Source organism: Dama dama, chromosome 9, assembly GCF_033118175.1.
Source record: "Dama dama isolate Ldn47 chromosome 9, ASM3311817v1, whole genome shotgun sequence".
NCBI classification, from domain to species: Eukaryota; Metazoa; Chordata; class Mammalia; order Artiodactyla; family Cervidae; genus Dama; species Dama dama.
The window spans coordinates 98,690,648-98,834,826 of record NC_083689.1 but is presented as its reverse complement, the minus strand read 5'-3'; the positions used below and the strand labels follow the sequence as shown (position 1 = coordinate 98,834,826).

Here is a 144,179-nt window from a genome sequence, read left to right as displayed (position 1 = left end):
TAAGTAATATACCCCTCTAATGTCTCAATACGGGACTATTTTTCTCTACATTAAGATTCTTAGCCCTTTTTGTGTCATGGGCCTTCTTAACATTCTAGTGAAGCCATAGACCTCATCTCATAATAATTTCTAAATGCATTGAAAATATGTAGGGCTATGAAAGAAATCAATTTTATTAAGGCATAGTTATCAAAGTGTTTTTAAAATTTTAAAGCATTATATGTGCTTCCTTATTAAATTAAATGAGATCTAACAGCAGTCTAAACACTATCATAATTTAAAGTAGTAATGGATATAGAACCCACTCCAGTACTTTTACCTGGAGAATCCCATGGACAGAGGAGCCTCATGGGCTACAGTCCATGGGGTTGCAAAGAGTTGCAACCCTAGGTTGAAGTGACTTAGCACATACTGGATGTAAACAATATTTTAAGATATTTGCAACAACTCTAATATGATATGAAACTATCTGTTTTCTATCAGTGTTAAGGTTAGAGGAACTGCTGTTTTTTCTGTGGCTTGTTGCCTATGTTTAAAATTTTTTAAATGCTAAAGTTTAGTTAAAAGTTACTGAAGTAACGATGTGTCTTCTTCCCATCCAAATTTGTGAACAATAGACTCCTTGGGGGTATCTGGATCTTTAGGTTAAGAAACCGCATTCTACACCTATCTTTGGATCCCTTGAAAAACAAACAATTCTACTTCTCAAAATGTGATCAAGTGATCACATTTATGGAATGTTTATTAAAAATGCAATTCTCTTGGCCTTTTCCTAAACCTGCAGAATCTGCATCCTTAACAAGCATCCAGGTGACTGACACACACACTAAAGTTTGAGAATTGCTTCAAAGGCAGTTATATCAATACTTACCTTCAGTAAAATCATAATTATCAAGCCCAAGCCACAGGTTCTTAAATATTAGTTTGAGTATTTTAATATATATGTAATATGATAAACATGGATAAGGCCTATAAATTTTAATTTTTAATAGGCATTTAAAATATTGTGATGATGTTCTCAACTCTATTTTGAGAAATAATCCTAAACTAAGACACAAAATCTGCCTGGGAATGGAGAAACTGATGAGATTTGCATCAGTATCAATATACTGATAACTATATCAGATATAGTTACTCTCCATTCCTTTTCTGCACCAGTTAACTCCCTTTGAAAGAAACCTGTACATAGAATAGTTAAATATGGAATCAGTGCATTATATTACTGAGGATACAGAAAAGGAGGGAAATTCTGTCTGCCCATTTTTAACATCATGCTTTAAACTGAGAGGCAAAAATTAGTCATCATCAACATGAAAAGCAGTAATAACAGAGTGACAGGGCTACCAAAATGTAAAGATCATCTGTACTTTCAACTATTACCTTTTTCTTTGGCTTCACAAATCTCTATCCCAATCTCAGAACTTTCTATAACCTGAGCTTCAGATTAGTATTTCCAACTGCCTACTAGACATTTACCCCTACATTTCAGAGACAACGCAAACACTAAAAACCAAAACTGAACTCATCACATTTTCCCACATAATGGCTATCTCTTTTATATTGTCTTAAATATGGGTACCACCATCTAGTGAGATAATCAGAAATTGTCCTGGATGTTTCCCTATTTCTCATTACATTTTTCTTTGCTAGGGAACACAGTTGGAGTGATGACCAATTTTAGAGCTCCAGCCATGGTCTAGTGTTCTTTGAGTCAGCATCTTTTGGAGCAGCAAACTCCAACCTGACTGATGCTATAAGATGGATATAGCCTAATAATGAAAGATTAGAAAAAGAAAATTAAGGAAATAACCCCATTTACCATCACATCAAAAGAATAAAATACATAGGAATAGACTTACCAAAGGAGACAAAAGACCTCTACTCCAAGAACTCTAAGATGCTGATGAAAGAAACTGAAGATGACACAAACAGAAAGAAAGATATACCATGTTCTTGGATTGGAAGAATCAGTATGGTCAAGATGACTCTACTTCCCTAGGCAATATACAGATTCAATGCAACCCTCTCAAATTACCAATGTCATTTTTCAAAGAACTAGAATTTTTTTTTAAATTTGTATGGAAACACAAAATAGACAAAGCAATCCTAGGCATGGGGGGAATGGAACTGGAGGAATTAGGCTCCCTGACTTCAGACTATACTACAAAGCTATAGACATCAAAACAGTATGAGATTGTCACAAAAACAGAAATATAGATCAATAAAACAGGATAGAAAGTCCAGAAATAAATCCATGCACTTATGGTCAATTAATCTACAACAAAGGAGGCAAGAATATAAAATGGAGAAAAGACAGTCTCCTCAATAAATGGTACTGGGAAACTGGACAACTGCATGCAAAAGAATGAAATTAGAATGTTCTCAAACACCATGCACAAAAATAAACTCAAAACAGAATAAGGACCTAAATGTAAGACCAGTAACCATAAAACTCTTAAAGGAAAACAGGAGGAACAATCTTTGACATAAATCACAGTAATATCTTTTTGGATCCATTTGCTAGAGTAATGAAAGTAAAAACAAAAATGAATAAGTGGGACCCAATTAATCTTAAAAGCTTCAGCACATCAAAGGAAACCATAAGCAAAATTAGAAAATAACCCATAGATTGGGAGAAAATATTTGTAATTGAAGCAACCAACAAGAGCTTAATCTCCAAAATATACAAACAGCTCATACAACTCAAGATCAAAATATAAATAAATAAACAACCCATTCAAAAATGAGCAGAAGGACTTCCTTGGTGGCACAGTGGGTAAGAATCCACCTGCCAACACAGGGGACACGAGTTTGATTCCTGGTCTGGGAAGATTCCACATTTCTCGGAGCAACTAAGCCCATGAGCCATAACTTCTGAGCCCGTGCTCTAGGGCTCGTGAGCCACAACTTCTGAGCCCATGTGTTGCAACTACTGAAGCCTGGGTGCCTAGAGACTGTGCTCTGCAACAAAGAAGCCACCACCATGAGAAGTCCGAGCACCACATTGAAGAGTAATCCCCACTCTCCACAGCTAAACAAAGCCTATGCATGGCAACAAAGACCCAGTGTGACCAAAATAAATATATATATTTTTTTAATGGGAAGAAGATCTAAATAGACATTTCTCCAAAGAAGATATACAGATTGCCAAAAAGCACATGAAAAGATGCTCAACATCTCTACTAGGGAAATGTAAATCAAAACTACAATGAGGTATCACCTTACACCAGTCAGAATGGGCATCATCAAAAAGCCTACAAACAATAAGTGCTGGAGAGGGTGTAGAGAAAAGGGGAGTCTCCTACACCATTGGTGGAAATGTAAATTGGGACAGTCACTATGGAGAACAGTGTGGAGGTTCCTTAAAAAACTAAAAACAGAGCTACCATACAACCCAGAATCCTAAAGAATGGGTCTCTCAGTCTGCCTCTGATCCAGGTAAGAGAAATGTCTGGATCCTCATGGGGTCCTGAATCTTGAGTAGACTACATTGGGGTTGAAAGCCAAAGCTAACCAATTAGCTAACCTAATAACATGACTCAGAATTCGGAATTCTGATCAGCAACATCTGGGGGAGTGAGGCTGATTGAAGTGAGTATACAGCTAAGGTTTGGGAGGTAAGATCACTTGAGAATCTCAAACTTGAAGGACTGCTGCACAGTTGGTGGGTAAATCCCCACAAGAAGAGCAAAGCTATGCAGCAGGAAGGGGCTAGTAAGTAAACCATGGTGGTGGTAAAAATATTCAGTTCTAAAGCTGATCTGAAGGCTGGCTCTCAATAGGTAAATTTCCAACTTAGCAATGCTGCTTATCTTGCTGGACTGTTCTGTGTTCTCCAATTTAGAATCTCTTTTCCTCTGTCATCCTATTCCTCCCAGAGCAGAGAAATAATATGTAACTCCAGAGAAAATAGAGAAAATTCCTGCTGAAACAGGAGAACAGGTGATGGAAAAGGATATTTGCATCACTATGAGAAGGATAAGTTTAGCCAAAGCTATGTGCCATAAAATTGAAAAGATGCTTGCTCCCTTGAAAAAAAGCTATGACAAACCTAAACAGCATATTAAAAAGCATAAACACAACTTTGATATCAAAGTTCCATAGAGTCAAAGCTATGGTTTTTCCAGCAGTCATGTATGGATGTGAGAGTTGGACTATAAAGAAAGCTGAGCGCCAAAGAATTGATGCTTTTGAACTGTGGTGTTGGAGAAGACTCTTGAGAGTCCGTTGGACAGCAAGGAGATCCAACCAGTCAATCCTAAAGGAAATCAGTCCTGAATATTCATTGGAAGGACTGATGCTGAAGCTCCAATACTTTAGCCACCTGATGCGAAGAGGCGACTCATTGGAAAAGACCCTGAGGCTGGGAAAGATTGAGGACAAGAGGAGAAGGGGTCAACAGAAAATGAGGTGGTTGGATGGCATCACCAACTCAATGGACGTGTGTTTGAGCAAACTCAGGGGGATAGTAAAGGATAGGGAAGCCTGGCATGCTGCAGCCCATGGGGATCACAAAAAGTTGGACATGACTTAGTGACTGAACTATGATGTGATTTCAATGCTGACAAAAGGTGAGATATGGGGAACGAGACATGGTTGAGATAATTCACTTCTTAATGAGCCCCGGCACAGAGTGATAGAAAATGCTTACAGCAGAAGCACAAGCAAGCAAAGTCGGGGTTCTGCTGGGATGAAAGCAGCTCACACAGGCCACTTTCAGCCTCAAAATTTAGAGGCCGAACAATGGGAACCTCAGGCAACAATAAAAACAATACAGGAAAAAGGCAGAGAGTAGGATCTCATGTAAGGCCTGTCATTGAGGCGCAAACCTTGTCTTCTGTGGAAGTGGATCCTGACAACTAGTAGAAATTAATTGGTTTCTTGGTGAGGCTGAACCAAAATACCTATTTTATTTTATTTTTATTTTACTTTATGTTTACTCTCTTACCCCAGAAAATATCAATGCTCTTTTGGCCTATGGCTGGTAACAGCAATGTGGATCTAGACCTACTCTCTCTAACCTAGTAGGCAGTAACAACAAGTGGCTACTGATCAGTTGAATGTGGCTGGACCGAACTGAGAGATTCTTTAAGTATATAATATCTGAATTTCAAAAACTTTGTACAAAAAAGAATATAAAGTATCACATTAATTTTTATATTAATTACATATTGAAAATATACATTGAATATACTGATTTAAATTAATTATATGATTAAAATTAATTTTATCTGTTTGTTTATACTTTATTTAAAAGCAACTACAAGAAAAGCCAAAATTATACATATGATTTGCATTATTTTTCCATTAGTCAATGCTAGTCTAGACCATGATATATGCTAGTTTTAGGGCCATTACTCTTTTTGTGTAGGAAGTAGTATTTAATCAGTGGTTCCAAAATTTAGTGTATTTAAAAACCAACTAGGTAACATTTTTAAAATGCCATTTTTGCCCCCACTCACCCAGCAAAATTCTATGCAAATGGTGAATTTGTATTTTCAACCAGTTTCCTAGGAGATTCTGATTCAGGAAGTCCTCTGACCATACTTTGAGAAATATTGGCTTATAGGGTGTACAGTGCTGCCTTGATCGTGTTCGATTGTAGAATATTCTTCTATTTTTTCTAAATTTTTTTCATGAGACCAGCTACCGTGATAATCTCATTCTTGTTGACCCTCAGGAACTTGGGTTAAGTGAATCTGATGAGGACTTTGGGATTAGATTAACTAAATTTTGGAAATGCTTAAAGTTGTACCTCAGATTTAGTGAAAGGTGGTCCAGGATAGAGCTGCAGAGGAGAAACCTCAGGCTGTGAGGAGGCCCCTGAACTAGACCCTGTATGTGGGAAAGCATGGTTTAAAAAGAAAATGTGCATGGGTGCAAGCAAGCAGAAGGGAGTCATGCAAGAGGGCTTGAGACCCTGGATCCAATATTGGAGCTTTGATTTCTCCGTAGGAACAAGGCACTGGCTTGACAATGGGAAGAGATTTGCATTATTAAAATGAATACAGCATATACAGAAAATGTCTCACATTATGTACTCCAGGTACTTCTTGCTTCACTTCAACTCTAAAAGAGGACAAATGATAAAATACAAAAGTACATTATGTACTCCAGGTACTTCTTGCTTCACTTCAACTCTAAAAGAGGACAAGTGATAAAATACAAAAGTACATTATGTACTCCAGGTACTTCTTGCTTCACTTCAACTCTAAAAGAGGACAAGTGATAAAATACAAAAGTAGGTGACCATGCTGGGGACTGGAGCTTTTAATGTGACAAGTGAAAAGGCTAGAGCACTGCTTTTATAACCTTTCTCAGTTTATGTCTTGACCTGAGACAACTGGCAGAGGGTCCTAGTTGTCCAACTTCTAACCCCTACCTGGCCCCAAAGCACATTTCTGATTCTCTTCTTTGAGAAGCACTATTTAAAGTCCTGTGAGTACATGCGATATGATACCTGGTTTTTCCTCAGTCAGCTTTTCTCTAAGAAACTTGCTTCCTTAATGGGTAAGTAGCAGATAGGCCCAGATATCCTCCTAACTGGGAAAGTGCTTTCTCCTTTTCGTCTCTTGAATTCCTAAACCTTGCCTTTTAAAAAGATCACATGGAAAAGAGATCTAAGAGATTGTTCAAGTTTGATGTGTTTGGTCTTTGGGAAAAAAATATTTTTGTTTTCATTTGCAATATACCTTTGCTTGAGGCAGTTCTTCCTAACTTATTTTTTTAATATTTCTTTTTTATTTTTTTAATTATGAAAGTATGATAACATACTTACAGGAGACTTGGAATATACAGACCAAAGTTACATATGGTTTCACTATATGTCATCATTCTTTTTTTAAGTAGACGAATTAAATTTTTTAGTTGGAGTTTCAATATCAAACTCCCAAAATTTAATAGAATGAACAGAAAAGTAGAAGGATATAGTAGGCCTGAAAAGCACTATGAACTAATTCAACATAATTAAGATGTATACAATTTTCACACAACAGGATACAAGTTCTGTTCAAGTTCCCATAGATTATAAACCATGAGACATTGGAACATATCCAGGGACATAAAACAAGGTGTAAAAATTTGATTGTCTAAAGGTATTGAAATCATACACAGTTTGTTCTCTCATCTTTGAGGAATTATGCCTAACCTCTTCTTATCATCGACAAGCCATCAAGAAACCAGGGTAGTATGTGGGCTCATGAGAGGATGACAGATGAGCATTAGGAAAGTGGGTAAGGGTATAGACACAGAGCAAAAGGGAAGCAAAGTTGCTTAAGCAGAATACAAAATTGGAAATCATAGTATTGACCTTCATCTACCAAGAACTAGAATAATTTTATCTATTATTAGTTAATTATATTAATATAACTCTGGGGAGATTATTTGCCCCAACTTTCATAAGTATCAAGTATGGGAATAGAGGTGCCATTTAAAACCTCAGTAGTATTCCATAAAGTCAGTCACAGAATAGCTCTGTTAACTAAAATTTATTTAACACCACACTCCTGCTGGCTGGTGCCCATGATCTGATGAATCTTGCAGTGAGTGCCTTTCCAGTGCCCCTTAATATTCTACTCTCCCACATGAGTTGTAAGTTTTTTAAGAGCTATATATGCATTCCCTGATCTATTTAAGCCAGCTGTGCTTATCAGTATAATTACTTAATATAATGAGATATTTATTTTTATTCAATTATAACTGAAGACTAATATTTTAATAAATATTATTAAACAAAATATTTTCATTTTATTGTATTGTAAATAAATGTCAAACTATAAGAGTAAAACTTAAAATCAAAGAAATATAAATTTTAAAAGACAGAGTTATATCTATAAAAACTACATTTACTATCTTAAAGACTCAATAAAGGCGAGTTGCTTTTAAATTATTGCTATCGTTCCAACCTCAAAGAAAGGCAATATCAAAGAATGTTCAAACCGCACAATTGCATGCATCTCAAACACTAGCAAAGTAATTACTAACAAAGTAATCCTCAAAATTCTCCAAGCTAGGCTTCAACAGTGCATGAACCAAGAACTTCCAGATGTTCAAGCTGGATTTAGAAAAGCAGAGAAACCAGACATCAAATTGCCAGCATTCATTAGATCATAGAAAAAGCAAGAGAATTCCACAAGAAACATCTACTTCTGCTTCATTGACCATGCTAAAGCCTTTGACTGTGTGGATCACAACAAACTGTGGAAAATTCTTCAAGAGATGAGAATTCCAGACCACCTGACTGGCCTCCTGAGAAATCTGTATGCAGCTCAAGAAACAATAGTTAGAACCAGACATGGAACAATGGACTGGTTCCAAATTGGGAAAGAAATATGTCAAGTCTGCATATTGTCAACCTGTTTATTTAACTTATATGCAGAGTGGTGGTTTAGTCGCTGAGTCACGTCTGACTCTTTGCAACCCTATGGACTGTAATCTGCCAGGCTTCTCTGTCCATGGGAGTCTCCAGGCAAGAATACTGGAGTCAGTTACCATTTTCTTCTCCAGGGGACCTTCCTGACCCAGGAATTGAACTCAGGTCTCCTGTATTGCAGGGCTTCCCTGGTGGCTCAGAGGGTAAAGCGTCTGCCTGCAATGCAGGAGACCTGGGTTTGATCCCTGGGTCAGGAAGATCCCCTGGAGAAGGAAATGGCAACCCACTCCAGTTCTCTTGACTGGAGAACCCCATAGATGGGGGAGCCTGGTAGGCTACAGTCCACGGGGTCACAAAGAGTCAGACAGGACTGAACGACTTCACCTTCACTTTTCACTCCTGTATTGCATGCAGATTCTTTACCAACTGAGCTACAAGGGAAGCTCTTTCCTTATGTAGAGTACATCTTGCAAAATGCCAGGCTGGATGAAACACAAGATGGAATCAAGACTGCAGGGAGAAATATCAATAACCTCAGATATGCAGATGACACCACCCTTATGGCAGAAAGTGAAGAGGAACTAAAGAACCTCTTGATGAAAGTGAAACAGGAGATTGAAAAAATTGGCTTAAAACCCAACAGTCAAAAAACTAAGATCATGGCATCTGCTCCCATCACTTCATGGCAAATAGATGGGGAAATAATGGAAACAGTGAGAGACTTTATTTTCTTGGGCTCCAAAATCACTGCAGATGGTGACTGCTGCGATGAAATTAAAAGACACTTGCTCCTGGAAGAAAAGCTATGACCAACCTAGACAGCATATTAAAAAGCAGAGACATTACTTTGCTGACAATGGTCTGTATAGTCAAAGCTATGATTTTTCCAGTGGTCATGTACAGATGTGCAAGTTGAACCATAAAGAAGGCTGAGCACCAAAGAACTGATGCTTTTGAACTGTGGTGTTGGAGAAGACTCTTGAGAGTCCCTTGGGCTACAAGGAGATCCAACCAGTCAATCCTAAAGGAAATCAGTCCTGAATATTCATTGGAAGGACTGATGCTGAAGCTGAAGTTCCAATAACTTGGTCACCTGATGTGAAGAACTGACTCATTGGAAAAGACCCTGATGCTGGGAAAGATTGAAGGCAGGAGGAGAAGGGGATGACAGAGGATGAGATGGTTGGATGGCATCACCGACTCAATGGACAAGAGTCTGAGTAAACTCCGGGAGTTGGTGATGGACAGGGAAGCCTGGCGTGCTGCGGTTCATGGGGTCAGTCACAAAGAGTCGGACATGACTGACTGACTGAACTGAACTGAAAATATGACACAAATGAACCTATCTACAAAACAAAAACAGACTCACAGACATAGAGAACAGACTTGTTGTTGCCCCAGGGGCAGGTGAGTAAGGAGGGGGATGGACTGGGGGTATGGGGTTACTAGATGCAAATCACTAACATTGAGAACAGATAAACAAGGTCGTACTGCATAGCACATGGAGCTATAGCCAATCTCCCATGATAAATGGTAATGGAAAAGAACATAAAAAAAGAATGCATATATGTGTATAACTGAAGTCACTTTGCTGCACAGCAGGAATTAACACAACATTGTAAATCAACTATACTTTAAATTAAGAAAAGAAAAAGAAATTTGGTAAAAAGAAGTGGCATCATCTGACTTAGCCTTTAAAGCATCTCTAGCTATTGTGTTGAGCATAGACTGGGGAGGAAAAGGGATTTGGAGAATGTAGAGGATGAGTTCAGAGGCTCTTGTAGTTATCCACATACAAGATCTGAAAGTTTTTAAAATAGTGAAAAAGTTTTGGTAATTGGAATATCTTTTGAAGATGAATTCTAAAAGAATTAGTAATGGATTGAATGTGAGTACAGAAAAAAAAAAAGAAACAAAAATTAATGATTATTCTCAATTATAAATATCTTTTTATAAAACAGTACTCAAAAAAATTAAAATTAGCAGTTAAATAAAAGAATTTTTAAAAATAACAATAACAACAATAATAGTAGCTATATTAGGAGAATCTAGGTTATGCTACTAAAAGAAAAAAACAAAACAAAACAAAATCTCAGATAAAAGTTAGTTTCTTCCTTTATGCAGTTTGTTGCAGGTTTAGGAACCGTTTTAGCACAGCTGTGTTCCATAGACTTTCCACTGATATAGATTGCTTCGATGAGTTGTCTCTTTCATTTCAGCTTAAGGTCTCCTCCATGACCAGCAGAAAAAGAAAGAAAGAAAAAAAAAAATGATTTCCCTGGTGGTTCAATGGTTAAGATTTCATGCTTCATATCCAGGGGGCACAGGTTCAATTACTGGTTAGGGAATTAAGATCTCACATGCCAGGTGGCCAAATTAAAAAAGAAAATAAAAAGTTTCAACAGGTGTTTCCCTACCATTGTCTAAAAGTGATACGCATCACTTCTGCTCACATTTCACTCACGTATCTAGTGCCACAGCTCTACTCAACAGCAATGGAGCTGAGGAATGGTCTTCCCTTTCCATGCTAAGGAAGCGGGAAAAGAATATATATTACTAAAAGCTATTAATAGCTTTGTGAACTACATTCAGTTCAGTTCAGTGCAGTCGCTCAGTCGTGTCCGACTCTTGGCGACCCCATGGACTACAGCACGACAGGCCTCCCTGTCCATCACCAACTCCAGGAGTTTTCTCAAACTCATGTCTATTGAGTTGGTGATGCCATCCAACCATCTCATTCTCTGTCATCTCCTTCTCCTCCTGCCCTCAATCTTTTCGAGCATCAGGATCTTTTCCAATGAGTCAGTACTTCTCATCAGGTGGCCAAAGTATTGGAGTTTCAGTTTCAGCATCAGTTCTTACAATATATATTCAAGACTGATTTCCTTTAGGATTGACTGGTTGGATCTCCTTGCTGTCCAAGGGACTCTCAAGAGTCTTCTCCAACATCACAGTTCAAAAGCAACAATTCTTCGGTGCTCAGCTTTCTTTATGGTCCAACTCTCATGTATATATGACTACTGGATAAACCATAGCCTTGACTAGATGGACCTTTGTTGACAAAGTAATGTCTCTGCTTTTAAATGTGCTGTCTAGGTTGGTCATAGCTTTTCTTCCAAGGAGCAAGCATCTTTTAATTTCATGGCTGTAGTCACCATCTGCTGTGATTTTGGAGCCCAAGAAAATAATGTCTGTCACTGTTTCCACTGTCTCCCCATCTATTTGCCATAAAGTGATGGGACTGGATGCTAGGATCTTAGTTTTCTGAATGTTGAGTTTTAAACCAACTTTTTCACTCTCCTAATCTAAGCCCTAAGTGTGGTGCAGTTCAGATATGCTGCTAGATGAACCTAAATTCTACATCCATCTTATCCAAAAGAGATGTGCTAACTTGTTCTATTATGGTAGATGGGCTACTTCAAACAAAGTCTAGGAGATGGCCAGAAACCCCCACATAAATTACCCAATGGGGAACTGCCCGGTTATCTAAATTAAGTTAAATATTTATCTATGCCTAATTAGCAAGAGAATAAAAATGTTGCTTTTTCAGATTCCATATTTATTTATTAAAAATATTTATTGAACACTTACTATGTGTCAGGAAACTTTTTAGTAGCTAGGAATGTTTCTGCAAATGTAGCAGATAAAAATCACTGTCCTCAGAGATAGCACAAGTTAGCGGAAAAGTAGGTGGACATGAAGTACATCTCTCTCCATGGATACAGCAGGAATACACCTTGAGACACAGAAGTGCTTGCAGAAAACCAGCTGAGAGTGGACATGAGTACCTGACCACCAGAAAAGAATATATAGAACCGTCAAAAGTCGGTAGGACAAAGGAACTAGGAGGGAAAACAGACGTGTTAGTCAGACTGGACTTGCCCTCGGCAGGTAGGGAAACTGAAGTAAGGGTCCAGTCCCCACACTGGGGCAATTGTCTGGTTTGGTGGAGAAACATTTGGGGCTGAGAGTGAAGCAGCTCATCTGTAACAGCCTAAATGGAATGAGAACCAGACAGTCCTTGCCACAGCCATTTGTACCCTGGACAGGCAGCAGGTCCCAGAGAAGGCACAGCGGCTGGGAGCTGGAGCGTGGGGATTGTGGAGCAGTCTCAGGGAGAGGGCTGCTCTTGACTGCAGAGAGACAGACTGAGGGGACCTGAGGGAGGAGATTGTGGTGGGAAACATCTGTGAAGGAAATCCAGGCAGCCAGGGAAGCAAGGCAATACGCTGAGTCATGCGGAATGGGTGGCGCCATGACTGCAGCCTCTCTCTTCCCACATGCCAGCATCAGCAGCTGAACAATAGAGAAGCTGGGCTACCAAGTGCCTGATGCCCGGAACAACAGAGTAGGACCCCACCCAGGGTGCCCCCTTTGGTGCCTGACGTGCTGATCTACAGAGAAGGACCCCAGCCAGGGGGGCCCCTCTATGTGCCTGATGCGCCAAACAACAGAGAAGGACCCCAGGCAAGGGAGCTCCCTAAGGGCCTGAATGGGCGGAGCTATGGAGAAAAACTAGTCAAAGAGACCTACCGATCACCAGCTACCAGAGCCTGCAAAAGAGACTCTGAGAGGGCCATAACTCCTGCGGCTCAGGCAATCCGTGTCCCTGCACACGTGGTGCCATCAGGGTACCCACAACCCAAGCAGCGGCTCCACCTGCATGCTTAGCCCTCACTGGGGCAGAGCTGCCACAGGCAAAAAAAGAGCCTGGCCTCTATGCACGCGGGGGTCACTTCAGTCATGTCCAACTCTTTGCGACCCTGTGGACTGTGTTCTACCAGGCTTCTCTGTCAGTGGGGTTCTCCAGGCAAGAATACTGGAGTGTACTCGCCAATACTGGTTGCCATGCCTTTCCAGAGAACTATATTTCCTGCTGCCCTAGCCACCAACTTCCCTGAGTACCTGGTGCTGCCACAGCCCCTGTGACCCAAGCAGCTATATCACCTCCACACCTGGCCGTCACAGGGCCAGACCCAAGTCCTCCAGGGCAGCCTCAGGAGGAAACCCCAGTGGACGACCCACATGCAGAGATGGAAATAAAACCACAACTGAAACCCAGGGGCAGTGTGGCTAAGGAAGAAGACCCTAAACCTCCCCACCAGCTGTACAAGCTACAGATTAAATCCACATGATCAAGTAGGCAGAGTCTGTGTCTATGGAATATACCAAAGGACAGTGAGAGCTCCCACAAAAGAAAACACACTAGTTCTGATACCTATGGACATTGGAGGCAAGCACACAGAGGAGGAGGACCAGATTAGAATCTGAGCTGCCCCCGCAGCAAATGAACAAAGTCAGAAATGAAAAAGGAGAGATTACAAGAGACAATGCAGAAATACAAAGGATTATAAGAGACTATTAAGAACAACTATTTGACAATAAAATGAATAACCTGGAAGAAATGGACAGATTCTTAGAAGAGTTCAATCCAAAACTGAACCAGGAAGAAATAGAAATCATGAACAACCCAATCACAAGCACTGAAATTGAAACTGTGATAAAAAAATCTCCCCAAAAACAAAAGACTAGGACCAGATGGCTTCATAGGTGAATTCTATCAAATATTAGACAAGAGCTAATGCCTATCCTTCTAAAACTCTTTCAAAAAATTGCAGAGGAAGGAGCACTTTCAAACTCATTCTACAAAGCCACCATCACTCTGATACCAAAACCAGACAAAGACAACACACAAAAAAGAAAACTACAGGCCAATATCACTGATTAATATAGATTCAAAAATCCTCAACAAAATTCTAGCAAACAGAATGCAACAACACATTAAAAAGTTCATACACCATGATCAAACTGCGTTTACTCCAGGGAAACAAGGATACTTCAATATATGCAAATCAATCAATGTGATACACCATATTAACAAACTGAAAGATAAAAATCATTTGGTAATCTCAATAGATGCAGAAAAAGCCTTTGACAAAATTCAGCACCCATTTATGATTAAAACTCTTCAAAAAATGGGCATAGAAGGAACCTACCTCAACATAGTAAAGGTCATATATGATAAGTCCACAGCAAACATCATTCTCAATGGTGAAAAACTGAAAGCATTCCCCCTAAGATCAGGAACAAGACAAGGCTGTTCCCTCTCACCACTATTATTCAACATAGCTTTGGAAGTCCTAGCTACAGTGATCAGAGAAGAGAAAGAAATAAAAGAATCCAAATCAGAAAAGAAGAAAAACTCACTGTTTGCAGATAACATGATACTATACATGGAAAACCCTAAAGATATTATCAGAAAATTACTAGAGCTAATCAGTGAATTTAGCAAAATCACAGGATACAAAATCAATATACAGAAGTCACTTGCATTTCTATATACCAACAATGAAAAATCAGAAAGAGAAATTAAGGAATCAATCCAATTCACCATTGAAAAAAAAGAATAAAATATCTAGGAATAAACTAAACTAAGGAGACAAAAGAACTGTATACAGAAAGTTATAAGACACTGATGAAAGAAATCAAAGATGACATAAACAGATGGAGACATAGTCCATGTTCCTCGGTAGGATGAACCAATATTGTGAAAATGACTATATTACCAAATGCAGTCTACAGATTCAGTGCAACCCCTATCAGATTACCAATGCCATTTTTCAGAGAACTAGAACAAAAAGTTTCACAATTCATATGGAAACACAAAAGACCCCGAATAACCAAAGCCGTATTGAGAAAGAACAGAGCTGGAGGAATCAAGCTTCCTGACTTCAGATTATACTACAAAGCTACAGTCGTCAAGACAGCATGGTACTGGCACAAAAACAGAAATACAGACCAATGGAACAAGATAGAAAGCCCAGAAATAAACCCATGCAACTATGGGTACCTTATTTTTGACAAAGGAGGCAAGAATATACAATGGGGCAAAGATAGCCTCTTCAAAAAGTCATTCTGGGAAAACTGGACAGCTACATGTAAAAGAATGAAATTAGAACACTTCCTAACACCATATACAAAAATAAACTCAAAACGGATAAAGGCCTAAATGTAAGATCAAAAACTGTAAAATTCTTAGAGGAAAACAAAGGCAAAATACTTGATGACATAAATCAAAGCAAGATCTTCAATGACTCACCTCCTAGAGAAATGGAAATAAAAACAAAAGTAACAAGTGGGACCTGATTAAACTTAAAAGCTTTTGCACAGCAAATGAAACTATAAGCAAGGTGAAAAGACAACCCTCAGAAGGGGAGACAATAATAGCAAATGAAACAACTGACAAAGGATTAATTTGCAAAATATACAAGCAGCTCATACAACTTAATACCAGAAAAACAAACAACCCAATCAAAAAGTGGGGAAAAGACCTAAACAGACATTTCTCCAAAGAAGACATACATATGGCTAACAAACACATGAAAAGATACTCAACATCACTCATTATTAGAGAAATGCAAATCAAAACTACAATTAGATGTCACCTCACACCAGTCAGAATGGCCATCCTCAAAAAGTCTACAAACAATAAATGCTGGAGAGGGTGTGGAGAAAAGGGAACACTATTGCACTGTTGGTGGGAAAGTAAATTGATAAAGCCACTATGGAAGACAGTATGGAGATTCCTTAAAAAACTAGGAATAAAAAAAAAAAAACTAGGAATAAATGACCTAGCACCTAGGTCATAGGTCCACCTATGACCTAGCAACCCCACTCATAGGCATATACCCTGAGGAAAACATAAATGAAAAATACACATGCACCCCAATGTTCAGTGCAGCACTATTTACAATAGCTAGAACATGGAAGCAATCTAGATGTCCACTGACAGATGAATGGATAAGAAGTTGTGGTACATACACACAATGGAATATTACTCAGCCACAAAAAGGAACACATTTGAGTCAGTTCTAATGAGGTGGATGAACCTAGAGCCATGAAGTAAGTCAGAAAGAGAAATATAAATATCATATACTAACACATATATATGGAATCTAGAAAAATGGTACCAAAGAATTTATTTGCAGGGCAGCAATGGAGAAAAAAAACATTGAGAACAGACTTATGGACATGGGGAGAGGGGAGGAGAGAGTGAGATGTATGGAGAGATTAACATGGAAACTTGTATTATCATAAGTAAAATAGATGGCCAAGGGGAATTTGCTGCATGGCTCAGGGAACTCAAACAGGGGCTCTGTATCAACCTAGAGCAGTGGGGTCGGGGGGGGGGGGGGGGAGGGGGGGAGAGGGGAGGGAGAGGGGAGAGAAGGGGGAGGGAGGGTGGAGGGAGGGGAGGGAGGGAGAGGGAGGGGGGAGGGAGGTTCAGGAGGGAGGGAGAGGGAGGGGGGAGGGAGGGGGGAGGGAGGGGGGAGGGAGGGGGAGGGAGGTTCAGGAGGGGAGGAGGGAGAGGGGAGGGAGGGGGAAGGGAGGGGGGAGGGAGGGGGGAGGGAGGTTCAGGAGGGAGGGGATATATGTACACCTATGGCTGATGCATGCTGAGGGCTGACAGAAAACAACAAAATTCTGTGAAGCAATTATCCTTCAGTTGAAAAATAAATAAAACCACTGCCCTCATCTGGTTCATATTCTAGTAAGATAAAACAGACAGTAAACAAAATAAGCAAAACACAGGAAGGAAATGCCAAAATATTTGAGATTTGCTTCAAAATACAGTAGGAAAAAAAAAAGGAGTTGGGTTATTTTTGTTGCTGCTCAGTCATGTTGGACTCTTTGCAGCCCCATGGACTGTAGCCCTCCAGGATCTTCTGTCCATGGGATTCTCCAGGCAAGAATACTGGAGTGGGTTGCCATATTCTCCTCCAGGGGATCTTCCCAACTCAGGGATCAAACCTGCGTCTTCCACATTGGAAGGCAGATCCTTTACCACTGAGCCACCTGGAAAGCCCAGTTGGGGTACAGCTTTAGTAAAACTGGTAAAATATTAGTAATTATGAAGCTTGGTATTGGGAACATGGGGATTCATTATGTCATTAACACATGTGTGCATGCACACACACAACTGTTCATTTTTGATAAATGCAATGTAAGAAAGTAAAGCAGAATAGGAGAATGAGTAGTCGGAGTACAGTTACAAATAGAGTGGTCAAGGAAGGCCTGCTGAACGATATTTGAACAAAAGTCATTTGAAACGGGTTACACATTTACTCACTATACTCAGATGTATGACAATGAGGTCTTTGCCTCTTCTATCTGATCCTACTTGTGAAACTCTACTATTTTAGGAAGCAAAGAAGAAGAAAATCTAAATTTAATCCTACCAAGGAAAATCTCACCCTAATCTACTTGTTGACGCAAAATTATTAGATAAGGCACACTTATGAGGCAACACAGAGACACAACTTCTACCGCTATAGTGAATACAACCTTGTCACTTAATTATAATAGGTCTAAGGCACCCAGGTATATTCTAAGTATGCACGTCTATACATTTTTATGCTTACCCTAGTTTTATAATTTTTACGTTCTCATCTTTCTTATACAGTTTCCTTCCCCCTCAGTCCAAAAATACTCCCTAGTTTCTCTCTAAGGAGACGCTGAATAGACCACAATTTTAACAATTAATTTTCTCATTAAAATATCAGTATCAAGAAGAGGGGGTTTATGGCCCAGGCCATCAGGAGTGGGATCTATACAGTGTAACATCAGTTACAATTTGTCCTTCTTTGGTCAAACTCCAGTTGCGGTTGTAGCTCATCCTGTGCTTATCATCATAAGAATGTAAACATTTTGTAGTTGCATCATCCTTATCTCTTTCTCACAGTGTCTTGATGACCTTACAATTCTCTCTGAATTCAGGGGCTTCATACAGTCTTCATACAACCTACATCACTTTACTTCCATCCTCCAACATAAGATGTTGTCCCTCTGATCAGTTCTACTCAACACCAGGAATTTAAATGCTCCAGATCCCTAAAGATCCTCTCCCTCAGCCCTGGCCCCCAACCCCTTTATCCCCTCCAGAAGCTGACTCTCTCCTTTTCTGTCTTTTTGAATTCTCCCTTTCAAAAAGCCCTGGGCAAGTTTTTTATGTATTGTGAATAGTGGATTAAAAGGAAAGGAAATTATAAATTGATAAATTACATCAAAATACATTGCAAGTAATAAAAGTAAGTTGTTTATGTGAAATATTTTTTTTCTGTGGCAGGTATATACACTGAATATTATACACACATGTGAACTGGGTCATGTAAACACAATGTATCCTATTATGGCTAGTGGTGCTTTGAAAGACTGGTAGCTATTAGGCCTAGCTTTTGATATGTTAAATGCAAGTAAAAGGAGTCTGGGGAAACCTTTTCACTTTTCAGGTTTGCAAGACAATTATCTTCCTAGAGAGGTCAGGAAAGCCAGCTTTTGAGTTTAAAGCTCATCCATGTCCTTTTCGATATAGCTTTCCTTATGTAATGGCTTTAGGCTCCTTTTGTGTAACAAGACTCAAACCCAGGCTGGAGGAAGGCTGCAATGAGCACTAAGCTTTATTAGTATAATATTATAAAATATCATCCTATAAAACATGCCAATTAAAAGTCTTGGGTTTCCAAACAGACTTGCAATTGCTTAAGTAAGAGTCCCATGGACAGAGGAATGCTGCACGTCCCAGTCTATGGGGTCGCAAAGAGTTGGATCCGACTGACGTGACTTAGAACGCATACACAAGTAAGAAAGAGTTTGGGGAATTCCCCTGTGGCCCATTGACTAGGACTTCAAGCTCTTAGAACTAAGATCCTCCCAGCTGTGTACCACAGCCAAAAAAAAAAAGGAAGGCAGTTTTCCTTAGTGACTCCAAGTCATATTTGAATAAATAAAGCAGTGATGGTTTGCAGACCCCTTAGACAACTATGGAAAGAGATGCTGACACCTGTAGGACAAGCAGTTTCTCTTTCTAATCCAAGTGGGTTTGTATAACTACGTGGTCAGCATTCCCCTCCCTCATACTTGAACTTCAGCAGATGCACTGATCCCACTAGAATGTAAGGATTTTTGTTGACAGCTATATCATTAGTAACCAGAATAGCAGCTAGCATACAGTGTGGACTCAAAAATATTTGCAGAAAAATTTGCTGGTTTAAAGTGTATTCTTGCACCTCTCTTAAAAAAAAAAAACAACACAAAACTATGTTTCTAGAATCAACAGCAGCAAAATATGCAGTGTCTCCACACAGGGACTGGGAGTTAGGCTTGCCTGGGCTGCAGACCACTGTTCATAAGCATGACTATGGTCACTAAATTACCTGCAAAGGTCCAGAATAGAGGAAGCCAACTCGGAGTCCCAAATTCAAACCTTAAGGGCCAGGACTTACACATAAATGCCAAGGTTAGCAAGTAGAAGAGATGGAATGAGGGATCATAGGACATATAAGAGATGGGCCAGAAGCAGGGAGTGGGGGCCAGAATGGTTTCTGCAAATATCAGTGGGTAGTTTCTTTTATAAGAGATGCAAGTTTGAATGAGAAAATAGAGGATGATTAAAGAAATAAGATTGGATATGTGGGTGTGGTTTGGGGCCATGAAAGAAAAAAAGTGAGGACTTGAATAAAACAGAGGAAAAGTTAGATTTTAGATATTCCTCTGATTAGAATTTTCAAGACTTGGTTATCTGTACAGCACAAGGAATACAGCCAATATATTATAATAACTATATGGAGAATAATCTTTAAAAATTGTGAACCACTATATTGTACACCTGTAACTTACATATTGTATAGAAACTATACTTTATTTTAAAAAAAGACTTTGTGACTAATTGTTAGTATGATATGAAGAAAGAATAACAGTGATTAAGGGAATTTACTTAGGGAACTGGGAAGATAGTGACTGTATACAAAGAGACACTCTATGAGGAGTTTTCTTCCTCCATAAACTCAGTACCATTATGAGCTTGATTTTGAACAAAATGAATTTGAAGTGTCTGTAGAAATTCAGACAAATTCAAAATTTGAGATGTCAAAAAATCTTTCAAAATTTTCATCTAGATCTCAGAGAAAGGTTAGTGTTGGCCAAAACAATCTTGAGAAGGAAGAACAGAGCTGGCGGTGTCAGGTTCCCTGGCTTCAGACTGCACTATAAGGCTACAATAGTCAAAACAGTATTGGCACAAAAACAGACACATAGAGCAGCAAAACAGATTAAAGAGACCAGAAGTAAGCCCACACACGCATGGTCAATTAATCTACAACAATGGAGGCAAGCATATACAATAGGGAAAAGACAGTCTCTTCAGCAGAGGTGCTGGGGAAACTGGATAGCTACATGTAAAAGAGTGAAATTAGAACATTTTCTCACATCGTATATAAAAATAAACTCAAAATGGATGAAAGACCTAAACCTAAGACCAGAAACCATAAAAATCCTAGAAGAGAACATAGGCAGAATATGCTTTGACATAAATCATAGTAATATTTTCTTTGGATCTGTCTTTTCAGGGAAAGGAAACAAAAGTAAAAACAAACAAATGGCATCTAATTAAATTTAAAAGCTTTTGCATGGCAAAGGAAACCACTGACAAAGTGAAAAGTCAACCTACCAAAGTAGATGATGTGGGATAAAATATTTGCAAATGATCTGACCCATAAGGGGTCAATATCCAAAATATATAAATAGCTCATCCAACTCAATAAAGAAAAAAAAAAAACAATTAAAAAGTGTGCAGAAAAAAAAGAGAGAAAAAAAATTAAATAAATAAAATAAAAAGTGTGCAGAAGACTTGAATAGACATTTTTCTGAAGAAGATACACAGATGGCCAACAGGTATATGAAAAGATGCTCAACACTGCTAATGATCAGAGAAACGCAAATCAAAACCACACTTCCGAACAGTCAGAATAACCATCATCAAAAAGTCTACAAATAATAAATGCTGAAGAGGATGTGGAGAAAAGGGAACCCTCCTATAGTGTTGGTAGAAATGTAAATTGGTGCAGCCACTCTGAAGAACAGTAGGAAGGGTCCTTAAAAAACTAAAAATAGAACTATCATATAACCCAGCAATCCTATTCTTAGGCATATATCTAGAAAAGACAAAAATCTCTAATTTGAAAAGATATGTGCACCTCAGTGTTCATACAGAACTATTCACAATAGGAATACAAGAAAGCAACCTAAGTGCCCATCAATAGATGAATGGATAAAGAAGACATGATATGTATGTATACATATGTAATAGAATATTACTCAGCCATAAAAAATGAACTTTCGCCATGAGCAGCAACATGGACAGACCTAGAGACCATCAGCGGAGTGAAGTAAGTCAGACAAAGATAAATTTTATATGATATCACTTATATGTATCATCTAAAAAATAATGCAAATGAATTTATTTACAAAGCAGCCCCACAGACATAGAAAACAAACCTGTGGTTACGAAAGGCGGAAGTGGTGGAGGGTAGGTGGCAGAGGGAGGGATAAGTAAACAGATACACACCGCTATATAATATAAAATAGATAGCCAACAAGAATCTACTGTATAGCACAGAAGACTATATTCAGTTTCTTGTAATAGCCTATGATGGAAAAGAATCTGAAAATGTATGTATGTATGTGTGTGTGTGTGTAATTGAATCGCTTTGCTATATACCTGAAAGTAACACAATACTGTAGTCCAACTATACTTCAATCTTTAAAAAATGAGAATTACAAAATTACTAAAGACCCTTCATGTCTAAGAAATACATTCAAGGTATAAATGGTCTGTCAGCAATGAGTTTAGATAGCAAGTAGGATCTCAAGGTCCTTCCTTGCTGAAGGAAGTGTTTTGAAAGCAGAAGTACAGGATTTTACCCCTGAAATAGATGTAAGCTATGGAATTCTTGAAAGCAGTCTATGACTGCCCTCTTCTGTTAATTTCATGGTGAAGATAAGAGATAAACCAAACACACAGTGTTTTACTTTAAAACTAACTTAAAAGATTCATACCACCCCTTATGACAAATACTCATTTACTCAGAAAACAAATACATTAAAATACAACATTCAGGTGAGTTTTATTGTAAAATTTTATAGTTAATGAGAAACTCCATGGCTATTAATACATTAAATTTACCCAAGAAAATAATATGCAACATGTTAGGCATCACAAATTCATGTCAGTAAATATAAGTGTAATACTTACAAGGCATAAAAATATTTTTATGCCAAAAAAGGAGCAGAGTTGATCTAGTCACAACTTTGCCTCTGAAAAAGCAGCAAAGAAATTTCTATTATATATATGCTGACGAAATCTCAAAATTCAAGGATCCATACCAAGTATCTTTACTATCTCCTGACAACTAATTGTGCTATTTAGAAATCAGACTTAAATTTTCTTTGCTTTTACTTTGTTTTAGTCACTGCTGTTGTTTTATTTCAACAATCAGAAAACAGCATTTTAAAACTGCAATGAATTCTCTTACATCTACATTCAAAAATACAACTATTTTATTAATTCAACAATTAAAAAAAAAATGAGGTGTAACTCACATACCATAAAATTCACTCTTTAAAAGTGTATACAATTCAGTGGTTTTAGCCCCAAGGGATAGCAGCTATGTATCAAGCTGAAAGCCTACTATTTATCAAGTCCTTGTTTAATTTGATATTCATGTACCAGAAGTCAGAATTTTCAAATTATTTCATTTCAAGGCCATGCCAGATAAACCAGGCAATGTTGGAATAATCATTGGTTCCTGACCAGAGATGAATACATCCAATGTGGAAAATGGAATATGCTTCCAAAATTAAAAACAATACAATGTACAGAGTCAAAAATTGTTTCACCTTTGCATAGCCTCACCAGCTTATAAATACAGATTGAACCTCTGGTATTGGCTAGACAGATAAGAAATGATTTGTTACTAGGGAGAACAGGAGATCATAGAATTTTAGAATTGGTTGATGCCTTAGAGATCATTTATATCTTAAATCTCCACTGTACAAATCAGGAGAACAAAGACCATAAGAGAGTTAGTGTTCAACTTAAAGTCACAAACTCAGAGAAAAGCGTTAAGATTCTTACTTACTGCTTCTTCCTCTACAATAATTTGCAAACTGTATTTCTCCAGGATTTTTGGAGAAACCTACAGTGCTTCTAGGATGATGGAGGGGTAGCTGAGAAGAGCCTCTGTATCTCTCCCTAACTTACTCTAATGTCTTTGACTTTTAAGATTCTAACCAAGTTTTCATTTTAAAGTAGTTTCACTGCTAAAAAAAAAAAAAAAAAAAAAAATGAATACATCTGTTAATAAAATTTTTGGAATTTGCTAAACTACTCTAGTGTTCAGAGAAGGTATGTACTTAACACTGCAAACACAGTTTAAACATCCTGCATCGAAAACTGCTCATCAACACCTAAAGAGTTCACTGGTTTCTTAGTTTTAGTCCCTCAGTCATGTCTGACTCTTTGTGACCCCATGGACTGTAGCCCGCCAAACTCCTCTGTCCATGGGATTTCCCAGGTAAGAATTCTGGAGAGGGTTGCCATTCCCTTCTCCAGGGTATCTTCCTGACCCATGGATTGAACTCGAGTCTCCTGCATTGCAGGCAGATTCTTTACCATCTGAGCCAGCAGGGAAGGCTTAGCACATGGTATTATGTTTTAGGAATTGTTCCTTTTTCATGCAAGTAGAATTTTTAAAATATATAGAACATGCTTGAAGTCCCCCAAAAGAAAGCATTTTCTCTTTACTGATCTCAAGTTCAGGTACTGAAATGACAGGAAAAAGAAAAAACCCCGCATACGGGTAGATGACTATTAACTGAATGCAAATCTGCCTACATTCAAAAATGTATTTCTGACTATAGTTTCTGTAATATTGATCTGAATTGAAAATAGAATAGCACTTTCCCTTGAGTACTTCATTCTTAAAAATAAAGTACTTATAAAACCTTTTAAGTCAAATAATGACTAAAGAAGTAATAAAGATGCTTTTCTAAAGAGGCTATTCAAATACATATTCTAGTACTGTATACTACTACTAGTATAGCAAATATTTTCTTCTTCCCTAAGGTAACTGACCTTCAAGGAGTATGAAAGGCTGCCTTGGTGCCAGAGTACCCAATATATTTAAGTGTCACCAAAATGTGTTGGGAGTAAAAAAAGTGGGGTGTAGACACTCACTAGATCAAAGCTCTGTGAAAGTCATTTCAATAAATTACTTCTGTAGGTACTTTGATGCTTTCTTGGATCACTTACCATATTTTAGGGCTGAGTTGACATCTACACTTAGAGATCCAGAGTATCATCTTACTCTCCCGAGTAAGAGTAGACACATTTAGAGGCCAGGTAATAAATGTGCCACAGACAGGGCCACAGACTGGGTGGCTTAGACAAAAGAAATTTATTTTCTCAGAGTCCTCTGATGCTAGGAGCTCAAGATCTAGGTGTCAGCAGGCTTGATTTCTTCTGAAGCCTCTCTCCTAGGTGTCTTCACATGCTCTTGCCTCTGTACCTGTCTGTTTTCAAGTGTCTTCTTTTAAGGATACCAGTTATTTTGGAATAGGGCCTACACTGATGATCTCACTTTAAATGAATTACATCTTTAAAGATCTTATCTGCAAATGTAGCCACATTCTGAGGTCCTTAGCATCACGACTTCAGGATATGAATTTTGACAGGACACAGTCGAGTCCACAGTACTCACCATGCAGCAAAAATTGCTGCTGGTAAATGTTTAACAAGCAGCTCACAGGAAAAAAAAAGAAAAGAAAAGAAAATGCCCTGAATTGTAGCATATATTTATTTCTTTGGTTTAAAAGTCTCCTGTCTCAGCCAGGGTCAAGCTACCAGTGTGATCCCTATGAGTGCAGAGTTGGGAAGAGATAGGCAGCAACACAGCTTTTTATAGTATTTCTACCACAGGAATACACAGATGTAAATAAACTTAAGAACAGAGGTCAGGAGTCAGCAAACTTTTCTGTGTGTGGCCAGGTGATAAATATTCTCGATTCGTTCAACTCTGTCATCACAAGAAAGCAGCAATAAATAATGTGTAAACACAAGGGCATGGCTATGTTCCAAGGAAACTTCAGTCTGCAGCTGGCCTTTGCCAACTGATAAGGAGATGACGAGATCTAGCATTATTTCATTGCTTCTTCAGCAGCTTTTAAGCAGCCTCCCTGAAGGCCCATTCCCCTGCTCAAGTTCTCCTGCTACAGTTACTGGTACCCCTGAGCCTTCTCAGGCTAGGGCAGCCATGGGCATGCACTACGCAGATCTCCCTTCAAGACGTGACTTCGCCATTCCGCTGCAATGAATGCTAATAAGCTGACTGCCTCCACCTGCAGCACTTTTAACATCTGCCAGAGCCTTCCAGCTGAGGCGATCTCCTGCCTAGCAGGCTCTCGGTCAACGACTGAGCAGGGCAGTGGTCCTGAGGCTGAGCCATTTCTGCCCAGTGTGGGATTTCCATGACAGGGAATATTTGCTCCAGAGCCCCACACCGTGTTGACTGAGCTTTGGTCATTTCTGTTTCACAATCTGAAGCTTTTCCCCATTCCTGCTCTCTCCCTCTTTTTTTTCCTCCCAAGAGACTTCTACTCCTAACTTCACGTCATCTTCGGTCTCTTGGAACACCCAAAGTGACACTGTGGGTAAAAGGAGTACTCCAAGAAAATCAAGCAGTAAGACAGGGGTTGGGCTAGACCAGAACCACCCCGCTATCAATGAACCTCATCCCGTATGGTATTCGGGGCAGAGATAGTCCCTGGCAGAATGTGGAGACCTGATTACTAAAACTCTCACCATTTATGACATGTGAGACCATTCTGATACAGAGGAATGCTTTGGGTGGGAAAAAATGCAGGCAATTCAAAAGTTTGTGTATGTGTATGGAACAATGGATACAAGCTATTATTGGCTGGCCATTACTAACTTGCACTGAAGCCTACAGAAAGTTAATGAAAAACCTGAAAGTGCTTAATAAACAAGTGAAAACTCATTGCCAAATGGCTTCTTTAGTAGCTTCCAAAGAAGCCCTTTTCCTTATCTCTGGGAAAACAGAAACAGCTTGAACACCGAACTCAGAGTTTAATCATCTAGATGCTTTAAACGTCATTAAAGCCAAGGATAAACAACTTGTCAGAAAACTTGAGATCCTGACACAGGGAACGGGGACAGCTGTGCAGACGTCCTCAAAGATTCTGCTCCTGAGACTCCTCGGAACACTGGCGTCTGCAAAGGTCACTCACAGCCCTTATTAAAAGCGAGCACTCCCCCTAAGCCACTGCAGTGAGTGCTTCTGAGCAAAACAACACAAAGCCCCCCAGAAACCTACCTCACCTCCTCTCAGGGCTGCTGTGCCAACAACTAGTGGCAAGCCACAGCACAAGACACATGCGCATGTGCCAGGTCTGATCCGCACTCTGAAACAGCAGCAAGAATTTGTCCGCTTATGCTGGCAGGAAACAGGGGAGCACTGGGGATTGGATTTTGAGGGTCCTTGATCAAGAGAGCCAGGTGAGACTGGATAAGGGTGAATATATTGACTTGGAGGCATTTTGGGGATAAAGGGTTTAATACCCTGGCACCAAAGGATAGGGCCAACTTCCCATTAAGATGGTTTCTAGAAGTCTGGAGAAAGTAACTGTGCTGAGATGCTGAAATACCTGAATTGCAGACAACAGAAGGTGGGATTAAAGAGTTTAGGGAAGTGGGCAGATTGGAGTGCATAGATCATGGGAGGCCAGGAGCCCACAGGAAAGACTATATTCCATGAGAGGGGCCAGAGGGTACACCATTCACCAAGGTCATCAGGAGTGCCCTCCTAAGAGCGTTACTCACTCACTAGGAGGCTCAGTGACAGCTCACCTCTGAGGGCCAAGGCTCACAGCAGGTGATGCTATTCACAGGCTTGGTGTATTCAGTTGCAATGGGAATGATGGAGCCTAGAAGCATAGTAGACCAGGAGGCAGAACAAAATGCCAAGAATCAGGATAGTCACAATCATCATGTGTGCATGCGTGCTGAGTCACTTCAGTAGTGTCCAACTCTTTGTGACCCCATGGACCATAGCCCGCCAGGTGCCTCCCTATCCACGGAGTTCTCCCGGCAAGAATGAGATTCTTGACCACTAGCGCCACCTGGGAAGCCCTCCTAATGACTAGCCAAACTGGAGTGACAGCTAAGGGAGCTTGACCTGGAACTGGTTGAGGAGTTTTATAGAACCCACTGTTACTAAGAGAAAAACAGATGGGCAGGCAGCAAGATTATGTCTACCATACATAATCAAAGACAGTAAGAGTGGGTGAGGAGAGTGAGGGCGGTCACAAAAATAAAAAATGCCACAATCTCTTGCCCAGCTCCCAGATCTGAGCCAATTTTCAGACCCAGAACCTGTTGACTGTGGAGGTGGCAGGTACTGGAGGAAAGCACCCCACACATTATGGCAAGTGTATATTGTAATGATTCTTCTGGTCCTTCCCTAAAGGCATCTAGGCCTTTTATTTGTTTTTTGGTGATTGCATCCCGAGGAAAAGGGAATATCCAGACAGTTCAGGGAAAATCAGACACAGGGTCTGAGTTGACATGGATACTTAGAGATCCAGAGTATCCCTGGCCTTGGCCTCCCCGTTAAGAAACACTTAGAGGCCAGGTACTAAATGTAGTCCTGGCCAAATCCTGGCTCTCAGTGGGCATCTGGGTCCATAGAAACAGCTAGTGGTCATTTCCTCCATCCCTGAAGATTACAGTTGTGATTGACACACTTGGCAGTTGGCAGAATCCCCACACTGGGTTTTAGCTCCTGAAGTAAGAGCTATTATAGTGGGAGAAGGCCAAGCAGAAGTCTGGGAAACTGACTTGAGACAAAATAAACTGAAAGCAACATATCATATTTTAGGTGGGGATGGCTAAGATGAGTCCTACTCTTAAAAAATCACAAGGGTTGTCTGTGATGCTTAATATTATGTGTCAACTTGACTGGGTCACAGGGTGCCCAAATATTCGGTTAAACACTCTGGGTGTGTCTATGAGAGCGTTTCTGAATGAGATTAGCATTTGAATTGGTTGACTGAGCAAAATGCCTTCCCAATGTGTGTGTGTGTGTGTGTGTGTGTGTGTGTGTGTGTGTGTGTGTGTGTGTGTGTTAGTTGCTCAGTCGTGTCCAACTCTATGTGATGCCATGGACTGTAGCCCGTGAAGCTCCTCTGTCCATGGAATTCTCCCGGCAAGAATACTGGTGTGGGTTGCAATTCCCTTCTCTACGGGGTATTCCTGATCTAGGGGATGAACTCGAATCTCCTGCATCGCAGGTGGCCTGTTTACTGTCTGAGCTGCCAGGGAAGCCCGCATAATGTGGGTGAGCCTCATCCAATCTGTTGAAGTTTGATGAGCACAAATCCTGATAGAACACATAGGCTGAGTAAGGGGGAATTTGCTTTCTTGGCCAGACTGTCTTTGAGCTGGGACATCAGTCTTCTCCTGCCTTCAGACTCAGACTCGTATTAGCACTTACACCATCAGCATTCCTGGTTATCAGGTCTTGGGTCATGAACTGGAGCTATACCAAGGGCCATCCTGGGTCTCCAGCTTGCCAACTGCAGGTCTTGGCACACCTCAGTCATTACAACTGCATGAGCCAATTCCTTATAAGAAATCTCTGTGTGTAGATACGCTGTTGGTTGTGTTTCTCTGGAGAATCCTGACTAATACATGGTCTCTAGCAGGAGTGCATGCTCAGTCGCTCAGTCATGTCCGACCCTTTTGTGACCTCATAGACTGTAACCCCCCAAGCTCCCCTGTCCATGGGATTCTCTAGACAAGAATACTGGAGTGGGTTGCCCATTTCCTTCTCCACAGGATCTTCCCAACCCAGTGATCAAACCCATGACTCCTGCATTGGCAGGTGGAGTCTTGACTCAGATCCACCTGGGAAGTGGTTCCTGTCATAACTCTACTTAATTCACCTGTCTGTCTCCTGCAAAACCTGGATGAGTCCTGGAGAATGAGCAGCAAGCCCAACCAAGTAGCCGGCCCTAACTACAGGTACCAGCCTCACACTGTCTCTTTACTAGAGCATATTAACGTGGCTTCAGGTATACCGTATGTCAAAAAGCTAACTGAGCACAGAACCTTCTGGATGCTTATGCTGTTTTTTTTTTAAGTTGTTTCCTCTATGCCTCACTTATCTGAATATTTTTAGTCAGCTGCCTTCAGTTTTCAAAAAGCATTCCACAAAAACTTCATGGGAAGAATGATTTGCCTTCTTAGATCATCAGTTTACACAATTTTTTTCAATTCCATAATTGTGATAACTAGTACAAGTGGCATCAATAGGCTTAAGAACAAACATGTAATCTCTAAAACACACAATTCAACTTATAGGAGCAGAAATGTATGTTGTATTAGAGTAGTTTTACCACCTGTGAGTATTTAGCGATTCAACATGCCAGTGACAGCACCGTTCTTACGGATGGAAAGGAGAGGGTCTGTTATTCATTCCAAGGAGTCAGAGTGGCTTTAAAGATTAAGTGGAGCTCAGTTATGAGTGTGTTTACATTCAGAAAGGACATGACTCTCATCTCTTTCTCTCTCACCCTGCATGTGGGGGTGGAACATGGAGAATAGTTGGCCGGGAAATGTACTTTTGCTCTCTCAACACTGAACAGATCTGATCTTATCATTTGTCTGCTTCCAAACCACCACAGTCAAAGCTATGGTTTTTCCAGTAGTCATGTATGGATGTGAAAGTTGGACTATAAAGAAAGCTGAGCACTGAAGAATTGATGCTTTTGAACTGCGGTGTTGGAGAAGACTCTTGAGAGTCCCTTGGGCTGCAAGGAGATCCAACCAGTCAATCCTAAAGGAGATTAATCCTGAGTGTTCATTGGAAGGACGGATGCTGAAGCTGAAACTCCAGTGCTTTGGCCACCTAATGGGAAGAACTGACTCATTGGAAAAGACCCTGATGCTGGGAAAGATTGAAGGCGTGAGGAGAAGGGGACGACAGAGGATGAGATGGTTGGATGGCATCACCGACTCGATGGACATGAGTGTGAGTAAGCTCCAGGAGTTGGTGATGGACAGGGAGGCCTGGCGTGCTGCAGACCATGGGATTGCAGAGAGTCGGATATGACTGAGAGACTGAACTGATTGATAGCACGAGTCCCCACTGCCTTCAAGACACATAAACTCTTTAAAAGTAGTGTATCAGGCCCATCACTAGCTCAGACTCCCTATCACTTCAGTCATATTTCTACCTCGTGCCATTTACGCCCCACCAACTTCCCTGTCATGCCAAACCAGAAAAGATCACACTTTCTCACTTACTCGTGACTTTGCCGCTCAGTCTAGAGTGGATTTTTTCCCTTTTTTTAGGTGACTACATAATTTGCTGTCCAAATTATTATACACTTGAGAGTGAAAGTAGACACTAATCAGATGGGATGATGAGAAAACAGATATGAACTGGGGTAGCCCTATGCACAAGTCTGTGGTTCTCCTACTCATTACGGGCCCACCAATTACTTCATTCCTGTGATCTCAGTGCCTGACACTCAGTGTGTGCTCCAAAAACCTTATTTGAAATTGATTATATATTAATATTCTATAACCTTCTTCTAGGGCTGTTTTTGCTGAACTGGGTGCTGTTTTTATTTCCCTCTCCAATCTTGTCCACCACAAATACATACTGCAACCTTGTATGAATGACAAAATGTGCCCTTTCTTCTTGGAAGCAAAATCCAGACTACACAGTGAGTGGACACAGGCTGGATTTCAGCCACCATTTTCCCCTCATGTGGACACTTCTCTGTAGTGAAAAAATTAGTCAATGTGTGTATCTAGAATATATAAAAATTAACTGGTTGTGGAAGGTACTGGAAACACTCCACCAATATATGTGTCAGATGACATTTGAAATCTGGATGAGAAAAGACACAGTGAATCTATAGTAAGAGGAGGAAAGTATCAAACATTATCTGAAATTTTATGTGGAATGAACATGAGAGCACTGTAAACATCTACTGTGGAGTAATAAATTTGTTTCACATAGAAAAAGAAAAGTATTTTACAAGGGGAACATGGGCCATTATATTATTTAGAGCAAGTGTATTATCAACATACTCCATCCATAGTTCTTTTGGTACTCTACCAGATCTAGTGCCTTGAATCTATTCATCACCTCCACTGTATAATCATAAGGGATTTGATTTAGGTCATACCTGAATGACCTAGTGGTTTTCCCTAATTTCTTCAATTTGAGCATGAGTTTTGCAAGGATCTGAGTAACAGTCAGCTCCCAGTCTTGCTTTTGCTGACTATATATAGCCTCTCCCTTGTATAGAAAGTCCCTTGGACTGCAAGGAGATCAAACCAGTCAATCCTAAAGGAAATCAGTCCTGAATATTCATTGGAACGACTGATACTGAAGCTGAAGCTCCAATACTTTGGCCATCTGATGCAAAGAACTGACTCATTGCAAAAGACCCTGATGCTAGGAAAGATTGAAGGCAGGAGGAGAAGGGGATGACAGAGAATGAGGTGGTTGGATGGCATCACCAAGTCAAAGGACATGAGTTTCAGCAAGCTCCAGGAGCTAGTGATGGACAGGGAAGTCTGGCGTGCTGCAACTCATGGGGTCACAAAGAGTCGCACATGACTGAGTGACTGAACTGAACTGATAAGAGTCTCTCCATCTTTGGCTGCAAAGAATATAATCAATCTGATTGCAGTACAGACCATCTGATGATGTCCATGGGTAGAGCTATCTCTTGTGTTGTTGGAAGAGGGTGTTTGCTATGATCAGCGAATTTTCTTGGCAAAACTGTTAGCCTTTGCCCTGCTTCATTTTGTACTCCAAGGCCAAACTTGCCTGTTATTCCAGGTATCTCTTGACTTCCTACTTTTGCATTCTAGTCCCCTGTGATGAAAAGGACATCTTTTTTTTTTTGGGGGGGGGGGTGTTAGTTCTGGAGGTCTTGTAGGTCTTCATAGACTAATTCAACTTCGACTTCTTCAGCAATAGTGGTTGGGGCATAGACTTGGATTACTGTGATATTGAATGGTTTGCCTTAGAAATGAACAGAGATCATTATGTTGTTTTTGAGATTACATCCAAATACTGCATTTCGGACTCTCCTGTTGACGATGAGGGCTATTTCATTCCTTCTAAGGAATTCTTGCCCACAGTAGTAGATATAATGGTCATGTGAATTAAATTCTCCCATTCCCATCTATTTTAGTTCACTGATTCCTAAAATGTCGATGTTCACTCTTGCCATCTCCTGTTTGACCAAACCCAATTTACCTTGATTCACAGACCTAACATTTCAGGTTCCTATCAGTATTGTTCTTTACATCAGCAGACTTTACTTTCACTACCAAATACAACCACAACTGGGCATCATTCCTGCTTTGACTCAGCCTCCTCATTCTTTCCGTAGTTATTTCTCTGCTCCACCCCAGTAGAATATTGGGCACCTACTGACCTGGGGGCTTCACCTTCAGTGTCATATCTTTTTGCCTTTTCATACTGTTCAGGGGAAGACTACTGAAGCTTCTTGCCATTCCCTTCTCCAGAAGACCATGTTTGTCAGACTCTAACTAGCAGGGACATGCTCTTCAGCCACTCAACATAGGTGGATGACATGCCTGGTGCCCTAGCTATGCCATTGCTGGTCCTCGTTGAGTGTTTAAATCTTCACTGACCATCAGGTGTCAGTCAATGTGTGGCCAGGGGTCAGGGCAAAGTGGAGTGGCTGGGAAGGGGGTCTGCGAAAGGCTGAAGCTGAGGGTAGATGACACCCAGGAGTGGAGAGCAACCTGGTCTCATGGCTGCGGTTGGCTGCCCCTGGAGCTGATCCACTCCCCAGGAGTTGCTGTCCACTGTGGAGTGGATCCACCATCAGGGAGCCGCTGTCCACCAGATATCCTGGAGTGTGAAGTCAAGTGGGCCTTAGGAAGCATGACTACCAAAAAACCTAGTGGAGGTGATGGAATTCCAGTTGAACTATTTCAAATCCTAAAAGATGATGCTGTTAAAGTCCTGCACTCACTGTGCCAGCAAATTTGGAAAACTCAGCAGTGGCCACAGAACAGGAAAAGGTCAGTTTTCGTTCCAATCACAAAGAATGGTCAAATTACCATACATTTGCACTCATTTCACATGCCAGCAAGATTATTCTTAAAATCCTTCAAGCTAGGCTTCAGCAGTACATGAAATGAGAACTTCCAGATGTATAAGCTGGATTAAGAAAAGGCAGAGGAACCAGAGATCAAATTGCCAACATACACTGGATCATCAAAAAAGCAAAAGAGTTCCAGAAAAACATCTACTTCTGCTACATTGACTATGCTAAAGCCTTTGACTGTGTGGATCACAATAAACTGTGGAATATTCTTAAAGAGATGGGAATACCAGACCACCTTACTTGCTTTCTGAGAAACCTGTACATAGGACAAGAAGCAACAGTTAGAACGAGACATGGAAGAACTGACTGGTTCAAAATTGGCACAGGAGTACATCAAGGCTGTATATTGCCACCCAGCTTATTTAACTTATATGCAGAGTAGTACATCATGAGAAATGCTAGGTTGGATGAATCACAAGCTGGAGTCAAGATTGCCAGGAAAAATATCAACAACCTCAGATATGCAGATGATATCACTTTAATGGCAGAAAGTGAAGAGGAATGAAAGAGCCTCTTGATGAAGGTGAAAGAGGAGAGTGAAAAAGCAGACTTAATACTCAACATTCAAAAAAACATTCAGAAAAGATCATGGCATCTGGTCCTATCACTTAATGCAAATAGATGGGGGAAAAGCAGAAACAGTATCAGATTTCATTTTCCTGGGCTCCAAAATCAATGCAGACAGTGACTGCAGCCATGAAATGAAAACACGCTTGCTCCTTAGAATAGTTATGACAAACCTAGACAGTATATTGAAAAGCAGAGACATCACTTTGCCAACAAAGGTCTGTATAGTCAAAGCTATGGTTTTCCCAGTAGGCATGGATGGATGTGAGAGCTGGACCATAAAGAAGACTGAGTGCCAAAGAACTGACACTTTTGAACTGTGGTGCTGCAGAAGACTACTGAGTCCCTTGGACAGCATGGAGACCAATCCAGTCAATCCTAAAGGAAATCAACCCTGAATATTCATTGGAACGATTGATGCTGAAGCTGAAACTCCAATACGCTGGCCGTTTGATGTGAAGAGCTGACTCATTGGAAAAGACCCTGATGCTGGGAAAGATTAAAGGCAGGAAGAGAAGGGGATGACAGAGGATGAGGTGGTAAGATGGCATCACTGACTCATTGGACCTGACTTTGAGCAAACTCAGAGAGATAGTGACGGACAGAGAAGTCTGGTGTGCTGCAGTTCATGGGGTCGCAAAGAATTGGACAGGACTTAGCGACTGAACAACAACAAAGAAAAAAAAAAAAAAAGGTCATATTCTTACTGATTAGAAATAGACTATGTTAACCATACATATAAAATATTCATTTCATTCTAAGAAATCTATCATTAACAAACAAGCATTCAGTCCTTGGTTATTCAACACTTTCACAGCACCATATATACATTTAAAGTTATTAGCCATTAGTCACTTAAAAAAGATATCTTCAAACTTCTTAACCTTTTTACATATAGAACATGAACTATTTTAATCTTTAAATTGCTTATATTAAATGACAATTAAAGGGAATTTTCTGGAAGCTTTCAAGGCAAAGGGCCCAGGTTCAATCCCTGGTCAGGGAACTAAAAACCCAAAAGACATGTGGCATGTCCCCCAAAAAAGTAATTTAAAGAAATAATTTTTAATGGATTAAATTAAAAATTCTAAACTTCATTAGGTTCTTTCTAAAAAAAAATCTAAATAATCAAACTACATGTTTAAGAAATCAAATAGTTTTAAAAGGCTAACAATGAAAAACAATAGCCTGGGCTTCATCTCCCTTCCCTCCATCTCTCATCCCTGTTTCCAAGAAGCAAACACTTCAACTATGTAAAGTTATTTCTTCCATTAGCAATCTCCACTTTTCTAAATAATACATATTAATGTGTATGTATATCATTTCAACTCAGTTGCTCAGTCATGTCCGACTCTTTGCGACCCCATGAACTGCAGCATGCCAGGCTTCCCTGTCCATCACCAACTCCCGGAGCTTACTCAAATTCATGTCCATTGAGTCGGTGATGCCATCCAACCATCTCATCCTCTGTCATCCCCTTCTCCTCCTGCCTTCAATCTTTCCCAAAATCAGGGTCTTTTCCAATGAGTCGATTCTTTGCATCAGGTGGCCAAAGTATTGGAGTTTCAGCTTCAACATCAGTCCTTCCAATGAACACCCAGGACTGATCTCCTTTAGGTTGGACTGGTTGGATCTCCTTGCAGTCCAAGGGACTCTCAAGAGTCTTCTCCAACACCACAGTTCAAAAGCATCAATTCTTCGGCCCTCAGCTTTCTTCACAGTCCAGCTCTCACATCCATACGTGACCACTGGAAAAACCACAGCCTTGATTAGACAGACTTTTGATTACAAAGTAATGTCTCTGCTTTTTAATACGCTGTCTAGGTTGGTCATAACTTTCCTTCCAAGGAGTAAGTGTCTTTTAATTTCATGGCTGAAATCACCATCTGCAGTGACCTTAGAGCCCCCCCAAAATAAAGTCAGCCACTGTTCCACCTTTTCTCAATCTATTTGCCATAAAGTGATGGGACCGGATGCCATGATCTTGTTTTCTGAATGTTGAGCTTTAAGCCAACTTTTTCACTCTCCTCTTTCACTTTTCATTAAGAGGCTCTTTAGTTCTTCTTCACTTTCTGCCATAAGGGTGGTGTCATCTGCATATCTGAGGTTATTGACATTTCTCCCGGCAATCTTGATGCTTGTGCTTCCTCCAGCCCAGCATTTCTCATGATGTACACTGGATATAAGTTAAATAAGCAGGGTAACAATATATAGCTTTGACGTACTCCTTTTCCTATTTGGAACCAGTCTGTTGTTCCATGTCCAGTTCTAACTGTTGCTTCCTGACCTGCATACAGGTTTCTCAAGAGGCAGGTCAGCTGGTCTGGTATTCCCATCTCCTTCAGAATTTTCCACAATTTATTGTGATCCACAGAGTCAAAGGCTTTGGCATAGTCAATAAAACAGAAATAGATGTTTTTCTGGAACTCTCTTGCTTTTTTGATGATCCAGCAGATGTTGGCAATTTGATCTCTGGTTCCTCTGCCTTCTCTAAAGCCAGCTTGAACATCTGGAAGTTCACAGTTCACGTATTGCTAAAGCCTGGCCTGGAGAATTTTGAGCATTACTCTATTAGCATGTGAGATGAGTGCAATTGTCTGTTAGTTTGAGCATTCTTTGGCATTGCCTTTCTTTGGGATTGGAATGAAAACTGACCTTTTCCAGTGCTGTGGCCACTGCTGAGTTTTCCAAATGTGCTGGGATATTGAATGCAGCACGTTCATAGCATCATCTTTTAGGATTTGAGATAGCTCAACTGGAATAGCTTCCCTGGTGGCTCAGACGGTAAAGCGTCTGCCTACAATGCGGGAGACCTGGGTTCGATCCCTGGGTCGGGAAGATCTCCTGGAGAAGGAAATGGCAACCCACTCCAGTATTTTCGCCTGGAAAACCCCATGGACAGAGGAGCCTCTTAGGCTGCAATCCATGGGGTTGCAAAGAGTTGGACACGACTGAGTGACTTCACTTCACTTCAACTGTAATTCCATCACCTCCACTAGCTTTGTTTGTAGTGAGGCTTCCTAAGGCCCACTTGACTTCACATTCTAGGATGTCTGGCTCTCCGTGTGAGTAATCACACCATTGTGATTATCTGGGATGTGAAGATCTTTTTTGTACAGTTCTTCTGTGTATTCTTGCCTCCTCTTCTTAATATCTTCTGCTTCTGTTAGGTCCATACCATTTCTGTCCTTTATTGAGCCCAGCTTTGCATGAAATGTTCCCTTGGGATCTCTAATTTTCTTGAAGAGATCTCTAGCCTTTCCCATTCTATTGTTTTCCTCTATTTCTTTGCACTGATAGCTGAGGGAGGCTTTCTTATCTCTCCTTGCTATTCTTTGGAACTCTGCATTCAAATGGGTATATCTTAACTTTTCTCCTTTGCTTTTCACTTCTCTTATTTTCACAGCTATTTGTAAGGCCTCCTCAGACAGCGATTTTGCTTTTTTGCATTTCTTTTTCTTGGGGATGGTTTTGATCCCTGTCTCCTGTACAATGTCACAAACCTCTGTCCATAGTTCATCAGGCACTCTATCAGATCTAGTCCCTTAAATCTATTTCTCACTTCCACTGTATAGTCATAAGGGATTTGATTTATGTCATACCTGAATGGTCTAGTGGTTTTCCCTACTTTCTTCAATTTAAGTCTGAATTTGGCAATAAGGAATTCATGATCTGAGCCACAGTCAGCCCCTGATCATGTTTTTGCTGACTGTAGAGAGCCTTTTCATCTTTGGCTGCAAAGAATATAATCAATCTGATTTCAGTGTTGACCATCTGGTGATGTCCATGTGTAGAGTCTTCTCTTGTGTTGTTGGAAGAGGGTGTTTGCTATGACCAGTGCATTCTCTTGGCAAAACTCTATTAGCCTTTGCCCTGCTTCATTCTGTACTCCAAGGCCAAATTTGCCTGTTACTCCAGGTGTTTCTTGACTTCCTACTTTTGCATTCCAGTCCCCTATAATGAAAAGGACATCTTTTTTGGGTGTTAGTTCTAAAAGGTCTTCATAAATCCGTTCAACTTCAGCTTCTTCAGCATTACTGGTCAAGGTACAGACTTGGATGCCTGTGATATTGAATGGTTTGCTTTGGAAATGAACAGAGATCATTCTGCCATTTTTGAGATTGCATCTAAGTACTGCATTTCGGACTCTTTCTCTGACTATGATGGCTACTCCAATTCTTCTAAGGGATTCCTGCCCACAGTAGTAGATATAACGGTCATCTAAGTTAAATTCACCAATTCCAGTCCATTTTAGTTCGCTGATTCCTAAAATGTCAATGTTCACTCTTGCATCTCATGTTTGACCACTTCCAATTTGCCTTGATTCATGGACCTGACACTCCAGGTTCCTATGCAATATTGCTCTTTACAGCATTGAACCTTGCTTCTATCACCAGTCCCATCCACAACTGGGTGGATGCTTTAACTCCATCCCTTCATTCTCCCTGGAGTTATTTCTCCACTGATCTCCAGTAGCATATATGGCACCTGAGGAGTTCATCTTTCAGTGTCCTAGCTTTTTGTCTTTTCATACTGTTCATGGGGTTCTCAAGGCAAGAATACTGAAGTGGTTTGCCATTCCCTTCTCCAGTGGACCACATTCTGTCAGACCTCTCTACCATGACCTGTCCATCTTGCGTGGCCCTACAGGGCATGGCTTCGTTTCATTAAGACAAGCTGTGGTCTGTGTGATCAGATTGGCTAGTTGTCTGTGATTGTAGTTTCAGTCTGTCTGCCCTTTGATGCCCTCTCTCAGTGCATACCATCTTACTTGGGTTTCTCTCCATACAGTTCATGGGATTCTCCAGGCCAGAATCCTGGAGTGGGTAGCCTTTCCCTTCTCCAGGGGATCTTCCCCACCCAGGGATCGAAGCCATGTCTCCTGCACTGCAGGCAGATTCTTTACGATCTGTGCCACCGGGGAAACCTGACAACACTGGAGTGGGTAGCCTATCCCTTCTCCAGCGCATCTTCTGGACCCAGGAATTGAATCGGGGTCTCCTGCAGTGCAGGCGGATTCTTTACCAGGTGAGTCATCAGGAAAGCCCAAAGTGAAAGTGAAGTCGCTCAGTCGCGTCTGACTCTTTGTCACCCAATAGACTGTAGCCTACCAGGCTCCTCCCTCCATGGATTTTCCAGGCAAGAATACTGGAGCGGGTTGCCATTTCCTTCTCCAGGAGATCTTCCCTACCCAGGGACTGAACCCGGGTCTCCCACATTGTAAGCAGACTCTTTACTGTCTGAGCCACCAGAGAAGTCTATATTTTGTTTACATATTTTAAACATCTCTTGACTTGATGCTAAGAGAGAGTTAGATTTCATCAGTGAGGATGCCTCAACTTATAGTAATTCCAGTCCCCCCAGGTTTAAGAATTAAGAAGTACACAGATTTCCACAATTAGAAGTCCAGGGTTTGTAGTGAACCTGAGTCAGATTCATTCAGTGGCTCCAGCTCCATGCTGGGTGATTCCCTCAGTTCCATTTTCCTCTGGGTGATGTCTCCATCCTTAGACAGCTTCTCCAGTGGTGGCAAAAACCCTGTTAACAGTTCCTGGTTTTCACACTGACACACCCAAAATCCAGAGGAAGAAAGAGGTTCATTCTCTAATCTTTCACATTAGAATAAGGAAATCTCTCTCTCTTTTTTTTTCTGAACTCCTAGACAGTTTTGGGCTTCCCTGGTGGCTCAGATGATAAAGAATCTGTCCCCAATGTGAGAGATCTGGGTTTGATCCCTGGCCTGGGAAGGTCCCCTGAAGGAGGGCATGGCAAACCACTCCAGTATTCTTGTCCGGAGAATCCCATGGACAGAGGAGCCTGGCAGGCTACAGTTCATGGGGTTGCAAAGAGTGGGACATGACTGAGTGACTAAGTACAGATAAGACAGTTTTACATTAGTACTACAAACTGGGTCACAGCTCATTCCTGAACAATCCTCTGTGGCCTAGGGAATGTCGTGAATGTATTGGCTAACACCTGCCCATCTATAAATTTATTAGAGTAGCAAGGGGAATTAGGTTACATGAGTCAATTAGGATTAACCAGATCCACTTTTAAAGTTGAATTACATGACCACTATGCAATGGGGGAAAGGTGGAAGGGATGTTGAAGGACAACGCTGACTTTCACTGTAGGCATTTAGTATTCACATGCCACTCCTACCCCAAACACACTGAATTACAGCATCATATTTATTTAAAATAGTAACAGTGTTAACTTTCTGATGATTCTGGAAAAAAATGGCAATAAGAGTACCAGGATTTTACTTCCTTTCTGTATAACTTTTAGACTTTAACTGTAACTTTTTAGTTGCTTTAAAAAAATTGTACAAAACTTACCTTCCACATATCCTTTACTTTTCCAAATGTTTCACTGTAGCAGAGTATTAGGGCACTTTACTTTCTGGTAGAGGAGAAAGGAAAAGGCAAGTAAGACAAGTAAAATGAAGAAATTGTAAATCATGATCATTGCTATGAAGAAAACAAACAAGGTAACTAGAAAAGTCACTGAGGAAGTCTCCTTTGGAGTATGTTGTTTAGAAAACCGCTCTTAAGGAAGTGAAAGACCTAAAGGATAATGCATAGCCTTCATGAGAATAGCTGAATGAAGCAGAACAGGCCTAGAAACAACCAGAGCGAGAGCCTGTGAGCGGAAAAGAATTTGGCAGGCACTGAGGACAGAAAGGAGGCCAAGTGACTGGAACGTAATGAGTACGGGGGAGAAAAACGGGGGGTCAGACTCTGGAGAGCTAGACTGAAGTGAGATCATGCAAGCTCTTGGAAGACCACGGAAAGGAGGCTGGCCTTTTCTGAAAGGGTGTTAAACAGTAGAGTGATATGGTTTGTTTTATGTTCTTAAAGAACCCTCTCCTTGCTATACTGAGAGTGGACGGAAGGATGGTGGCAGGGTAAGGCAGCAGTGCAACTAGGAAAAACAAGCAGGATACTGTGGCCACTTTTTCTCATAGTGATTCTACTGGAGTGTGCTTTTTGTTCTATAGAGACAGTTTTTTAAAAAAAAGTTTGAACAGTTTTGAAAATGTGTATTCACCTTTACTGAAATTTTAATGTACTGTCATCTAAAATTAAAGGTTTATTTAACTATGAAGAACTGTAGGACATCAAACTTGAAGTACTCACACTTATTTTTCCTTCTGTTCAAATATATCTATTAGTCTTTGCTAATTATTTCAGACAAATCATGTAAGCTCACTTTTTCTGAAAGTTTTGCTAGTGATACATATGAATTGATGGGGAAGGGGAAGTCGCTCAGTCGTGCCCGACTCTTTGTGACCCCATGTGAGCCTGAACCAAGGTCCTCCATCCATGGGATTTTCTAGGCAAGAATACTGGAGTGGGTTGCTGTTTCCTTCTCCTGCAATTTTTACCTACATTTGTCTAATTAAAGGGATATTAACTGCTCAGAGGAAAAAAATAGGTGAACCACAGTAACAAGTAATACCAAGAAACCACAGAATCAAATTGATTTCTAATTAAAATAAAAAAAAAACCTTTATTATAATACATTAAGTCTCCAAACACTTCAAATTTCATGTTGAAAAATTAAAATCTATGGAGAATTTAAAGTATGAAGAGAGAAGCTTCTAGCTAAATAAAGCATTCTTTCTCAAATTTAGAATTTATTGCAAAAATTAGTATAAATGAAAATAAACACTTTTTAAAAGTTCTCCTTTTAAAAGTTTGTACTCCTAAAATCACATCAGATTCCTTGCTGTTCAGCAAACAGAATAAGTATACTCAAGCCTTATCATTTTCTTCCTCACTGTTCTACATGGTGGAATAACTCTGCCCCTGAAACCTATCTGCAAGTCTCTCTTCTTTACTTCAGATGCTGGCTCACATGTCTATTACTGTATCAGAGAAGCACTCTGTGACTGTTAAAGTACCATCTCCATCACCCTCTATCCCTATCTCTCTCTCTAAATATATACACACACACACACACACACACACACACACACACACATATATATATATATATATATTTTTTTTTTTTTTTTCCTTCATAGCATATACCACTACTAGGTATACCATATGTTTATTTTCTGGCTCCCCTCACAGGAATATAAGCTTCAAACAATGTGGGGACTATTTTTGGTTGTTGTTGATTGCCATATTTCAAACACTTAAAACAGAGTGGAAAAAACACAGATGTTTAACACATAGCTGTTGAATAATAGTGTGTCCTTTTCAAACTAAGCCCTGCATTCTTAACATTAATCGAATCTAGGTCGTCTTAAACTCATGATTCAGCTGTATCATTTTAAAGTGAAGACTTTCTTTGCTCCTGTATGATGAATTTCAGGGTTAGGACCTGGTGCCACTGTCCTCCTTGTCTCCAAAAATACATGCTCCTTTGAAGCTAATGCTATCAGCTCTACCACGGGTCAGTCCTCTCTAGCTCATTTCAGTTGCTCTCTTTTATTATCAACTTTAGTTCCTCTTTACTATCGTGTTTTCCCTTTTCAAGACAATATACGGTCATTTTCATTGACTTCAAAAAAATACACGTAGATGATCCATCCAACAGCATACTCAATTTTGTGTCAGTGGGTTTTTTTGTTTTGTTTTTGCTTTATCTCTAGCACTTTTTTTTGGTTCTTTCTTAGGATTTCCACTCTCTGCTTCCATTACCCACATGTTTTTCCATGATGTCTACTTTACCAGTCAGAGCCCTTAGTATACTAAACATAGTTGTTTTAAATTTCCATTCCAATAATTCCAACATCTTTGCCATGTCTGGGTTTGATGATCTTTCTCTTCAAATTATGTTTTTTGCCTCTTTACATAACTGGTAATTTTTCACTGATAGCTGGATATGTTGTATTAGGTAAAAGAAACTGCAGTAAATAGATCTTTAGCAATGTGGCAGTGATGTGGGGGTGGGGAGGGGAAGCATTCTAGTCCTATGGTTAGGTATCAGTCTTTCAGTGAGTCTACGCCTCCAAACTGTGTACTTCATAGTGTTTCTCAGGTTTTTCTTTTTCTGCCTTCTTAGGTGGGACAGGATGGCTAGAGTGCTCTGGAGTTGGGTATTTTCCTCACTCTAGGTCAGTTAGGCTCTGATAATATCCTAGGAGACTGGGCTATGGTTAACTAGTTTCCCCCAAGGGCAGGCATTCTTTAGACCAGAGTGCTCTGAGATATTTCAGAATGGGTCCTTTTCTTCCTGCTGGAAGCTCAGGAAGATTTTTTGTCAGATATTTACTGTGGGAACTCCTGGAGGTAAATTTTAGGATTTTGTCTTCCCTACCCTCCATTACTGAGTTTCCTGAAGTTTTAACTCTTTAAGAGTTGTCTGCACTGAGCTTCCAGCAATTCACAATTATAGTTCAGATTTTCTTCTCCTGGATGGTTCCCACAGTGGTTTATGCTCATCTCTGCTTAGGTAAACTGTAACTACCAAAATTCTCCTGTTTCTCCAATGTGGGGACAGAGATCTGTCCTGAGTCCTCTCCCCACACTTACGGATCCAAGAAAAGTTGATTTTTTACTCCGTTAAGACAAAGTGAAAACTTGTAAGCTCTATACACGCAGAACCAGAAACAAATGTAATTCTTTAACTTCCTCGCCTCCAAAGACTATTACATAGCTTCAATTCATATCTTAGACTAACCCTAGACCATGTAAGCCCTGATAACTGCACTAACCGTGACATGTCAGTTTGGGGCATCTTACTCGGTCCACCGCCTCACTTTACACTGGCAATAAGTCTTTGGCCTCTTAGAGATGTCCAGTCCACTGATGCTCCACCTCCCACTCCCACTACTTTTTAATTATCTGTGTTTACTCCCATGTTTACCCAGCTTGGATTTCTTGGTTCATCATTATATTCATTCTTTTTCAAGCACAATAACTGCCTTGGCTCCCATATCTCTGTCTGTTGAATTCTAACAAAACCCCAAACCTGCTTGAACTCAATTTGGTTCTTTGTGCAGAAAACCAAGCAATTTAAAGAAACAATACAATTAGCTGAATGACTTCTCTTTTAATTCATAATCACAGACTGCAAATTAGCACTCAAGATAACCTGGCAATCCTACTGTGCTTCCCTAGGAAGTTCATGTTCACATTTTCTAAGGTAAAAATGTCATTTTTTCCTCTGTTATGTCAAACTCCTATTTGCAGTTGATGATCCTACTTCATAATTCATTATGAACACAGAAACCGTGAGAGGATTTACTTCATATTCATTCCAATAAATACTTGTACCTCTCTGTATCTGTACTCAGCTTCTTAGCCTTCTTTTCTGTTCAAAATTGAAAGAGTATCATTTTTCCTATTATGGGCAGTTTTACCTCTTAATACCTATAGTTTCTTTTCTTCTCAATATTTTGCTTCTTCGGTTATTCCATTTGACTACTGCACATCATCAAATTTTCCTTCTCTGCTTATTATTCATGCCAATCTGCCAATGGACATATGTCCTACTTAAAAAAAAAAATTCCTTCTATGACTTCCTCCATCCATCACACCTCTGACCTTTTCACAACAAAGGTTACACATACACACATTCATACATATACACAATTTTTAGAACAAAAAATAGCATTCCCCTCTCCCACTTCTCAACTATCTTCAATATTTCTAGCACTTTTATATGTCTCATTTCCAAATAACATGCTTGTTTTGCTATTTATCAATGAACATATTTAGGTAGTAATGAATGGTAAATGAGGATCTCAAATGTTAACACTCCCAGTTTATGTTGTTTCCATCTTGTCTACATCTCCAAAGCTAATCCTCTAACTTTAACAGCCATTATACTTAGAGTAGGTTTCTAAGTGGATAGCTAGTGTGTGGAGAGTCACTCCTGCTACTACTACTATCCATTTTCTACACAGCAACTAGAACAAGCTTGTTGAAAGCAAATCAGATTATGTTATTCTCTGGTGTAAAAAACTTTCAATGGCATTCTGTCATGTTTGGAATTAAAACTCAAATGCTTTCCATGCCTACAAGGCTCTAGATCAATGGAGGTTCCTTGACTGGTCTCTTCAGTCTCAGGGTCAACCCAGCTTCTCACTAAGCTTCAGTTATATTCACCTCCTTCAGTTCTTCACTTGTAACAAACTCTTCCTTACTTTAGGGTCTTTGAACTTGTTCTCCTTCCTACTTTTCTCATAGTTCTTGCCGTAGTACACTCCCACCTTACTCTTTCAGTTATAGCTTGAAGAGCCTTCTCTGACCACCCATTGCTCTTTCCATCTAAGCATGTCTTTCTTTACTCTGATATTACACTATTTCTCCTTTATAAAATCCATCCCAATTTGTGAGCTTATTTCCTCACTCATCTCTCTCTTCTCCCCCTTTTCCAAACTAGAATGTCAATTCCAAGTAAGAAACCCCTTGCTCATCTTGACACTATTTTCCATATAACTAGCCCTAGGATAGGTATATAAAGATCATACAAGAAATACTTAATTCTGGAGTTTGTAGACTAAATATAAATTTAACTAGCTTGCTAAAGCATATATTGTACCCAGTAGGAGTGAGATAGAAAACTGTTGTTTAGTCACTAAGTTGTGTTTGCCTCTTTGTGAACCCTTGGACTGTAGTCCTCCAGGCTCCCATGCCCATGGGGCTTCACAAGCAAGAATACTGGAGTGGGTTGCCATTTCCTTCTCCAGGGGATCTTCCTGACCCAGGGATCTAACCCATGTCTCCTGCATTGGCAGATGGGTTCTTTTCTGCTGAGTCACGTAAAGATGTGAGAATTGGAACATATAAAGAAGGCTGAGTGCTGAAAATTTGATGCTTTAGAACTGCAGAGCTGCAGACTTTGAGGGTCCCTTGGACAGCAAGGATATCAAACCAGTCAACCCTGACGGAAATCAACCCTGCATGTTCACTGGAAGGACTAATGCTAAAGCTGAAGCTCCTTACTTTGGCCACCTGATGTGAAGAGCTGACTCATAGGAAAAGATCCTGATGCTGGGAAACATTGAAGGCAGGAGGAAAAGGGGATGACAGAGGAGGAGATGGTTGGATGGCATTACCCACTCAATGGACCTGAGTTTGAGCAAAGTCCAGGAGATGGTAAAGGACAGGCAACACTAGTGTGCTGCAGTCCATTGGGTTGCAAAGAGCTGAACACAACTCAGTGGCTGAACACCATCACCAGAGAAGTCCTTGTAAACAAGAGGCCCTTGAAATCCTATAAGGCATGAGTTAACTGACCCACTGCCAAGTCAGATATTTGAAAATCTGTCTGTACCCAATTTGAATTCTCTTGTGCTGAGTCCTCCAGGGCCACTCTTGACAAGGACACTATGATTCTTCATTTGGTGTAAGGATACCCACTTCTAGCTGGTGCAGAATCTTTTGTACTGGAAAACAGGTGTTTGAGGGCTTGAGGTAGTCCTGCGGTCCCTGGTGGCTCACATAGGAAAGAATACACCTGCAGTGTGGGAGACCTGGGTTCAGTTCCTGGGTTGGGAAGATCCCCTGGAGGAGGACATGGAAACCCACCCCAGTATTTTTGCCTGGAGAATCCCCATGGACAGAGGAGCCTCGTGGGCTACAGTCCCTGGGGTTGCAGAGTGGGACACAACTGAGCAACTAAGCACTGCAGTTTGTGGTCCGAGTCTCCTTTGGGATTTTATGGCATGCAACTGCTCTACTGTGGAGGAGTGCCTGCTAATTTTCTTTTGCGGAGATTCCTTTCGCATTTAGCTAATGTGGAAGGCTTTAGTGGGTCTGGTCTCTCCTTGTCAATTCTTCTGGACTTCTGTTTCTTAGCAACAGTTGAGACTGTCCATCCCCACTGTTCTCTGCTTTAGCCTCAAAGCAAACAAGAGAAGAAAACAGGCAAGGCAGTTTGCAGTCTGCCACTTAGTACTATACCCAGACACATACTGCAATCCAATCCTAGCAGCTATTGATAGACAATGTGAAGGATCACCACACTTTTGTGAGGCCTGACAGGAGATGGGAGCTGGAAAATGTTTTGGAGAAAGCTGAGGAACTGGAGTCCTTAATAGCACTTATTCTTCCATGAGAGTCCTATTCCTAAAATTTCATTTTCTGGTATTCAGTATCAAAACTTTAGTGTTAGAAATAGGTGGGAATAAATTACGTTGTAATTCAATAAGCCCCTTCAGTCACTTCTTGACCTGGTTGTATATTCTCAGACCAAAGGCAAATTGACTTCTAATAATCTGCTAAATTTGGCACAAGTCACTCCAATCTACTTTCATCTAGGCACTTTTTTGGGAATTCTTTTCAAATATACTTTTCAAAACTCCACACATAGAAAGCAATGCACCAATGTTTTATATTTGGCTACCAAGATCTCCGTGTCCCACAGCAGTGACTATATTAGTCTGAGTTCTAAGACAATACCAGAGAAAGCCTGGCTAAAAGATTCAATGCTGTGTAACAGAGGCTAACAGTTTACCATCTTAAGGCAGGAAAATCTCTATTGCCTGTAGCCCTACCTTGATTTACTCAGTTTCGGTTTCTCTTAACTTTATTATTTGCATTCCCATTCCCAGTCAAACTAGAGCAGGATTCTTTCAGTTGCAATTGGCTGCTCCACTTGGGCAAACGTGAAATTTTATTATAAGAATAAATTATGATAAATAATTCAAAGGTAAGAAGCAGATTCCTCTTCACAAGGGCCTAAGATCAGGAACTGGAAAATTATTAGGAATCAAAGCAGCTATTTGGTCTGACATGTCAGCACTGCTTCATGAAAACAGACTGGAATCAAACTGCCCAAGTTTTATTTTAGCTTCAAAAAAAAAAAAAAATTAAAAGAGAGAGAGAGAGAGAAGGAAATAAAGATATTTCATTTACTTCTCAGTTTCCTTACCTGTAGAGAACATAACTCTGATTCTTCATGTGCAGCTCTCAAAGTAGCCCTGGCCCAATTTTATGTTTCTCAGGAAAAGATCAGCTGTCTGGTACTTTCTCAGTCCCAATTTTAAATTCTCAGAACAATTTGATTGGTTCAGACAGGGTTCAGCTGTTCACCCTAGCTAAATCTAGGATAGTGTTACAATGAAACATTTTGCACACCTAAGTGATATAAAGGTAAGAAGCAATTACCTTAGGACACAACTTGCTAAGGGATGCACAAAATTAGTGGAGATAAAGCACAGATGCTCAGAGACACAGTTCAAAGTATGATGACTTGATGCTGACAGGCTGAGTGTCTTTCCCAAGGAAGGAGTTTAGAAGTGCCACTCTCACTGCTCAGGGTACATGCCACCTGCTTTAACAGCTCACTGCAAAACAAATGCTGAATGCTATTTTCACCTTTTGTGTTACTTTGTAAAAACAAAAATCCTCCTTGGATTTCTTGTTTAATGAAAACAGGTATCAAGGTACATTTTTCATAAAAGTGAAATGGCGTCAAGTGAACTTTCAGAAAGCAGGGGATTCCTGTACATGTATATAGCGGCCGAGGCCCACCCTGAATGTCTGTGGCTATTTCTCAGTAGTAGGGGATCATGAACCAAGCCTAAACTTTTAAACAATTTCTTTTATACTTCTCCCAACTCATCCTCTGTTCTTCCACAGTCACAAAAATTCCCAATGTAAGGGACTTGCCTTAAGTCATATAGTAATAATCAAGCTGTGCTTCAAAACTAGGTCTGATGCCAAATCCAAAATTTATTTTCACTAACAGTGCACTAGAGTTGTTTGTACCTATTGAGAACTTGTTAGGTAGCAGACCCTGTGTTTAACCAAGTGTTTAAGATAATAACACTTCAAGTAGTTCAAAATTAGGTTTCCTTATTTTTTTTTTCATAATTAACTAATTTTTTAAAAATGGGGTACATCACATGTAAAGTTCACAAAATTTAAATATTCAGCTTGATGAACTTCATACGTATGCTGTCAGTTAACAACCAGTAAGATCAAGATCCAGAACATTTCCGTCATTTCACAAGGCTCTCTCGTGCCCCTTCTAAGTCAATACCCATGACCAGAGAGGTACCTACTATCTTGACTTCTATCATCATGAATTAGTTTTGTTTGTCCTTGAGTTTCATAAAAATGGAATTATACAATATGAATTGGGTTTTGTCTATTTCATTTAACAAATACCTATGAGATCCATCCATGTTATGGTGTGTAGCAATTTATTCTTTTTTATTGCTGGGTAGTAATCCATTGTACAAATACACTTCACTTTGTTCCTGTTTGAGGCCATAATGAATCAAACTACTATGAACATCCCTATATAAGTAGAAATCTGCACTCATTTTCTTGGGTATACACTCAGAAGAGAAATTGCTGAAATATAGTCCTAAATTCAGTTGTAACAAATACTGTTACAATATTCATAAAATATATCAATTTCCCAAAGTGACTACAACCAACTTATACACCAATAGCAATGAGTTTCAGCTGGACTTTTTTTTTTTTAACAAAATAATGCTATCAATCTATTATGCTAGTCACACTGCTTAGTTCTACAAATGTATTTTATTTGAGGCTCTTTTGTTGCTGTTTATAAGCAAGGCGAAGCTGTTAGGTACAGCTAAGTTGTCAGGTAGATCCTTATTCATTACCATTCTTACTAAACCACAGGCCCCACCTGTTAAGATTTTACAGTAAGTCTTCTATATAGGAACAAGTTTTGAGAGTGTGTATTTTAAGTCCAATTTGTTCAATAAATCCAACAAAGTTAGCCTAGGTACCCAACTAACACAACTGGCTATAGAGTACTGTACTAATAGGTTTATAACAGTTTTTCACACCCACACACATCAAAAAACAAGCAAAAAATAAAACGCTTTGAACTTTACAGCACGGTACCTTGAAAAGTAGTACAGAACACCAGCTGGCATGCAGGGACAGGTATCAAGTGAACAGGCAAGAAGAGCCACTGCAGGAGGGAGAAGGGAGGTGGGAGACGGGAGAGCTGAAGGATCAACAGCACCAACAGATGGAGGGTGAGCTGCGATTTCACTCACACCGGATGTTGACGGAGTGCACGTTCGCAGCTTTGAAAGTTCACAACTTGGAAAGTTCACATGTAGGGGACTTAATGCACTAAAAAAATAACTACGTAGCTTGCTATCCTATTTTATAGCAGGGTTTCTCAACAATGACACTATCGTCATTTGGGGCCAGTTAATTTTTGATGTGGGGGTTGTCCAGCGCATTGCAGCATCTTCAGCAGCATTGCTGGCCTCTACCCACTGTATGTCAGCAGCACCACATCCCTTCCTTCCCCATTCCGTGTGACTACCAAAAGTTTCCATATTTTGCCAAATGTCCCCAGAGAGGCAAAATCTCTCTCCCTATTAATGATCACTGTTCTGAAAACAAGCGACTGGCCTCTCTGCACTTCATCTAAAATACATGTTGAGTTAATGCAATATTAACAAGATGATGTGTTTTTAAATGCCAGTGACATACTAGATTAACATTTTAAAAAGTAAACTTTTAAAGAATGCATATGCCTAGCCCTCTCCTCAGAACAATGGAATGGAATCCCTTGAAGTAGGGCTTGAGTAATTTTGTCATGAATCTCCTAAGGTGATTATAAATTTTGGCACAGTTGAGAACCACTTTCTTAACAGATTACTCTCCCCATGAATATATGCTTTAAAATAGATTTCCACCAACTTTTCAAACACTAGTAGAGCACGAGGCATGTATTTGAGGTTCACAGAAACTCTCAAATCCTAGCAATTAGGTGACCACCTATAGCCTATAGCCATAAACAGTGTTATCTAATGTTGTTTCTGATTGAAAAAAAATTCCTTCTCCTGAATCACTTTTAAAATAATCTAATTTCTTTCTGAATGATTATGTGGTAATCCTTCCAGGTAATTCTTGTAGCTAACTCATATATTCAATCTTTCTCTCATGAGGACATTTTCTGTTGTGTCTGAAACACTCTCTTTCACCTAAAAAAAAAAAAAATTCATGAAAACCAGGAAAAGAAAAAAATCATATTCCCTTGCAAGCCAAAGTCAAATCACCTGAAAGAGAAATTGAGGTTCACTTTTGCATTATCACATTCTACTCCAATCTGGCTTTTAGGCCTATTATTCCAATAAAATGTTAATAGTTCTTGCTAAGGTAACTGATGACTACCATGGTAATAAATCCAGTGGATATTGTTTTGGTCTTATTTCAATCATATCTCAACAGCACTGGACACTATTCACCACTCCTTCCCTGAAGCACTTAGGCCTTTGTCCTCCACTACACACCCTTCTGACATCTGCAACTCCTTATCCAGCTAATATTCCTCTACCTAGCCAAAAATTAACTGAAGTTCTTCATTATACACTCCAAGGCTGTCTTCCAAGCCAAGTTCACGTACATTAAAGATTTTATCTACCCCTTACACACCTAACAGTTTCTATTTTCAGTCCAGATCTCCTCCTTAGGTCCAGACTTCTATTCAAAAGCTTCTTGGATGACTTAAAAGGACAGGAGAAACTCAATTCTGAACTAAATAATCTCCACACATACCCATTTCTAAACATACTGCTATTCAACTCCATTCCACTGTATGTACAGCTTCTCTACTTGCCCAACACTGAATCCCAAATGCATCAACAAATCCTATGGACACTTTCTCCCAAATCTACTTTCTCTACTTCCACACTATTACTCTAGTTCATTAAAGTTATTTCTAATCTTTTAGACTCCTAATTCGAGAATATTGTGTCTGCTTTGATCTGCCTTTAATGTGTTTTTTGAATTTACAGTTAAATTTTTCAATTTGCAAATCCCATCAGTACCACCCAGTTTACAACCCTTCAAATGTTTATTCCAGGGAAAGAATTTACTTCTTTCCCCAGTCTTTGGGTACTTAAATGCCCTAGCCCCCATGAGCTTCATCTTCCTCAATTACCACTCCAGCAGTACCGTATTTCTTGTAGACCCCTAGAGCAACAACGTGTCATTCAAATCAGGATACTTCTGAAAGTAAAAAAAGGTCTATCCTTGGCAACAAGGCATCAGAACAAGACCCAGTTTCCCCCTCAATCAGTCTCTCCCATCAGGAAGCTTCCATAAGCTTCTTATCCTTAGCGATCAGAGGACAGACAGAATGAAAACCACAATCACAGAAAACTAATCAAACTGATCACATGGACCACAACCTTGTCTAACTCAATGAAACTATGTGCCAGGCCATGTGGGGCCACCCAAGACGAATCGGTCATGGTGGAGAGTTCAGACAAAACATGGTCCACTGGAGAAGGGAATGGCAAACCACTTCAGTATTCTTGCCTTGAGAAATCCATGAATAGTATGAAAAGGCAAAAAGATAGAGGACACTGAAAGATGAACTCCTCAGCTTGGTAGGTGCCCAGTATGCTACTGGAGATCAGTGGAGAAATAACTCTAGAAAGAATGAAGTGACAGAGCCAAAGCAAAAACACCACCCAGTTGTGGATGTGACTGGTGATGGAAGTAAAGCCCGATGCTGTAAACAGCAATACTGCATAGGAACCTGGAATGCTAGGTCCATGAATCAAGGCAAATTGGAAGTGGTCAAATAGGAGATGGCAAGAGTGAACATTGACATTTTAGGAATCAAAGAACTAAAATGGACTGGAATGTGTGAATTTAACCCAGATGACCATTATATCTACTACTGTGGGCAAGAATCCATTAAAAGAAACGGAGTAGCCATCATAGTCAACAAGAGAATCCGAAATGCAGTATTTGGATGCAATCTCAAAAATGACAGAAACGTCTCTGTTTCCGACACAAACCATTCAACACAGTAATCCAAGTCTATGCCCCAACCAGTAATGCTGAAGAAGCTAAGAGCTGAACGGTTCAATGCAGACCTATAAAGACCTTCTAGAATTAACACCGAAAAGAGATATCCTTTTCATTATTGGGGACTGGAATGAAAAGTAGGAAATCAAGAGATAGATACCTGGAGTAACAGGCAAATTTGGCCATGAAGCATGGCAAAGGCTAATGGAGTTTTGCCAAAAGGACGCACTGGTCATAGCAAACACCCTCTTCCAACAACACAAGAGAAAACTCTACACATGGACATCATCAGATGGTCAGTACTGAAATCAGAGTGACTGTATTCTTTGCAGCCAAAGATGGAGAAGCTCTGTACAGTCAGCAAAAACAAGACTGGGAGCTGACTGTGGCTCAGATCATGAACTCCTTATTGTCAAATTCAGACTTAAATTGAAGAAAGTAGGGAAAACCACTAGACTATTCCAGTATGACCTAAATCAAATCCCTTACAATTATACAGTGGAAGTGACAAACAGATTCAAGGGATTAGATCTGATAGAGTGCGTGAAGAACTACAGACGGAGGTTCCTGACATTGTACAGGAGGCAGTGATCAAGATCATCCCCAAAGAAAAGAAATGCAAAAAGGCAAAATGGTTATCGGAGGAGGCCTTACAAATAGCTGAGAACAGAAAAGAAGAAAAAGGCAAAGGAGAAAAGGAAAGATATACCCATCTGAATGAAGAGTTCCAAAGAATAGCAAGGAGAGACAAGAAAGCCTTCCTCAGTAATCAATGCAAAGAAATAGAAGGAAACAATAGAATGGAAAAGGCTAGAGATCTCAAGAAAATTGAGATACAAGGGAACATTTCATGTAAAGATGGGAACAATAAAGGACAGAAATGGTGTGGACCTAACAGAAGCAGAAGGTACTAAGAAGAGGTGGCACGAATACACAGAAGAATTGTACAAAAAAGATCTTCATGACCCAGATAATTACAATGGTGTGGTCACTCACCTAGAGCCGGACATCCTGGAATGAAAAGTCAAGTGGGCCTTAGGAAGCATCACCATGAACAAAGCTACTGGAAGTGATGGAATTCCAGTTGAGCTATTTCAAATCCTAAAAGATGATGCTGTGAAAATGCTGCATTCAATCTGCCAGCAAATTTCGAAAACTCAGCAGTGGCCACAGGACTGGAAAAGGTCAGTTTTCACTTCAATCCCAAAGAAAGGCAATGCCAAAGAATGTTCAAACAACCACACAATTGCACTCATCTCACATGCTAGTAATGTTCAAAAGTTTCCAAATTAGGCTTCAACAGTACGTGAACAGTGAACTTCAGAAGTTTAAGCTGGATTTAGAAAAGGTAGAGGAGCCAGAGATCAAACTGCCAACATTTGATCAGCGAAAAAGCAAGAATTCCAGAAAAACATCTACTTCTGCTTTATTGACGATGCCAAAGCCTTTGACTGTGTGGAGCACAACAAACTGGAAAATTCTTCAAGAGATGGGAATATCTGACCACCTGACCTGCCTACTGAGAAACCTGTAAACAGGTCAAGAAGCAACAGTTAGAACTGGACATGGAACAACAGATTGGTTCCACATCGGTAAAGGTACAACCGTCAAGGTTGTATATTGTCACCCTGCTTATTTAACCTAAATGCAGAACACATCATGTGAAATGTCAACCTGGATGAAGCACAAGTTGGAATCAAGACTGCTGGGAGAAATATCAATAATCTCAGACATGCAGATGACACCACCCTTATGGCAGAGAGTGAAGAGGCACTAAAAAGCCTCTTGATGAAAGGCAAAGAGGAGAGTGAAAAAGTTGGCTTAAAACTCAACATTCAGAAAACTAAGACCATGGCATCTGGTCCCATCACTTTACGGCAAATAGATGGGCAAACAACGGAAACAGTGACTGACTTTATCTTCTTGGGCTCCAAAATCACTGCAGATGGTGACTGCAGCCATGAAATTAAAAGACACTTGCTCCTTGGAAGAAAAGCTATGACCAACCTAGACAGCATACTAAAAAGCAGAGACATTACTTTGACAACAAACATCCATTTCATCAAAGCTATGGCTTTTTCCAGGAATCATGGATGGATGTGAGAGTTGGGACTATAAGGAAAGCTGAGTGCTGAAGAATTGATGCTTTTGAACTGTGGTGGTGAAGACTCTGGAAGGATTGATGCTGAAGCTACAGTACTTTCACTACCTGATGCAAAGAACTAATTGGAAAAGACTCTGATGCTGGTAAAGATTGAAGGCAGCAGAAGGGGACAGAGGATGAGCTGATTGGATAGCATCACCGACTAGGTGGACATGAGTTTGAGCAAGATTCGGGAGTTGGTTATGGACAGGGAGGCCTGGTATGCTGCAGTCCATGAGGTCACAAGAAGTTGGACATGAATGAGCAGCTGAACTGATCTTTGACAGACTGGGATAAGTAGAAACCCTCTCTCTGGCCCCAGAATTTTTTGCCATGTTACCTTTACCTGTTATGAAGTTCTTCACTTCCCTTTTACCTAATTCACATTAAATACTTAAGTTCTCAAACCATGTCACTTCCTTTTCAGACTAGGGTTCTGCATTATGAATTCTCATGGCCCTATGTTTCTTCATACCATTTTTCTCAGTTATGATCTCCAAGCCTGACAGTTTCTTGCACTAGACTTTAACTCCTGAGTGTCTGGTTTTGCTCTATTATAACCCTCCTTCCCCGCTCCTGCAGAATGCCTGGTATGCAACACAGTGAATGAATGTCAATATAATGTGATGGGGACAGGAGCTCACACTGTAGTATGGAAGCAACTGTTTATTTCAATATGATATGGTGTACCTACAGAATACAAAATTTTAATGTCCTAAAAGGGAGGTGAGAGAGCTGCATTACATGTCCCATAGGGTACTGGCACAATTGTGACAGGGCACTCAACAGCTACTGATTTATTTACACCTAAAATAAAATGATTCAGAGGGACTACATCCACTTATGAGACAGATACCTTCCCAATAACCTGAAGAAATGTGTGGCTAGAATATTAAGTCTCTCCCAGGTATAATGGGATGCAATGCTGGAATCAGACTGTGAAGGAAGTAATTAAAATATTATGTATGCAAATACATGTGGTATACTTATGTATTTAAAGCAGGGGTGTGACTTCATTAGATTTCAAATCCGAAGGAAGCCTAGGGTGAGTTGGAGGGGAAGGTGTAAGGAATAGAACCCAAGTAAACAAAGTAGTGGGGATTAAGCAGAAAGGCTGAAAAACATATATGAATTAAATGGACACTATACAAAGGATTTGGGGGAGAGGAAGGAATGATACCTTATCAAGGCACTAATTTGATATTCTGAGGCTAGCTACTTTTAATATAAACTTATTTAATTGGAGGCTAATTACAATATTGTATTGGTGAGGCTAGCTACTTAAACAATTCCCTGCACACTTAAATTTTTATGTACCACCACCTCTGCACACTTAAATTTTTTAAGTAGAATCATTGTATCCACTTCAATACCTATTACATTTTATACACAGTTGCTTCTTAGTGTTATCTTCAAGAATTTCACAACTGAAATTTAACTATGATTTTAAAAATTTATTAGTAAAACCTCCAAATACAGTGGTCATCAACAAGGTGGACGAGCTGTTGGTGGTTATCAGAACAATCTAGTTTTTCCAAATACTTAGAACCTAGAAATCGTGCATTTCAGAAAGGGACAGTTTGGCACGTGTAATTAAGAAAAACTTTCCAAGGTGACTGACTCCTGTCCCCGCCCAACTGGGAACCATGGCTCCTCTCCTCTGATTTTTATGATCAAGCAAACAGAAAATGTCCAATAAATTTTCATTATGAGGTGGTTTGGGATTTCATGGGCTCTGTTTATGGTGGACGTTGTAAATTTAAGTTATCATATTTGGAGGGCTCTTTCTGTTTGGCAAGAACCTGGGGAACAATGTCATAGATTGAAATTGTAGGGTATTTTAATACTGTCCTGATTGTTTTAGCAGCTTCTTGTACACGAATCTTCTAAGCAACAAGAACAAATCTGGCATGCAAAACATTAACTGAAAAGCAAGAGTGGTCATTGTCTTTTTGCTGTGCATCTCATAACTCTGGTAAGTGGTTTTCAATCTATTCCCATCTAAAGACACCCACTGGTAACTAGTCCTACCAAAGCATAACAGAATTAAGAACCTACAAAGTGCTGTCCTAGGTTGTGTATAAGTAGTACTTTCCAAAGAATATGCAATTTCCCAAGCTCATCTGTCCATAGAATTCTCCAGGCAAGAATACTGGAGTGGGTAGCCATTCCCTTTTCCAGGGAATCTTCTCAACCCAGGGATAGAACCTGGGTCTCGGGCACTGCAGACAGATTCTTTGCCGTCTGAGCCACCAGGGAAGCCAAAGACCTTCTAGTTGATACTAATTTTCAGGGATTCTTGCTAGTCAAGTGCTCAGATTATTTACTGTTGCCTACTGTTTTTAGTACCAAAAGGTAGAAACACACTTTGCTTAAACAAAGTGAAACTAAGAACTTAACTCTACAGAAAAAAATATACTTTTGTCTTATTTACCAACTGGCTTTTAAAAAAACTGTTTCAGTTTTCCACTTACCTTGTATTTCTCCACAGTCTCAACAGTCATTGTAAAATTCTGTGGGGTCATAAAGTATATTATGATTTTACCACAAATATAAATCTCCAAGGTTCAGTATTTTATTACAAATTTGGCAAGGTTCCCTGCAAAAAAGGTGCCTTGAAATTATATGAAGCATATCATATTCAAATGGCAACTCAGTAGTTTAAAAAGGTTTGACATGTACTTTCAACAAACATATAAAACTCCATACAGTAATCACTTTTTGTAAGACAACAATGAAATGCAGTATGGTTAAAATTGAAGACTTTATTATCTGAACCACACTCATTACAAAATTCTACCATGTTTTCTCAGGCTTTTATTTTTTACTTACCACTCTAGTAATCCAAGAAAGAAATTAGTCTCAGAAACTGAAAGTTCCTATTAAGGCCCCTTTATAATATTTTTAAAGCATGGTATTAAAAATTAGCACTTGGTTCCTATTTCCAGGGAATTCGGAGATGGAGATTTGCACGATATTATTCCCCATAACATTACAGCAATTTAATAACTAGCAAACAAAAAAAAGGAAGAGACTAAGCACAAATCATTTTGCAATCTGTAGTGGTGTTTCATTTTGTCACACTATTCATTAACCACACATTTTTTTTCCCTGAGTAGACTCTATATACCTGTTTGTTTGCCTTCCTATACTCTGCAAGGGTAAATATACCTTTCCACATAATAAATACGCATTTAGTGTTATGTTTGGATATCTTCTTGAAGGCTTTGAACCAAACTGTTTAAACATCAGACGAAAATGGCAGTACATCCTACGTATGAAAACAATTATTTTGGGAAGCAGATATCGCCAATTCACTCAACTGACTTGAAGGGCAGGCCTTCACATCAACTCAAGTAACTGAAAAACGGGATATCAGAAAGTTTCAAAAATTATCATTAACCTGCACTGACTCAAGACTGATCTGTGGGCGAGAAAAATAATGGAGCGTAAAAGAAGTCCAAATTTAAAAGAGCTGGAGCGAAACACTACTACCAGGCTTGAAAAGCTAAGTGTTTCTTCGGGCAGATCTATAAAGGAGGTGGGGGAGGGGCAGCGTAACGGAGGCCCGCAGTTACAGTTACGAAAGAAACCGTCAACTAAATTGCAGTTACGTTAAGCTGAGACAGTTGCCAACGTCGCTCTTGTTGCATTTTTTTTTTTTTTTAATGTAGCGATTCGGCGGCGCACCCTTCACTACCCCGCCCTCCAGGGAGCCGACCTGGAAGTTTCTTTTCTGAATAAGGCATATAGTTTATACTACGAACGATTCCAGAACGGTCACAGGGGTTGGAAAACTCGGTCTGTTTCCCTCAGCCTCCTCAGGTGCCTGGTTTCCTCTCCACCCCCGCCCTCGAGGGAGCCTTTGTCTCAGGGCAACTAAGCCTAGGGAGCGGCGGGAGGAGACCACAGTTGCCCAACAGTTGGGTTCCCAGGCTGTCTCGTGTGACGCAGCGCCCCCACCTCCGCCCCTCAGGGCGGGCGCTCAGAACCGGCGGCCGGCTGAGGCCCGGGCGACCGGACCCCACGCCTCTCCCCGCCCCCGCGACTCCGCCAGCCCGCTCCGTCTTCAGCATCTGCCCACCTTCCCCCCTCACCCCCACCACGTTTCCCATGTTCTTTCTCGGCCTCTTGTTTCCTGACGTCCTCACGCAACCGTCGGGAGTGACAGGAGCGTCCATACCCGCGGGGAGCGAGCCTGCAGCTCCCACTTCCCGGAATTCAACTCCAGGGCCGCTGAGGTAGGAAGCCCCAAGCCCAGAATCTGCGGCCCACCGCGGTCGCCAGAGTCCGGCAACCTCTGCGCGGCCGGCGTGCGCGCTCCCAGTACGGCGCGCGCGCGCGCCCTCCGCTCTCCGCCCCAGTCACAGACCAATCGGCTTCTTCCTAAGCCTCCCCCAACCCCGCAGCGCCCCTCCCCTCCCCACGGCTCCAGGACGTAGCCCCACCTATCTCCGCGCGCGCGCACGCGCCAGCCAGCCGGCCGGTGGAGTTGAGCGTGCGCGTGCCCGCCCGCCAGCCCGCCTCGCGCCCGGTGGGGAAGGGGAGTGAGCAGAGTCGCTTACGTCGCGGGGAGGCGGAGGCGACGGCGACCTCGGTGGCGGTGGCGGCGGCGGCGGCGGCGGCTACGACGGAGACGGTTGCGCTCGCTCTCTCGGCGTCATGGCGGCGGCCGGGAGCCGATAAGCAGCGGGAGTGGGCGCGCGCGCGTGGCCGCGGGGAAGACGGTCGCTGCTTACTTGTCGCTTTCGCTGGCTCTCGCAGTTGTTCGGTGCTTCGATAATGAATTGATTGTTGGAGCCGCTCTGCAGGGGGATCGCGGCGCGTCGGAGCCGGCCGCCGGGGCTTTCCCTTCCCCTCCACGTCCTTCCCCTTCCCCCTCTCCCCTCCTCGCGGACTGCTGCTTTACCGCCGCACCCCCCCCCCCCCCCCAGCCCACACACGCCCCGGAGCCCTGAGGACGCCGACCGCGGGGCCCGGGCGCCGGGGAGGCCGCCTCTCCAGTCGGCTCCTTCCGCCCCGCCAAGCCTGCACGCCCTACCGGTAAGAAAGGGGGTGGCGGGCGGGTCGGGATGTGGCAGGGAGGGACGGGAGCTGGCCCGGCCGAGGGCCGGGGCTCGGCGCGGGGGGGCGGGTGCCCGGGCGGAGGCGGCCCAGCGGGCCGGGACGCCGTGGGCACAGGCCCGGGGGGCGCCCGCGAGGGCCGGCGGAGCGGCCCGGGCGCGCAGGGGGGCGTGTGAGCGGCGAGCGCAGGCCGGCGCCGCAGAGCGCGCATCCTCCGGGCCGGCCGGCCAGCCGGGCGGGCGGGCGTGTGCAGCTGGCGGTCGAGCCCCGGCCTCCGTCGGCGCAGGGCCGGCCGGGCCGCGAGGCGCGAGCGGCGCGCCCGGCCGGGGCGTGGGTCCAGCCGCCACCACCGGGGCTCCTTCCCGGCACGTGGGGAGCGGGCCCGGCGGGGGGAGGGGGCCCGGCCCGAGCGCGCCGGGGAGGACGCGGGCCGGGCGTGTGGGAAGTTTGAGGCGGGAAGGGGGAGACCCCGGGACCAGCATGAGGGGTGGGTGACTTGTGGGGGTGCGCCCCGGGATCGGGGGGCGCAGGCTGAAGGGAGCCGAGCGGCTGCGGACGGCGCAGGGAGGGAGGTTTCCAGGCTCCGCTCGAGTCCCGCTTGGAAAACTTAGCCGGAGGAAAGCGTCCGTGGAGAGGCCGGGGTGGAGGACGGGCGCCGCGGCGAGGGCGACGGGCTGAGGGGAAGCGGTGGCGTCGCGCGGTGTGGAGGGCCGGCGGGGGCCGCGGGCGCCCGGGAGCCTCATGGAGCGTGGAGGGTCTCGGCATGAGGACTCGACCGCGCAGAAAGGAAGACGGGGAGGAAAAAGGAAGTTAGAAAGTACCGGAGAAAAGCCATTTTGAGGGGGGGGGCAAACGTGAAAAGGAAAGAAGGAAAAGTGAACTTTTGTTTTTCCTCAGCGAAGAGAGACTTTCGGGAAAGAGGCAGTTTGCCAGAGTGCCCAGATTTTTTTTTTTTTTTTTTTTTTTCTTTTAAAGACCTGATCGTTTTAATAGGGAAGCTCTCTGGCCTGGTGGCCTTCATCTTTAACCTGAGGAACGAGTGTTGCGTGAAATAATTTTTTTTTTTTTTTTAGTGGGGCGCGGGGTTAACAGTTTGCTGCTGCGAAGTCGACGGGACTGTAGTCCCTGGGGAATGAAAAAACCGCGATCTCGTTGCAGAGTTTGCGGTGATCAAGTTGGCAGCAGCCTGTTTCCCCTCTTTTTTTTTTTTTTCCTTGCGGAATGGAAATAATCGTAGGAGTCAGTTCTGTGTGCTGAGGTCGGAGGGACAGCTCTGCTCTCAGCCGCCCGTCTCCGTCGGTACTTTCTGGCTGGGGAAGGATCTGACGTCTCCTTCCCCCCGCTTCTTCCTCTCCCTCCCCTGCCAGAGATCTCCTTTGTTTATTCGTGGTTGGCTTGTAGGTGACTCTCCAGTGTTGTGCTGGTATTTTGAAAGGTGGAAATGTTGGCTCTTTAGTCTGCGATTTCTGCCCCGTAACCTTTTACTTAAAAAAAAAAAAAAAAACAACATAGTGTTTATCCTATACCTTTTTTTTTTTTTTCCCTCCAGTAGAATCTCTGCACGTCCGAACTGGATACATGTTGTATTATTGAAACATAAAACTCCGCTATTTAACTTACCGGTAAATGTGAAAGAACATATTTATTTTGATACTTTGTACTTTTTTTTTTTTGCACAGATTATGTGATACACTTTTACTCTCCTATTCTTATGTGAGCAATTTCAAAACTTTCCCCTCACTCTAGTGTATGAAGCCCTTGGTGATAGGAATCAGTGCTGGATTAACAGTAACCCCCCCAAACCCCCCCCCTCCACCCCCACCCCACCCCCCCCACCCCCACCCCCCCCCCCCCGGCCTTATTTGTTTGACCAAGTATCTATTAAGAGTCCTTTTTTCTAATTTTGGAATTTAGATAGATGTTACCTACTACCACTCTGCTTTAGTTATCTGGCCATAATGTGTGGTGTATACTACACACACACAGTTGCACTTGGTCTGAAAGTTCTGTCACTCCACAAGCATTTTCATGTCTTCTGTCAAAAATAAGCAGTGGTGTGCTAAATTCTAATAAGTAGTCAAGAATGTAGTTAATAGAAGCCTAGGTATTTTGAGAAAAAGATCCCTACCCCTTCCTTGCCACATCTAATCTAATTGGCCTAGGTAAATTTGTGTAAATTCTAAATAGGCTTCTTCAGTGTTTTTCTCTACAGGCAATTTTCTTCTCACTGAATATTTTTTTTTTTTTTTTTTAGGTGAGTCAAAAAGGGTCCTAGGAAACCTGTGAATATTGAAGAAAATTCATCTGTGAATTTTTAATATTCAAAGAGGAGTCAGTATTTATACTCATCTTTTAAACTGGGAAGATTTATATTTTATTTTAAAACTTCTTGATATTTACAATGAATGGACACAGTGATGAAGAAAGTGTTAAAAACAGTAGTGGAGAATCAAGGTAAGCATGTTATTACCAAGTATTATGAAAACAACTTAAAACTTATGTGACTGTAATTTTTAGCTTTTCTAATAGGTGGCAGAGTTTTCAGATTCAGATTCACTCTTAACTTCCCACACAGTAAAAAAGTTTCCAATAAATGATGCTTTGTTGAAAATACAGATTTTAACTATTTTTTCCGTTGAGATACACAAAGGAAAATTTAGATGTAGAAAGATTGGGATACTTAAATCTCTTTGAAGGTTTATATTATTTGGTGTAATAATTGAGACTAGAGCAAGTAAAAGAAGACATTTAAATTGATATGACTATTAACTGCATTCTCCAAATAAAAGCAATAAGAATTTCTTTACCTATTTTTTTCTGACATTTTGTCTTCCATGTGTGTGCTGTCCACTGTAATAGTCAATACTCATATGTGGCTATTTAAATTTGAAAATTACAAAACATTTCAAAATTCAGTACTCAGTCACATTAGACACATTTCAAGTGCTGAACAGTCGCACGTGGCTAGTGGCTACTGAGATGGAGAGACCAGAGTAGAAGACATTCCTATCACTACAAAGGTTCTTTTGAACATTTCTGATCTATATATTTGTTAAAGTGGTGCTGCAGCCCTCCTCCCCAATTATTTTTTCAAATATGAGTTTTAATTATATATGAATGAGCTAAGAGTTCTTATTTGGGCCATGTCTTTACAAAGAAGATAGGATTTATCAGCGTAAGCTGCCTTAAGCTATTTTAATGTGTAAGAAACCTCTTCAAATGCAAAAACCTTTAAAATTCTTCTGTAGCACCCAAATTTTAAGTTACTGTCTGTGTTCATAATGCAATCCATGTAATTATATAGACTTATCATATAGGGAGATCAAGAATATGGACATTGGGGTCAGACTGCCTGATTACTTACCCAATTGTACTTATTAGCTTTGTGAATAACGACAGATTTTTTTAACCTCTCTGAAGCTTTGGTTTTTGTACCTAATAGGCATTATAGTATTATTTTTCTTATTTAAAGTTGAAGATTAAATGAGATGCTGTATTTAAAGGTCTTAAAATATTTCCTGATATAAAGAGCACTCCAAATCAGCATCACATTTTTTATAACATAGAATAATACATAACTGAAACATTATTTAATGGAGAAATGTGAAGGACAAGGAACAGGAAAGCCTTGGCAGTTAAGACGGCCTCAGAAAAATGTTGGATAGAAAATAAAGCAATGGTATATGTATTTGACTTGAGGCTTGGGGTTGCTCAGAGGGTAAAGCCTCTGCCTACAATGTGGGAGACCCGGGTTCAATCCCTGGGTCAGGAAGATCCCCTGGAGAAAGAAATGGCAACCCACTCCAGCACTTTTGCTTGGAAAATCCCATGGACGGAGGAGCCTGTTGGGTTGCAAAGAGTCGGACACAGTTGAGCGACTTCACTTCACTTGGGGTTTTCTGGTTATGCTAGGTGTACTTTATCAGTTTGAAAGGCTAACTGTCTGAATAACAGGAACATCATAGAAAAAAAAAGGAGCAGTTATGGAAAGAATTATTATTTAGTAGGACAAGTATTGGTCTTAGGAGTTAACACACCCTGAGTTGACCCTGTCTCTGTGCTAGCTTAAGTTCTCTGAATGATTTCTGAACTGCAAAATAAGGAGAGTGAAATGGAATAATGTTGAAGTATCATTCTGCTACTTAATATACAAAGTATTTAACAGTGTAATATAACTGGAAGCACCGGAGTTGAGGGGTTAAAATAGAAGACCTTTGTATTTCAGCTTTGGTTCAGATCTCTACAGGTAAATTGACTGTAGTAAGTGAATAGGAGAGTCACGTCCACATTCTCTTGTTCATTAGTGAACAATGAAATGGTTAATAGGTAGAAGTATCTAGAGGAAACACAGCCTAACTACCCATGAAATAGCAAATAAGACTCTTGAGAGTAAATTTTCTAGTTGAATATATAGAGAGATCACATAACACATACTGAACCCTTGCCTCTTCCAGTGATTTTCTGTGTATTTTGCTGCTGTATGCAAAGCAAAGGGAGAGTTGTAAATAAAATTTGATATTGTAGAGATGAAAAAAGTTAAACCCTGTAAAGTCAAATTTGCTTAAAGGAATTTTTGCAGTGCGTACTTATTTTAAATAATCACAAAGTATATTCTCTAATTATTCTCAGTCATTATTTCTACCATATAAGTTTTATGTACTTCTGAGAATTGTGGTTGTCAAGTTATCTAGTTGTTGCAACGAACTGCCGTGGTGTTTATCAGCAGAAGGGAGACCTGCCTATGTTTTCCTTTCATTTTCTTCCTTACTGCTGTTAGGTCACTTTGCTTTGCTTTACTGTTACTAAGCCTCAGCGCCCCCACACCAAAAGTTTTCATAACAAGGCAGTACAGAGGAGAGAGATTGTGCCTAGTTAAGAGTGATGAGGTGAACTTTATAGATACAGGGAGTTTCTTGCAAAAAACAAAAGTTACTGTAACTATGAATATTAATATAAAATGATGAAGGGAGAAATATTTTTGCTTTTAAAATCAATATATGTTAAACAGTTTGATTGTTATTGGCTAGAAGTTTTTACATGTATTTTTGCTTCAGAGTTCCTCTTTTCCTTTGTGGAAATTTATGAAATGAAGTAGAATTAGGCAGAAAGTTGTTTGGCATTTTTAGTTGGTATAATTTTCTACTCAGAAGTGTTTGCTTCTTTTCATGTGAAAACCTTTCTGTAACCATTGACAGAAAGGAAGAAGAATACACAGGGGAATGTCTGTTTAGCTATGTTATAACTGACAGCTTTGAAACTTATTTACTAAGAAATGTGGGTCAGGATGCACCTGTACCTCAGTTTCAAGTTAGGGCAATGTTTGTTGTATAACTGAAGTTAAGCTTTCTGAAGATAACTATTGAAAGATTTCAAAGAATCAGTTCTCTGCTATGTGAATTTGTTGTTATTTGGAATGAAATATTTCAAATCCTGGTTAGACATTTTTTAATCTTAAGGTTATCTATAATGATGATTTGCTCCACAGATAGATTTGTGGGTAAAGACCAGAAATATATAGTTACATTTTGCTGATTTTTGAATGATTGATAAATGTTTAATACTCAGAAGATGCTTGCCTACAGATTAGATTTTCAATAATGTAAAGTTCATGTAAAATTGAGGATTTATCTTAATCACCTTACATAGTGTGCTCATGAAAAATTATTACAGAGTGAAGGAAATTTTGGTGATGTGTTATGATGGTCTTAACTACTTAGAATTGATCCAGAGCTGATAATTGAGCTATGTGATGTTGACCTGATTCTAAAAGAATTTTTTTTAAATTGTATTTATTTGTTATTTTTGGCTGCCCTGGGTCTTTGCTGCTGTGTGCAGGCTTTCTCTAGTTGTGGCGAGTAGGGGCTGCTCTTTGACCCTGTGTGCAGGCTTCTCGCTGTGCCGGCTTCTCTTGGGAGGTATGGGCTCTAGGATGTGAGGCTTCAGCAGTCGTGGCGCTTGGGCTCGGTAGCTGTGGTACATAGGCTTAGTTGCCTCTCAGCATGTGGAATCTTCCCTGACCAGGGATCGAACCCGCGTCTCCTGCATTTGTAGGTGTATTCTTAACCACTGGACCACTGGGGAAGTCCAAGAATTCTTTTCCTTGATACAGTATACCTTTTTATAGCATTCTCAGTGTTTGATTTACCATACTTATAAATAAGTTTTAAATGTATATGTGTGTACACTTTACATTAGAGGAACTCTGTTATAATTAAATATCCTTGGCTTATTCAAAATATTTTCATTGTATTATGCTTCAGGAATCTTTGGATCTCAACTTTTAAAGTGTTTCCTCAGTAGGAAATATGATCAATGGAAATATTTTAAGTGAAAATCTCAGTTTTAGAAATTCAGAGTCTCTCAAAGACATTTTAGACGCTTTGAGAAAAAAGCCAGGTTAGTCTAAATGACCTGTTAAATTTAAAGAGCACCAAGTCAGTTAATTTGAACACAAGGCCACATATCTCACCAAATATCTGTTAGTGTCTTTTTAAAGACTACTATGTGATGCCATTTTTGTAAGCATTGCTTTTATGTATACACATACCAGAAAGATTTCTTGCCATGAAAATAAGTTCTTGTAAATGAATTTGAATACTTTTTAAAGGCAATAAAATGGTGTTTCCTAAGCTTAGTTCGAAGTTACCTCAGCATTTTTTAAAAAAGGATCAGTTTATTCTTAAATTTCAAAAGTTTCTGCAAAGAAGCATTTTAAGGAAGACAGGAAAATGTGCAGTCACAAAGTCAGAATGGTTTGCAGTCATTGCGTTAAACCAGTTTTTGAAGTTAACTATGACATCATTAATTGGGCTTCTCTAGTGGCTCAGTGGTAAAGAATCCACCTGCCAATGCAGGAGACCCTGGTTCGATCCTTGGATCAGGAAGATCCCCTGGAGGAGGAAATGGCAACCCACTCCAGAATTCTTGCCTGGGAAATCACATGGACAGAGGAGCCTGGCGGGCTGCAGTCCATGGGGTCACAAAAGAATTGGACGTGACTTAGCAACTAAACAACATTAATTGTAGGAAAGTATGACTTTTTTATGTCTCTCTTTTTTTTGCTAATCCCTATTTCTTGATTCAGTGTATATATATATATATATATATAATTTTTTCCCCCCATCTTTTCCTACTAGTTTTTTTTCCCCTCGTGTATCTGGTATAAGGGAAATCCAGGGTGCCATGTTGCATTAGTTGTTAATACATGCTGCTGAATCTCAGATCATCTCAGGCCATTTCGTAGGCTTTGAAAATTCAAACTGTTAGGAGCTTTGATAATATGTTTCTCTCTCTTCAAACAGAATTGACAGAACTTGTAAGATTGTGGTTAATCTATGTTACTTTAATATATTTAGACTAATTTTTAATTGGCAAAGATAAGAGAATTGTATGTGATTTGATTTTCAGTGATGTTACTTTTATCCTCATTGGTGTGAAATCATGTAGGGGCAAATACTGACGTGTAGTTGCTCCTTTTTTATGCTGCTTAAGTCATTGCTTATTTAAGATATTGGTGACTTGTGGATTATAGTTGGTACAGTTCTCTGTTGAAAAATATGAGTATTTGTGGTGACGATATAAAGAATTGTTGGAGAAAACTTTTTTTACATTTTTTCTGAAAAAGTTTAAAACATTACAGAAGTAAAAAGTTATAGTTCCAGTTGTGGTTCTTGGTCTAGCAGCATTGGCATCACCTGGGAGCTTGTTTTTAATGCTCAACCTTGGGCTCCATCCCAGACCTACTGAATCAGAATTTTCTTTTTAACAAGATTCCGTGGTGATTTGTATTTATATTAAGTTATATATTATTTATTACTTATTTATTTATTATTTATTATGTATATATTTATATTAGGTATGTATTATGTATGAAGCTGTTTGCATGGAGTCATTTACCACCTTGTTACTTGTTATTATTGATGTTACTACACATGCTTTTTGTTTTCTCAGAACCCCCAGATAGCTGTGTCATAAGGCATGCAAGCAAGAAGCAGGGTACATTTCATTTCTCTAGAAGCAATAATAATGTCAACTGATAATTATTGAGCTCTTACTCTGACTGAGCCATGGTGTATGTGCATAGTGCATTACATGAGTTTATCTTAACTCATCCTTCCAGAACTCCTGTGATGTATACAGTACTGTGATTCCCACTATCCAGAAGGGGGAACCAGATTTATAGCCACTTTAAAGTCTTAAAAACAAAACAAAACCCAGAAACTATTAACTGAATTCCTGACTTTAGTTGGATTTTATTGGTTTTTCAATTAATGCCTTCTTTTTATTCCAGGATTCAATCCAGGATACCATGTTGCATTTAGTTGTTAACTTTCCCCAATGTTCTCTCATCTGTGAAAGTTTCTAAGCCTTTCTTTAATTTTTTCTATCAGTTTTGAGAACTACTGGCCAGGTATCCTGTAGAATGTCCCCCAATTTGAATTTCCCTGATTTTTTTGTTAGGTTAAAAGGTTAAAATAGGGTTATCAGTTACCAGTTTTTAGAGAGAGTGTCAGTGGAGATGAAATGCTCTGCTTGTCACATTATGTGGGGAGCATACTATCCACTTGTTATTACTGATGATGTTAATTAACCTTTATCACTTGGCCAAGATAGTGTTTGCCAGGTTTCTTCACTATGAAGTTACTGTTTTTCCCTTTCCATTCTATATTCTTTGGAAGTAAGTCAGTATGTCTAGCCCACTCTCAAGGGGTGTGGTGATTGGCCAGGTGGGTGAGAATTAAGTCCTGCCTCCTACGGGAAGGGAGTGTCTGTTATGCTTAGTCACATCTGACTCGGTGCGACCCCGTGGGTGCAGCCCACCAGCCGCCTCTGTCCATGGGGTTCTCCAGGCCAGAATACTGGAGGGGGTTGCCATGCCCTCATCCAGGGGATCTTCCCCACCCAGGTATCGAACCCGGGTGTCCCACACTGCAGGCAGATTCTTTACTAAGTCACCAAGGAGGGGAGTGTCTACTATCTACCTAATATTAAATGGAATTCTTCTATAAAGAAGTAATTTTTCCCTCATTAATTCCATTATCCACTTATATAACCGTGGACATGTATATTTTATACTTTGAATTATAATCCAGTAAGTATTTTACTGTCTAAATTGTTTTCGCCTTGCCCTTTGGGAACTCTTTCAAGTTGTCCTCTGTATTCATTTTATACCCTCCCATTCTTTTGTCCTAGAATCAGCCATTTCCCCAAAGAGCCCTGGTCCCTTTTTATTGGAGAAGAGGATGTTAGAAACCACGATTTGGGTGCTGAGTTGCTTCTCAGGTGTCACTGCTTCTAGGCCCTCTCAGTGGACAGAGCAGACAGAGCTAGGTTATATCAATCCATGTATGTATATATATGTTAAACCATGTGTGTCTATAGTTGCTTCTATATCTGTCCATCTGTGTGCATAGTAAGATAAACGTGAATTAGGACTCTTGTCTCCAACTCTGATCCTATACGCAGGATTCTTCCTAACCCTCCTTTTTTGTACCTTTGTAACTTCCGTCTGTAGTAAAAACCTTGCTCCCACTGTCTACCATCCACCATGCATACACCCCAACCTTAGTATACAAATGAAGTACTGACTAGTAGTTTTAGGCCGTACCCCCAAAAGAAGCAAATTTACCAGCAAAATACAGTGTCTTGTGTACAGTTCCTGTTGTATATAGCCTTATGGTTTCAAGTCAGAACACTGTTTCCAAACTTACTATTCAAGTTAACGTTGTTCTTGTTTATCCCCTTCAGTGGGCTTCCCGTGTGGCTCAGCTGGTAAAGAATTCAACTGCAATGCAGGACACCTGGGTTTGATCCCTGGGTTGGGAAGATCCCCTGGAGAAGGGAAAGGCTACCCACTCCAGGATTCTGGCCTGGAGAATTCTGTGAACTGTATAGTCCATGGGGTCGCAGAGTCCGACACAACTGAGCAACTTTCACTTTCATCCCCTTCAGTGTGGTTATGTCATAAATTTGTAAAAAAGTTAGATTTATCAGTTTACATTTCATCCTCAATTACATGGGTTTCTGTTTTAAACTTGTATATGTTACATTTACTCTGTGATGTACAGTTTTATGGGTTTTGACAAATGCACAGAATCATTTATCCTCCACCCCAGTACCACACAGAATGATACCTTCACCCTAAAAGTTGTCCTGTGTGTCTGAGGTCTACTGAATCAGAAATTTCGATTAAACAAAATTCCCAAGGAGATGTATGAAAAAATAAAATGAAGTCACTCAGTTGTGTCCAACTCTTTGCAACCCCATGGACTATAGCCTACTAGGCTCCTCCGTCCATGGGATTTTCCAGGCAAGAATACTGGAGTGGGTTGCCATTTCCTTCTCCAGGAGATCTTCCCGATCCAGGGATTGAACCCGGGTCTCCTGCATTGTAGGCAAATGCTTTACTGTCTAAGCCACCAGGGAAGTTGTATAGGCATATCAAATTTATACACAAAGATATGAAACTGTTTATATTTAGTCATTTAGTATCTTGCCATGTTTTGAAATTATAAATTAAGTTGAAGAAAGATTATTTTGATCTAGAGGTAATAATGGAATGAAGTGAAGTGAAGTGAAAGTCACTCAGTCGTGGCCGACTCTTAGTGACCCCATGGACTATACAGTCCACAGAATTCTCCAGGCCAGAATCCTGAAGTGGGCAGACTTTCCCTTCTCCAGGGGATTTCCTCAACCCAGGGGTCGAACCCAGGTCTCCTGCATTGCAGGTGGATTCTTTACCAGCTGTCCACCAGGGAAGCCCAGTAGCCAAGTTTAAATACACAATAAAGACTCAGACTCGTGGTGTTGTATAGGCATGCAAGTGAGGTGAAAGAAAAAGAAATTGGGCAAATTACTGGACTGAGGAGATGGGCTGTATGGGAAGTTTTTATGGAGTTTTGAAACTTCTGTAATCTTAACAGTGACAAGAAATGCTGTGATTTGAAAAGGCAAGAACAAATGGTGTATATTAATCGAGATGGAGAGGAAGGTTTTCACAAGGGTCAGGGTCCCCACAATAAAGAAGTGCAAGTTCCCTAGAACAGAGAATGTGTTGGACATCTTAGCTTTCAGTTCTTTACCTGAGGTTTGTTTATTGTCTCACTGAATGTTTTGTATAGTTTAGTCCCAAGTGGAAGAAGGAGGATAAAAGGAAGCCTTGCTGAATAAACACTGCATGTATTAAGAGACACCCATGAGGAGGGACTGTATTTTCCACATGAATGAGCTGGGTAGACCTACTGGTTTCAAAGAGACTCTAGGTGTCTCTTGTAGCAGAGTTAAGTTCTTACGTTTTAATGACTGAGAAAATTGCTGTTTATTATTACGAATATATTATCTATCATTGTGATATGAGGTGACTGCTTGGAAGTCAACTTTAAATAAATGTTTAACTGAATTTGAAAGTTTCTTCAGTGTGGATAGGTTGAGATCTCAGTGATTGAGGTTAAAATGCAGACACATAGTTCTGGCTAAGCAGTACTGGCTTATGGGATCCACTGTTTACAGTACCAGAGCTGTGGCATAAAGCACAAATGTAGTGGAGAGCTCTTTTCTGATGAAAACCGTTCCTATTAGCTATTTCACATCTCTCCTGTTACTGCTTTTAGAAATACAGTTCTCTACTTAGATAGTTATTTAGTTTGGATTATTGAGCAACTACTATGTGATGGATACCAAAAGATGCTAAAATTTGAGATTCTTTTCTAAAGCTTAAAGTTGAGAAAGAGACAGACCTAAGCCTTCAATGTTTGAGTTGGGTATGGTAAATGCAAGGAGAGTTTGCAGCTCTTCAAACATAGGAGACAGGGAAGTTTGATCATAAAACAAATGGTTAATCTGTATGTCATCAAGCCCAGTATCAGAATGAACTTTTGTGGGTTTTGTTTGTTTTTGAGTTGTCATTTAAAACCCTGGTAGATTTAAATTTTATGCATGTTAAAAGTCTTTGTAATGTGACTTTTATGGTGGTAAAGATGTTTTGACAGACTTTGGCAGAAAGCAAAGAGTAATTTTTTATACCCAAGAAAGACAGTGTTACAAGGCAATACATTAAGCTGAAGAACTTTCATGTGAAGGAAACAGGGCTGATGGGAAAGAGTTAAATGAACCTAAATTCCCTCAGAAAAGACGGTTCTTGTGTTTGTGCTCTGTGTGGCTCTGTCCTTGCTTGACTCTCAGTGACCCCATGGACTGTAGCCCACCAGGCTCCTCTGTTCCTGAGATTTCCCAAGAAAGAATACTGGAGTGGGTTGCTATTTCCTTCTCCAGTAAATGTCATTAAGTTTTGCCTACTGGTTATAGTTATAAATAATAGGAGGGTTTTATCACATTGATATTGTAACACATTTCATATGTGTTTTGTGAAACTGTTGTTTAATAACTTTGACATCTATGTATACATAATCTTTATTTCTCATCTGATTCCTGAATGCTTACTAGAGAAACTTTTGAGTTTACTGTCTTTATCTCAGATTTAGCATAACTAAACTTGGTCATCTTTGAAGTTAGTCTTGCTAAATGTTATCTTTCTTAGCATTTATTTCTGGCAGTTTTATTCTCATTTTTTCAGTTAGAGACTTTAAGAATAATACTGTACTTTGAGTTTACTTTCTGATAGAATTTTGTTTTGGGTTGGTAATGTAGAATGCTAAAAGGAGCTGTTGTGTTTGTCCTTTAGTCCCTAACAAAGGCGTTAACTGGTTTTCAGACCCATGGGGATGAATACTTCACAGAGTTTCTCAAATTTTGATTATTATTTTATGGCCTGTACTAAAGGATATGGAGGATAACATTTTAATACAATGTAATTTTATAGAATTTAAAGGTGGTCTGATCTTAGTTAGCATCTAGGTGAACCCTTCTCATTTTTAAGTGACTTCTTCTAGGCTAATATATTTTAAATAGTGAGTTGAAACACATTAGAGTATCATAATTGGATTTTTAAATGAAAGATAATATAAACTAATAGTGTTTTTTTGTAGAATATTATTTCATCAAACTTTTGTTATGTTACATGTGTGTGCTGCATCATTATATAAAATGTATCATGTAAGTCATGCCCCCAAAAGTTTGAAAGTCTTTGACCTCTAATTTAAAAAAAAAAAAAAAAAATTTTTTTAAGTACTCAGTATCTGCTAACTTCCATATTGTTTCTCTAGGCCTGTTGAAGTGGATAATGGTCTATAAAAATAACTACAGGCCCCAACTTAATGAATTCCAGGATGTAGCTAGAAGAGAGATACATGTATAAGCATAATTGTGATAATTGTGAAGGAATTATTAGTAACATATTAGCAAAATATTGTGAACACATGGGCTGGAGCAATGATTTATCCCTGGAGAAATTGGAGAGGGTCTGCCTTCAATACGGGAGACCCGGGTTCGATCCCTGGGTTGGGAAGATCCCCTGGAGAAGGAAAGGGTAACCCAGTCCAGTATGCTTGCCTGAGAAGCCCATTAGGCTACAGTCCACAGGATTGCAAGGAGTCGGACACGACTGAGCGACTTCACTTTCACTTTTCACTTTCACATGAAGGATAGGATATTTTTGAGTAATCTTAAAGAGTGAGAAATTTTATCAGTTGCTTCAGAGAGGAAGTGTTTTCTAGAGGGAAAGTATGGGAATACACCAATAGCCAGCTCTAAAGTTGCCCCCTCCCTGAAGCCTTGCCCCTAGTCTCATTTGCCCTACCTCCAGTTCCTGGATCAGGAACCGATATTATCCTGCCGCCCTCCCCAACTTTGTCCTTATATCTCTGATTCTCACAAGTTTTACTTTTCCCATGGCATTTTGTCCTTTACTAGAGACTCTTGCTCAATACTTGTTAGTTGAAGAGATGAACAAATGAATTCACATTATCTGTGTACAGATCTTATTTCGAAAGTGCTTATTGCAAAAACATTGTAGCAAATTAGGGAACCATTTAAGGTGATATATACTAGAGTTTTCAGAGTCCAGGGTCTCAAAAATAGTTACTTTTTTTTTCCAATAATTAAATTATTATCAAGTGACTAAGCTCTACCCCTTGAGATTATTCAGGTGCTCTGGCTAGTGGGACAGCTTTGTTATATGTAAAATATGGCTTATCTTGCCCCAGTGATTGCCAACAAGAAGATGGATGGGAGTGGGGAGGGTATAAGGCAAGCCAGTTAATGCTTAAGGTTAAGGTGTAGAAATTTCATGTCACTTCTAGCAGTAATCCCTTGGCCAAAACCTGTTCACATGGCCACACCTAGCTGAAAGAGATACTGGGAAATCTTTAGCTGGGTGCATTGCCATTTTACACTGGAGTGCCAGTTATGTAATACCAAAGGGCAAGCACAGTGGACGCTAGGTAAGTGATAGGGGCAAGCAGACAGCATACATATGGCACACAAAGGATTTTTATTTTAAAACAATTTGTATCATCCTAAGAATTTAGTGGCTTTCATTTTTCTGAATTTTCTTTCAATTCTTCATAATATTAGTATTTGTTTCTTCACTTAGGCTTCTCTGAACCTCAGCTTCTTTATTATTTGAAAAGGAAAGGATGAGACAAGAACCCAGTGTTTGGTACATAGCACCAGTTAGTAATGACCATGTCTCCCTCCTCCCCTTTAAAAAAAAAAATCAGTTTGTTTTGAAAATGTTAGTATTTCTACAGGCTTTACTCATAGACAGTTTATGTATTTATACTTAAAATTATGACAGTGCAAAGAACACCTGAAACAAATTTTGAAATAATGATTCTGATCTTGAACTCAAAAAAAAAAAAAAAAATCATTTTTTAAATTCTAAAATAGCTATTAATACTGAGTTCCTGGAGAAGGCAGTGGCAGCCCACTCCAGTGCTCTTGCCTGGAAAATCCCATGGACGGAGGAGCCTGGTGGGCTGCAGTCCATGGGGTCGCTAAGAGTCAGACACGACTGAGCGACTTTGCTTTCACTTTTCACTTGCATGCATTGGAGAAGGAAATGGCAACCCACTCCAGTGTTCTTGCCTGGAGAATCCCAGGGGCGGGGGAGCCTGGTGAGCTGCCATCTATGGGGTCGCACAGAGTCGGACACGACTGAAGCGACTTAGCAGCAGCAGCATTGAGCTCCTGGTATAGGTCAGATATTATGCTTTACATTTTTTTAAGATCTTCGCAGTAATCGGTAAGTATGTTTATTACTTCCGTGTGGTAGAAACCTGAGGCTTATCTAATGGGTGGTAGTGTTCAGTCACTAAGTTGTGTCTGATTCTTTGCTACCCCATGAACTGTGGCACGCCAGGCCTCCCTGTCCTTCACTATCTCCCTGAGTTTGCTCAAACTCATGTCCATTGAGTCAGTGATGCTATCCAACCATCTCATCCTCTATCACCCCCTTCTCTTGCCATCAGTTTTTCCCAGCAGAAAAAATGTGGGTGTACATATATAAATATAATGAGACAAAAGGGCTAGGAGGCTAGAAGAAAATAAGTCAAATTTCAGAATACTGTCAAGTTAGTCTCAAATTTCCTCACAAATGTCTGTCAAAAAATTCATTCAAAAACTCTCTCAAAGATGTTCTATTGAATGTTTTTGACGTTAAGCAGTAGTTAAGGGGGGGTGGGAGGAAGGCATAAAGTGAGAATTTAGTGCAGGGTGCTTGTTCTTTAGTAAATACAGTTCTTGGATTATAAATACAGTTCTACTTATTGTAATTTAATACATAAATTATTACTGTAAATGTCAGGCAGACAATCCTCTATTATAATAATCTGTCTCAAATCCATTACCTTCTGTTGGTGTGTCCTGTAACTTTTCTTCCCCTCCTCCCCAGAGTCTTAATTTATCTAAATTCTACCAGTTTAAAAAAAAAAAAAAGGATGGAAATGCGATATGTATTAGAAAGCAAATGTTTATTAGGAGAGAAAGACGTAAATAAATGGATGCGTTCTTAAAATGAAGTCATTGATCCTAAGACTTTGATACAGGTAGTCTAACTTACGTAAGTAAAGTAAAGTTGCTCAGTCGTGTCTGACTCTTTGCGACCCCATGGGCTGTAGCCTACCAGGCTGCTCCATCCATGGAATTTTCCAGGCAAGAGTACTGGAGTGTGTTGCCATTTCCTTCTCCAGGGGATCTTCCCGACCCAGGGATCGAACCCAGGTCTCCCGCATTGCAGGCAGACGCTTTACCCTCTGAGCCACCAGGGAAGCATAGGATGTTTGAATATAGTCTTTTTTCTTCTTCATTAGTGCTACTGTTTTTGTTTATTTGTTATGAACGTTTATTTGTTTGGCTGCATCAAGTCTTCGTGTGGCATGTGGGATCTTTCGCTGTGGTACAGGGCCTCTTATTGTGGCGCGTGGGCTCTGGAGCACGTGGGCCCAGTGACAGTGGGGTGTGGGCTTAGTCGTTCTGCAGCACATGGGATCTTCCTTCCCTGACTAGGGGTTGATCCCGTGCCCCCTGCATTGACGGCATTGAGTCTTAACCACTGGACCACCAGGGAAGTTCCAGCTTTACTTTTGATTTTTCTATCTGTTCCAGGATTTAGCAGGGCTATTTCTTCTGTTGGTTATCTGGTGATAGGAAAGCAGTGTCTACTGCTGTCCCTTTCTTAGCAGGTCATTATTTTATTCATTCTTCCTTTATGTTCCATTACAGACTAGTTTCCAATATCTGTGATAAAAAAGCTTATTTTTCTTTGTAACACAAGAGTCTTTGTTTATTCACTTGAGAATACATCATTCTTAAGTACCCAGTATAGGTGTTAGTATTTTCTTCAGTTCACAGGACTGATAAGAGTATAAAGTTGAGTATAGAGAAAAGGAGGTATTGCTATTCTGTCACAGGCGGGGCTAAGCTAACATGGACTTGCACTCCAAAGCACTTCTACCCACAGACACATGAAAATGCTAAATAATACAGGGCAAAGGGGGAAAAGTATATGTGCTGCTGAACTTTAGAGAAAGCTTTGGTTTGCCAGGCACAGAAGGGGACTTGGAGCAGTAAATTCTGAGCAAACATGGCAGCACAGGATTTTTGGAAGGATACAAGCTCTCCAGACAGGATGCTGGGGTTGGGATCAGAACCTAGTATTTGACTACAGAGTTAAGTCTCCTTATTGCTGGGTCCTCAGAAGGGTTGTCTCCTCTAAAAATGGTCTATAAAAACTGTGTGCCTTCAAGGACATTTTGTTCTTATTGTGAGGATAAAATGGGTTTCAGTACCAAAATATTTTGAAAGCTATAAAAAGGTATTAAAAATTTTGTCTTAATTGGAGCATAAATGAGAAACAGCCAAAGGGCCAAACCGATAGCGTAAATGTATGAAGCTGTCCAGGTATAAGACATTTGTTTAGGGGAGGCAGCTGGCCAAATTGGAGGTCAAATCCTCCATCAAAAGGAACCAGTGCTACTTAGATATAGACAATTGTGACCATGTGGGAAGTGGACCTAGTGTTTTCAGATCATCTGATTCTTAAACAAAAGTTTCTTCTTAAAATTATTTTCCCCCAAACACTTTTAAATTAGATGACTTGGAGGAAGGAAAAACCCAAAAGAGAAAAATAGAGACAGAGAAATCAAAAGTAAGAACAAGAAAGTTTCTATGGAAGACTTAGACTTATGCTATTATTGAAGAAGTAATGAGAAAGTGGTATTAACCATTTGTTAACTCACAAATATATCTTCAGAGTATATGTAGGTAGAGTGCCAGAAGGTAGGGGTGCAGTTGTTCAGTATAACACCGCTGTGCTCACACTAGCTTATGTTCAGTGCGCTCAGTGCCAGGTACCATGCTGGGTGTCTAATGCACTCCTGAGGGGAGAGGTCTCGAACTAGGGAGGAAGGTAGGACGGGGATTAACAAGTTTCCCAGGTAGGGAGAGCTGCTTTATACCAGACCTATGAGGTGAGAAGGCGTGGCAGATTCCAAAACTGAAGGAAGTTAGTGAGCCTAGAGTGCAGAATAGAGATGTTTGGGAGATAAATTGGAAAGGTAGGCAGAGATCACATTTTAATCATTTTATCCCAAGAACAAAGGTGAGCCATTAAAATCCCTCAAGGTGTGACCAAAGCCTATGAGATGGAACCAAGGCATGATTGCAAAGTCAGAGAGGGATGTTCATTTTGATGTTTGTTAGTTTGAAAAGCATTTCTCAAAGCTAATCCATAGATACAGAATCATAACATTTTAGTTATGTGGAACCCATGAGGAAGTACACTGTTGATGATAGTGTGCTAAAGCTCCTAAAAATTTAACTTGAAAAAACAATTTAAAAATGGATTTAATGTCTTACTGAACAGAGTACTAATTTTTTGTGGTCACTCAGGTCATTAAGAATACTGACTTATCATAACCTTGGCAGTATGGGAAAAGAATGTTGACTTTTATACGAAAAGAATCTGTGCAGATGTGAATTTTGAGCAGTTTCCCTACTGTCAGACAGCTGGAAATTTTGAAGGCAAACAGAAGGGCCAAGAAAAGGGAGCATTTCCTAGCTGAGTCAGCCTGCTTGAGTAGCCTTCTGGGAAGTACAACCCAACATTTCTGCTTATATCTCATTTGTTGAAACTTTTAGCTAGTAGACATACTTTGCTGCAAGGAGCTTGTGCTATACCCTTTTTATACTGGGTGGACCTTAACCTTGAGATTTCTGTTAGTAAGGAAAAGAAGACATGCTGAGTTAGGCGATTAGCAGTTTCTGAGGCAGCTGTTGTAGGCAGTTATCTTTAATCTTCCCTCCTTGGTATTTTTACCTTTTCATATCTCCTAAGGAAAAGCTTTAAGCAGTTTTTATATTTCTACCTGTACAGCTTAGCCGTTTTATTGACTGAATTTTTGATACTTCTTTTTCATGCCACTGAATGTTTACTTACTCGCCTGTTTCATATGCATTTGACTTCTGCAGCTTTAAACTTCCTCACCTTTGTAGCTTTTATTATTTGAATATGAGATTTCACAATGTTGAATATTAGTGACCAAAACTTGTGGGGTTGGAGAAATTTTTTTTTGTTTATTAACATTTTAATTTTGAATTAATTTCAAATTATGGAAACAATGCAAGAATAGTACTGAGAACTTCCTTTGTGTACTCTCTGTCTGCATGCACTGATTGTTAGCTTTGCCACAATTCCCTTTTATCCTCACCCTTCATACATGCATGTTTATATGTAATACATATTTTTCCTGAATAGTTTTTGAGAGTAGGTTGCAAAAATTATATCCATTTATGCATTAATACTTCAGTATATCTATCTATCTATCTATCTATCTATCTATCTATCTATCTATCTATCTATATATATATATAAGAGCCAAGGAATTTCCTTACATAAACCCCGTATACTAATTAAATCCAGGAAAATTTATGTTAATATACTTTAATGTTTAATGTGTATTCCAGTTTTGTCAGTCATCCCAGTCATCTGTCAGTACAGGGTTCTGTCTAAAATTGGATTCGGTGGTTATGTCTCTTTAATCTCCTTTAATCTAGAACAGTTCTTCTTTGTCTTTCTTGACATAAGCATTTTGAAGGCTACATATAGGCTGGTTATTTTATAGACTGTATCTCACAGTCTAGATTTTACCTGTTTACTTACGATTTGATCCAGGTTACACATTCCCTCCACTTGGTTCCCCTACTCTGGGCCTCCCCTACGCTTTGCATCCCCTGGCTGGAGGACTGTGTGAGTGACAATATGTCCTTCACAAAGGTATCAGATCTGTAGGCTCATAATGTATGTCTGTCTCTATTGGTAATACTAGTTTTGATCACCAGGACAGGGTAGTGTCTTCTTTTTTTCCCACTGTAGTTTCTAATTTATCCATTAATATAGCTAATAAACAGTTTGTAAGAAGGTACTCTGAGACTGTGTAAACATCTCACCAAAGCCTGCCCCCACCCCATGTTTAGCAACTTTGGTGTTTTTGCCCAAATCAGGGTTTTCTATGATGATTGCAAAATGGTAACTCTCCAGCACTACCCCCTGTCCACATCACCAGCTGGCATTCAGAATTCTATCAGCCCTCCCCCTGCCATCTGTCTTTCATCTCCCTGTCTACCTGTCGTCAGCCTGAACTTGAGGATTCCTGTTTTATTTACTAGGTAATTATCTTTTACTGTTTGTTTTGATGCCCAAATCAGATTCAGCCAGTGGAAGCCCTTCAGGTTGGCTCCTATATCCTGTTTTTTTTGTTCTCCTTGTTTTTAGTATTTTGCTTTTTGGCACAGCAGGCTTATTTTGGTTCATCTGGTACCTTCCTATCTTCCTGGTGGCTCAGAGGGTAAAGCGTTCCCAGCCTTAGAATACGCCATTTCCTGAAAGACACCTAGTTTACTAAAGTGGGATTTGTATTTTGGAATCGAGATCTGGCTGCTAGCTGATTATAAATTTAAAACTTCAAAGGTGGTATGTTTACGTTGATTGATAAGTAGCGAATAAGGTACACTGTCATAAATGCAAAATGATACATAGGGGTTTTTTTTTTTTTGTATCATTGTGGTATCAAAGATTTGTTCATCTTTGAGGGACAGGTTGAAACTATGCTGTTATCTACAAAATGGAGAATATGTAGTTGCATAAAGGAAAGGGGAATATATCTACTGTACCCTGTTGTACAATGATCTCCAGGATACAATGTATATACAATATGGCATCAATTGTTTAAGATTATAAATATGTTAGTAATCATTTGTGAAAGAGGAATATAAAAATACTATTATTTATAATTTGCTTATATTGAGAAAGGACAAATAAATGAAACTTAAAAAATAATTACTGTAGTGGGAGGAAGGTCATGATGTAGAAAAGATAAAAGATAAAAGCTAGATTTTGGATTATAGCTTTTGTACCTTTCAAGTTGAAGCTAAGTAAATTAATAAAGCAACATTAAATCAAAGTGAATAAAAGCAGTTCCTAAAACTGAAGTAAAAGCAAATGACCCTAATTAAACAAAATTAGTGACCATACAGAAATAAACAATTTTAGTTGGCTTCAAAGCAATAGTTTGACAGTAAGGGTGAGTATTCCTGAAGGCGAAAAAGAATTGTGAAGAAATGTTAACTTTTAGTAACCATATAATAATGGTATTACTATTTTGAAACTGTTACATGTATTCTAAGATAAAACAAATAAATGATTTTACTCTTGTCATTTGGAACCAAGAAACTCAACCCAAGTGATGGTATGTATAAATAGAAAAATCAAAGAAGTAAAAAATGTACAAATTTAAATGGAAAATATTGGTATTAATCCTTAATATATTGTCTCTAAAAATACACATATCCTAACTCATTAAAAAAAAGTCTTACAAACAATAACCAATGCACTCAGGTTGCAATTTAATTTCCAACATAAACAGAAGCAAGGCTTTTTGATGAAATGCCATCAATGTTACAGTTTGAGGCAAGAAATACACAAGATGAGAGTGGTTCATCTTGTCAGACCAGAAAGTGAGGAAGCTGTCAAAGACAACTTGAGGTCTTGTGAAAAGGATTCAGGAAGTAATAAAGGGTTTCCTGTTTGCTAAAGAGGGGACAGTTTGGGTATTAATGATGATAATGGATTGTTAAAACATTTCAAATAATTTCAGTGAGACTTAGAACATTACTGGTTGTCTTATCTTGAAAGGTTGCTAGCAATTTAGCTCATTTTGAAAACTGAAAAAGAAGAAAAATAAGTGAAAATGCCTTTCCTGTGTGAACTGTACCTCAAAGTTAACAAATATAATGGGGGAAAATTTCTCATTATATAAATATTCCACCTATTAGTGAAGAAATGATATAATGGGTAAGTAAAGAATAACAATATCACTATTTTACTGCCTTTAAATAAATAGTGGATGAGCTTGTGTAGGGCTTATGAGGAACTATGTAATGGAGGGATAAGGCTGAAAATAACATGAGCACGCACATCAAACAACCTCACACAAAAAGAGACAACCAAACATTGTTTTTCCTTTTTTTTTTTTTCCACTAGAGGTCCACAGGAACTTTTCAAACATGTTCTTGCCAGGGAAAACTGAATTAAGTCTGAGCCTCTAGGTCTGACAGTTTATAAGAAACACAAGGGACAGAAAAATGTCAAATAATACCACAGAAGTACAGTTAGTAAAATCTGAAAAGCAGGAAGTGTCTGCAGGAAAAACTGCCTAATTTATTCCACAAAATAAATTGCAGGGGGAAAAAAGAGGGAGAGGAAACTGTTAGGTTAATGAAAGAGACTTAAATATGTGATTCAGCCGCAGAATATGAACCATGTTTATATTTCCATTCAGTCAGTGAAGAAATGAAATCAACTAAAGAGATAAACTAAACTGGATATTTAATATTATTTAATAATAATTTCATATTTAGCATTAAGAAAATAAGTGATTTTTTTAAAAAATATACTAGTTTTGTGGATGTTTAAAAATAGTGGAGTTTTTGTTGTTTGTTTTTACATGTAAGTACTAAAGTATTTATGGATGAAATTTCAATATGTTTGAGATTGTGTGTTTGTGGAAAGCTGGATTATTTGAAACAAAATTGGTATGAGTTGATAATTGTGAAGCTGGTTGATAGATAAATGGTTATTCAGTTGCTCTTGTTTATATTTGAAATTGAGCATAAAAACAATCTTGAAAAGAAACTTTAATTTGAATTGCTGTTTTATCTTTTAAATGTATTTTTTTTTACTTAATTTACCCTAAGAAAATTCTTTTATCTAAGTACCCATATGATGAGTTTTCTTTTGTAAATTGAGAATGATAAGGGAAAGAATTCAGTATTTTTAATAATCTTCTGCCTTATACTATTGGGCTATTGAGATTTAATGTAATTCATAAGGATAACTCGTAAGTGGTATACAGATACTTATATTGTATTAAAAAATCAGTGGTATTGGTTACTACCTAAATAAATAAAATGTTAATTGGAGCTGAGAAATATTTTTATAGTCCAACTCTATTTGTGAATTTTATATAAGATATTAAATCCATAAGCATCTTTGATTTGTTTGCTTATGTATATATCCATCTGCTCACCAAACATATATTGAGCCCTTCATTTAGTGCTCAGCATACAAAGAACAAGTAAAAATTCCAGCACTCTAGGAACATACGGTAGAACACCAAAAAACAAAACAAACTACAGTGAATATTACATAATGTGCTTATAGCTGAGATAGTAATAGGTACAGGATATTGTGGGAATACTGTGGTAAGTATTCCTGCTTTAATGTGTGTGTGTGCACGTGTGCATGTGCGCGCGCAAGTTGCTTAGTCATGTCTGACTTTGCGACCCCATGGACTTGTAAGCCCACCAGGCTCCTCTGTCCATGGGATTCTCCAGGCCAATAATACTGGAGGGGGTTGCCATTTCCTTCTTTAAGGCATCTTCCTGACCCAGGGATGAAACCCCGGTCTCCTGCATTGCAGGCAGACGCTTTACCGTCTGAGCTACTAGGGCAGCCCTTCTGCTAGGAAAGCTTTAATGTTGGGGTGATTTAATTTTGGAGTCAGGAGAGATTTGTCAGAGGAGTATCCATGAAGTGAGGCTCAAGTAGAAATTATATAGTGAAAAAATAAAAAAAGGAAGTAATTGTGCAAAAGCAGAAAGTGGAAAGAGAAACTCGCTTTCTGAGAATTACAAGTAGTATGCCATCACTGAAACCAAGGGTATAGATGGGAAACTGGCTGGAGATAGGTTGGCAGAGACAGATTCCTGCACCTCATAGATGTTTGACTTTTGTTACAGAACCACTAAAGACTTATCCAGTTAGGCCATGTTTGATTTTTATTTTGGAAAGAGCATATTCAACAGTGGATTGAAATAGAACTACTTCATTACGGAGAGGCTTTTTACCTGTTTTTCCTCAGAATTTTATGTCTCACTGTTACCCCCTTCCCCAAACCTATATATATTCATCTCTCAAGTATTAGAATTTCCTTTTGAAATAAATTGTGTAAAACATTTGCATGGTTCAGAAATTGACAGTTCATTTCAATCCTTGTTCCTTCTGCTTTCTTCTTTCCCCTCTCTTTGTAGGTAACCATTTTTAACTTAATTGTTCTATACACCATTATTGCTTTTGAAAAAAGCATAAGCAAATAGGTGTAAATATTTCTCCCGTCACACACAAAGGAAGCATACTATAAACGCAGTTTTTATCTTGCTTTTTTTACATAACTGTGTCTCATTCTATGACAGTATATAAGGTATTCCTTACTAATTCTGTATATATTCTTAGTCCTGCTATGAACAATTTAAGTGAAATAAATACTTCATGCTTTTAATACCTAAGGTGAACACATTCTGATAATAAGCCTATGCCTTTAGAGTAGTCTAGGCTCAGGCTGTTTGCTTTTATCATCAGCCAGAACTGCTTTCACCTAAAGTGTATGAAAGGAAGATTCCTGCATTCACTTAAGAATATTGATACATTAACAAGGAATCTTGATACATTAAGAAGGAATTTTGACTAGCTATTTTATGACTACTCAGGATATAATTAAGAATATAGGCCCATGCTAGCTCCCAGATTCAATTATCCATCCATTTACTTTTTAGGTATTTACTGAGTATCCACCTGTGTTGTGTAAGATACTCTGGGAAAAAATAAACAGTACCTTCAAGAAGCTTATAAGCAATTAAAAATCATACCCCTTCTACTTAATTCTTCTTTCTAAAGGATTAGTTCATCTTCACTTTCTCCTAAACGTTCTCCAGTTACTGTGCCTGACTTGTTTGTGTTCTTCATACCCCCTGGTTGAATTATTTTAAATATAACCCAGAGAGGTATTTATTGGTTGACATGACTGTCTCTCCATACTAGGTTAGAAGTTCTTATAATGATAAGGACTATTTGTCTCATCTTGGTCTTCCCAGTGCCTAGCAAATGATAGTTTTTTGCTAAAGTAATAAATGAAAAGTGTCGCTTACCTAGTGGGTTAAAGGAAAAATGAAATTGTGTGTCAGGAAAAATATTTTCTCTGATATTCTTACTGAAATTTCAAGGGCCCAAATAAAATGCAGAATGGTCAATTTTGTTTTCTAATTAAAAGGCACTATGCTATTCTTGAACCATGTGTCTGTAGGGTAGAAACTGTGGCAGAAATGGTCTTGATGTAGGCTTTAAGATGGAACTTTTTGTTTACTCTTCCTATGAAGAAAAACATATTCCACTAGGATCCCAAATTTTAAAAATAGGTGTATGTTTGTTCACACTGTAAGCAAAACTTTTAGAATCAAATGTCTTCTTGTAAACTTTTATGTCTGTGTTGCCATGTAGAAACTATTAATGCCTTGCTCTCAAAAATTACTTTTAGGAAGGGTTACTGTTTGATCTTGTAGTCTTTGTAGAGTAATACCTCCATCTAGTGGTGGTTCTGAAAAGTACAGCAAGATAATTAAGAAGCTTGAGTTTTTTTGCTTTGTGTGTGTGACGTTACCTGTTGTTTCTCATAAAGTCAGATAAAATTACATCAAAAGCTGAGTCTGCCATGCATTTAAAAAATTTAATGCCCTGGTTTTCAGCACTTCAAATGTAAACACCAGTTAACAAATGGCCTTTCGGACAACATTGATTTACACAGTCATTTAGGTACAGACCATTTCTAGACTACTTTGGACTGGACATAAGTGCTGAAAAGTGTGTGTGTGTGTGTACAGAGGCTAGGAAAGATTGTGAGAATTTACTATTTCAGACTTATTACTATGGAACCGTAAAAGATTGAATAATTTCTTATTTTTTAGTAAATTGTACTTTATCATAGCTTAGTTGTATATTAAATAGCCTTTTAAGGATAGGGACTGTGTCTTAAATATTTTGTTATTCTAAGTTTCTAGCCCAGGATTCTGTACTTGGTAGGTTTTGTTTATTACCCTTGGAGGAAGATTGTGATCTAATTGCTTATGTTTTAGCCCAAGCTACTAAATTTATCAAGTCAGTTATTGCTGTAAATTAACATTAATTCCTTTTTCTATTTGTTTGGCTGTGGAAGGTTGACATACTAAACAAACAAGGCTTAATGATGTGGAGCTTTTTGCTGAGTTAAGAAAAGCTAAATTTTGAATTAATTTTGTTTGAAATCTATTTATTTTTAAATTGTAGCCAGTCGGATGATGATTCTGGGTCAGCTTCAGGCTCTGGATCTGGTTCGAGTTCTGGAAGCAGTAGTGATGGAAGCAGTAGCCAGTCAGGTAGCAGCGACTCAGACTCTGGATCCGAATCGGGCAGTCAGTCAGAGTCTGAGTCAGACAATTCCCGAGAAAATAAAGTTCAAGCAAAACCACCGAAAGTTGATGGAGCTGAGGTAATGAATAATGTATCCAATGACAGGTAGATTTCCTGTATTACTTTGGGAAAATGTACAGCATTGGTTTAGAGCATTCTTGATCTAGCTTTTAGAAAATGTTGATTTTAAGTATTAAAATGCACTTTAAATTATTCTCGAACTTGGTGTCATCTGTGGACTAATTGGCTTGGAAGAGAAGCAGTCTGTAACTGTTGATGTATAAGACAAGTATAAAATGAATACACATGAAACTTTCTCTTTTTGAAGCAGAAATTGTTGCATAAATACTCAGTGTCTCAGGGATAAAAATTTAAGGATTTTGAGGTCTTTTTGTTAATTTTACAGTGTTATCTCTACTTTTAAGATCTTCAGAGGGTATAATATATTGCCAATAGGAGTATTTAATAGAATTCTGCTTCCTTGAAGATAATGTGGTAGAATATGCCAAGGGCCATTCTGTTTTAAAAAAGCAATTATAAGATTTAGTAAAACTTTCTATACATCAGAATGGTATACAGAGTGTTACTTAGAGTACCAGTCATGATAACATGCTTGGGCCAGAATATACACATAGCTTCCTTAACATAGGAACTTCTGCTACCAGAAACAGAGAAGTCAGTTGAACTAAAACTGCTTAGTTAATTTGCATTCTGACTCCCACTGCTCGTCTTCACCTCACACCAGTTAAAAAGATACGTAGCCACACTTGGAATAGCACTGGTGGCATGTATTATCACGTTGTTTTTGACAGTAGTCCTAACACCAAAGAATATATTGATTAAGGCTGTCTATCTGTGAAACTCAACACACCATAAATTAGTTATATACATCTGAAGCTCAGCATTTATTTTAATTATATTGCAGCAATATTGTTTTACATATATGTGAGTAAGGAAAATAGTCTTACTATTATTTACTATTTGGAGGCAGTGAAAACGTTGATATTGGTTTTCAATAGATTATCCTTTTTCCAGTTTTCTCAAAACTTTGTTCTTCACTTGTGTGTACAGTTCTGGAAATCTAGCCCTAGTATTTTGGCCGTTCAGAGATCTGCGATGCTTAAGAAGCAGCAGCAGCAGCAGCAGCAGCATCGAGCTTCATCTAACAGTGGATCAGAGGAGGTGACTGTTCATTGTGAAAGCTGTTATCTGAAAAGTAGCCTTGATGCCTAATTATTTAACTGGGGGCTATTTATGAAATTGTTAGAGGACAGGTATTAGAAGGATAGGAAAATAACTACATTTAAGTGTGCATCAGTAGCCTTGAAATATAGACATATTTTTACTATAAACACTGTAGTTCCTGTGTGCACATGAGCACGCATGCGTGTATGTTTGCCCAAAAACATTCAGGAAGAACTATAGGTTTCCCCACCTATCTGAAAAGGGAGTGTCCTTTTTCCTAAGCCAAGTGGTATAGAAAAGCAAAGAGGCTCTTTCCTTAGGACACATCTTGGTAACTGTCATGGGGAAAGTGAGGTAAGCACAGATGTTCACAGGCACAGTTCAGAATCCTGGCAGCTCAGTGCTGAGATAGTTCCCAGGGAAGGAGCTTGAAGGTGCCACGCTGCATGCTTGCCACCTCAGTAACAGCTTGCTGCGAAACAAATGCTGATTGCTCTTTTTGCTGGGTTTTGTAAAAGTGAACATTCTCTTCAGATTTGTTTCAGTTAGTGAAAACAGTGACTAGTGTAGGTTCTTTTGTAAAAGTGTAGTGGTATAAATTTAACTTTCAAAGATTTGGGGGGTATCTGTATATCAAAAACTGCCTACAGAGGAAGAAAAATACTAAATGAGGATTTGACATACCAACAATTAGGATTCCTTTTTGAGGTCTTATTAGGCAACAGTAGTAGTATCCAGAAATGGTAGATTATAAGATTTTATACAAAATGCTGACATGGTGATGTTTACCTAATTTCACTGGCTGTTACATATTTGCAGTAAAAATATAATTACTTTATATGCTAATTTATGGTATAAACATGACATGGAAAAAAGTCTTTACAGTTTTATTAGTAAAGTGAATGTTTAATAGTATGACAAGGAAAAATGTTACTGTAGTTGAATTCTAATCATTAACAACCCTAACTTTGTATATTTTTCTCTACAGGATTCCTCTAGCAGTGAAGATTCCGATGACTCATCCAGTGAGGTCAAAAGGAAAAAGCATAAAGAGTATGCCATTTTGTTCAACTGGTTACTTTTATATCAAGAAAATCCCAGTGATTTGTATTTCTTCCTTTATGACCAGTTGTTGCCAGAAGTGAACTTCTTGGTTCATGGCATTTTATTAGGTTAATTTAAACCATTAATTCTTTTATGGTTCTGTGACAACATGAGTTTTTTTGTGCCACTTGTTTATCTCCTATAACACCTCTCACGTATTTTTTTTAAACTTCAGAGATCTTCTTAGTCACAATATCAGAAGATCTTAATAACTTGAAAAACTTACATAGGAATGGTGGGGCCAAAGATGATGGATTTCAGATAGTTCTGATGTGAATAACTATCCTTTTATTTATCTGCACGTGAAATTTACTTCCTCTTTAGAATTCATTTAGCTACTACTCACTGTAATTTCCCAAAGATCTTGACCCAGGAAGTGTTAAAAATACTTCAAGTCTCAGTTCGGATATTGTAGATGGTCTGAGTTGTTTCCTCTCTCATTTCTTCAAAAACATTGTTCCGTTGTCTTATCTCTCTGTCTTGGATATTCTGCACTTTCACATTGGCGCATCCAGCTTTGGATTTGTTATTTATTTATCCCACTTTATGCACTTTATACATCTTTAATATGAAGATTCATGAGTTTTACTAGTTTGTAAAAATTCTGTCATTGTATCTCTTGGCATTTTTCGTTCTATAAATTTCTGTTACTACAGTTAACATGTATATTTTATCTGTCTTGGATCATCCCTATTTTTATATATCTGTTGGATCATCCTTCCAGCCCTCCATGAGTCTTACTTTATCATATGTTTCATCCTTTTATTGCTGTGCTATATTCTGGCTGATTTCTTTAGATCTCTCTTTTGTTTTACTAAGTGTGTTTTCAGCTACTGTGTCTTATCAACTGTTCGACTTTTCCACTGAATTAGTAATTTCTAAACTTAGTATGAGTGCAAGCAAAGAATATTTTTAAAATATGAGTAATTTAGGATGATGGATAGATTTTTTGGGATATAAAAATCATTATACTTACTATAAAAATACAAAATGGAGATTTTTTTCATATATCCTGCCTATTGCTATATCTAATGTGCAAACTGAAAAAAAAATCTCAAGATAAAAAAATCAGCTTCTCCCATTATGTTTTTTTTTTATATCATAAACCAGATTTTATCATGTGGCTTGCTTATGCAACCCTTAACATGACATAGTTGTAATTGGTATAAGCCGTGCAGAGCACTGGAGTAGAAACTGCCTTTGATACAGAATGTAGTGTATATGTATCTTTCATTTAAAGTTAATACTATAGTAGAATATTAACAGTGAATCCAACATTTTTTTCTTTCCATGTTATTTGGAATTAAATAGACTAAAGAGAGTAATAAGGGTAAGGTAGTTAGTGACTGTTGGTTAAGATGGGATGTTTTTATTTCTTCAATTTTTTGATACCTTATTTTAAGTTTCTTAATGTGTAATATTTTAAAAATCATTTATTAAAGGGTATGTTTTTAAAAATCACAATCTCCACAAAATTAAAATGAAAGGAATTATTATAGAATCTATTTTGAAATGGCAAATATAATTAGACAGGATTTTCAAAATTAAGCACTGTGACTCTAAATTAGGATACTGTGTTTTCACCTAAACTACACTTACTTGAGTTACATTTTGATGTATGATTAAATGATTAACAAAAAGCTCTGGAGTTGGAGAAATCTATGAAGAATATTTTCCAGCATTTTCTTATTCTACAGATATTTGAGTATTTTTATAAAGAGTGAAAACGATATTTTTTATATTAGCTAGAATATAATTTAGCTTGATTATTTTTATATTTTGTCAGACAAAATTTGCTATATATGTGTAAGTTTTATTTGTGGTGTCTCAGAGGGTAAAGCCTCTGCCTGCAACGGGGGAGACCCTGGTTCGATCCCTGGGTTGGGAAGATCCCCTGGAGAGGGAAATGACAACCCACTCCAGTACTCTTGCCTGGAGAATCCCATGGATGGAGGAGCCTGGTAGGCTATAGTCCACAGGGTCGCAGAGTCGGACACAACTGAGCGACTTCACTCACTCATGTATAAGTAAACATCCTTTATATATTTTATATTCAGTGAAGATTGGCAGATGTCTGGATCGGGATCTCCCTCTCAGTCTGGTTCGGATTCGGAATCTGAAGAAGAACGAGATAAAAGCAGTTGTGAGGAAACAGAATCTGATTATGAGCCAAAAAATAAAGTTAAAAGTAGAAAACCTCAAAATAGGTAAGTATAGTATGTTCTTGGTTTGATTCTGAAAATTGTTGGTTATAGAAGGTATTCGTTCTTTTTCTTAGAGTTTCTCAAATCTTGTTTTATGCCAGTATTTCTGTAAAATACCTCTTTTCTTCGGTTTTCCCTAGATCTAAGTCAAAAAATGGAAAAAAGATTATTGGACAAAAAAAGAGACAGATTGATTCATCTGAGGAGGAGGAGGATGATGAAGAAGAATATGATAATGATAAAAGAAGCTCCCGTCGCCAAGCAACTGTCAATGTTAGCTATAAAGAAGATGAGGAAATGAAAACAGATTCTGATGACCTCCTGGAAGTCTGTGGAGAGGATGTTCCTCAACCTGAGGAAGAGGAATTTGAAACAATAGAACGGTTTATGGATTGTCGGATTGGAAGAAAAGGAGGTATTTAAAGGAAAAGAAAAGAAACCATTTTTGGTTTTGTTTTTCAGTAATATTTACTAGAGTGAATTTTTTCCTGAAGACTTCAACTTTGAAAGCTGAGAGTGGAGTTTTTACTTTTATACTTATTTGCTATAAAATATACCTTGCTTCTGGAGAAGGGAATGGCAACCCACTCCAGTATTCTTGCCTGGAGATTCCTATGGGCAGAGGTCCCTAGCAGGTTACAGTTCATGGGTTGCACAGTCGGACATGACTGAGCGACTAACGCACATACACACACACACACACACACACACACACACCTTGCTTAGGGTTTCCCTGCTGGCTCAGTGGGAAAGCATCTATTTTGACTACTTCATCACACTTGTCCTACCTCTGATAAGCTTGAATCTGATCTCTCAATGAATTCCCCCTTCCCTCCTTCCCTTTTCCATATATTTGTGAACATACAGTTTATCTTTCTCTTGACTTATTTTACTTAATATGATGCTACTGAGGTCCATCCATGTTGTTACAGATAGCAAACTTCCTCCTTTTTATGGCTGAATAGCATTCCATTGTATATGTACGTACAGGGTTTTTTTATCCAGTCATCTGTTGGACGTTTAGGGTCTTTCCATGTGTTACCTGTTACAAGTAATGTAACAGTGAACATGGGAGTGCAGCTATCTCTTCCACATAGTGATTTCAAACATGTAGTTTTTAAGATGATTTTTAGTTAATCTTTCTCTTCTGGAATTCAGAGTTTCTTTTATGAATGTATAATGTAGTTTCCTATAAACTTATACCCTGTTTGTTACTTATTTAAAAGAGCACATATTTTTCTGTTTATATTCTTGAAATTTTGAGTTGAAATACTTGTATAACAGAATCACATGGAAGTATCATACTTTTTTTTTTCAGCTACTGGTGCTACTACAACCATCTATGCAGTTGAAGCGGATGGTGACCCGAATGCAGGATTTGAAAAGAATAAGGAGCCAGGAGAGACCCAGTATTTAATTAAATGGAAAGGGTGGTCACATATCCACAATACTTGGGAGACAGAGGAAACCCTTAAGCAGCAAAATGTTAGAGGAATGAAAAAATTAGATAATTATAAGAAAAAAGATCAGGAAACAAAAAGATGGTATGTTTTATGTTGGAGTTAAAAATTAGTGATTCTTAAATTTATTTGTTTCAATTTCTTCATTATTCAAACTGTTTCACATTTGAGTGACAAGATGGGAGATTTTGTGCTACAGATGGGATTTAGGGGAGATTTTTAACTTTGTTCTTGGGTTAATAATCTTTCAGGTTGAAAAATGCTTCTCCAGAAGATGTGGAATATTATAATTGCCAGCAAGAACTTACAGATGATCTCCATAAGCAGTATCAAATAGTGGAGCGAATAATTGGTTAGTAATAAATGATTCTAATTAAACATTTTATCTTTCCACGCTTGAAGTCATCTGAAAACTTAAAGTTTTGCCTGCACATCAAATATAGTATCTTGCTCTTATAATAATAATAGTGTAAACCAGATGGCTTATTTTTACTTGTATAGTTTTTACCAAGAATTATTCCTTGGATGAAATTCAGTGTAAAATATATCTGATTTATCTCACAGCTCATTCCAATCAGAAGTCAGCTGCTGGCTATCCTGATTATTATTGCAAATGGCAGGGCCTTCCATACTCAGAGTGCAGCTGGGAAGATGGCGCTCTTATTTCCAAAAAGTTTCAAGCATGCATAGATGAGTATTTCAGCAGGAATCAATCAAAAACCACTCCTTTTAAAGACTGCAAAGTGAGTATTGTTTGCCATTTTTAATTATTGAAACTGTATTTATGCATCATAAATACTACAAGCCCACATAGAGAGTTGGATCCTGATTTCATACAGGCTACAGGAGAGAACTGCTTGGATGGTAGGTCCTACAGGAAATTATATTCCTGTAATTACTGTGCCATTTTAGATGTGGCACTGTCTTCTAGACTTGGTGACTGAAACTGTGTCAGAAAAATAATAAATTGGTGGTGGCAGTTGTGGGGACTGGGTTAGGGACATCAAAAAGGGAAAATTTCTTGGAAACTATATGTATATGCTTGATTTAAAAGGTAATGAATATTATCATTGATGACAGGAAAGGAAAAGAGGGATGTCCCCTTAAGAAAGTGTCAAGGACTGCCTTGCCTAATATTTAAAAGTTACTACTAGTGATAGTTTGGGGTCTGTGTACTACTAGAATTTGTTTTCTTATTATAAGATTTAATTAAATTCATAAGGGTAATTTAGAAATGAGAAATCAAATGGAAAGTTAAACCAGTTTTATGTTTTATTTCTAGGTCAGGGCTGGAACTGTGGTTAAATGACTGAATTTAACATAGCTTTTACTTGTGAAGCATGTGAGATCCAAGTATTTCAGCAAGAACTCACTTACCTCTGTCACTTTTTGTTCCCAAAAAAGACCAGAATATTTCACTGTACATTGTTATAGAAAACAGACTTCTTTCAGTCCTCATGTATATTTTTTCATGGAATTTCTGAGCGTGATGATTTGAGATGAAATTTTAAAATTTATGGTAAAAGCTGAGATCTTCATCTTTTAATATGATTTCTTATGTTTAATAATTCATGTTAATATTTGTTTCTACAAAAGGTATTAAAACAAAGGCCAAGGTTTGTAGCCCTAAAGAAGCAGCCATCCTATATTGGAGGACATGAAGGATTAGAATTAAGAGATTATCAACTGAATGGTTTAAATTGGCTTGCTCACTCTTGGTGCAAGTAGGTATATTTTGAATTGTTTATTTAAGAGGATAAAATTTTTACAAATACGGGGTTTGGAAAAGATTTCTACCAGCATAGAGGATAAGACCCTCTGGTATTTATATATAGGTCTTTGAATTTCGTATTATATAAACAGTTGTTTAGTTGCTCGGTCGTGTCTAATTCTCTGTGACCCCATGGACTATATAGCCTGCCAGGCTCCTCTGTCTGTGGAATATCCCAGGCAAGAATACTGGAGTGGGTTGCCATTTGCTTCTCCAGGGGATCTTCTCTTCCCAGGGATCGAACCTGTCTCTACTGTCTTGGCAAGTGGGTTCTCTAGCATTGAGCCAGCAGGGAAGCCCTGTATAAGCAGTACTTCTTATATTAAGAAGAAAAAGAAGCTTTTGATTGTTGCAGTATTTAAGTATGTTTTAATTGAAATTAGAATATGTATACATTGTTTCACAGTGTGGACTGGTTCTCTTCCAGTTATTTCTAACAGCTATTTCGACTTCTGTTTTTCTCTTCCTCTCTCTTGTGTCCCCTACTCTGTTTTTGGCAGTGTAGGTGACTAGGGTGCAGTTTTTTTGTTTTTTAAACTTTAATGTAGCTGTAGTTTTATCTGGACTCTACCACTTGTAGATGGATTGTGTCCTTATCTCCATAACTGACTGTAAATAATTCTGTTAATTTTTAAGCTGCTTTTATGTTCTAAAATCATAAACTCTCTCTTATACTATTACAGTTAATAAAAATGTGTATTGTAAATAATACCTGTCAGATTAATCTGATTTAACTTCATATAAATTTGTACATGGATTGTGTATAAAGGTTACTTGTAAATTTGAATCTTTATTGCATACATGATTTTTGTTTTTCATTTTGCAGAGGTAATAGTTGCATACTTGCTGATGAAATGGGCCTTGGAAAAACAATACAGACGATCTCATTTCTGAACTATTTGTTTCATGAACACCAATTATACGGACCTTTTCTGTTAGTCGTACCACTCTCCACTCTCACTTCCTGGCAAAGGGAGATTCAGACATGGGCTTCTCAAATGAATGCTGTGGTTTATCTGGGTGACATCAACAGCAGAAACATGGTAAGTTGTTGCCACAAATTTAGAAATTTAGACAAACTCACCTTTGAGGACAAGTCTTTGGTCTTTATAAAGTCTTAGTTTCCAGCATTAAACTTGTTACACAGTAAGATTCATCACGTTTGATTGGCTTAATAAACATTACTTTTTGTTTTAGTGTTATTATATGTATATTTTTCCTGCCTTATTACAAGTTTGAAATGCACATGAAGCCCACAGAAGAAGGCAGTGAAGTCCCCGCGTCCTCACATCCAGCCGCGCAGCTTTAACCCTTGCCTGCTCTGCTTCATCTGTCCCTCTACATGAGACTTTCCTCCCAGTTATATTGTGACGCAAACCCCAGACAGATTTTATCCACAAAAGAGAAGTCACTTTTGTTTGGTCATGTGAGCAGTTCCTTTAGTGAAAAGCATATATTAAAAATGTGGCTATTAAAAAAAATGTTATTTTTTTATAGAAGGTTTTGATATGCTGGAGTATTTATATTTTACTTATAAGTAAAATCAGTGTAGCTTGTACTGTATGAAGAATTGTTAAAGTTATTTATTATATAAACATATAGACGGGTTTTATGTATTTTGAGTGGATTTTGCTTCATATATTCAAGTAAAAGTATACTTTTAAAAAGATGTTTATTTTTAAATTTTCTTTGAAATTTCTTGATAGATAAGAACTCATGAATGGATGCATCCCCAGACTAAACGGTTAAAATTTAATATACTGTTAACAACTTATGAAATTTTGTTGAAGGATAAGGTATGTATTAATCTGTTTTTCTGTTTGGTGTGTATCAGTTTTTCCTTTACGTTGTGGATAGGATAAAAAGATAAATCAGTGGTCAGCAGATTCAAAGTCTGTGGATCAAGTCCGGCTTATCTGTTCATTTATTTTTTTTCAATGATCTTTGAGGTAAGGTTGATTTTTACATTTTTAAGTCTTGTAAAAACAAACCAAAGGGTATGAAACTAGCTTGGTATAGTGTCTGTTGATTTGTAAGGTATTTAAAGAGGAGAAAGGATTACACTACCACTGGGTAAATGCTTTATAGCTATTGTCTTCTTCATTCTTCATAATTACTTTATAATACACTTCTGTCCCTATTGTGAAGACAAGTCAAAGTCTCAAAGAGGTTGATGAACTTGCCTAAGTTCAAGTTCAACTTGCCTAAGTCATGCAACTTTTAAGTAGCAGAATCAGGTTCGTCTCCATAAGTCAGAGACCTTTGTGTATATATTGTAAATAAACAATTCATAAAAATCATAGCAGTAAATTGTAACTACACTTGGAGTTAGATACTGTTCCAAATTTATTTTGTCCAAATTAACATTAATGAGGTTTTTACTGGACTTAGGCTATAAGCATTGTGAAATTTTAAAATGACACTATAGTTTTTATTTTCAGTATGTAAGCTAGTAAAAACTTTCACTTGATAATTATACTGTTTTTCTAATGGCTGAGTTAGTCATGGAAGGAACTTTTGTTTTTCATTCTGAGTTACTTGAAGATTCCAATAAATTTTAGAACAGTACATAATTTTTATTTGAAATATTGGACATAAGTTTGTTTTTAAAAATGCCTCATTTTAATGATTTGAATTCCATTTTTCTCTAGAAATATTAACTATGTTCTTCTGTTCATTTTAAGGCATTCCTTGGAGGTCTGAATTGGGCATTTATAGGTGTGGACGAAGCACATCGATTAAAGAATGATGACTCTCTTCTGTATAAAACTTTAATAGATTTCAAGTCCAATCACCGTCTCCTTATCACTGGAACTCCTCTGCAAAACTCCCTCAAAGAACTCTGGTCTTTGCTACATTTCATTATGCCAGAAAAGTAAGATAAGATACAATTTTAATGTTAGTTTCATTTGCTAAGTTTAGCAGGAAAATAATTAGTGTAGATAATAAGGTCAAAAGAAGGTTTTATTGTCCCAAACATTGGATCAGAGATTATTAAGAAAAGAAATGGGACAGAATAGAATTTGAAATAATATTTTGATTTTTCAATTTTGTAAATAAAGAAGCTTGAGCCATGGATAATAAATTATAACAGTTGATTTTGCCTGTTCAGAATATCCCTTAAAAATGGAAATAGTATCATTCTTAAACAGTAGCAATAACAATAACAAGGTATTGTTCAAAAATTCCATTTTCTAATAATTTTAGGGAAAGCAGACTAAGTAAATAACTTGCCCAAGGTCATACACATATTTTCTTTCAGTAGTTTTATAACTTTCTTTGAGAAATATTTTAGTGATAATTACTCTCATACTTGAAAATATTTCTATATTTAACTCAAGGAAAGTAAACAATTTTTCATAAAATAGCTTATATTTTCCATCTGTAGATATACAATAGATTTCTTGGAAGGATAGTTATTAGAAGTGATTAATTTTAACTAATTTTTTCCCCCCTAAAAATCTGTATTTTGTTTATGTCTGACTATGCTGTTAAATATCAAACGCAATTTGACTTCTTTCACTGATTCTTCCATTTGCTTAAATTTTTAAGGTTTTCTTCCTGGGAAGATTTTGAAGAAGAACATGGCAAAGGCAGAGAATATGGTTATGCAAGCCTCCACAAGGAGCTTGAGCCGTTTCTGTTGCGCAGGGTTAAGAAAGATGTGGAAAAATCTCTTCCTGCCAAGGTTGAACAGATTTTAAGAATGGAAATGAGTGCTTTACAGAAACAATATTACAAGTAAGCTGTAAACAGAACAAATGTTCTGAGGTGCCCCCCAGCCCCGATTGGGTCTTAGAGAGCAGTAACAAGTCTTGAATTTTAGAATAGGTTTATTCTATGGCATAGTGAGGCAGAGAGAGATTTAATGGCATGTCTAAGATTGCGGGTGATACAAGACTAATTCATCTTATAGCACATCATTAATTGTGTTTCTTTATTTTGTACTATATTACATTATAGAAGGTTTCTTTTTAAGTTTTAGGATTGCCATGATACCAAGGTATTATTATGTAATTCTGATAATTATGTTATTGACAAGTGGAAGTAGAAGCCAGAGAAACAAACTTAGAACAAAATTTTAGGCCCCTCTGCTTTTTAAAAAATGTTAATAAATCATATTTTGTATAATTTATGTATGTTGGATCTGTATAGTAACACTTCACAGAATCGGAAAGAAATATCCGTCCTACTTTCTGTTTATACGTTCAGTTGCATAAAGCTCTGCTTCATGCATTTGAACTCTCAGAAACACATTTTATGATAAATCTATAAGTGCCATTCACTTTAAAAATACATTTACTACATAAATGTTACATTTTTGTTATGGAAAACTTCAGACCATATACAAAATAGGTTAATATAATAAACTCCATCACTCAAGCTTGGTCTTCAGCTCATAGCCAGCCACCCTCACTTCCCCTATTCTGTCATTTTGAGACAAATCAGATAAAATTGTTTCAAGTTCCTTCAAAAACTAACCTTGTACAAAGGAAGAAAATAAAAGATGTTAGACAAGGTAAATCATGGTGAGAGGAAATGTTATGCATAATTTGCAGTAATAAAATAGCCACTTATAATTTATCTCTTAAGTTGCATGTGTATTGTGTAAGTATTTCAGAGAAGGCAGTTTGGCTAAACCAGGTCTCCTCATGAGGTGTGAGGTGTCTGCCTTAGTTGCCCAGCATAGCAAAATTTGTTGGAAAGTTAAGATAGATTATAAAGTTGACCATTTTAAAAATAAATTTGGGGGTAAAGGATTAATGCACTATTAATGCATCATGCACTATTAATTCACTATGTTATGTTAAGCCTTTACTGTGTATAGTTAATGGTTCAGATAACTATGTGTTGTCATGAGTCTTACAAATGAGGTTCATATAGTTTTGTGAACAAAGTTTAGTCCTTTGTCTTTGGAGTTGAACTTCATAATGGTGCAGTTTTGGTTTGGTACTTAATTTTTTTTATGGTTTTAGAATTCATCCTGGTAATCTGCTACATCATTTTCATGATCTTTTTTTTTTTTTGAACAGGTGGATATTAACTAGGAATTACAAAGCCCTCAGCAAAGGTTCCAAGGGCAGTACCTCAGGCTTTTTGAATATTATGATGGAGCTAAAGAAATGTTGTAACCATTGCTACCTCATTAAACCACCAGATAATAATGAATTCTATAATAAACAGGAGGCCTTACAAGTAAGAATTTTAAAATTTTATTACTTCATGGTGAAGCAAAAGTCTAAAAATGTTTATTTCAGTTTTAAGTGAAAATAGCACAGTGCTTTCAATATATTGGTTAGATGTTCTTTTTGGTTAGTGGTGTATTTAAATAATGGTGCTGCTTATTTTTTAGTGTTTATAAAAATATTTTAAAGTTATGATTTATCCATTTAGTCATTTTGATCATTTTTTTAAAAGCCGATGTAACTGTGGTCTGTCACACTTTATCCAGCAAAAACCCCTTCGTGTATTTTTCATTGTGAGGAAAATTTCACTAATGGTGATTGTGCTGAATTTGTGACATGGCAAATGGTAGTCTTAAGAAGGGCATCTGAACCTTAGATCTTTAGATCTCCCTCTTCCTATCACTTCTGGAAGACAAACGAAGAGTGTGAGGAAGGCACAGTTGTAATCCAGTTGTGGTATTGCTTTGAAGTGCTGTCAGTGACCGCTGCCTATAAATTAGAAGACATTTCTCACTCTTTCAGAACCTTTGATGACTTGTTTCTTCTTTCAGTGTATTAGTTGTCACTTAGTTGTTTCAGCTAAGATTTTTGGAGAAATGGTGTGATATCTAACAAATAGAGTGAAAACAGTGCTTTTTTTTTTGGTCTCCAGAAATGCAGCAAATCCTAGGTGCTAAATGGCAAGGAAAATTTAGCTTAAGTCATAGGACAAATTGATCAAGGTTCTAAAAAATTTTGAAAACGTAAATGAACTGTTTCAACATTATGAAAATTAAAAATCTTAATTAAAATGAAGAAACTGGTCTTGTGAGACATTAGTTTCATTTGATACAGTTCTTTTAACATGTTATAACAATTGTAATTTATTGTTTCCTTATAGCACTTAATCCGTAGTAGCGGAAAACTAATTCTTCTTGACAAACTGTTAATTCGCCTAAGAGAGCGAGGCAATAGAGTTCTTATTTTTTCTCAAATGGTGCGGATGTTAGATATACTTGCAGAATATTTGAAGTATCGTCAGTTCCCCTTTCAAGTAAGCTTTTCATTTTGTCTTTTTTTGTTGATTTAAATTTTGTCTAATCGCTGGGTATGTTTGAAATTCTTTTGTAAATGAAGAGTAGATTTTATATAACCCATACTCTTTTTAAGAAAATAAATCTGTTTAAAAATTTTTGTCATTATTCCTTTTCTTTTTCTTCTTGACTTTACATTTAACAGCAAAGCAGTTTTTCTTTGTGTTTCTCTTAAATGTTCAAATTAAAGGGGCAGCCTTATGTATTAGGCTTTAGTCTGAGGAAGGATAGGAGAGGGCAGTACTTCTGGTGTTACCTGAACTGTTGCAGATTCTGAAAATTGTATGCTCATAGTTATTCTAATGCATAGTTTGCTGAATAAAAATACATGACTTTAGAGAATATACCAAAGAGCTAAAAGGGCTTCTATTCCATCTCTTCAATGTTTATTTTGAAATTAATTCAATATAATTACAGCTAATATGAATGTTTGGGCTTCCCGGGTGGCTGAGTGGTAAAGAATCCTCCTGTCAGTGCAGGAGATGCTGATTCAATCCCTGGTTTCGGAAGATCCCCTGGAGAAGGAAATGGCAAACCACTTCAGTATTCTTGCTGGGGAAATCCCATGGACAGAGGAACCTGGCAGGCTACAGTCTTTGGGGTTGCAAAGAGTTGAAGAGTCAGTCTTAGTACTTTACATCTGATTTATTTAATCCCTAGAGCAATTTTATGAATAATACCTGGAACATAGCAACTAGCATATGCAGCTAATAAATGACGTGTATTTAGTGCAGACAGTAAAGTAGAAGTAGAATTAGAATGATGAACCTCAACACACATAATCCCTGCTCTACTGGAGCTGACAGACCCATGTGGGAGACAGACGTTAAGCAGGCAGTGACAAATAAATGTAATGTTATGACTCTGGTAAGTGCTATGAAGAACAGATGTTGGGTGATATCAACATGATTGAGATACATCTAGTCATTTAGGAGGAAAAGTAAAAAGAATGAAAGGTTTTACTAGTTATAATTTTTCATGAAAAACAAACTTGGTACTTTAAAAAAGCTTTTGATTTTGGACTTCTCTTGTTTAGCTAATGTTTAATAAACACTCAACATAGAATATGTCAGACACTGTGCAAAGTGTTTTACTATGTTCTCTCACTGTGTGAAGGAAGTAGTACTTCTGTGTTCATTTACTGAAGAGGAAACTGACAAGGAAAAAGGCAAATTACTTGCTCAAGGCACTGGTGAATAGTAAAGATGCTCAAATGTGGGCTATTCAACTAGATCCCATGGGGCCTTGAATCAGTGATTCTCATATTTTAAAACAGAGGGCTTTTGCTGAATTCCTCTTACAGTTTCTGATTCAGTAGGTCTGAAATGGGTCTCAATAATTTGCATTTCTAAGTTCTCAGGTGGCACTGATGTGTGGGTCCGTAACCACACTGGACTCAGTCAGTGTTTTTTAAAACTGTGGGCTCTAACCCATTAATGGATCTGAGGATCAGTTTAATGGGTTGTTTAAATGTTGTATTAACATTTTTTAAAAAATAAGATAATAAAATAATGAGGGTATATCACAGTACACTGTGTCATGAAACTTGCTTTGAGTGTATACTGTGTACTCATTCACATGTAAAACATATTCTTATAGTGGGTCTCAGGTAAAATGATGATCAGTGCTATTATTTACTATTAACAAAAGTAGTTCTGGTGGTTAAGAACACAGACTTTGGAGACAGAATGCTTAGTCATTGCTTTCCTACCTGTAAGTACCTCCTGGTCTTATCAAAAGCAGTGCTGCTTTTTCATACTTGGTTTTAATTCCTTTTAAAAGTTTTGATTCTGTTACAATGCAGTATTTTAATGTTTTATTCCAGAGATTAGATGGATCAATCAAAGGGGAGCTAAGGAAACAAGCTCTGGATCATTTTAATGCTGAAGGATCAGAGGTATGAATGCTTTTAAAATTGTAAATAAATTGTTTCAGTCATTATTTTAGTCATAGTTGTAGTTTTTTAAGAAAAGTGTTATTGGTGGTAGCCAGTTTTGATTTACAAGTGAGGTTTTTAAAATCCATATTATCTGTTAAACATGAGGAATCTTACCTTTTTGTATCAATACTATTTCAATATAGGACAGTTAATTTGCGTCTAAATAAACTAGCCCATTTTGATTTAGAATTCTTTATGAATTGTTGTTTATTATTCCCATATATATTTGTATTTGGGAGTCTTGGTTTTTGGTTTTGCTAGCAGCAGCAGATACATTTTATTAGTAATTTTAAAGCTATGTTTCACTTTTATTGGTAAAATAGCCTTTAAAAAAATGTAATAATTTAGGGCCGTGCCGGGCCTTCATTGCTCCACATGGGCTTTCTTCAGTTGTGGGAAGCACGGACCGCTCTCGCGTTGCAGCTCGAAGGCTTCTCCTTGCAGTGGTTTTTCTTGTTGCAGAACTGGGGCTCCAGACACCCAGGGCTCAGTAGCTGCCGCACAAGAGCTCAGGAGTTGTGGCTCACAGGCTCCAGAGCTCCGGCTCAGTGGGTGTGGCGCATGGGATTAGTGGTCCCACAGTATGAGGGGTCTTCCCACTCCAGGGATCAAACCCATGCCTCCTGCATTGGCAGGATTTTTTTTACTACTGAGTCAACAGGGGAGCCTGGTAAAATACTTTTTAAATTCAAGAATTCAGTTATAAAATTCTCACATTGATTATTCACAATCACAGTTAAGAATTTAAAATTGTGCCTTTGTATTTCCTTACAGGATTTCTGCTTTTTGCTTTCCACAAGAGCTGGAGGTTTAGGAATTAACTTAGCCTCAGCTGACACTGTTGTTATATTTGATTCTGATTGGAATCCACAAAATGATCTTCAGGCACAGGCTAGAGCTCATCGAATTGGGCAAAAGAAACAGGTATTTTTTGTCCTCCTTATTTTACTGTTTTAGAGTCTTTTTTATCATCAGTGTTTAGAATTTATTTTGGTTTATCATTCGGGTAAGATTGTTGAAACAGGCATATTGTTATTGAATACATAGAGTGCTGAGGAGCTTGAATATATCAGAATCACCTGGAAATTGAGAGAACTGAGAAAACTATGCCTGAATAGGATCATGTACTCTTTTTTTGATCATGATTCTGTTCACAACTGTAGAATATAATGGTTTTCATTCAGTATATAAAAATATACATTTAAAAATATCTTCGTATACTTATTTTGACTATTGCATCATACATTGTTCCTTTTTTGTTAATCATGTACCCATAAGATTCTCCTTGCAAAATAGCCATTCTCATAATTTTTGTATAACTCTCTGGAACACTTGTAGTAGCCCTTGAAAAAAACCGTCTGTCATCTTTTTGATATCTTGGTTCTTGTATTTTAATTACATTTACCCTCATCTGGGATAGTGTCCTGAAACTTCTTCAGAGCAGGAGGTGATAAACAAGTAGCACAAAGGGGCTTAGAACATTTTATTTACTTTGTAAACATTCATATTTTCTACTCAGAACTAAATCCATAATATAAAACTAAAACGATGTTTTACCCAAATAATTCTCATAAAAGAGAGGGAAACTTGAAACAAGGATGACAAGAAGCCAAAACAAATTGCAGACTGTCAAAAACGAGAAGTGAGGGAATTAGGGTGTTCCTACAGGCGAGCGGGCCTGATGTACTTGTGAAGAGGCAACATACTTCTGCGTTGCGAACGAAATGGGGGAAAGTGTTAATTGCACTGATAGATACCTCCTACGTTTAATCCTCAACACATGGCTAGACAAAACATTCCACTTATACCACTTAAAGACTTTGGCTACCACATCCTCTAATACAGGGTAGAAGAAAGAGGACATATTAGGAAAAGAGCCAATAAGAGGAAATACTATAGAAAGGTATGTGGTAGACCTCTGGGATGAATACCTGAATAAGATCACAAAATAATGCAATCAACTTTCTTATCATTGTGTTAAAAAATTTTTTAATGTAAGTATATGTATGAAGTATATTTTTGTTATTAATGAGGTGGATTCTTTATTATTTCATTATTGATGACATGTAAGATTCCTATGGTTCATGTACTTGCTATTTTAGTAGTAGTTGGTTCTAAATCTGATCAAAGGAGTCTGAGATCTCCTTTTAAACACGTTCATGCAGCAACTACACAGTGAGTAGTTGTAGGTTACTAATGCAGATTAGTTTTATTGGTGACCTAATACTGTGCACATTTGGAAATAACTTTTGATAAAGATCTAAATAATACAGTATTCAGTTATCTACAGGTTTACACAGTAGTTGCATTACTGAAAAAATGAATGTGTACTGTAACTTTGTAAGAAAGCTTCATGTTTATATTAAAATATGTATCATTTAGACTCAGTTCAGTTGCGTCCAACTCTTTGCGACCCTGTGGACTGCAGCATGCCAGGCCTCCCTGTCCATCACCAACTCCGGAGTTTACTCAAAACTCATGTCCATTGAGTCGGTGATTCCATCCAACCATCTCCTGCAGTGGCGAGCAGGTTCTTTACCACTGGGGCCACCTGGGAAGCCCCTCATCCAACCATTTCATCCTCTGTTGTCCCCTTCTCCTCCCACATTCAGTGTTTCCCAGCATCAGGGTATTTTCTAATGAGTCAGTTCTTCGCATCAAGTGGCCAAAGTATTGGAGTTTCAGCTTCAACCTCAGTCCTTCCAATGAATATTCAGGATTGATTTCCTTTAGAATGTACTGGTTGGATCTCCTTGCTGTCCAAGGGACTCTCAAGAGTCTTTTCCAACACCACAGTTCAAAAACATCAATTCTTCAGTGCTCAGTTTTCTTTATAGTCCAACTCTCACATCCATACACGACCACTGGAAAAACCATAGCTTTGACTAGATGGACCTTTGTTGGCAAAGTAATGTCTCTCTCTGCTTTTTAATATGCTGTCTAGGTTAGTCATAACTTTCCTTCCAAGAAGTGAGCGTCTTTTAATTTCATGGCTGCAGTCACCATCTGCAGTGACTTTGGAGCCCAAAAAATAAAGTCTGACACTGTTTCCACTGTTTCTCCATCTATTTACCATGAAGTGTTGGGACCAGATGTCAAGATCTTAGTTTTCTGAATGTTGACTTTTAAGCCAACTTTTTCACTCTCCTCTTCCACTTTCATCAAGAAGCTTCTTAGTTCTCCACGTTCTGCATTAAGGGTGGTGTCATCTGCATATCTGATGATATTGATATTTCTCCCAGCAGTCTTGATTCCAGCTTGTACTTCTTCCAGCCCAGCATTTCTCATGATGTACTCTGCATATAAGTTAAATTAGCAGGGTGACAATATACAGCCTTGACGTACTCCTTTCCCTATCTGGAACTATTTAGACTCAAGATAAATTTAAAACAGTTTTAAAAAATCATTTGGAAGACTTAAAAGGGCACAGAATAATTTTTCATTGTGCCAGAATGTCCAGTTTAATGAAGAATACCTAATATTCCAGGTCCCAGTGCTCTAAATGCTGGTGAGCCCTAGTCACCGTGAAAACTAACAGTGGTTCCATAAATTTTCAAGATATCCCTGAATGGTGATTTTGTGTGATATAGAACCACTGACTTTGAGAAGCGAAGCAAAATCACTACACGTTGAGTTTTGTGTTTTGCAAAGCTTTTTGTTGTTAATTGCAGAGCTTCATCATTAACTTGAAAAGTGACTTGTGGAATTTTGGATCATATAGAATGATGAAACAATCAGAATTAAGGGAACTGGTATAAGCTTGTCATAAGTTTACCACCACCCCCTTTCCCAGCTGAAATATAATTTAAAAAATTACTGTCATTCCTTTAAAAAAAGAAAAAGCAAACTGACCAAAATATAAGGAAGGACATAGTCTCAAATAATCTTTAAATTGAGGAAGCTTTTTTTGCTTTTGACCAGTGAAAATGTCACGTTGGCTGAATTTCAGACTCTGTAACCAGTATTTGGGCATTTAACATTAGCAGAACAAATCCTTATTACTGTACTTTAAATTTCATTGTGTGTATCTTTACAGGTGAATATTTATCGTCTGGTTACAAAGGGATCAGTTGAAGAGGATATTCTTGAAAGGGCCAAAAAGAAGATGGTTTTAGATCATCTTGTGATTCAAAGAATGGACACAACTGGGAAGACAGTACTACACACAGGTTCTGCCCCTTCAAGGTAGTTACTTTCCTTTAAAAAAAAAGCTATTGCATAATCATACTATGCTCATTTCCCCAAAATGTTACATAGTGTAAGCAGATCACTGAATTACTGTGTTTAGTGTTGTTTTATTTTTCAAAGCACTGAGCTAATTCCCGGTCAATGGCATACATCCAGTGAGTGCATGATTTCACCATTCTGGTTTTGTAATCTTGGGGGAAAGCCCTAGGCTTCAAGTTCTTTAGTTTTAAAATAAGTGTACTAGTAATCTTTCACTTATCTAACTATGTCATATTAACTGTTATAAAGGTGACTATGCCAATAACTCATGAAAGTGCTATGTAAGTGTTAAATTTGTGACTGTTAGTGTTAAGTAATTTTTGTTTTTCCTAATTTTAGTTCTACTCCTTTCAATAAAGAAGAGTTATCAGCCATTTTAAAGTTTGGTGCTGAGGAACTTTTTAAGGAGCCTGAAGGAGAAGAACAAGAGCCCCAGGTAAAGAAAAAAAAAACTTGTCTCAAAATGTCATTTTTAAAACTGTAAATGCAAAATGTATATATCTTAAAACATAGTAAAGCATATTTAAAGTAAAGATTTATTTTTCTAGGAAATGGATATAGATGAAATCTTGAAGAGGGCTGAAACTCATGAAAATGAAGCAGGACCTTTAACTGTGGGAGATGAATTACTTTCTCAGTTCAAGGTAGATTTTCTTCTTAAATTTTTTTTCATAATTATATAAATGGAGAAGGTGGGGTTTTTCTTTTGTCACTTAGTATTTTATTCATCTTTTTTTAAGGTGGGATCAGCAGGGTAATCTTAAAAAATGTTAATATCTTTGTCTTAAAATCTGCAATAATATATAAAAATTTTTCTTTCTTCTTCTAGTGACATGACTTGAAATGTACCAGATCATTTTCATAACTGAAGACTTTTAGCTGATTTTTATTGCAGCAGTTTTTGACATTAGATTAAGCATTATCCTAACTAAGAAAACACAAGTAAATCAGACAAAGGAAACAGTAATATTGATAGATACCCCTGGGTTAGGTGGTTTAGTTGCCAGCTCATATCTGACTCTTGCAACCCCATGGACTGTAGCCTGCCAGGCTCCTCTGTCTATGGATTCTACTGGCAAGAAGACTGGAGTGGGTATTCATTCCATCCCTTCTTCAGGGGATCTTCCCGACCCAGGGATCGAACGTGGGTCTCCTGCATTGCAGACAGCTTCTTTACCAGCTGAGCCCCCAGTGAAGCACATCCCAGGTTAGGTGAGGGCCAACAAGGTAGCAGGGAGTCCTGAAGCAACACAAGTCAGCCGTCCTTAGAGTAAGGTGTGCACCAGATGTTTAGTGTACAGAAGCAGATTTCTCTACATCCTCGCCGTTTTCCACAAGCTGAGGTGTTTAAGGATCAATTAATGTTGTTCCTTCATTCAGCAAATCCTTACTGAGTACCTGCAATGTGCCACACACACAGAGCATAGTTTTCTTGTCTTTCCAGTTACCTGTAAGCTTTAATGTACCTGTATTGGCAGTTAACCTTAAAGAGTGCTTTCTGCACACCAAACTCTAAAAACTTCTTTAAATGTATTGTTATTTAATTCTCACAAAAATTGGTGTGCTGTTACTAGCTCTCCTTTTTTAGAGATGAAGAAACTAGCACTTCGGGAACCTAAATAAATTTATCTATGGTCTCAGAGCTCCTTGTGTCTTGTCATCAGCTCTTCAAGTACTTTTTTTATGATTGTAAAAATAAGAATATTGGGTTGTTTTGCAACACCTTGTGGTTAATGGGCTGGTGTGGTAATTACTACAGAAAGTGATTTAGCGTGATACTTTATAAATTTGTTGTTACTCTGTTAACTTCATCTGGTTCTATTACAGTAATAATTTTGTTGATCAGCAGGGCAAAAGAGAATCATTCCTGGAAGATAATTCTTAGAAGTCATTTGGTTTGATCTACTTTGACCTCATATGGAAATAAACTTAGTTTAGCAATCATTTGGTTTAACCCATAGTCATATTCATTATCCTAGGACTATTTAAGTTATCTTATTCTGATATGCTTCGTCCTTCCTGCTAAGAAAGAAAAAATGTAATTTAAGGATGAATAGTTCTTTAATTTTATTCTGCTAAAATTCTGGAATTTATCAGGTTGCCAACTTTTCAAATATGGATGAGGATGATATTGAGCTGGAGCCTGAAAGAAATTCAAAGAACTGGGAAGAAATCATTCCTGAAGATCAAAGAAGACGATTAGAAGAAGAAGAAAGACAAAAGGAACTTGAAGAAATTTATATGCTCCCCAGAATGAGAAACTGTGCAAAACAGGTGACTTTTTAATTTAAAAGCTGTTTCTGTATTATAAAGAGTATTTACACCTGGACTATCTTTTTTATGAGAAATATTGGTGCTTGTTTTCATCTAAAGACTTCATTGGATTTAATAATGCTTGTCTCATAAAATGAGTTGGAAAGTGTTCCTTCTTAACTATAACCTAAATTTTATAAATATACAACTATCAATATATTTTTCGAATGAGTGTATTTGGTTGTTTCAAGAAATTTGTTCATTTTATCCAGGTTGTTGAGTTTATCAGCATAAAGTTATTCATAATAATACCCTCTTAACTATCCTTTTGGTGTTAATAGGATATTTAGTGATTTCCCTTATTTTTCATTCTGTTAACGAAATTAAAAGACACTTACACTCCTTGGAAGAAAAGTTATAACCAACCTAGACAGCATATTAAAAAGCAGAGACATTACTTTACCAACAAAGATCCATCTAGTCAAGGCTATGGCTTTTTCAGTAGTCATGTGTGAATGTGAGAGTTGGACTATAAAGAAAGCTGAGTGCTGAAGAATTGGTGCTGTTGAACTGTGGTGTTGGAGAAAACTCTTGAGAGTCCCTTGGACAGCAAGGAGATCCAACCAGTCCATCCTAAAGGAAATCAGTCCTGAATATTCATTGGAAGGACTGAGGCTGAAGTTGAAACTCCAATAATTTGGCCACTTGATGTGAAGAACTGACTCATTGGAAAAGACCCTGATGCTGGGAAAGATTGAAGGCAGGAGGAGAAGGGGACGACAGAGGATGGGATGGTTGGATGGCATCATCAATTTGATGGGCATGGGTTTGAGTAAACTCCAGGAGTTGGTGGTGGACAGGGAGGCCTGGCGTGCTGCCATCCATGGGGTCACAAAGAGTTGGACACAACTGAGCGACTGAACTGAATTGATTGGCATTTTCTTTCTTGATCATTCTAAGTAGAGGTTAATTTTATTCATCTTTCCAAAGAGCCACCTTTTGGTTTTATTTTTTAATTTTCTGTTTAAAGTTTCGTTGTGTTTCATTCTGTGTGTTTTTTCTTTCTTTTTTTCTTTTGCTCTCCTTTTAAGTATCTAAAGATAAAAGCTTAGATCATTAAGACTTTCCTTTTCTAATATTAGCATTTTTTTTAAGGTCCTGCTTTTTCTGTACCTCGTGAGTTTATGTATTTATTTATGGCTGTGCTGGGTCTTCGTTGCTGCTTGGGCTTGTCTTCCCCCCAGTTGTGGTTCGAGGGCTTCTCATTGTGGTGGCTTTTCTTGTGGACCACAGGCTCTAGGGTGCTTGGGCTTCAGGAGTTGTGCCACTTGGCCCATTGCAAGTGGAATCATCTTGGACCAAGACTCGAACCTGTGTCCCCTGCATTGGTAGACATAAACTCTGGACTACCAAGGAGTCCCAACATTAGCATTTAATGCTGCAAACTTCCATTAACCACTGCCATTTCTGAATCTCCTAAATTTTGAAATTTGTTGTGATCTCATTTTCATTTATTTCAAAATACTTTCTGATATCTTTTGTGACTTCCTCTGTAACCCATAGGGTTGTTTTTTCTTTTTTTTTAATTTATTTTTATTAGTTGGAGGCTAATTACTTTGCAATATTGTAGTGGTTTTTGCCATACATTGACATGAATTAGCCATGGATTTACATGTGTTCCCCCTCCCAATCCCCCCTCCCGCCTCCCTCCCCATCCCATCCCTCTGGGTCTTCCCAGTGCACCAGCCCTGAGCACTTGTCTATAAAACACTGATGAAAGAAATCAAAGAAGACACAAATAGATGGAGAAATATGCCGTGTTCATGGATTGGAAGACTCAATATTGTGAAAATGGCTATACTACCCAAAGCAATCTGTAGATTCAATGCAATCCCTATCAAGCTACCAACGGTATTTTTCACAGAACTAGAACAAATAATTTCACAATTTGTATGGAAATACAAAAAGCCTCGAATAGCCAAAGTAATCTTGAGAAAGAAGAATGGAACTGGAGGAATCAACCTGCCTGACTTCAGACTCTACTACAAAGCCACAATCATCAAGACAGTATGGTACCGGCACAAAGACAGAAATATAGATCAATGGAACAGAATAGAAAGCCCAGAGATAAATCCATGAACCTATGGACACCTTATCTTTGACAAAGGAGGCAAGGATATACAATGGAAAAAAGACAACCTCTTTAACAAGTGGTGCTGGGAAAGCTGGTCAACCACTTGTAAAAGAATGAAACTAGAACACTTTCTAACACCATACACAAAAGTAAACTCAAATCGGATTAAAGATCTAAATGTAAGCCCAGAAACTGTAAAACTCCTAGAGGAGAACATAGGCAAAACACTCTCCAACATAAATCACAGCAGGATCCTCTATGACCCACCTCCCAGAATAATGGAAATAAAAGCAAAACTAAACAAATGGGACCTAATTAAACTTAAAAGCTTTTGCATAGGTTTTTTAAGAAGTGTGTTGTTTCATTTTCAGATATTTGGGGGATTTTTCCAGGTATCTTCATTGTTGATTTCTAGTTTAATTCTCTTATGGTCAGAGAACATACTTGTATGATATGAATTTTTAGAAATCTGTTGGTGTTTATTTTATGGCTCAAATGAACAGAACGTTAGATTTTTAAATAATGGTAGCAGAGCCATGCCAAGCTATATTGGGTCCTGTGGCAAGAGGAAAAACTTTAGAGTCTTTGCATTAGCTTCTGTTTTTTTAGAATACTGTTTTATTTCAGGATTATGTCTTGATTGTTGAATTTTTTGTTATCTCCTTAAATTTTGCGTCTGAGGCAAATGAACACACCCCAGACTGTGCCCTGCCAGTTTTTGGTTTTTCTTTTCCTACAAACATATTAGGTCTGCTGTGTCCTCAGTTCTGTAGGTGAGAATGATCTGGCCAGGCTTCCTGACTGTCCCCTCAAAGATGACTCTGTCTTTCTCCAGGCCTTCACCCTGAAGGAAAATTTTCTCTAATCTCCAGCCCCATTTCCAGTCTTTCTCATGAGCACCTGGTGAAAGTTGGTGGAGGTTTGTGGAGAAGTGCCTGCGATTGGGTGCAGGTTCTCCCTGTGTCTTTTGTCCCCAGGAATCCTCTCTTCTCACAGTAGCTCAGTCTTTAGCAAATGTTAGCTGACTTTTCTCTTACCTTCTTGTATGATACTTGATATTTACCACTCATCCTCTTCACAAGTAAGCCAGTATTCGAGTTCCACCTCTTATAATCTGTATTTCCTTACTTTTATCTTACTGATTGCCTTGTGATTTGATGTGTGTAATAGAAGTTAATGTTTTGTAGGTTAGATTTTTTTACCTTTGCGATAAAGATGACTTTATTGGCAAGTGTACCTTTTCATTTCTGCTATCAGAAAAAATGTCTAGGAATGATGTTGCCGGGTTAGCAGAATGATCATTTTTAAGATGTTTGATACAATATCAGATTGCCCTCTGTTGTATAAATACCCATCAGAGGTGTTTGACTATCTTGTTTTTCTTTACCAGTACCAATATTGGCTAGTATTAATAAGTTAATATTGGTCAAGTTGATGGATTAACTAATTACACTGCATTGTTACTTTAATTCACATTTTAAAAAATATACCAAGAGGTTATATAATTCTGTTTGTTATTTGATTAATCACTCTTAATAACCTTTCACATATTTTTACAAAAGGACAATGAATATTTTCCTGCTGTTTTACTAGAATGTTCTAAGCATTAAGACTATTAATATAACTCTTTGACATTAATCTGCTGTATTTTGGGTGTTTCTTTTTTTGCTTTTTAATTTTGTTTATAGAATATTTTTGATATGTACTTGTTAATTTTGTCAATCATAATGCTTTCATTGCTCTTAAAACAGAAGCCTGCTTTACCTAAACTTGGGCAAACTTTTGTTTTCAAATTCCAGATTAGTTTCAATGGAAGTGAAGGGAGGCGCAGTAGAAGTAGGAGATACTCTGGATCTGATAGTGATTCAATTTCAGAAAGAAAAAGGCCAAAGAAACGTGGAAGACCACGAACTATCCCTCGGGAAAATATTAAAGGATTTAGTGATGCAGAAATTCGGCGGTAAGATGACATAAGACCATTTTTACTTCAGCTTGGTTTTAGTAGTGGGTGAAATTAAAACAAATTCCACAAAATGCAAAGTTTTAGAAGAGGCAGATACAGTTGTGTGGGGATTGGGTGGTTCTGATTTTGGTTGTTCATTGTAACTATGAGTCAAAAACGAGTTTGGCATCTGATCTTTGCTGTGTTATTTATTGTTACTCTATTTGGACTGCTAAATTATTTTGGTTTTATTAATGTTCAGAATAGTGGTCCTTTTGAATAATGAATGTATACTTCAATACATTATTTATTAAAAATTCTCACTGTATATGACTCCCAACATTACTGTTTATGTGGGAGTAATTTAGTTCCATATTTTTCTAGTTTTTTTACGCTGGGGTGATTGTTTTTTTGAAAATAACCATGTTAAAAAGTGTTTGATATGTCCAAATAGGAACTGAGGTAAGATTGGCCTTTCAGATAAATTGTAGTTTTATTTCAAAATGTATTTATTTATATATATATATATATATATATATATATATATATATATATATATACACACACACAGCTTTATTTACGGAGGATGGGATAATAGCTTATTTTGTTTATGTAATATTTTTGTGTATGAAATTTGTGAAAGGTTGTTCATTGTTGTATTTTGAGAGTTTGTTGTTTCTTTCAAACTATTGTAACTCATTTCTTTTAAATCATAGACCTGTCTGATAAAGTTCTTCCTCATTTTTTTCTACCAGAAAACTAAATATATTGTTAGATTTTATTTAGGGTACTTTTATGGCCACCTGATTTGCTGGACTTTCTGTCTTTAGTTGAAGAGGCAATGCAACTTCTACTTTTCCTGGATATTTTCCCTCATCCATCAACCACTTGGGTAGCTTTGTTCCTAAGTAATACTTATTTTTCCACTGTTGGTAGAATGCCATATATCTGATTTAAAACTATATTCAGTACATTTTTATCAACACTTGAAATGTGAGGAGGTGTAATATGATTGAGAATTCTGGAGACACTTCCTCTGATAGCCTTGACCCTTTTTTGTCTTGTGAAAATAATAAAGTAATTTCTAAAATAAAATTTAGCTTCTATTGTTTTATTTATATTGGTTTCTAAATATTATCCTGGGTGTTAAAATATGTCTTATCTTTATTGGTATCTAACCTTTTAACATTTTGATTCTAGCATAGCTTATTCATTTTTGTTAGTAATAGTGCCTTGAATTATTGATAATATTTACACTAACAAGTATTATTTCTGTATATCTGTTTTGTAACAAATAGTGAAGCCCACATTTAAACCAATTATTTTCTGTTAGGTTTATCAAGAGCTACAAGAAATTTGGTGGCCCTCTGGAAAGGTAAACACATTTGTCATTCTTAGTGAAATTACAGAGTTTTATTTATACTATTCTTAAATTTCCTGCAACAGGTTTTTACAAAATTAGCCTGTAGAAAGCAAATTTCAAATAGATTTTTTAAAGTGTTTTAGTACTATCCTTAATTCTTTCTAGTCTCTAAAATTTTATCTACAAATGTTTTCTATAAAATACATGGTCTATAAAACATTTGCATTTTTATAATTGTAAGGTACTTTTCAAATGCTTTTTCTTACCTTTTCCTTACAATCTTATAAAAATAGCAGATTCATCCAGAGAGAAGCTAAGTTGCTAACCTAGCCTCTGACTTCAGAGACCAGTTTTATCAGTTATTCTCAATAACTGCTGTAACTACTATCTCAAGTATAGAGTTGCAGAGACTCAAATTGGTTTAATTCTATTTTTCTCCCCCAAACTCCACCTTAAAATAGGGATATTTTCTATTTTATTTTGAGAGGACCTGTATGAAGTTACAATGGAATACTTATATAATTATTTTAGATGAAGAAAAAAATGTTTTGAACATTTATCATTATTCATATTATCTGCTTACTGTGTAATAATAAAAAAATTATAGAACTTTACTCTTATGTATCTTAAATGGCTTCATTTTCTCTGCATTTACCTGAAAATTGTATTATTTTCTTACAGATTAGATGCAATTGCTCGAGATGCTGAATTAGTTGATAAGTCAGAGACAGACCTCAGACGACTAGGAGAATTGGTACATAATGGTTGCATTAAAGCTTTAAAGGACAACTCTTCAGGAACAGAACGAACAGGTGATATTAAAATGAAAGTGATTTAAAGAGATAAATGAAATTGTTGAAATCTGCTTTTATTGAATTTGGTTAATAGTGTGTCTTAAGTTACCTATTTATTAATCTTAAAAGATGCTTTACAGAACAAAGTAAGGCCATTTCCAGGTAATAGAAAATGGAGAACAGAACTGTATTATTGAAGGCAATAGAAACTCTCTGCCTGGTATATTTTCTTGCTGAGAGGTAACATCAGGAATTGTTAGTTCTACTATATTTTTAGTTTGCATGCAAAGTCATTTCAGTTGTGTCTGACTCTTTGCAACCCTGTGGACTGTAGCCCGCCAGGCTTCTCTGTCCATGGGATTCTCCAAGCAGTACTGGAGTGGGTTGCCATGCTCTCCTCCAGGGGATCTTCCTGACCCAGAAGTCAAACTCGTGTATCTTATGTCTCCTGCATTGGCAGGTGGGTTCTTTACTGTATTTTTAGTATAGTATAGATGAGATATTAGAAGTATACACATGTGATATTGGTTTTAACATAGTTACTTCATTATACTTTGTAATTTATCTTTCTAAATAAAAATAATTAGATAAGATTCAATAATTAGATGTACTGAAAAAAAATCATACTGAAACTCTCATTTAGAGTGGCTGACATATTAATCCCAGGTGGTGCAGTGGTAAAGAACCCGCCTGCCAATGCAGGAGACTGAGGAGATGCAGGTTAGATTCCTGGGTCAGAAAAGATCCCCTGGAGGAGGAAATGGCAACACACTCCACTATTCTTGCCTGAAAAATCTCTCATGCACAAAGGAGCCTGGCGGGCTACAGTCCAAGAGTTGGGCATGACTGATAAGTCAGCACAGCACAGTACGTGTGTTTGCTGTAGTATGTGGAATGCTTTCTGTGAATCCTCTTTTATATTGTAATCACTAGTATGTAGTGAAAAGACTTGGAGTGAAATTTAAGGTCTGCCAGCAAGCCTCTCCCCTTAATACAAACAAGTAGTACTTAAAAATATGGGTAAATAAATACTACTACTTTTTAATATAAGTAATAACATACATTGCTTTGTATTTTGTAGAATTATATATTTTATACTTTTTAATATTCTTTTCCAAATATAGGTGGTAGACTTGGAAAAGTAAAGGGCCCAACATTCCGAATATCAGGAGTACAGGTGAATGCCAAGCTGGTCATCTCCCATGAAGAAGAATTAATACCACTGCACAAATCCATTCCTTCAGATCCAGAAGAAAGAAAGCAGTAAGTTATTTTTTCTGTTGTAAAATACTTGTTACTCAATAATTTGGACATGAGTGTATGTTAGAAGTGGTTTTTATTCCATGGCCAGTTTGAATGAAATGTTTTTAAAAATAAAATAAAGCACAGTATTTTGAAGTTCTAATGATCAAATATGGTTTTCAAAATTTTTAGTGAGGCAATTATAAATTTGACAGTGGTTGTTAACTTTAATGATAGGTATATCATCCCATGCCACACGAAGGCAGCTCATTTTGATATAGACTGGGGCAAAGAAGATGATTCCAATTTGTTAATTGGTATCTACGAATATGGATATGGAAGCTGGGAAATGATTAAAATGGATCCTGACCTCAGTCTGACACACAAGGTACTGAAATACTTGATTCTGTTGACCATTCTTGTTAAATTGAACTTTTGCTTTTAAATTATGTTAGAAATAAAGTCAACTCAGGGTCAGGAAAGTTAGCTTTGTGATCTTGACTTCTTTGGAATCTGGTTTTCATGAAGGGATTGAATTTAAGTAATATCTAGATTCTGCTTTACCTCTGAAATTTCATTTCTGTTATTTTCACAGCATCAGGTTAGAAAGTAAGTCTCTCATTTAATCATTAACTATCTATATTAATCAAGAGCAGAAAAGGATTGTTTTGTGAGTGTGTGTGTGTATATTTAAATACCAGTGTTTAGGATTTTTGGTGATTTGATGCTATCACACTCGTTATGGGCTTCCCTGGTAGCTCAGCTAGTAAAGAATCCGCCTGCAATTGAGGAGACCCTGGTTCAATTCCTCGGTCGGGAAGTTCCCCTAGAAGAGATAGGCTACAAACTCCAGTATTCTTGGGCTTCCTTGGTGGCTCAGATGGTAAAGAATCTGCCTGCAATACGGGAGACCCAGGTTCAATCCCTCTGTTGGGAAGATCCCTTGGAGGAGGGCATGGTAGCCCCACCCCAGTATTCTTGCCTGGAAAATCCCCATAGACACAGGAGACTGGCAGGCTACAGTCTGTGGGGTTGCAAAGAGTTGGACGTGACTGAGCTGCACAGCACAGCACACACTCGTTAGAATCATTTCTTCGCCTGGAATGGGAGACACTGGAGGCCTGCCCAGTTCTTATACTTTACCTTTTTATGTTTTACTTCTTCATGGACTAGGGGGAGCCTTCAGCTATTTGTCATTTGCTACTATGAAGCAAAATTAGTTTATATTTTCATTGTAAAAGGTTTCTCACAGTGCCTGCTTTGGGTCCTCTTCTAGGTGGACAATACTTTATATTCTAGGGATTTTTGTATACCTCACAGTTAAATACACTGTTTAGAAGGAAGGAAATCTAAGAATACTATGATTTTAATAACACTAATATACCATTATGTATTTGAAAGAAATTTCTAACCTCATACTGTGTAGTCTTTTTATGAATAGAGGGATAGTTTTCTTGTGTATTTAGAATTCATTTCCAGAGAAAGAAATCTTTGTGGCATAGGTATAAAAAATGTATTTTACATTCAATGTTGTTTATTCTTTCAAAAGTTATAACTTGCTAGCACATTATACATGTTTTTTATGAGAAGGCATTTTTAAATGATTATTATCTCTCATGTTATTTATTAAAGACAAGATGAAAAAATTAATTGCTTTTCAGATTCTTCCAGATGATCCTGATAAAAAGCCACAAGCAAAACAATTACAGACACGTGCAGACTACCTCATCAAATTACTTAGTAGAGATCTTGCAAAAAAAGAAGCTCAGAGGCTTTCTGGTGCAGTAAGTTAAAATACAATGCTTAAGAGCACTTTACTTTTGGATAAGATAAACCTAGTTTACCCCATCACCCTAGATTCCTGTGGTTAACATGGGTTCATCAGTGTGTTTATCTGTAATTTAGTAGCTTTGTTTGAATATGGTAGTATTTTGCCAACTGATGTCAGCATTCAGGTTAAAACTCTACTGAGTCATGTCTTTCAGAAGAAGAATCTCTTTTTTCCTAGTATTTAGTATGGGAGCAACTTTTGGAGTGAAATGCGGTGTTTTTTGAGAGGTCAGGCCTCTGTTACTGGAGACAGGGCAGTAATTGGATTTGGAGACATTAGGCACCTTAAGGAATAGGAAGTATTAAAGATCACCAAGCTTATTTATTGATTGTGCTCCACAAAAGAAGGAAAAAGGCAGTAAAAGAGAGGTAAGATTGGTGTAGCTTAGTACCAACAGACTCGGGATTGGGTAGGAGTGTCTATTCTTTTAGCTTAGTAGATTTAGTATCTAAGATTTTTTAATGGAATCTGTGGGGTTGGTGAGAATAAAAATAATTATTTTTAGGGAGGTTCAAAAAGGCGAAAAGCAAGAGGTAAGAAGAATAAAGCAATGAAGTCTATAAAAGTGAAAGAGGAAATAAAGAGTGATTCTTCTCCCTTGCCTTCAGAAAAGTCTGATGAAGATGATGATAAGGTAAGAATGTGTTTTAGAAAAGCAACCTGTTATATATAGAAAAGGGCACATGGCATGTTTTCAGTATGCTTTACATTTGAAATTTTAACTTAGGCTTAAAATTTTACTTTTAGGTACTGAAGTCCTTTTTTATAGTTTGTTGTGTAGTCTCATTTATAGAATAGAAATCTACCATCCAGTAGAATATCATATGTCACTAAAGGGAGAGAGCAAAGGTCCTTCCTTTTCAAACATTTGCCATTTGAAGACATTGTCTCATTTTGTTGCGAATTTTGAATGGGATTGGCTTATCTTAGTTTTTATTGCATGTATCATTACTAATGGGATTCTGGATTATTTCTCTCAGAATCCACATACATGCAATCAGTAGTCATGCAAAGAAAAGAAATTAGTCTTTGTCAAGATTTGGTTAGTAATACATTGGCCATACTTGCACTTTTCAGGATGAAATCACTTCTGTGAAACATCCAAACAAAAAAGTTAAAACAGAAAGAGACAGTGAAGAAAAAACTGAGCCAGATGTTTGTATAAAGAAGGAACCAGAAGAAAAGAGGGAAGCAAAAGAAAAGGAAAATAAAAGAGAACTTAAAAGGGAGATAAAAGAAAAAGAGGATAAGAAAGATATAAAGGAAAAGGATTTTAAAGAGAAAAGAGAAAACAAAGTAAAAGAAGCTATACAGAAAGAAAAAGACATAAAAGAAGAAAAGGTATGCAAATCATAATATAAAATTTAGAAAGTGACACAATTAGCATATTTACATTTTAGGAGAATAAACTGCCTGTCAGCCCAGTTAATCTCAATAACAGTTCTTTAAAAATACATATGCATATCTAGTAGAGTAGAAAACAGGTTTAAATCCTTTTTTAGATACCTTACCTAATAAGTAATATCATAGGATAGCTTTATTTTTGGTTTCCCCAAGTGGAGAAAAGATAAAATAATATGTCAAAATGTTAAATGTGAATGAACTTTATAGACTACAGTGAGAGTAAGTTGTCTTCTGGAGGTGTGATCACTTTTGCCTTTGTTGTTGTTGTGTATTTGTTCTCTATTTTCACCAGCTGAGTGAATCCAAGTCTGAAAGCAAGGAAAGATCTAAGAAATCCTCAGTGTCAGATGCTCCGGTCCATATCACCGCAAGTGGGGAACCAGTGCCCATAGCGGAAGAATCTGAAGAGCTAGATCAGAAGACATTCAGCATTGTAAGTAGTAAAGTTTCTGGTTATTGGAAAAATGCCTGTAACATATTGATCTTTTAAAACTTTAAATTTAGAAATGTATTTGAATTTGATAGTACTGCACTTCATTCATAGTACTGGAGTTCTTACTTTTCTCTTGAACATGTCAGACAAGTTACAGGATGTTTTTACTTGCTCTTCCCTTTGTTTGAAATGGCTTACGCCTTCGTTTTCTTTAGGTATCTGCTCAAACATTATCCTTGTCTGAAATCTTATACAAGGTAGAAAGCTCCCTGCCGTGTCTTTTTTTTTTTTTTAAATCATAGTTGTCACCATTTTAAACACTATGTCTTGTTTATTTGTTGGCTCTATTCTCCTACTGGAGTACAGGTTCCATAAAAGCAGGGTCTTCATTTTGTTTACTGCTCTATTTTCTGGGTCTAGAACAATGCCTAGAATATAGTATGTGTTCACCCTACAAGGGGCTTCCCAAGTGGCACAGTGGTAAAGAATCTGCCTGCCAGTGCAGGAGACACAGGAGATGCAGGTTCAATCCCTGGCTTGGAAACATCCCCTGAGAAAGGAAATGGCAACCCACTCCAGTATTCTTACCTGGATCCCAGGGACAGAGGAGCCTGGCTGGCTATAGTCTGCAGCGTTGCAGAGTTGGATGCAACTGAGCATGCACCCACAGCAGAATATAAACTACCAAAATTGAACAAGAAATAGAAAATGTAGAGAACAAATATGAATAACATAAAAATTAGATAAGAAATGTTTTCCCTTTTTTAAAAAGTCAGGCTTGGCTGAGTTCTAACTTTAACTAAAGAATACATAATTCCCAGTGTTTCCAGTGTTATTTAAATTATGCCTGACAAAAGATGGAAAGTTTCCCAACTGATGTGAAGAAATAGGTCACTGTAACAATAAAGTACTCAGAAACAAATTTTCACATATAAGGTAGACACCTGAAAGGCCCTTCCCAGCAGGGATGTGAGGATTTCTGGTTTTTTTTTTTTCTTTTTTTTCAAATAAATGGTGGCATTAGGTCAACTAAATACATCATCTGTAGTTGACCCATCCTTGCATACCCAGAAGTAACCCTACTTGCTACTCATGGATGTAATTATTATAAAATTTAAAGTTGTTTTTGCATTTATATACAATAGAATTTTTCCGTAGTTTGATTTTTAGCAATATTTTTAGTCTGGTTTTGGTATAAGGTTAATAGTTTTTATTACATAAATTGGACTTTATTGAATGGTACAGATTTTGGTATGTTGTTCTTTTACTAGCATTCTAGTGATATATAGGCCAAGGAAAAAGATTGGTTTCTATCAAACACCCTGACGTCCCTGACTAGAGAGCAGCAAAATTCATCATTAGCTGCTTTGTTTTGTCCTAAGGAATTAGAAGAAGAGACAGTTTATACTTGTAGCTATATTGAAGTTATAGCTTTGCCAGTGTATTATATAGTTTCTTTTACATTTTATTCTGTATTAGAGCCAATATAGAATATTAAGTTATACTCTGAAATATTTTATCTTTTAATTAATGTTCAGAATGGTGTGCTACAGTGTAGAAAGTAACTGTTTTTTTAAAAAGTAAGTAAAATCCAAGGCTTTTACTTACACAAAGATTGATTTTTAAATGATAATGGAAAACCTTGCTTTCTGAATAAAGTCTGAGGGGAAAACTCTTGACGTTTAAGAGCTGTGAGGTGCGGTTTAATACTCATTTCATGTTAGATTTACTCATGTAAAAGTGTCAGTGGAAGAAGTGGCTCTGTGTTGAATCCATGCCTTTAATGCGCAGTTCTGCTCTTCTTTTCCTGTTTCAGTGTAAAGAGAGGATGAGGCCGGTCAAAGCAGCACTGAAGCAGCTTGATAGGCCTGAGAGAGGCCTTTCGGAAAGAGAACAGCTGGAACATACTAGACAGTGCTTGATAAAAATCGGAGATCATATCACAGAATGTCTGAAAGAGTATACAAATCCTGAACAAATCAAGCAGTGGAGAAAGTAAGTGATGTATTTTTCAGGACGTGTTAAATTTGTAATTGTGTAACTGTTTGTCTCTTACTTGTGTCTAGGGCTTCCCTGGTAGCTGAGCTGGTAAAGAATGTGCCTGCAATGCAGGAGACCCTGGTTCCATTCCTGGGTCAGGAAGATCTGCTAGAGAAGGGATAGGCTACCCACTTCAGTATTCTTGGGCTTCCCTTGTGACTCAGCTGGTTAAGAATCCTCCTGTAATGTGGGAGGCCTGAGTTCGATCCCTGGGTCAGGAAGACACCCTGGAGAAGGGAAAGGCTACTCACTCCAGTATTCTGGACTGGAGAATTCCAAAGAGTCAGACATGAGTGAGCAATTTCACTTCACTGTTTGTCTCTTGTATTTCAGTTTCTTTTTTACCTCCTGAAGTTTAGGTTACAGAATGTGTACGGGGGAGGCTGATTGTTTTCATTTTTTCCCTTTAAAATGTTTTATAAATAAGTGATCCTTAATTATGCATAATGATAAACCACAGGTGGCATCTCTGCCTTTAGATAAATAGTGAAAGGTGTTTGATTAACATTCAGATTGCATTTTATTCTTAAAAGTTTCCCAATTTACCAAATTATTCTCAGTAATATCTTCAACTGTTGGTGTGCCAGTGTGTTACATAAATTTAGCAGTTCATCTTCTCAATATGACTATAAAGCCTTGTAAAAATAAATCAATTTTTATTACATTCCTCAAGCAATGTAAAATGCAGACTCTATTTTCCCCTTCATTTTAGAAGTAGTAGCAACACATTTGATCTTAAAATTGGAAATCTGAACTGTGAAATGATGTGATAAGTGATACTATAATGTGATAAGTGGTAATAATCACTTAATGATTACCAAATGCAGGTCACTGTTAAGCCAGACTACTAGACAGGCTAGGAAGACAATAAAATGAGCATAAACTAGTTATTGACAGCTGTTTACTATCCTCCTGATTTCTTTGCTATGTGCAGTGCAGCTGCATATCAAAACAAAACACTTAATTGCACATTTCTGCAGGAGACATGATGATTACACTAAATTTTAAAAAAAAGAAAACAACTATCCTTATCCCCATCTTAAACTCAACCAGGACTCATTTCAGAAAGAGGACATAGGAAGTTGATCATGATCACTAGGCTTTTGTAAATAAGTGAGGCTGAGCTCATGTCTAAAGAAACTGAAGCCTTGCGTGGACGGTAAGAAGAGTCTAAAGCCATGTGCCTGTCATGACATGGAATGATCACTGAGATTGGCATCACACGACATGCATACTTAGTTGCAACTTGCCTAATTTTTGACTTTATGACCTTGAACAGTTACCACTATGTATGAGCCCCCCAGTATTATCACCTGCAAAATGTTAAGACTGCATATTTTTCAGTTGTTGAAGAAAAATGAAAGATTTTTTATGAAAAGTGTGTGTGTCTTAGTTGCTCACTCATGTCTGACTGTTTGCAACCGCATGGACTGTGTCCTTCCAGGCTCCTCTGCGCATGGAATTCTGCAGGCAAGAATACTGTAGTGGGTAGCCTATCCCTTCCCAGGGGTCTTCCCGACCCAGGTATAGAACTCAGGTCTTCTGCATTTCAGGCAGATTCTTTACCACATGAGCTACCAGGGAAGCCCTTTTATGAGGAATGAGAGGCAATAATTCTCAAGTACTATATTCATAGTGTCTAGTTTAATAGTTTATTTATGGTTGGAATATATATACTGGAGCTTAATGCTTTCCTAAATACCATAAAAGAGAATTATTCCATTTTTTCAAACTCTTATCTACTCATACAGTGACCTCTAAAGTACAGAACTACAGGATAGGAATACAGTAGGAGTTCAACTATATATACCAGGATTAAGTGAGAATATAGCCACATTCTCTGTCTTTTCATATTTAAGAGCCAAAGTTAAATTTTCTGTGTCATTGATTGCTGAACATATTCTTGATTGTTTGAGATAAAATTAGAAAATAAAAGAAATGCAGTGAGTTATCTTTAAAGCTGAATTTAATTAAAGGATTATATTAAAATTATTTCCCACCTTTAGTGTAAAAGGAGCTTAGTTTCTCTCTGAAAATACTTGTGTACTACTTTGTAAACCTTCATGTAATTAGAGTTTAGATTTTTGAGTTTATGAAGAAGGCAGAGTATCGATTTTACTGGCTTTTTAGATTAGAAGTGTGCAGCATCTTGTTGAAATTACATGTTGACTAATACAAGTAGTTCCTTCAGGTTTAGTTACTAGGAAAGGGGGAGGAAAAAACCTCTAAAAGAAGAGAGACCAAATAGCCAAGAGACGTTTGTGTTCGCCCTTAACTTTCAAGGTTTTATTCGTCTTTCTACATAGCTGGGCAACTTACCTTTTTTTTTTCCTCCCACTCTCATCTACCTTGATTTCATATTCCTTGGTACTTATTCCTGCTGCCACTGTCTCTGATTATACCAGATTCCTTTAAATGGTAAAGGAGAACAGAAAGACCCTAACTGAGGAATATTTCAAGAGCAAATTAGTTTTTACTCAGTGCTGTCTTGGAGAAAAATTGGGGGAAAATGTAGAAGCAAGGGTAAGAGTCCCTTGTGTTAAAGGTTGAGCTTCTGATCACCCGACCCTACCCCTACTCTACCCCACAGAACACAGCCACGGTTTCTGATTCTACGAAAGGAAGAACGGTTAAGACCTTTCCTGCAGTTGTAAAGATGGAGAATTGATCCGTGATTATACAGCAGTTGACTTTAAGCAAATTTTTATAGTAACCGTAATTTTATAACCTGCTTTATTTCTTGCTTATGGATGTTTATATACAAGTATTTTGGCTTGTATATAAACATGAGTCGTTGATGAGGAAATGTGACACTAGTTTTTTATTTAAAAATCACTTGTAATCTAGTGATAAGCATAATAATGTGTTTCACTTGTACTTTCCTATGCATCGTTCTAAGATCGCTCTAAAAATGCTCTGTTTAGGAAGTCTTAACAGTTATTAGTTCCACTTTACAGAAGAAAAAAAACTGGACTCAGGTAAACAACCTTGTAGGGCCAGGACCTGGGGAATGGCAAAGGAGGCATGTAGTGCACGAACTTTAACAAGGCACTCACGCTGCACTAGTTCCAGGTCTGGAGTTGTGCCCAAGATCACACAGTTTAGCAGGTGATATAATTGGGACCAGAATCTGATTTCAACTAGATTTTTTTCTATGGAAAAGGTATTTTTAAAGAGAAATTACTAACAAAAACACAGTTTATTAATTCCCTACCTCTTTACTCTTTTAATTTAGGCGATAGTCTATAAATTCATTTAAGGACTAGTTGAATTTTCTCAGCTGCTGTGGATTTCACTTCACTTGGGTATTATTTAATTTTCTAAGTTTGTCCCTGTGATGGACAGGGAACCCTGGTGTGCTGCAGTCCATGGGGTCGCAAAGAGTCAGACACTACTGGGCGACCAAACTGAACTGAACGGAAGTTTGCTTATAAATTTTATTTCAAGGTTAATGTCATACCTATAGTGAACACTTTAACATCTTCTGATGACCATTTCCCTAACACTTTATTCTTAAAAATTTAAAGACATGCTGATACTTGTGGGGAGGAGGGCACATAAAGACATGCTGTTTCTTTTTAGCTTTTTGTTGTAATAAACAACAAAGTGAAAACTAGAATGTACTCATTAACGAATAACTCAAGTACTTTATACATTAATAGAACCCAATAACATTAGTCACAATTTTAATTTCATTTATTTTTAAACAAGACAAAACTTGCATTTTACTTTATTAAAGTATAATTGGCTTCCACTGTTAGTTTCAGGTATACAACGTCATGATTCGGTAGTTGTATAGATTACGTACCGTACAGAGTTTTATACTATTGACTCTCTTCCTGGTGCTGTATGTTACATCCCAGTGATGTGTTATTTTGTAACTGGTAGTTTGTACTTCTTAATGCCCTTGACCTGTCTCGCTCGGGCATCTGTGCACGTGCCCTCTGGCAGCCACTAGTTTGTTCTCTGTGAGCCTGTTTCTGTTGTGTGTTCTACCCAACCGGGTCCATCCATGTTGTCCCAAATGGCAAGGTTGTGTTCCTTTTTATGTCTGTGTAATATTTCTGTGTGTGTGTGTGTGTGTGTGTGTAATATTTCTGTGTGTGTGTGTGTGTGAGCGAGAGAATTCCACTTCTTTATCCATTCATCCATCTATGGATGGACACTTAGGTTGCTTCTATGTCTTGGCTTTTGTAAAATAATGGTGCAGTGAACATGGCGGTGCATATATCTTTCTGAATTAGTGTTTTCATTTCCTTCAGAGAAGTACAGAGGAGTGGAATTGTTGGATCCTAAGGTCGTTCTATTTTTAATTTTTTGAGGAACTTACATGCTGTTTTCCATAGTGTCCATACCAATTTATATTCCCAGCAACAGTGCATGAGGGTTCCATTTCCTCCACATCCTGGCCAACACTTGTTTTTCCTTTTTTATAATAGCTGTTAGGTGTGCAGTGATATATCTTGTTTTGGCTCTGATTTGCATTTCCTTGATGATTAGTGATATTGAGCATCTTTCCATGTACCTGTCAGCCATCTGTATGTCTTCTTTAGAAAAATACTCAGGTTCTCCACCCATTTTTTTCTCAGTTGCTTTTTTTGATATTTTAATTTCAAAAGAAGCTGTTTTAGTTTAATGTCAAACAATGAATAACAATGGGATTTGGCCAATTAATATATAAATTACAAAGATTTTAATATATTTAGTATTGAAGTTGTTGAATGATTTGATTTCCCCAACCACTATCTGATAGCTTTAATGACTTGATATTAGCTATTCCTTCTTTCTTTTCATTTCATTGATAATTGATTACAGAGAATAGTACTGTCTAAAGAATGTTTCAAATAAAAAAACTAAGTAATATTAACTCTACTTATTGATATGCATGAAGTGTTTAAGGGGAGATACATTAATACCTATACTTTTTCTTTGAAATGCAAACAGAAATTAGAGAGAGTGACAGAGGGATGGCTATATGGAATGATATGGGATAAAGTAGGCAGAGTAAAATGCTAATAAGAGAATCTAGGTGTTAAGTATATGGGTGATCATTGTAAAGTTCTTTTGTATCTTTGATGTATGAAAACTTTCCTGATGTTGAAAAATTAACAAAATAATTATGCATGTGTGTTATGAAAATGTTCCATTAGTTTAAATTAGCCTGCTAATACTAGTCTTGATAACTTTATAAGCCTTGTTAATATGCTGCATATTTTACTTAAGTAGCCAAAATTTACAGGCTATATGAAGTATTACTAGAGAAACAAATCTCGAGAATATTACACATATATATGCACATTAAATATAAGGGTTTGAGTGACTGCTCTTTAAACTACAATACATTTTTATAGTTTTTGTAGAATTATAAACCCAAATATTGATGAAGAATAGGTACATCTTATACTGCAGTTAAGCAAATAGCTGTCACAGACTAAGAAAAGGAAGCACTTGAGCGAGCCACAGCTGATGTAACAACACTGGAAAGAGTTCTTGTGGGAGTCACAGTTACCCGTCTCTGTACGCACACATGCTGAGGTGATTTTATGGTTGTTGCATGACGCACAGGTTTCTGATTTCCAAAATTTACTAACACCTAGCAGTTTAGTAGTTTACTAGCTAGCAGCTCTTCACACATACCTGTGTTCAAAATCAAAAGGCTGGGAATGTTTGATCTTAGTGGAAAAACAATTAGGAACATTGTCTTCTGGCCTTACCTAGTCACTTAGTCTCATTACCCCATTTGTTTATTTTAAAAATTATCTGCTACATTTGACCGCCTACCTGAAGGATGGTTACAGGTTAGGTACTTTATGCAGTTATCTCATTCAAGACTTTGTAACAGTGTATGTTTTGTAGTCCTGGGCAATTGATGCTTCGTAGTTGAGAGAAATATGTCTTGGCTATTAAGAAATCCCCAAATTAAGTGCTTTTGTTATATAATTTTATTTCTCCCATATAAAGGAATGAGAAAAGTTATTTTCTAGCTAAGGATTTTTGCTTTTTTAGACTTTCTTTCTTCTGTTAGTATCACTGAGAGATGACTTTCTTTTGGGAAGTCATTATTTGCACACACAGGGTTTTACTATTTTTAAAACATTACATAAATCTGGACTTGTGCCTCAGTGGTAAAGAATCCACCTGCCAGTGGAGGAGACATGCGTTCAGTCCCTGACCCAGGAAGATCCAGCATGCCTCGGTGCAGCTAAGCCTGTGCTCCAGAGCCTGAGAACCGCAGCTCGGGAGCCTGTGTGCCACAGCTGCCAAAGCCTGCACACCTAGGGCCCGTGGCTCTGCGACAAGAGAACCCACTGCGCCAGGGAGCCCACACGTCACAGCTAAAGGCTAGCCCCCATTCACCGTAACTAGAGAAAAGCCCACGTAGCAACAAGGATCCAGCACAGCCAAAAAAAAAAATCCCTTAAAATCTGTTGCTTGAACTCAGTAAAGATATTAATGTTGGGTAGTCCACTAAACCTTCATCATTGGCTATTTAGTAATTTCTTTACTCTGTTTATGTAAGCAAGATTCAAAATCTTTAACGTACCTACTGGAAAGCTAGAGGGTCAAGAAAAATTGTAAATATATGAAATTATTACTATTATAGTGATGGCAGACAGACTTCAACTCACATGTCACTGATTAGCAGTGGCTCTGAAGAAGCTGTGTTGGGACGAATCCAAAGACTGCCTCTGAACTTGTGAAGGACTACCATGGTCAATTACTAATCCTAATCCCAGCATTGGGATGAGAAGAGAGGCGTAAACATGGAATACTGTCCTGGGCTTACAGTGTCTGGTCACGTTACTCTTATGACATTACATTATATCACAGTTATAAAATGACAGTAGCCTTTTAATGCATTATTCAGGACTTCTCTTTCACAAGCTTAATCCATGTTTTCTGATGATATTTTACTTGAACTACTAACGTAGTTTATTCCTTTTATATCTAATCTGAACCATAATATGAATCCTGTCCTGATTTGTAAGTTTACTTCTCTTTGGTTTCAAATTAGGATTGATTACTACTTTTCAAATCTGAAGTTTATAAAATGAAGGAATTTAGAAGAGAAGTAGAAGTTAACACTGTCTAGTTTTATTGGGAATCTTATCCACTTATGGAGGTTTTTTTTTTCTTTTTCTTTTTTAATGCTAGAAATAACATCCTGAGACTTTGTTCCAGAGAGGGCTAAGATGTGTGTGTTTCTGTGTATACTAAAGGGATTTCATTAAAAACTAAGTATTTTCCACCAGACTAATTTGCCTTTTATTCTTCTAGAAACCTGTGGATTTTTGTATCTAAGTTTACTGAGTTCGATGCAAGAAAATTACATAAATTATATAAGCATGCTATTAAAAAACGGCAGGAATCTCAGGTAAGTAAATGCATCATTTTTCTTTATGTTATTAAAACAGATATTCTTCTTTATACAAGAATTCAGCTAATAAATGTAGAAGGAATAAGGGAAATAGAAAATCTCTATTAAACTATTAATACCACAGTAAAAATTGTTGCAGGTAAGATCCTCCAAGGAAAGCTAAAATTAGTGGGCAAGAAAACAAGACACTAGCATAGTCTGAAAGTATCTCCTCCAAGATCTTTATTGATTCAGTTCAGTTCAGTCGCTCAGTTGTGTCCAACTCTTTGCGGCCCCATGAATCACAGCATGCCAGGCCTCCCTGTCCATCACCAACTCCCAGAGTCTGCCCAAACCCATGTCCATCAAGTCGGTGATGCCATCCAGCCATCTCATCCTCTGTTGTCCCCTTCTCCTCCTGCCTCCAATCCCTCCCAGCATCAGGGTCTTTTCCAGTGAGTTAACTCTTCGCATGAGATGGCCAAAGTATTGGAGTTTCAGCTTCAGCGTCAGTCCTTCCAGTGAACACCAAGGACTGATCTCCTTTAGGATGGACTGGTTGGATCTTCTGGCAGTATTACAAAGAGAAAAATCATAGCTTTGTAGAGGAGAAACCTGCCTTCGCCGCCTTAAACAAGCTGTTAAGATTAATGTCACCAGTGATAAGACATATTGACATCATGAACCCCCTGTACTGTGTACTGAAAAGGTATATCACTTTGTGGAATTCTTGGCAGAAAGGAATCACACGTCAAACCATGAGAAAATATCAAATAAACCCCAGTTGAGAAATATTCTATAATTGTCTAGTACTCATCAAGTGTCAGGGTCTTGGAAGACAAGAAAAACTGTCCCAGATTGGAGGAGCACCTGAGCCCAGATTGGATTCTGGAGAAGATGAACCTCAGTGGGAAACGAGAAATCTGGATAAAGTCAGTTCAGTTAAGAGTGTTGTACTAAAATATAAATTTTTAGGTTTTATTAGTATACTGTGGTTCTATAAGAAGCATTAACATTAGAAGAAACTGGTGAAAAGCATGTGGGAACCCTCAGTACTATTTCTGCAGCTTTTCTCTCAAGTCTAAAATTACTTCAGTTTTTTAAAAAAGAGGTCATGGGACCCATAGTTTCTGCTTTTAAAAAATAACAGCATCGAAACATGTATATTATCTAGGGTGAAACAGATCACTGGCCCAGGCTGGATGCATGAGACAAGTGCTTGGGGCTGGAGCACTGGGAAGCCCCAGAGGAATCGGGGTGGAGAGGGATGTGGGAGGGGGGATCGGGATGGGGAACACGTGTAAATCCATGGCTGATTCATGTCAATGTATGACAAAAACCACTACAATATTGTAAAGTAATTAGCCTCCAACTAATAAAAATAAATGAAAAGAAAAAAAAATATCTGCTCATGTTACATTTATACATTCTAATAGGGGAGAACTTCTTTTAGCATCAGGATTTTCTTTTTCATGTTTTACAACATTGTTTGAGGCCACTTAAAAGATTCTTACACATGTGTATTTATTTTAGCAAAATAATGACCAGAATAGCAGCTTGAATACTCAAGTGACTAGAAATCCAGGTAAGTCAGTCTTGTTAATTGTTTTGGAAAGTCAGTTTGAAAACTGACTTTTTTTTTTTTGCTGGGAGGGTGAGGTGTTTTAGATGATATATGCCCATATTAAATGTAGTATCTTAATAATCCTTTTCAGCTTATTAACTTTTCATAAATCACTAGTACCAGTTTCTAGAAATTATAGAATTGTTGAGCATATTTTTAAAAAATTATTTGGAATATTAACAGATTAGTTAATATTAATAGATTAATTATATTAATTAATTAATCGAATAATTGTTCTGTGCAAGAGTCATAAACGTATAGTCTGAGAAGGAAATGGACCTTACATTTTTTATTGTGATTCTTCACATTTCAGATTAAAGTAACTTATTCATAATCCTTAGTATGGCTTTTTATAAACTATTTTCTAAGGGCTTGAACTGCTTGTATTTGGGAACTAGACAGTCAAGAATCTGCCTGCAGTACAGGAGACTCAGGTTCAATCCGTGTTGGGAAGATCCCCTGGAGAAGGGAATGGCTACCCACTCCAGTATCCTGGCCTGGAGAATCCCATGGACAGAGGAGTCTGGTTGGCCGCAGTCCATGGGGTCTCAAAGAGTTGGACAGGAGTGAGTGACTAACACTTTGACTTTCTCACTTTTGTTGGTTGGAGCTGAAACAGGAGTTCTTATAATCTAGCAGTTAAATTACTTTTGTTTATCATGTATTTTTTTAAGTCATTAACGGAAGTTGGGCACTTTTATCTAACAGATGTGGAAAGATTAAAAGAGAATACAAATCATGATGACAGCAGCAGGGACAGTTACTCATCTGACAGACACGTATCTCAGTATCACGACCATCATAAAGACCGACATCAGGGAGATTCGCACAAGAAGAGTGATTCTAGAAAGAGACCTTATTCTTCCTTTAGTAACGGTAAAGAGCATCGTGATTGGGATCACTACAAGCAAGACAGCAGGTAAACTTGACAGTTTTAAAATTTTGCATATTGATGTCTTTATTTGTTGTGTTTGACTTTATTGACCAATTCAGTTTTCAGGTAATCAAAACATGTCTGATGTAAAATAAAGGTTAAATAAGAAAAAATGGGTTTTTAATTATAAATTTAAGGTCAGAGTATACAGTAAGAAAATATTTAGTGTAGGGAGTTCTGTAGTCATGGGATTCATTGTTGGTTTGGAGAATATCGGCTAAAATACTTTTCAAAATATAGTGAGGTAAAATAAAAGACTGGTGAACTGTGGCTGAAGTGTGATGGTGAATTCTACGTTCCATTGCATTAAAAAAAAAACTAATTTTTGTTTGAATAATTATGTGAAAACAACTCATTGAGGTTAAATTTAATCAAAGCAATCTGAAGATAGTCCTGAAATCACGAAGTTTTTTCCAGTTACTGTTTTTTTGAAGTCTTAAGTAGTAAACACTAGAATATAATAACAGAATACATTTTACTCCTGTTGATAAGGGAATATTTTCATTTAATAAGCCAAATAAAAATACCCAGAAGAGTAAAAGATCAGAAATTAAGAAATTAAAAGGTTTGTTTTTATTTTAGTTGTGCTCACTGAAATTTCTTCTGAGAAGCACGGCCACATTATAAACTTAGAAAGACACAGCGAGAAAGAAAAGCCATATTTGTAGTGGTAAATGTTTATAATTTCACAGACTTGCATAACAGTTTATATTGCTTATAATAAGGACCTTTTGTGAACAAAAAACCATTAAGTCATGTTTGGTGTATTTTATTTGAAAAGGCAAACATCTTAGAAATTACTTTTCATTAAACTCCCATAGATTTTTAGCAGACTGCCACACGTTTATGTGTGGAGTAAATTTCACAGTGATTTATATATCAAATCTTCCTATATAGATAATCAGATAAAGGAAGCTTTTAATAGGCATCACCAACCAGTAAAAGTTCTCTTTCATAAATATATATATCATAGACTATTTTAGAGATTTTTATTTATTTTACCTGCTGCAGACTCAAAAGGCTCTGATTTCAAGGGTATTTTAGATGGATATAGTTATCTTAATTCTAATTAATTAATTCCAATAAGGATGCATTAATGCAAATGATGCATAGAAGAAAAAGTAGCAACTACTCTTAAATGGCCATGTGAAGTTAGATGCCATCTGAAGTGCTTTGTATGGTTTCACTTTAGTTTTATGAATGGAATAGTTTTTCCAAAGACATGCAGAGATAATTTTTCAGTGATTTTTAATGAACTCACTTAGGAAATTTTGTGATGAAACACTGAATTTGTATACAATTAGAAGTATGCATTATTTTTGTTTTATTTTTAATAAGATTTATTTGGAAACATTTCATTAGCATTGCTAATTTAAAATTCCTAATTTCTCTTTTATTAGATATTACAGTGATAGAGAGAAACACAGAAAACTGGATGATCACAGGAGTAGAGACCACAGATCAAATTTGGAAGGAAGTTTAAAAGACAGAACTCATTCTGATCATCGTTCTCATTCAGATCACCGGTTACATTCAGACCATCGATCAGGTTCTGAATATACACACCATAAATCTTCCAGGGATTACAGGTATCACTCGGATTGGCAGATGGACCACAGAGCTCCCAGCAGCGGCCCCCGATCTCCACTAGACCAGAGGTCTCCTTATGGCTCCAGGTCCCCGTTTGAGCACTCAGCTGAACACAGAAGTACACCTGAGCACGCCTGGAGCAGTCGGAAGACATAACAAGAACTGATGCTGTCTTTCTGGACTTTTCTTTCAGCCATATATCATAAACCAACACAGTGATTGCCTTACATGACTTGAAAGAGATAAACAGATCTTCTGTCAGTAGCAGTATTGTTACTTCTTTCCAGGATGCAAGGTCTATTATCCCAACAGAAGAGAAAATATTTTTATATTTAAGGATTATGCTGCACTGTACTACAAATATTGTAGTACTATTTTTTTTTCTTTTTTAAAGAAATGGAAAATGTTTACTATTACAGGGACCTCAACACTGCCCTTCATGTAGGCTGGATAAAACTGTTTTTAAGTCAGTGATTTTAGACTGACGTCCATTTAAATTATGTTTGTATATGAACTTTACTCTTACCTGTGATCATGTTTCAGGAAGGAATGAAAGAGAGTTCTTTTCTTAATAAAGAAAACACACTCAAGGACTTTATTCACTTTCCAAAGCTACTTGTTTACATTGTACACTGCGACCACCTTGCCGCTTTTCATCACAAGCTTGAATATTTAAATTCTGTACTTATATCTGTAAAATAGCCAGGAATTTCCTGTTTGTGATCTATTATTATGCCTTTTTACACACACACAAACAATGACTGTAAATTATTGTAAATGAATTAAATGAGCTTTCCTTACTTCCTTCCCCTTCTCAGGCTTTTTTTGACTGTTCCTTTCCCTACCAACTCAGGCCTTCTTATTGTTTAAATATATATATATATATATATATATATATATCAGTGTAATAACACTTTTTAATGATTTGTCTTGATGGAATCATTGTTTAGAATGTAAAAAATGGGGAAAGGGGCCACTTACTTCCATTACAGTCCTTTTTATATTGACTGTTTTATTAGATACATGTTATTTCTTTCCTTTGCCCTTTTTTAGTCAATATTGTGTAACAGAATGGTGAGATGATCTGTAAAATCCAAACTGCATGCTCTGGAAACATTTGTTTCAGATGCATTTGGTTTAAAAGGGTAGATCTATGAACACTTTCAGAATCCAAAAGGCCAAAAGTTATTGTAAATCCATTTGTTTTCCTTTTCATGTGGGCAATAATGTCAAATGTGCTATGCAGCCAGGTAACATTTTAGATAAACTTGATTGACTTTTAATAAAAACTGTTACAATGCACACTGATTGTATATAAAAACCTTATATATGACAAATTAAATTTAAGAAAAAGGATATGTGGGCTCCTGTAATTTTCTGCTGCATTCTTATTCCCTCAAGCACCTAACTTTTTTTTTTTTTTAAGTAGTAACATTTAGTTTCCAGAAAAGAGTATTTTGGTAAGCAGTTGAACATTGTTAATTTGTGGCACTACAATTAAAAATCTATTTTGAAGAATATATGAATATATGAAGTAAAATTTAGATAATAGAAATCTTTGCTGGACTCTTGATTTTTGCAGATATTATTTTAGAATGCCTTATATTTATTTACAGATTTTTTTTTATTTTGTTATATTCAGTGGGAATTTTTTAATCTTGTGGCATACACTCTTGGATGTGTGCTGTGATATAACACATTTGAACCTTAACTTTGACAAATATAAGTATATTGATATATTCCTACAATATTCTTAAATGTGTCTATACATTAGCTGTGGGAGTGATGTACAGATATTTGTCTATAGATATATTTTTAATATTTTCCTTTTATCCAGTTAGGTCTAAAATTTACACTATGTGTACTAAACAGAGCTTCTATATCCCCCCAACCCTTTTTTAACAGCAGTGATTCCTGTTTAGATAGTTACCTTGAATGTCATTTCCTGGTATGTCAGATAACTTGTGGAATAACTCAATTTTTATAAAAGTGATAAAACAATGCTGGTATACATTTTTGTAAGAGTTATCATTTTTTCCACTATTAGTATAAGTGATTACTTTATTCCACAATATAACATTTAATAAAAAAATTGTAATGCTTATTAAAGTCATAATAATACAGCTAACAGATCAGGGTTGACATTTCCATTCATCACTTTGTAGCTGGGACATTCGCATTATATCCTATTGTGAAAATTTCATAACTCAATACTACATTTTTGAGACAAATGGAATGGACTCAACTTTCTTAACAGTGCTGTGTTTAGCTGAATATTTCAGGCAACTAATCAGCTGAGTTGAATGAAAAATCTACAACTGTATGTAACATTTATTAATTGATGGCAAATATGTTCATTATTTGTAAGAATCAACAATTACGTAGAAAAGGAACAAGCCATACATTTTTAAAGACAAAATGGAGAAAAACATCAGTACATAGGTATGACAGGAAACATTCTCTAAAAATATGCTTAATTTTTGTCTTTTTACATGCTCATTCTGATTTGCCATTTTTATCCATTTGTGTTTAATTTTTTAAGAATGAGGTTATGCATAGTACTGTACTAATTAACCCTCCACCTTAAAAATATACAATAAATGATTCTTATTAAAAGCAATGGTCTGTTTGCGTATAAAGAAAATATTCTCTAGGGTATGTTAGAAAATAATTTTCAGACTGGAAAGCTGTGAAAAACGAGTGTGAATGATTGTTTGTTAATTTCAGAGTGAGTGGGTTGGTAAAATGAGGACCTTTGACGCTGCATGAAATGTAGACTACATATGTAATTTCTCTTGAGATCTGTCTTTGAGGTTAAATAATGGAAGGTTTGTGTAGATTATATGTTGGCTTACCCAGATTTCATTTCCTTGAGATTTATCCAGAATATACACAAAGGGTAGATGGTATAATACTGTCTGTACCACATTACTGTTTCTGACTAGAAAATGATTGTTGGAATATAAATAACTTTGAACGTTTTTAAGGTGAGATTTGAAAAAGCAACTAATCTTTAAATATAGGATTTTTTTCCATAGACTTTCCCAGCCTCATCTGAAACAGTATGAACTAGTAAATGTGACCATACTGTTAAAGTTTCTGAATTGATATATTTAAGCATATTAACATAGACACTTCTATTAAACAGATTATTTACATTCAAGGCTCAACTTAAAAATGCAAACTATTACATATTATTTTGGCACTTTATGCAAGACTGATGGATGGAACACATTTAAAAGGAAGCAACTAGATAGTAGTGCACCAACAAAAATATCTTGAGAAAATGTCAAAATTTCTGTGTTAAAATTCTTAAGGCATTTGCTTTTAGACATAAGAAAGTTCAATTAAAATTATATTTTATCCTGGAAATGGCTATGTATTGATAGTGATTTTGCAGAATGCTAATTTTTTACTTTATTTTAGCACCTACCTAATAGGTTGATTTTATTACAGATAATCTTTGGATTCCTTATAAAGAAAGACCTAGATTTAGGAAATAATACTTATGTTAAATAATGAAAGATGAGATTACTTGGTAAAGTAGAATTTAAAAAATAGTTTTCAGATTGTTTTCAAGTCCCTATACAAGATCTCCAGGGGGGCTTCATGTGCCAGATTTTTCTGTTGTAAAAGGCCATTAGCCACCCTGTCCTTCAGTTAAAATAAAAAAAAAAACTTACCTAACCTTTACTTGAAATAGGATTGGTAAATCAAACTCCCAAATGAATGAAATGTTTAATGGTAATTCCATATTCTACTGTACATTTGAGTTTTGATCTAAATATTAAATTGAAGAGGTATAAACAGTCTCAAGGAATTGCCTAGCTTATAATGAGCCTATTAAATGATCACTGACTGCATTGATGACACATATTAACACTTCACATGCAGAAATGTGCATTGCGTTGTAATTTAACATTGTAAGCTCCCGTGAGATTTCCAGTCTGTAGAATGAGCTGTGGAGTTGGACTGGCACTTGTTGCTTGTTTTATCCTCTTTACATTTAAATTCTTAGATTTATCTCTGGTGTTGTAGTTTCACTGTGCTAAGTCTAGGTGTGGTGTTGTTTTTTTTTTATTTATTTGCTCAGGTCTTGCCTCTGCCCAGTTGATTTTACTTTCTGGAATTCCTATGGTATTCTAGCCTATAATTTTTGAACTTCAGTTCCCTGTCTCAACAGCTTTACTGTTTTTCCTTCTCTTTCTATTTCTGTGCTAACTATCTTCAACTTAACCACTCCCCATGAAGTCATCTCCACTTAGATATCTAATGTGTGTGTACTCAGTCATGTCCAACTCTTTGCGACCTTATGGACTGTAACCCACCAGGCGCCTGTGTCTATGGAATTTTCCAGGCAAGGATACTAGAGTGGGTTGCCATTTCCTCTTCAGGGGATGTTCCCAACTCCAGGGTAGAACCTGTGTCTCCTGCATTGGCAGGTGGACTCTAAAGATATCTAGTAGATACCTAATTTTAAAATAGTAAAACTTGCTTCAACTCTTCACCAATGACAGTTTAGAAATTTTCAAATGTTCCATAATTTTTGTTCCAATTTTATAAAACAACTGTTGACACCAGTCATCTATTAGATAAGCTGCAAAGGTTTCCTCCTAGTGTATGATTTGTGTTTTTGTTTTCTTAATGATCTCTTTTGAAATGCAGAATTTAAAAAAATTCTGATAAAGTCCAGTTTATCCACCTTTTTTCTCTAATGGTTCATTAATTGTGTATGGAAATCTTTGCCTAACTCGAGGTCACAAGGATTTTTCTATGTTTTCTTCTAGGAGGATTATACTTTTAAGTCTATCATTCAAGTTGATTTTTGTATGTATTATAGTATGAGTATGGATCAAAATTGTGTATGGGGGTAAGTTTTCTTGTTCTTTGTTTTTGGAATATGTATATCCCATTTTTCTAGTACCACTTGTTAAAAAGACTGTCCTCTATGTGTGGGTCTGTTTCTGAACCCATAAATTGGTACTGGAATTACCAGTATAGTAATTCCCTATACTGGTCTATTAGTTTATATTTCTATGCTAACACCACACTACCTTGATGACTTTATAGTAAATCATGAAATCAAATAGTATGAACTCTTAAAATTTTGTTCTTTTTCAAAATCATTTGGCATTCTAAATTCCTTTGCTTTTTTTATGTATATTTTAGTATTAACTTGTCAATTTCTACCAGGAAGCCTGCTAGGATCTTTACTGAGATTATATTAAATCTATAATCAATTTGGAGAATATTGACCATTTAACAATAATTGAGACTTCTAATTTATTTATACTTTATATATATCTCCTTTGTTAGGTTTTAATTTCATCGGGTGCTGTGGTTTTTCAGTGGACCAATATTGTTAAATTTACACCTTAGTAACTCATATTTTTCTGCAATTGTGTTTTATTTTTATTTCAGTTTTTTAAGTGTTCATTATTTGGGGGATTTAACCTTTGTGACCTTGCTTTCCTTCATGGATCACAGCATTGTCATGGGGAAGGGGCTTGCATAACTCAATGAAGTAATGTAGCCATGCCTTGCAGGGCCCCCCAAGAGAGACGGGTCACAGTGAAGAGTTCTAACAAAATGGAGTCCCCTGGAGGAGGGCACAGCAAACCAGTCCAGTATTCTTGCCAGAGCAACCCTATGAACAGCATGAAAAGGCAGAAAGATATGACACTGGAAGATGAGTCCCAGAGGTTAGAAGATGTCCAGTATGCTACTGAGGGGGCTCCCCTGGAAGAAGACGGTACAGAGTCTGCCTGCAGTGCGGGAGACCTGAGTTCAATCCCTGGGTCAGGAAGATCACCTGGAGAAGGAAATGGCAACCCACTGCAGTACTCTTGCCTGGAAAATCCCATGGACACAGGAGCCTGGGGGGCTACAGTCCACAGGGTCACAAGGAGTCGGACATGACTGAGCGATTTCACTTTCACTTTCACATGCCACTGAGAAAGAGCAGGGGGCAATTACTAACAGCTCCAGCAAAAATGAAGTGGCTGGGCCAAAGCAGACACAATGCTCAGTTATGTGTCTGGTGGTGAAAGTAAAGTCCGATGCTGTAAAGAACAATATCGCACAGAAACCTGGAATGCTAGGTCCATGAATTAAGGTAAACTGGATGTGGTCAAGCAAGAGATGGCAAGGTTGAACACTGACATTTTAGGAATCAGTGAACTAAAATGGACGGGAATAGGAGAATTTAATTCAGATGACCATTGTATCTACTACTATGCTCAATAATCCCTTAAAAGAAATGGAGTAGCCTTCATAGTCAACAAGAGAGCCTGATATGCAGTACTTGTGTGCAACTTCAAAAACAACAGAATAATCTTGGTTCATTTCCAGGGCAAGTCATTCAACATCACAGTAATCCAAATCTATGCTCCAGCCACTGATACTGAAGAAGCTGAAGCTGACTAGTTCTAGGAAGACCTATAACACCTAGAACTAACACCAAAAAAGAGAAGTTCTTTTCATCATAGAAGATTGGAATGCAGAAGTAGGAAGTCAAGAGATACCTGGAATAATAGCTAAGTTTGGTCTAGGAATATAAATAGAACAGGGCAAAGGCTAAGAGTTTAGTCACATGAACACACTGATCATAGCAAATCTCCTTTTCCAACAACCCATGAAACGACTCCACACAAGGACATCACCTAATGGTCAATACCAAATCAGATTGATTATGTTCTTTGCAGTCAAAGATGGATACGTTCTATACAGTCAGCAAAATGATGACCTGGAGTTGACTGTGGCTCAGATCATCAGCTCCATATTGCAAAATGCAGACTTACATTGAAGAAAGTACGTAAAGTCATGAAGCCATTCAGGTATGATCTAATCGAACCCCTTATGATCATACAGTGGAGGTTACAAACAGATTCAAGGGATTAGATAGAGTGCCTGAAGAATTATGAACAGAGGTGTGTAACATTGTACAGGAGGAAGGATCAAAACCGTCCCAAATAAAAAGAAATGCAAGAAGGCAAAGTGGTTATCTGAGGTGGCTTTACAAATAGCTAAGGAAAGAAGAGAAGTGAAAGGCAAGGGGGAAAGGAAAAGATAAATCCAACTGAGGGCTTCCCAAGTGGTGCTTACTCAAGTGGTAAAGAACCTGCCTGCCAATTCAGGAGAATGAAGAGATGCCAGTTTGATTTCTGGGTTGGGAAGATCCCCTGGAGGAGGAAATGGCAACCCACTCCAGTATTCTTGTCTGAAGGACCCCATGGACAGAGGAGCCTCGTGGACTACATCTCATAGGGTTGCAAAGAGTTGTACAGAACTAAAGGAACATGGCACACATGCATGCATGCCCAACTGAATGCAGAATTCCAGAGAATAGCAAGGAGAGCTAAGAAGGCCTTCTTAAACGAACAATACAAATAAATAGAGGAAAACAATCGAATGGGAACGACTAGAGATCAATTCAAGAAAATTGGAGATATCAAGGAAATATGTTTCATGCAATAATGGGCATGATAAAGGACAGAAATGATAAGGATCTAACAGAAGCAGATTAAGAAGAGGTGGCAAGAATACACAGAACTATACAAAAAAGATCTTAATGGCCCAGAAAACCAGGATGGTAAAGTCACTCACCTACAGCAAGACATCCTGGAATGTGAAGTCAAGTTGGACCTTAGAAAGTATTACTATGAACAAAGCTAGTGGAACTGATCGAATTCCAGCTGAGCTATTTCAAATCCTAAAAGATGATGCTGCACTCAAAGTGTCAACAAATTTGGAAAACTCAGCATTAGCCAAAGGACTGGAAAAGGTCAGTTTTCATTCCAATCCCAAAGAAGGACAATGCCAAAGAATGCTCAAACTACTGTACAATTGTGCTCATTTCACATGCTAGGAAGGTTATGCTGAAAATCCTTCAAGTGAGGCTTCAACAGTATGTGAACTGAGAACTCCAGATGTGCAAGATGGGTTTAGAAAAGGCAGAGGAACCAGAGATCAAATTTGCAACATTATCTGGAGAAATGCAAGAGAATGCCAGAAAAACATCTGCTTCTGCATCTTTGACTGTAGGGATCACAGCAAACTGTGGAAAATTCTTAAAGAGATGGGACTACCAGACCACCTTATCTGCCCTCTGAGAAACCTGTATGTTGTTCAAGAAGCAACAGTCAGATCCCGACATGGAACAACTGACTGGTTCAAAATTGGGAAAGGAATATGACAAGGCTGAATATTGTCACCCTGCTTATTTAACTTACATGCAGAGTACATCATATGAAATGCCAGGCTGGGTGAATCACAAGCTGGAATCAAGATTTCCAGGAGAAATATCAACAACCTTAGATATGTAGATGATGTCACTCTAATGGCAGAAAGTGAAGAGGAACTAAAGAACCTCTTGATGAGGGTCAAAGAGGAGACTGAAAAAGCTAGCTTGAAACTCAACATTCAAAAAACTAAGATTAAACAAAAAGCAAAAAACTAAGATCATGGTATCTGCTCCCATCACTTCACTAAAAATAGACTGGAAAAAGTGAGAGCGGTGATAGATTTTATTGAGCTCCAAAATCATTGTGGAGGGTGACTGCAGCCGTGAAATTAAAAGTTGCTTGCTCCTTGGAAGGAAAGCTATGACAAAACTACACAGCATACCAAAAAAACCGAGACATCACTTTACTGACAAAGGTCTGTATAGTCAAAGCTATGGTTTTTCCAGTAGTCATATACAGATGTGAGAGTTGGACCATAAAGAAGGCTGAGCACCGAAGAACTGATCCTTTCAAACTGTGATGCTGGGGAAGACTCTTCAGAGTCCCTTGGACTGCAAGGAGATCCAGCCAGTCAATCCTAAAGGAAGTCAACCCTAGATATTCATTGGAAGGACTGATGCTGAAGCTCCAATACTTTGGCCAGCTGATGCAAAGAGCTGACTTAATGGAAAAGATCCTGATACTGCGAAAGATTGAAGGCAGAAGGAGAAGTGGGTGACAAAGGATGAGATGGCTGGATGGCATCACCGATGCAATGGACATGAATTTGAGCAAACTCAGAGAGATGATGGAGGAGAGAGAAGCCTATCATGCTGAAGTCCATGGGGTTACAAAGAGTTGGACACAAGTTGGAGACTAAGAAACAGCTAGAGTTTAATACTTAATAAAATCATCCAGTGTATGCACTCTTTTTTATCTAACTTTTGTCTCTTTTGTCTGTTCCACATAGTGTTTTTGAGGTTAACTCACGTTGTATGTATCCACGGTTCCTTCTTACTGCTTTGTAAAATTCTGCTGTATGGCTGTATGGATCAGCTCACAAATGAGTTTCCAGTGTTTGGCTAATACATGGAACAACAGACTGGTTCCAAATAGGAAAAGGAGTACATCAAGGCTCTATGTTGTCACCCTGCTTATTTAACTTATATGCAGAGTAAATCATGAGAAACACTGGGCTGGATAAAGCACAAGCTGGAATCAAGATTGCTGGGAGAAATATCAATGACCTCAGATATGCAGATGACACCACCCTTATGGCAGAAAGTGAAGAAGAACTAAAGAGCCTCTTGATGAAAGTGAAAGAGGAGAGTGAAAAAGTTGGCTTAAAGCTCAACATTCAGAAAACTAAGATCATGGCATCTGGTCCCATCATTTCATGGCATATAGATGGGGAAACAGTGGAAACAGTGGCTGACTGTTTTTTTGGGCTCCAAAATCACTGCAGATGGTGATTGCAGCCATGAAATTAAAAGACACTTACTCCTTGGAAGGAAAGTTATGACCAACCTAGAGAGCATATTAAAAAGCAGAGACATTACTTTGCCAACAAAGGTCCATCTAGTCAAGGCTATGGTTTTTCCAGTGGTCATGTATGGATGTGAGAGTTGGACTATAATGAAAGCTGAGCACCAAAGAATTGATGCTTTTGAACTGTGGTGTTGGAAAAGACACTTGAGAGTCCCTTGGACTGCAAGGAGATCCAACCAGTCCAATCTAAAGGAGATCAGTCCTGGGTGTTCATTGGAAGGACTGATGCTGAAGCTGAAATTCCAATACTTTGGCCACCTGATGTGAAGAGCTGACTCATTGGAAAAGACCCTGATGCTGGGAGGGATTGAGGGCAGGAGGAGAAGGGGACGACAGAGGATGAGATGGCTGGATGGCATCACCCAGGCGATGGACATGAGTTTGGGTGGACTCCAGGAGTTGGTGATGGACAGGGAGGCCTGGCGTGCTGCAGTCTATGGGGTCACAGAGAGTCGGACACGACTGAGCGACTGAACTGAACTAAACAGTTGTTGTCTAGCACCCCGGACTCTGTTTAATTTAGCAACCTGTGTTCCTTCCTCACACCGTTTCTCCACACCTCAGCTCCTGCGTAACTTACTTTCTGGTCAGTAGAACTCTAGTTAACGAAAGTTTTACCCTAATTATAAATGATGTGAAAATAAGACAGACAAAAACAAAACACCACCTCACCTATATTTCGTCAGTCATTTTAGCTTCTGTATAAGTATTTTTACATTTAGTATGGAATTCAAGATAGTCTTTTCCCATTCTGAAAGGAAGAGGGCAAGGAAATGGTTTACTAGTGACTAGTTGCTGTCAGAAAGTTAGGTCAGATTCCTTCCTATTCCTTTCCTTGGGCTTCTCACCTTTTTGCTCCATTACAATGAACTTTTCTTGTACATAGAATATCTTTTGAAACTGTCCCCTCTTCCCTGCTCCAAGAATGCAGAGAGTTCCAATTTTATTTTCCCATTTTATTTCTAGCTATAACATGTCATGGGGTCACAAAGAGTTGGACACGACTGAGCGACTGAACTGAACTGAACTGATAACATGTCAACACTGATTAGAGACTGAAATTAAATTATCTAACTAATAATTGTATTTATTTGAGTTGATGACACAATAAATAGTAAAGAACACATGCTAATTTTTAACATTGCTGCTGTTACTGCTTAGTCACTCAGTGAACCCATGGACTGTAGCCCACCAGG

At 38.1% G+C, this 144,179-nt stretch overlaps 1 protein-coding gene across 4 annotated transcripts; it reads left to right on the top strand.

The window, feature by feature from the left end:
* The first annotated feature begins 59,791 nt into the window (after window positions 1-59,791).
* Window positions 59,792-134,569, top strand: CHD1 (chromodomain helicase DNA binding protein 1). Of its 4 annotated transcripts, none has more exons than XM_061152074.1 (38): window positions 59,792-59,932; window positions 61,506-61,575; window positions 62,208-62,407; window positions 86,001-86,202; window positions 87,195-87,305; window positions 88,297-88,361; window positions 90,470-90,619; window positions 90,757-91,031; window positions 91,935-92,160; window positions 92,328-92,428; window positions 92,641-92,819; window positions 93,673-93,800; window positions 94,674-94,890; window positions 95,554-95,643; window positions 96,532-96,722; window positions 97,400-97,588; window positions 98,881-99,043; window positions 99,914-100,066; window positions 101,932-102,003; window positions 102,820-102,969; window positions 106,082-106,230; window positions 106,612-106,708; window positions 106,821-106,916; window positions 108,370-108,546; window positions 112,459-112,619; window positions 113,935-113,976; window positions 114,646-114,776; window positions 115,883-116,021; window positions 116,238-116,388; window positions 117,662-117,784; window positions 118,337-118,465; window positions 118,909-119,172; window positions 119,528-119,668; window positions 121,485-121,663; window positions 128,987-129,083; window positions 130,599-130,650; window positions 131,398-131,608; window positions 133,024-134,569. In XM_061152074.1, the coding sequence occupies exons 3-38, from the start codon at window positions 62,355-62,357 to the stop codon at window positions 133,367-133,369; spliced, it is 5,400 nt and encodes a 1,799-aa protein (XP_061008057.1). In that variant the 5' UTR covers window positions 59,792-59,932; window positions 61,506-61,575; window positions 62,208-62,354; the 3' UTR covers window positions 133,370-134,569. The 4 variants fall into 4 exon arrangements, with proteins under 4 accessions (XP_061008057.1, XP_061008056.1, XP_061008060.1 ...); XM_061152073.1 differs by having other exon boundaries at window positions 61,503-61,575; XM_061152077.1 differs by lacking the exon at window positions 118,909-119,172 and having other exon boundaries at window positions 61,503-61,575.
* The last annotated feature ends 9,610 nt before the right edge of the window (window positions 134,570-144,179 follow it).

Excerpts from the sequence above, each read along its gene's own strand:
- CHD1 (XM_061152074.1), top strand. The coding sequence starts at position 62,355 with ATGAATGGACACAGTGATGAAGAAAGTGTTAAAAACAGTAGTGGAGAA. Across the intron at positions 87,306-88,296 it reads CTAACAGTGGATCAGAGGAG|GATTCCTCTAGCAGTGAAGA; the intron begins GTGACTGTTCAT and ends TTTTCTCTACAG. Across the intron at positions 97,589-98,880 it reads TTACAGAAACAATATTACAA|GTGGATATTAACTAGGAATT; the intron begins GTAAGCTGTAAA and ends TTTTTTGAACAG.